The 144,179-nt window shown below is 38.9% G+C and overlaps 1 protein-coding gene across 6 annotated transcripts; it reads right to left on the bottom strand.

The window, feature by feature from the left end:
* Nucleotides 1-93,601: 93,601 nt before the first annotated feature.
* Nucleotides 93,602-143,474, bottom strand: Akap11 (A-kinase anchoring protein 11). Of its 6 annotated transcripts, XM_042685721.1 has the most exons (12): nucleotides 142,983-143,062; nucleotides 127,557-127,665; nucleotides 124,489-124,605; nucleotides 120,081-120,128; nucleotides 118,569-118,703; nucleotides 116,474-116,741; nucleotides 111,112-115,573; nucleotides 107,879-108,034; nucleotides 105,878-105,964; nucleotides 105,060-105,106; nucleotides 102,414-102,574; nucleotides 93,602-97,462 (listed from the first exon to the last, which is right to left on the bottom strand). In XM_042685721.1, exons 2-12 carry the CDS (start codon nucleotides 127,614-127,616, stop codon nucleotides 97,322-97,324), a joined length of 5,682 nt encoding a protein of 1,893 aa, XP_042541655.1. In that variant the 5' UTR covers nucleotides 127,617-127,665; nucleotides 142,983-143,062; the 3' UTR covers nucleotides 93,602-97,321. The 6 variants fall into 6 exon arrangements, with proteins under 6 accessions (XP_042541655.1, XP_042541656.1, XP_042541657.1 ...); XM_042685722.1 differs by lacking the exon at nucleotides 142,983-143,062 and having other exon boundaries at nucleotides 105,878-105,961; XM_042685723.1 differs by lacking the exons at nucleotides 105,878-105,964; nucleotides 142,983-143,062.
* Nucleotides 143,475-144,179: the final 705 nt, after the last annotated feature.

The following is a 144,179-nucleotide window of genomic DNA, read 5'->3' as shown; positions in this document are numbered from 1 at the left end:
CCCAGCTCATCTTCCTGGACTCAGAATATCACTTCTGGCTTCATGGCCCAGCCAAGTCAGTTTCTTTGATCTCCATGTTCTTGGGGCTCTATATCCTTATCTCTGCAACAGAGATATTCCTGTGCTTTCCAGATGGAGCTGTCCAATAAGAAGGATACAATATCCAGGTATATGCCCAGGAGAGGGGAAATACTTAGCTGATGTTTGTTGAATGGACAAAGGAATAGGTGAGGGAAATCAAGACCTAGAGTGATCACCTAATTTGATAAAGTTGCTACACATTCACTAATATTTTCTTCATAAGATGAGAAACACTTCCATAGAAAATAAAGCTATTAAGCTAGGAATAGGAAAGAGTTGAACTGTTTTAAGAAGTGAAAGAGAAGAAATAAAGGACAGTGACAGAATAAATTCAATCATGGGACATTAAATGTATAGATGGAAATGTCATCATAAAATTCCCTTATACAACCAATATGTCCTAATAAAAATAATTTAAGAAAGACTAAATTGAAAACGTGTGAAGAGCCCTGATCGCAAATGGAGATCTGCAGCCAGCCTTTCTGAATCAGTCACTGTTACTAACAGTGGGTCTACACACATCTGTGTTGACTGGCAGAGGTCTATTTCTTCTCTATTCCATAGGTGACTTCAGGCTTTAGGCTTCGACCAGAATACACTTGGGGCGGCATGTTTTCCCACTAATATTTTGCTACAGACAGGACCATGAAACCGACGGCTTGTATCCAAGGAACCCCCTCAGACACCACAATTGCACAGTGAGCCAGCGGCAACGGGTAAACAAAATGGCTTACAACACAGAACAGAGATTTCAAACTTACATCCACATAAAGCAGCAAGATCCTCAAGCCAGTGTGTCCCTCTCACAGTGTTCTGAGCACTCAGAACAATGTGTTTATCCAGTGGCCACACGATCTGGCAGTACTCCATGGGGCCAAGCTTGTTCCTGATGGCACTGGGCAGAGCGCCAGAGGCATCACCCTCTATGTGTGAGACAGCAGGGCAAGGTGCCCGAGGCTAAGAAAAACATTTGCCAAAGTCACCGAGTTGCTGGTTGCCTGAGTTCACCCACAGAGAATTCAGGGACAGTGAATTGCCAGGCCATTTCCAGGATGTGTCCCCATGGGGGAGAGGGGGTGCACTTTAGGATCCAGAAATCAAGCCAAGGAGTCAGCCAACATGCAAACAAATGTAAATGCCTCTCACTATCATGGCAAGTGGACAAGGGCTGGGGGCAGAAGTCAGGACCTCTGAGTGAGGCTAAGATACCAGACACCAGGCTTGGGCTGTTTCTCTAGATGACAACTAAGACAACTGGTAGACACATGAAGAAAACATCTATTGAAACATTTGCTTGAATCTTGCTTTTTGATAAGATTCAAGACAGCTTCATACATTTTTTTCACAGAGAGTGCTGGTTGTGGGGTGTGGGTTTTCCTATTTTGCTTGCTTGTTGGTTGGTTGGTTGGTTGGTTGGAGCATCAAATAATCCAGGGACATGAGAGCCCTGGAGGAGATCCTTGCTGGTCCCCTGGCCCACCAAGTGGCTGAGGGCTTTCTCCAAATGTAATTACTCTTCCTTTTGTGTCGGATATGCAGGAAGCACCAGACAGAACAAGTTGACCTAAACAAATAGTTCACCTTACTAAAAGAAATTCAAAGGCCAGACAAATTCCTCCTGATGAACTTTTTCTAAGCACTTCGCCATTCAGTGAACTGGTTTGTTTTACTTAAAACCATGAATAACATGCCTATTTCACATGATAACCATGACTACCTTATGACTCGTGGAAAGAAAGGGAGGTTAAAAGCAATAGCCAGTTTATTTCCACAACACCCTATTGCCTGACTACCCAGTGAATAAATATGTTCTCACTTGGCCTGAATGGTTCACTTTACATAGGCAGATGTGGAGGGCTTTTTTTGTTTTTTAATGAATTAATGGGATAATAAATATTGAATATATTTATTTATGATTTTTTTGAGACACAATCAATCTCACTATATAACCCAAGCTAACTTTGAATTTGCAATCCTCCTACTTTAGTTTCCCAAGTGGTAGGATTACAGGTGACATGTATTATCATTCCCAGTTCACACCAGCAGATCTACATTCATTCATTTATTGTTACAAATTTAAATAAAGTTAGGGGGTGTGACGTAATAAAAGAACACTTGTCTAGCATAGGTAGGACCTTGGTTTGACTATTAGCATTGAAAAAAATCTTAATTTATTGAACATGGTACCAGCTTCTAGAAATGTATGACACTGAATATGAATTGGGAAGACCAAGGCCCTCAGAAAACTTAAGAGTTTGAGGAAAGATTCTTTACTCCCAGAATCTGACTTCTCAACAGGGAATGGATACAAAACTTTCATTTGATGAGAACTAGAGCAGCAACCCAGGCTTTCAAGGAAGCCCAGCAACTGTGTCTGAGAACACAATGATGGCATGCTCCTAATTAACATGTCTGTTATAAGTGAAGTAATGTAAGTTATTGAAGCTTCAAATGCACACAATGCAATAACATCTTTTCCTTATTAGGTAATTAAATGCTAAAAGATGCCCTCCAATGGAAGAGTATTAAATGCAAATGTTAGCTCTGAAATAAACCAAATGTAGATCTAATTATAAGCCTAAAGTTTGCTTCTACAACTATATAAGAGCTAGACTATATAAGACTTATATAACTATATAAGAGCTATACAAGAGCTAGACTGAGTAACTGACCTAGCAACCAAATATGGGATTGAATTTTTGTCAATGTAATATGCTTGACCAGTTCCCTGCTCAGGATCTTCTGTGTGTGTGAGCTCTATATTTTGTCCCTTACCAAACTTTTGCTCTTGTTCATTCATCTCTACAATTCAAGCCTTATGTTCTAAATGGGCATTTGGCTGAATGGTGTGTGTCATTAACATAACAAGATGGTAGAAGTATCCTCATAGTGTCCACATAGACTATGGAGACCTTCCCCCCAAGCTGTACTGAGTTGCACAGGAAGCTTGCTGTTGGGTTAAGAAAACATATAGCCAAACATACAGTGACATCAAGCTTCCTTCTCTGACGCTAACTGGTGGTTTGATGTGGTGACATTCTGGAGCCCTATGATGCCAGTTGCAGTTGCATGATTCACGTGGTTACTCTTTGGAAATGATGAACAGAAATGAATGACTCAAAATTCTGCCCAGCTGTGCAAGAAACACGACCTATAAACAGTCCCTTCCCTGCCCTAATCTTCTGACTTCAAGAAATCCTGCAGTTACTCAGCAATTTAGACAGTTAGTTCAATAGTTCATTAAGCAACCCTGTCACAATTCTAAATGCTCTCTTTTGCTACTAATGAACTTTATTCACATTTGTCCTAAAGTATCATTATCCACAAATATCTGCTTGACAGAAGTGAATCAGAAGAACTAGCCTCAATGTTTGGAGAGCAACCAAGTTCCCTTTGTGTTAGCACCTCATTACCAAGAATGAAGAAGTCTTTTGAGTCTGCCATCAATTTTTCAACAGTCTTTAGTCATGAAACTATAAAACATCTGAAAAGATGAACCAGCACTGCCTTGAAATCACTGGCCAGCCTACCAAGATATGGAAATGCTACAGTAGTTCCCATGCAAGGTGAATTTCCAATGTCCTGTTCAGAAAAGTGATATGTTTTAGAATTTTGCTTGTCTGATAGATATGTGAAGTATAAGTAGTTTAAATGGTATTGTAAATTCCAATTTTTAATTTCAGTACAATGGAAAAAGTATGTGCTGTGCAGCAAATAGAAATATTCAGTAGCTTCTTATGATTGGAGATACTAGCAGAAGTCAAAGTCTGTAGCAATACTTCTTTTATTAGCACTTCTAGTCACAATTACAGAGCAAGCCATGTTTTGTCTGGCAAAAAATTGCCATTATTACATTTGTTATTACATTTTCCCATATATCTATCATTTTGAAAAGATCAGTCAGCTTCACTTTTCCTAATTGCCTCCCCTATGAAAGCTTTACACAAGAGATCCACTTTAAGAATCCAGTGAATTCTAGATGTGACCACAGCTGCATCTTTAGACAACCACCTAACACTGACTAGGTACTGCATCCGTGGAACCATGGAAGAGCCAAATTAGCCAGATCACTGGATCTCCCAACAACCCTATTATGGTATGCAAGATTACTAGTATAGATTATATTTGATCATTAATCTATTATTCTCCTTTCTCAGGTGGTTCAGCTAGGTCATGAAAATTCAATAAGCTCTCCACAGCTCTGACAACAAGTAAATAGCAATGTCAGGATTGAGATCCCATTTTAAGTGGCTGTGGGATGTCCAGTCGATCTCTACCCCCATACAAACTACCCTCACATTTCTTCCAATGCAAATAATAGCACAGTGCTCTCTCAAATTTATTACACCCTGGCCCAGTGACTAGAATATGATAGAAAGGAAGCTGATTGCTCATTTGACAAATGACGCGTTTAAATCAGGAAAAGTTGCATTGGTGCTGTTGCTATGGTAACTAACTAGTTTCCTTATAGTTAAGAACCTGCTGGGATGTAAGAAAGGTCCCCCAGGGCTAGCAGGTAAAATGGAGTAAGAAGCTTTAGTCACAAATTTGTAGCTATATCCAAATCAGAGACTATTTTCAGTATGTTTGATGTTCTAAGTTTTTTCACTTGATCACTGATGTTAAGCACATTCACTTGATTATTGGGCACAGAATGCTTTAGGGGAGGCAGATTTGCATAAAATCCAGGATAAAGAAAGACTCAACAGGTAGAGAACAATGATGTGCAGGACTGACTGAGAGCTTCTCCACACCTACCACACTGCTAGTCACGTGAAGGAATTCTTGCAAATTCTTTCTTTGATTTCTTTCCATTTATTTAACTACACTTGATGAATGCTATTTGTTATAAGTCTATGAATGAGGTGTCTTCCTTTATATACAAATTACAGAGAATCTCAGACCTGTCCACAATTACTTGAACATTACATTTTTGTTAAGTACAGACTTTTGATTTCCTTCATTCTAACCATGGTATTTCCTTCATTCTAACCACATATGCTATTGGCCACAAAAGATTCTGGAGATATAATGAAATAACTGTGTACAGTACTCAGCATGGAAGCATAGCAATTATGCAATAAATGTAGTTACTACAATTTCTACAAATGCTGGGAACATTTGTTTACATGTGTCAACATGATAGCTACTGTAGAATATTTCATGGTGACAGAATTTTAAGATCTCCCTTAGCTTTTGTCAAGGACAGATGAATTTCTGTTCTGTATTATTTCTGAAAGACCTTTTGTCGAGCTACTCTCTTCATATTACCATTTTTACTTTTTGGAAGTTAGAAGCCCCGTAGTACTCAGAGATTCTCACCTGGTAGGCAAGTGCTGCATCATCTAAGCCATACCTCCAGCCCATTTTGCTGTTTGCTGTTGTTACAGAGATAGTGTCACGTTTGTTGCCCAGGCCAGTCAAGAACACAGTCCTCCTAATTTCACTTTCCATCTTAGCTGGGAGGACAGTTATGTACTACCACATCACATTGAGAGGAAGTCTTGCACACATTTTGTCTTCGCTGGTCTGGAACCATAATCCTTCCAATCCCCACTTCCTACATATGTAGGTTGACAGACATAAGCGACAATGTCCCACTCATTCTATACATATCTCTCCTTCTCATGATACACCTCCCAAGTAGCCATAATTATAGCTAAGAAATAAACATTTCCTGCATCACCAGGCCATTCCTATGAAAAGTTAGTGACACATACGTGTATATTTCCACATCTAAACAGTAAACTGGGTTTCAAGCAGGCAGAAGCACTAGGTACCTCAATTGCACAAACCCTAATCCAGCTGGGCTTTCATTATCCCATTGGTCAAAGAATGACAAAGTATTTTCAAAATACATGTTTGCACAATAATTTGGGGGGGGGGGAATGAAAAACACAGTAATTATGCTCTGGTAAATAAAAAACCTTCTAAAAGAAGTGCTAAAATACGTGACCCTCGCAAACACAGTGCGATTTTGCTACTGTATTTAAATATCAAAGTTTAACATAGAAACAGGGTTAGTCTACAGAGATCACTATTGGTCAGGCCTGAACAAAGCTTAAAAAACATAAAAAGTTTGTATTTCCATATCTTATTTGTGATCAGCCTATCCTCCCTCGGTCCACCCACTCCTAAATTTCCATTGTAGTTGCATTGCCCTGCTCCTTTTTGAATCATCACCTGGTGAACTTCAGTCTCTGTGGGTTAGTTATTAGGTTTGGTATAGTATTGGGGCCTGAACTCAGGGTCTTGCGCTGGTCAAGCAGATTCACTACCCCTGGAGCAACATGTCTAGCCCATTTTTCCTAAGTTATTTTTCAGATAGCGTTTTGTGTTTATTCCGGGGTGGGCCTCAGACCTTTTGATCCTCCTGTGTATGCCTCTGTAGATCTGGGATCACATGTATTCACCAACAAATCTGGTTTATTTGTCGAGATGTGGGTCTCACCACCCTTTTGCCCAAACTAACTTCAAATCATGATCCTCCCCATCTCCACATCCTGAGAAGGTGAAATGACATGCATGAGCCACTGGGCCCCACTCAAGACACAAAGGCTTTACTCGTGGGCTTTGAGAAACATCCCCAAATCATTCAACCTCAAACCTAATGAGAAAACTTGATAGATAGATAGATAGATACACACATTTATATGCATATATATGTAATGTGTGTGTGTGTTTGTATTACATACATATGGAAGGGAAAGAAAATGGAAGATAGAAACATACCCTGAAGTGCTCTTTTTCTCAGGTAATTTAAACTGGGAAAACATTAATTAAATTTTCTTTTAAAAGAACTTCAGCAGTGGCAGTAATCTGGAGTAAAATGCTACCTTGAAGGGAACAAGAAGCCAACATGGATTTGGGAATGAATGTCCATTCATACTCAACTGCAAAAAAAAACATTCATTCTTTAGGCTCTAGGATAGATGGAATGGGAAGAGGTGGTGGTCAAAGGATATAAAGTTTCCCCCTCTCCTTCTTGTCAGAAATGCTGGAAGTTGTGGAGTCACCTGGCAACATCCTTCTTGCTGGCTTTCTACACCTCTGTAAGGGAAAAGAAAACAACATGCTTATATCTTTTGGTTGTCCCTGGTATCCAAGGGCCATATATACATACATATATATATATATATATATATATATACATACATACATAGATATACATAAACAAATTGACATAGAGGGGGATTCTAATGGTGTAAGTCCTTGTACAATTAATTGACAGTTTAACAAAATGAGTATCAGGAAACTGGAACATGTGCTGTTGGGGAGAGGGGTGAAGTTAAGGAAAGGGTGAAGTGCCAAGCCCTGTGGTCAATCTCCAAAACACACGTAACTGGAATCATAGGTATCCATCAATACACCTGGATTGTTTATTGAGATGGGGTCTCATTTAACCTTTTGCCAGCGTGCGCGCGCACACACACACACACACACACACAGATTCTACATGTGACTGGTTTATACATGACATCATCTTTTCTGAAGGATGTAACTTGTCTTCTCTGACCCCCAGTTTCTTCCTTGGTTCATCTGTAAAATACCAGTCTACATTTTTAGGTCTCCTTTTTTCTTCTTAGGAAAATAGCTTAAATTATTTCTACCATAATATTCTTTTTCTTAAAGAGGGGTACTGACATTGCTTAAGACACTACTATTCCAAACCCCTAGCATAGCCCTTGCAGATGTACAACAAATTTCTTGCTAAGCCTATCAATAAAACTTAAGAGTTATGGAATGTAGACAAATCACCCAGTGATCAATAAGAAACGTCCCAGTGCTGATTTTAAAAGTAGCTCCTTTCCAGTGGTTCTACTTCTCATTCTCCCTTCAGGTTATTCTGGGTTTTTTTAAGAGCAAGGCGTGGGAGATCCTAAATAGCAAAATGGATGACCCCAATTCTCAATCCAGACATGCTCTGGGTTATAGGGTGCTGCTGGTCTCTGCCCCAGGGCTCAGGGGAACCAAAATCCCTGGTGCTTGCTTGAGTAACAAGAAGACGTGGTAGTGTAGATGACCTAGAAAAAGGATTCGGTGGCTGCTGTTCCTAGAAGGTGAGTTTTCAGTCACCTGTTTTTCTCTGTTGTTTAAAATAGAGGATGATGGTTGTTTTTCAGGCACAGCAGAGATTATTTTTACTCCCAATTACAGTGACCAAAATAGCAAGAACTGCTCTGGAATAGAGAATGGGCTGGCATTTGTTTAATTCATTTTCAACACAGAATGTCTTCGTAAATTAATGTTTTCTGTGTGCTGGGGTGTGTATGTGTGGGGGGGTGTCTTTTCTCCAGGTGCCTTATGTTCCCTGGGGCTTGCCCATCCTAAAGGCACCCTCACACTCCTGAGTCTAGCTTAAGCTAGACTCCAAGGATCTCCCAGAATCTCCAAGGTCACCCTAGTCTCTCAGACCATACACAGAGGGCCCAACCCATCAGAAATGAACTTACTCTATCTGGCTTACCCACTCTATCTGGCTGCTTCCCTGCTCCCCACGTCCTGAGCAACACCAGTCATGGTCAATTGGTCCCAGAAGGACAACTCTGCCTGTTGCCACAAGATTACTAAACACAATTTTGCTTCCAGCTTCACAAAGCCATAAGTAGCCTCCCTGGGGGGCAAACTACACACACACACACACACACACACACACACACACACACACACACACATTTACTCAACTTGTTGGGAATATGAGCGGCAATGAATATTTCACAAGCAGTTTATGCAATGATCAGTCTGCTTCCCAAAATTGATCCTCGTTGGTTGGTTAGAGTAGGGAATATTCGTGAAGCAATTTTTCCTAAAGCAAACAGAAATGCACAGCAATTAAACTCTGTACTTCTTTGTTGTTACAAATTGTTTCCTTCCCCTGTCTTCTCCCTCTATCAATGCCTCTGGCCGCTTGTTTTGTCTCTATTGATGTTTAAATAAATAGTAGTTGGTGTGTGGGTTTTTCTGTTTCTGGCTTATAAAAATTACCTCAAACCTAGCAACTTGAAAGAATACTCAGTTATTATCTTGTAGTTTTATGGATCAGGTATCCAGTGAACTTGGTTGGGATCTCACACAGCTCAAATCAGAGTATCGGTGTCCTAGGCTTTTACTTGGATGTTGTAAAGGGGAATCAAGTCTCTGGCTCATTCATGTTGGGACAGAGTTTAGTTCCTTCTCATAGTTTCCATGTTCTTACTACCTTCAAGCAAGCCATGAGTTGACTGAGACTTTACCATCTGTGAAATCCCTCTGACTGTCCTCTGTCATTCTCTTACAATATCAAGGGCTCATGTGATTACCTCTGGCTCACCAGGTAATTGCCTACCTTTGGAGTCAACGGATTAGCAACCCTAACTACATAAGTTACCTTCAGACCAATACCAAGAGTACAGATCAGGAGAAGCCAAAGTTCTGTCCACAAATGATTCACATCCAACGCCCTCTTCCCCCGCTACACACAAAATCTATATACCTCACTGCAGAGTTTCCAGTGGTTTTATCTCATTATGACTTCAAAACCACATCTAAGTCTCATCAGTCCAAAATTCCAACTCCCCTCATCTAAGTCATGCACAGATGAAGTTCTGGTGCATGACACTGAGTCCAGCTGTGTGCATGCAGGAGACAAAAGAAACAAGTTTTGCCAACTCCCCTCCCCTCCCCTCTGCAACATACCGTGGAGGGACTGGTGTCAAAATGGAAGACATTTTGAAAAGGAGACAGGAGAAAAGTACTCAAAGGGATCACAAGTCAGAAGAGGTGTGAAATCCAGCCAGGCAGATCTCATTAGTTTCAAAGACTGGAGCTGAGTCTCCACAGGATCTCCTTTCTGCTCTCTGATCATCAAGTATCAAACAGCAATGGTAGCCCAGGAGTTAGAAAGGTACCCCATTCCCCATGGGTACCGAAAGCAACAGAAGAGCAATATAAAATGCCATCATATATTTGCATAGAATCTCTATATATTTTCCCATATACTTTAAATCATTTCTAGGTGACCCATGATACTGAACACAATGTAAATCATTATTATAGTGTTTAGAGAACAATGGCAAGAAAAATAGCCCATATTTTTAGGACAGTTTGTTTTTCTGATATGTTTGATCTGTAATGGCTGAATCCACATATACAGAACCGATGAATAAAAAGGGTCAACTATCTATTGCTAATATCTATCTCTGTGTTGCCGGTGAGAAAGATGAAATCCATGGGGCTTGAGTCCCTTTTCCGTAGTCAACCATGCAGTCAGGCAGAGGAAGATCTAGATGGAATCAAACCGGAGCAATGTGGCTTCAGAGCCACAATATTTCACTCAGTAGCTTTGCAAAATCAGCAATGGGGTTAAAGCACTGAAGGAAGTAGAGTGGGATTGACCATGGGCCCTACATTACCCACACTGTCCTCTATGGTATGTATTGTATATTTCCACATCAATGTATAATGCCCAAACACCAATTGGGTGAGAAAAAGAGTACCAGACCTCTCTATGGTGAGACACAGAGAAAGAACAATAAGGAAACCTCACGGTTTGTTTTGTTTTGTTTTTAGAAATTGAACTCAAGAGCCTCTCACTCACTCAGCTTCCTTGGTCATGGCTCTCAACCACCTACACCACACCTCCTACTTTGCTTTTTACTGTTGTTTTTTTAAGTTATATTCTAGCAAACTTTTCTTCTTAGACTATTCTCAAACCATAATCCTCTAGATCTCAGCCTTTTAAATAACTAGGGTTACAAGCATGAGCTACTGATGCCCATGGTATCCCAAGGCTTGAACTGCTCACCTGAAGAACTTGTCTCTACAACCATTATGGAACAAGTATTTGCATCTGGCCCTCCATTTCCAAATAATTTCTCTATCCTTTAAGGAAAAAGAATCATCTTTATCTACATGAAGACAATTCTTTTCCACCTATCCCCTTACTTTGTCCTTCACCAAGGAACACATTCTTTTTTTAATTTTGCTTTATTGTAAAATGATATACAGACGTGCTACAGTTACATGAGTAAGGTAATGAGTACATTTCTTGTTGAATATTGTTACCCCTCCTTTATTTTTTTCTACTATCCTTTGTCTCCTCCACCTCCCCTACTCCTCCCTCCCCACCCCACCTCCACCAAAGTGGTAAAGATCATTTCCAACTTAATGTTTTATGAGTCTCATTGTTGCAATGGGTCATCTTGTGTCCTTGTTTCGGCATTTTGTTATTCCCCTACCCCTTGCCAAGTTGGGTAAATGTATACACAAGATGCAGGGTACCAAAATCAAATACAGTGACAACAGTGGGTATACCATAGGGGGAAGAACATTCAAAAGAAACCAAAAAATTCACATAGTACATTAAAAATAACAACAACAAAGAAAAGCCTCGTGTCTAAATCTTGGGGTTCATTTTGCTTAGCATCATCTTATATGGTCATATGTATGTAGCTTTCGACCTTTTCTGTTCATCTGATAAGATTATCCTAGATGTATACTAGTTATTGCAAGTAAGGGAAACCATGGGACCTATGTTTCTTTGGGCTTGGCTTACTTCACTTAATATGATTTTTCCAAGTCTTTCCATTTCTTAACAAATGGGGCAGTATCATTCTTTTTTATTTTTTATTGTAAAGATGCTGTACAGAGGGGCTACAGTTACATGAGAAGGTAATGAGTACATTCCCTGTCCAGCATTGGTATCCCATCCTTTGTTTTTTTCCCTACTATCCCTTCCCTCTCCACCTCCCCAACTCCTGCCCCCAGCTCAAGTTGTAAAGTTCATTTTCAACATAATGTCTTGTATATCTCATTGCTACAATGGGTCAACCTGGATCCTTGTTTCAGCATTTTGTTATTTCCCTTCCCCTCCCCAAATTAGAAAAATGTATATACAAGATGCAGGGCACCAGAATCAAATACAGAGACAATAGGGGTTATACCATGGGACAAGAACATACAAAAGAAACAAAAAAATCACATAGTACATTAAAAACAATGTTGGTGTCATTATATATATATATATATATATATATATATATACATATATATATATGCATTATATATATATATCGCAATTTCTTGATCCATTCATCTACTGAATGGATGGTTAGTTCCATATCTTAGCTATAGTGAATAATATTTCCTCATGGTGATACAGAATCACACCAGACCTAGGAGTGGTCACTTGAGTATTGAATTATCTGGATCTGAGTCCACACCTTACATTTCCATAGCTGTTTGATCCTGAGTTACTCAACATCTGAGACTCTCCTACAAAACAGAGCATAGAGATTTTTGTGCATAAAAACTCCAGATACATGGGATCCAGTATGCCCTCAAAAATTTTGTTTTTCTATTGAAAATAATTTCCTTGTTTTGACAGCCTCTTCAGTAAATGGTGCTGGCAAAATTGGTTAACTACTTGTAGAAAACTAAAGCTAGATCCTTATTTATCACCCTGGACCAGAATCAGCTCCAAATGGATCAAAGACCTTGGAGTCAAAGCAGACACTCTGCAAACATTACAGGATGGAATAGGAGAAACCTATGGCGTAGAGCAAAATTTTCTTAATAGAGACCCGGAAACACAACAAATCAAAGAAAGGTTGGACAAATGGGATTGCATGAAGTTGCAGAGCTTCTGTATGGCAAAGGACATAGCTATCAAGATCAATAGAAAGCCCATGGATTGGGAGAAGATCTTCACTAGCCATACAACGGAAAAGGGCCTCATATCTAAAATATACTTGGAACTCAAAATTTAAATCCCCCAACAACAAATCCTCAAAGAAACAACTGCCCAATAAATAAGTGGGCTAAAGACTTGAAGAGAAACTTCTCTGAAGAAGAAAGAAGGATGGCCAATAGACACATGAAGAAATGCTCAACCTCCCTAGCCATAAAAGAAATGCAAATCAAAACAACATTGAGATACCACCTCACCCCAGTTAGAATGGCAAAAATCAAGAACTCTCATAACAACAGATGCTGGAGGGGATGTGGAGAGAAGGGAACCTTACTTCATTGTTGGTGGGAGTGTAAACTTGTTCAACCACTTTGGAAAGTAGTATGGAGGTTCCTGAAAAGACTTCACATAGAGCTCCCCTATAACCCAGCAATCCCACTTTTGGGCATTTACCCAAATGTTTACAAACAAGACCACACTAAAGCTACCAGCACAACTATGTTTGCAGCATTATTTACTATAGCTAAGATATGGAACCAACCCAGATGCCCCTCAGTAGATGAATGGATCAAAAAAATGTGGTATATATACACAATGGAATTCTATGCCTCCATCAGGAAGAATGACATTGCCCCATTTGTTAGGAAATGGAAAGACTTGGAAAAAATTATATTAAGTGAAGTAAGCCAAGCCCAAAGAAACATAGATCCCATGGTTTCCCTTATTTGTAATATCTAGTATATGTCTGAGTCAAGCAGAAAAGGTCAGATAAGGTGATGTTAGGAAAATGAACCCTAAGATATGTATTTAAATGTTTTTTTCTTTCATGCATTTGTTTCTAATGGATTTATAAGATTATTTCTTAGTTGCTTTGTATGTCCCTCCCCCATAGTATAACCCCTGCTTTCACTGTATTTGATGTCAGTATAATTTGTGGAGAGGAAGGGGAAAAACAAGTCGTTTAAATAAGGATACAGGTGGACCCATTGCAACAATGAGAAGTACACGTTGTCATGTCGAAAACAAACTTTACAACTTTGGTGGGGGGCGAGGATTGGGGGGAGCAGGGGGGAGGCTGGGAAGGGATGGGAAGGGTAAACAAAGGAGGAGGCTACAATGCTTGATAAGAAATGTACTCATTATCTTGCCCATGTAATGTAACCCCTCTGTACAGTATTTTCACAATAAAAAATTAAAAAATAATTTCCTTGTTTTTATTTTTCACCTTTTGTAATTCTTTTCAGATGAATTATGTATGGTACCCATACAAATATATGGATCGAAGAAACTACTGTATTGTTTGAAATAAGGATGAAACTTCCCTCATGAAAATATGTTCTACAAAATAAGTCATCACCTATTCCAGTAATAATCTGAATCAAAACATGAAATCTCAAATTTACATTAGAGATTTATTTTCACACAATCCTAGTTTTATTTTAGCTTTGTAGAGAATAATTCATTGATATAAAGTATCTTAAACATCTCCTTTCTTTTGCTTAGATACCACATCAACTTTTCTCAATTGTTTGTAGAGTTCTGTGCAAACTCTCATTAGAATATGGCAGTTGATTCTAACATATTAAGCAACCAAAATTTTGCAGACATTTAATCATGACAGGAAGTCAGGAACAGGAAGATTTGAAATTCTTCATTGTACAGTTCACACCCACTTGATGACAGTACGCCCCTCCCCACTTCCAATTTTGTAAACTGAGAGTGACTCCAGACATTGCCACATGTTCCAGAGCAGGCAAAGCCCCCTTGGATTGACAACCAGGAATAGAGAGCAATGGAAGAGACAGAAGCCTCCTAGAGGTATGTCCAGGAAGTGTAGGCATGAAATAAAAGCACCTCCATCCTACTTAGAACAAGGTGCACATGTGGTTGCCATTAGCATCATCTCAGTAGCAGTGACAGGGGCTCCTTTTCTGTGTCTGTCTGGCTTTCCTCTGGCAGATGTATGGAACCTACATTTCCCAAGGAACAGCCTCATTCATATAAATAGATCAGAGAGGGTGATAGCAACTGCCTTACCCAATTAACTAAAATAGTACTGTAAATCAGGGGTTGATTCTATTCTTGGTTCTCTCTTGATTTCTGGCAATGTTAGTTTAACGTAATTAGAATCGCATGCCCTCCTTAGGATTCGAAAGCGGTTTATTTGAGCCTGAAACACTGTAAGAAGTTTATGAAGCTTTGCTTTGAAACTGAACTTTTCCTACACTAAACTTCCATATTGTTTTTTAAAACTCAGTTGCAAAATCCAAATGATGAAATTCTGCTGGGACAATATAAAGGTGATAAATGTGTAGAAAGAGGATTAGCATTTCCACATGTGGAAACCACACCAGGATTTTTACATCAGCGGCCTAGTGCCATGTTAGGCTTAGACAAAGACAGCCTTGTCTGGATTGTTCTAGGACCTTGGTTCCCCTGCTGGAGTGAAGCATCCATTCCATCTCCCCTCCCAGCTCTTCTACCTTCAGACCACTCCAAATGCCTGTGCCATTGCTTTAGGATACTCCTACATAGTGGCTCAAAGATGACAGAGATTATCAATACACTTTCAGCTCCACTTTCATTGCAGACATAGAAGGGATTTGAATTCTAGACAACTCAAGCTCTTCCCAATGTCCCAGTCAAGATGGCAGCTGGACAGTGGCCCATTAGTAGGTGACTACACAGAAGTCGTGGGAGTAGTGTATTCTGTACATACACAGGATGAGTTGGCTTTGTTCCAATGCATTATCACATTTCATCTTCACAGTAGTAGAAGGCACAATCACTATCACAATTCTGCACATGAGACAAAGAGGATCAAAAAGGTAGAACAATTTATTCCAGGTCACAGAGCTAGTTGGTGAGGGAGCCATTTTGTGAAGCTCCAAACCTAATAGTCTGTCTGTTACCTACTGTGCTGCAATGCACACTAACATAAGTCCCCTGTAGAGCATGGTGCTTACCTAGAAGGCGCTGATGACCCAATATATGCTTCAGATAGACAGCTCTGTCTGTAATGGATGGGAAATGAAACAGAGAGGACAGTTTAGAAGCGTTTCAGTGTCACAGGAGTGAGGGACTGTACCAGGATGGAGCAGTGAAGACAAAAAGGTAAGTACAAGGAGGAGTATGGAGGAGAATGCAGTGGAGTAAGGGTGAAGGTAATCAAGGACAGTGGCCAGGTAGAAATTTCTTGGTGCAGGGAACACAAACATGCAGGTGACATGATTAATGAATTCAGTGTGAGCCATGCTGGACCTCAAATGCTTTCCAGGACAGGTACCTGCTACAAATGTTATTTCCTGTTATTCCCCCCCAGTGGTGTAATGATAATATAAGGGAGGTCTAATACAGTTTGTGCAATTGTTTATTTATTTTGGACTTTACTGTTCATTCATTTGCTTTTTGTTTTTGATTTGTTTTTATTGTATATAGAGGGGTTACAGTTACATAAGTCAGGTAATGGGTACATTTCTTTTTAGGTGTTACCATTTCTCTCATTTTCTACCAATTTTTCCTTCCTGAACCCCCTCCCCTCCAACGTACATAGTTCATTTCCAATATACTGTCTAGTGAATATCACTGCTGAATTAGTTCATCCTGTGTCCCACTATTTTTGTCCTTCCCCTTACCCCCCCAAAAAAACAGATAAACTTACATATGAGACAAGAAGAACAGAAAGCAAAAACAGTGACAAAAGCTGGAAAACAAAAAACAAAACAAAATATAACATAACAAAAAGTAAAATAAAAAACTTCTTGGAGTTCATTTTAATAAACATCATTTTATATAATCATATATAAATAGCAATTGAGCTTTTCTGATCCTCTCCTAAGACTCTCTCACTGTGTGAATGTTTAGAGTCTTGTTTAATTCATTGTGTCCAGTTTTTGTCTTTTACCATCCATTGTGTTTACCTGATTTATAGGTACATTACTATAAATGAAGGGACGTACCCACCCTATGTTTCTTTGGGTCTGGCTTACTTCAGTTAATAAATTTTTTTCTAAGTCTTTCCATTTCCTTATGAGCAATATCATTCTTTCTAATGGAAGGAAATAATTCCATTGTGTATATATATTTTCTTGATCCATTTGTCCACTGAAGGACATCTGGGTTGATTGCATATCTTGGCTATGGTAAACAATGTTGAAATGAACATGGTTGTGCTGGTAGCTTTAGTGTGGCCTGATGCCTAGGAGTGGGATTGCTGGGTCATAGGGAAGCTCTCTATGTTTAGTCTTTTGAGGACCCTCCACACTGCTTTCCAGAGTGATTGAACAGCTCCACCATTATCTGTTGTTGTTAGTTTTCTTGATAATGGCTATTCTAACTGGGGTGAGTTGGAATCTTAATGTTGTTTTGATTTGGATTTCTTTCATGGCCAAAGATGTTGAACATCTCTTCATGTGTCCATTGGGCATTCTTAGTTCTTCTTCAGAGAAGTCGCTCTTTAAGTCTTGAGCTCACTTATTAATTTGGTTGTTGTTTCTTTGAGGATTTGTTTTAGGGGGTTTAATTTTTTTAAGCTTTCAGTATATCTTAGATATGAGGCTCTTGTCTGATACATAGCTAATAAAGGTCTTCTCCCATTCTATGGGCTTTCTATTTATCTTGCTAGCTATGTCCTTTGCCATGCAGAAACTTCAGTTTGATGCAATCCCATTTATCCAGCCTTTCTTTGTTTTGTTGCACTTCTAGATCTTTTCTTAGGAATTTTATACCTATGTCAAAATGCCTCAGTGTTTCTTTTCTCCCTTCCTGTAATATTTTCATGGTATCTGGCCTTACATTGAGGTCTTTGATCTATTTGGCAATGATTCTGGTGCAGAGTGATATATATGGATCTAGCTTCAGTTTTCAGCACACGTATAGCCAATTCTGCCATCACCATTTGCTGAAGAGTCAGTCCTCCATCCTGTGTTTTTGTCTCCCTTTTCAAATATTAGGTGGCTATGGGTCTGTGGGTTCATTTATTTGTTTTGGACTTTATTATTCATGCATTTGTTTTGTTTTTATTGGGATTTTTCGTTTGAGGTATTTGTTTGTTGAGATAGTCTGGCTATGTGGCCCTAAACTGGCCTGGAACTCATTATATAGACTGAACTACTCCCAAAGCTATGACTACCCTACCTCCACCACTTGCATGCTAGAATTATAGGCATGTGCCACCACACCTGGAAGCATGCAGCATTTGTTGGCAGATAATGGTCAAGGAATGTGAGGCTTATTGACAGCAAACTGCCTGTTTGGGGAAAAAAAAGAAAAACAGAAAATTATGGGCCTAGTGGAGGCCTCCTGGCCACATCTCAGATAGGCATGAGGTGGGAGGACAGTGAGGAGGGAGCAAAATCTAATGATTCTACTTTAGATAAACCCTTCTCCCTCTGGAGTTCCAGATGGTCTGAGGCACCAATCTTGGTGAAGACAACAGTATTTTTAGTGAACGTGAGAAAGAGAGATAAGGAGATCTTGTCCCATAAAGGGGTCAGAAGGACAGGAGGAGAAGTGGGAAAGAATGAAGATGGAAAATACTTTTGAAATATGGAGGTTAAAAAGGCATAAAGGGGATTTCCACAGAAATATCCCATGGATGCTAAGAGTGAATGCTCCTGTTACTCTATGGAGCTATCCAATGTCCAGAGAGACTCCCGTGGCCAGGAGACATTCACTAGATGGGAACTCATTGCTTTAACAGCTGCCTCCTGTTGGATGAAATTTCAGATATTAAAGAAAGATGGAAGAAGGGGAGGGCAAATTTTGTAGTTGCTTTGGCTTTAGTTATCTTTGTTTGTTGTGCTGGCATGGAGGTTTGAACTCAGTCTCACAGTCTCGCTTGGCTTTTTTTTGTTCTTGGTTACTACTCTACCACTTGAGCCATGCCTCTATTCCACCATGTTCTGCTGGTTATTTGAACTTAAGAGTCTCAAATTTGTCTGGTGGACTGGCTCTGAACCTAGATTCTCAGTTCTCAGACTCCTGACTAGACAGGATTATAGACATGAGCCACCTGCTCATGTTAGTTTTGAAGTTGTAGCATACCAAGAGTATTGGCTATCCAATACATCTAAAGTTTATGATAATGATAACAAAGCATATTATAAAGCTTATTAAAATAATTCTTATGGAATTATTAAATGCTATGTAAAACTTTATGCTAGCTGCTCCTCATTCATTAATCCATTTCATTTTCAGGAAGAGGTAAATAGTGCTAATTTCATCATGACTGAGGAAACTAAAGCTGAGACAGGTGAGACCACTTATCCATTAACATACAGCTAATCTTGACACCATCAGGATTTGAATTTGGGCCTGTCTGATTCCAGAGCTCCAGATCCTCAGCACAGTATACCACTCTGCTTTTATGGCCTATGAGAAGGATGACAGGATGGAGTGCCACTGATACCAGCCCAAGGAAACAGACATAGAACTGATTTATACCGTGTAGGTGCATGGGGTGGATTTTTCTGCCAGCACGAAGAGCCTCCTCTCGCCTGCTAGTAGTTCAAGGAGCTTTCAGAGAAAATTCGGCTTTTGAAGCTGATCATACCCCTAACTGCCTAATGATTTGAGAATACACTTAGAAATGGAGAAATTTCACAATGACTATAGCAAACCAGTCAGAGCCTGTCACTAAACTCTTTTTTAAAAAAGATTTATGCAAAGGAGAAATGTAAATTATTAAGAAAGAATTTGAAAAGACCGGGAAAGTAGCAGGCTCCTAGTCTAGACATTTATTTCTTATTTTTGCATTCCAAAAGGCACTGGGACAAAATCTGAATAGACTCAATAGATTGTCATTTAGCCTTAAATGAAACTTAATGATCATCCTAGTTCAATTCTACTTGGACAAAAGTAAGTCAGATCCTCCCATTGATGGCTTGAGTCGGTTTCTGGAAGCCAGTGAAAAATACCCAGAAGAAGATCCCTGAACGCTCATGCTGAGGAGCTACATCAGCATGGCCCTTGTGATTCTTCCTATGCAGAGGCAGGTAGGCTCCTCACTTCCCTTGACCTTCACTTGGTAGCATCAGGGTAAGAGCTCCAAATTTCTCTCATAAAACCATACTGGAATTTTCCTCTTTGTTCCAAACAAGAACAAAGGAACAAGCTCTTGTATGTTACCCTTCTATCATGGCAATAAAATACCTGCGATAAAATCAACTTATAAAGTAAGAAAAGGTTTGTGTTTGCTTTTTCTGTTTTAACCCATGGCCCGTTGGACCTGTTGTCTTTGAGACTGTGAAGAGGCAGCACATCATGGGAAGAAACATGTGGTGGAATAGGACTGCCACTTCACAAACAGAAGATGAGAAAAAGAAAAATGAGAAGGGGCAAGAGTCCTACAATCTCCTTCAAGGACATGCTCCCACAGTAAACACAGGACCTCCCACCACCACACACCTGTAAATGTTTCTGTCACCTCAAAATCATGGCAACTGGGGACTAAATCTTTTAACAAATGAACCTGTGTGGGCTATTTATGATCCATACTTCAGCACCTTATAAACTACAAATGTATACACTCACCTGAATATCTGGGTATCGTGCAACATTACCAATAGACTCCTAAACAATCCAATCATCTCTACATTATCAGTGTTAAAAATGTCTTGTTTTTAAGCTGTACACCTGTGGCTCATGCTTGTAATCCTAGCTACTTGGGAGACTGAGATTTGAGGATCATGGTTTGAAACCAGACCAAGCAAGAAAGTCTGTGAGACTTTATGTCCAAAAACCCAGAAGTGGAGATATGGCTCAAATGATAGAGTGCCAACTTAGAGAAAAAAATAACTCAGGGACAGTACACAGAACCTGAGCCTGGCATAAAATATCTTGCTAATATAGATGGCTAATTAGATAATATAAATATATTAGATTTCTAATGCTTCTGTACAAATTACCACAGCTTTGATGGCTTAAAAAAACATACATTTAGCAGGGCACCAGTGGTTCATACCTGTAATCCTAGCTACTGAAGGGGCTGAGATCTGAGGATCATGGTTCAAAGCCAACCTGAGCAAGAAAGTCCATGAGAGTCTTATCTCTAATAAACTACCCAAAAAAGTCAGAAGTGGAGTTGTGGCTTAGTGGTACAGTACTAGCCTTAAGCAAAACAAGCTCAAAAACAATGCCAAGGCCTGAGTTCAAGCCCCAGAGTCACACCAACAACTCCCCAAAAAATCCACCGCATATATTTATTATTTCTCATTTCTGGGATGCAGCTCAGCATGTACAAGGTCCAAGGTTTAACCCCTAGCATGGCAAGAACAACAAAACAAACTAAAATCAAATCAAATAACCTGTTGGATGCTGGTGGCTCATGCCTATAATCCTAGCTACTCAGGAGGCTGAGATCTGAGGATCGCAGTTCAAAGCCAGCCTGGGCAGGAAACTCTGTGAGACTCTTATCTCCAATAAACCACTAGAAAACCAAAAGTGGCGCTAGAGTGCTTGTCTTGAGCTGAAGAGCACAGGGACAGCACCCAAGCCCAGAGTCCAAACCCCACGATTGACAAAAAAAAAAAAAAATCAAATAGCCTCCTTTTGTTTCCATTATGTATATATTTTACTTCTGACAGTTTTCTTCTTGTTATACTTTGTGAGCCTGAACTATAAATTCATTGAAATTATGTGTTTTGTTGGTTTGGTAAAATTTAAATTGGTTTCCAGCACCCTATATATCCACAGCATCCTATAAATATTTAAAATTATCATCATAAATGGTTCCATTGCCTCATAGATTCTGTGCTTCCAGTAGGGATGACTGCCAAACTGATAATCCAGAGGAGTGGAAAATCCCATCAAACCTCGTGACCACTTGGTCCCCAAAGAATATTTTCCTAATTACTGGAAATGCTTGTACATTTAAGTGTGGCTGTCTTAGAAGTTGATCTTCAGAGATAAACATCCTGAAATGTACCTCTTTGCAAAGATAAGAGAAATATTTTCTGCTAAAGAGTTTGTTCGTTGGACTGTATCTTAGAAGCCAAATCACTCTAGGGAGTTCTCAGTCAGTATAGAAATAAAACTCAGAATCACAAAGAGCCTGTACACGCTGAGTGGAGAATTCCAGGCAGCAGTGGGCCCTTGAGAAGGAGCTTACATACCAACAGGAGTTTAGACCTGAGCCCAAAGGGCAATGGGTCTCTAAGGAATCCTTCTGGGCCAGCAGCATCCCAGATACTCAGGACTTCATTAAATACAGAATCTTTAGCCCCAGCTGAGGACAATAGAATCAGCAGCCCAGGAGCCTAGATAAAGTGATCTGTGGTTTAATGAGTTTGAGAACTTCTGCCATGGGAGGGATTTCTTTTTTTTCAATTTTTTTGTTTTTTTATTGTAAAAATAGTGTACAGAGGGTTTACAGTTACATGAGTAAGGTAATGAGTACATTTCCTATCAAGCATTGTTACTTCCTCCTTTGTTTTTCCCCTACCATCCCTTCCCTCCCCACCTCCCCAACTCCCTCCCATCTCCAAGTTTTTTTTTCAATTTTTATTAGCATATATAAATTGTACAAAATAATCAATGTCATCATGACATTTTCATACATGGACAAAATGCACTTTGATCATATTCACCCTCTCACTATCCTCTCTTTTCCTCTGTCCCTCCCACTGGTCTTCTTTCGTGTCCCAAATAGTCTCTTTTAGCTTCTATGTGGAATCTAGACTCTTCATATGAAAGAAATATTGTCATATTTGGTTTTCTGAGTCTGGCTTGCTGCACTTAACATTGTTTCTCAGTTTCATCCATTTCCCTGAAAATGACACAGCTTCATTTTCTTTATAGTAAATAAAAATTGTGTGCTAGACACCATGTTAAAAACAAGCTATACAGAGCTGGGAAGATGGCTCACTGGTAGAGCGCTTGCCTTGCATGCATGAGGCCCTAGGTTCGATTCCTCAGCACCACATAAGCAGAAAAAGCCAGAAGTGGTGCTGTGACTCGAGTGGTAGAGCGCTAGCCTTGAGCTGAAGAACTGAGGGACAGTGGCCAGGCCCAGAGATCAGGCCCCACAACCAACAAAACAAACAAACAAAATGAGCTACACAACTTCTAAGTGGGGATGGGAGGGAAAAACTGGGCAAAAGAAAGGGATGACATCATTGAAAACGATACTGACTCTTTACCTGACATATGTAATTGTAACATCTCTGTACATCACCTTTATAATAATAATAAAAAATTCAGGGGCTGGGAAGGTGGCTCCGTGGTAGAGTGCTTGCCTTGCATGCATGAGGTCCTGGGTTCCATTCCTCAGCATCACATAAGCAGAAAAAGCCAGAAGTGGTGCTGTGGCGCAAGTGGTAGAGTGCTAGCCTTGAGCTGAAGAGCTGAGGGACAGCACCCAGGCCCAGAGTTCAGCCCCATGACTGGACCCCAAAAAATTTTTTTTTCAAAAACTTCATTGTGTCCATATGTCCATTTGTCTGTTGATGGGCATCACAGCTGATCCCATGCCTTGGCTACAGTGAAGAATGCTGTTATAAATCTGGCTGTACATGTGTCACTAGTGTATACTGACTTGGATTTCCTTGGGTATATAATCAGGATTCAAATAGTAGGATCATATGGTAGTTCTATTTTCAGCTTTTTGAGGAACCTTTTTTTTGTGTGTGTCAGTCATGAGGCTTGATCTCTGGGACTTTATACTGTCCCTCAGCTCTTCAGCTTAAGGCTAGCGCTCTACCACTTGAGCCACAGCTGCACTTCTGGTTTTCTGGTTGTTAATTAGAGATAAGAGTCTCACAGACTTTCTTGCCTGGGCTGGCTTTGAACTGTGATCCTCAGATCTCAGCCTCTTGAGTAGCTAGGATTACAGGCATGAGCCACCTGTGCCCAGCAGACCCTTATATTTTTTTCCATAGTGATTGCACTAATTTACATTCCCACCAACGTGTATTTGTTGATAGTTTTTTGTTGTTGTTGTAGTTGTTGTTATTTGTTGCTTGTTTTCTCAATGATAGCCAACTGGGGTAGAGAATCTCCACGTAATTTTGAATTGCAGTTTCCTGATGGCTAAAGATGTGGAATCTTTCTTCATGCACTTATTAGCCATTTATAGTTTTTCTTTTGAGAACTGTCATATCAATTATTTTCCCAGATACTGATGGCATTATTTGGTCTTTTTGGTGTTTAATTATCTTGAGTTTTTTTCCAATTACACTGATGTCATTACTTTTATTATAGTATATATAATATTCACAATTGTTAGATAAATAAGTAAAGCAAATAAGTAGTCTCAGACTTTGTGTGAGCCTAAGAATAACTACTGGAGGTGACAAAGGTAAAAATATTCAGTATAAATGCAGGTCGTTTTACTCAAGCATGTTTTTCCAGATACGTTGTCACAGTTCCCCCAAATAGCGACCCTTAGGGGTCTTCCTGGAGAAAGTCAATGTGGTGGTTCCTGGTAAAAACAAAAAAAAATGTCCTTAGAAATAAGTTTTCAGGATAATGATATCCTTTGAAGAGATATCATTATTGAGTAAGTTGTTACTATTATGAGAAATAGAAAGCAGGACCCAAAAGGGAAGAAAGAACATCAGGCAAAGGCATCTTTAGGTAGTTAGGAGATGGAAGTGGGCCTCAGGATTCTAGTGGCAAACACAATTGGTGGAGCCAACCTGTGTTTGTGTGAAAGGAACTGAAAACTAGGATTGTGCGTTGGAAAAAGATTGGTTGTCTGAGTCAATTTAGCCTACCACACCAAAATACCATAAGCCAGGTGGCAGAAACTTACTTCTTCATAGTTCAGAAAGTCCAATTGGGGTGCCAGCAGATTTAGATTCTGATGAGGGTCCTTTTATGTCATGTATAGAGTTTTATGTAATGAGATGAGAAGCTGGCAAAGACTTTCTCCCATTCTCTTCACTTTGGTTATTGTTTCATAGAAGATATGAAACTGCGTGTGTGCTGTGACAATGAAAAAATGATTCAAAAACGAAGACAATGAAGGGTTGGAGGTCTGAGAAACACAGAGAAAGTATAGACTGATTACAGAGTTTCGTATTATATCATCTAAGATTATATCATTTTTATTCATACTATTATCCATCTCTAAACAAAAATAATTATGTCAGAGCTGGGAGCCAGGAGTTCAGTCCTGTAATCTTAGCTACTCAGAAGAGTAAGGAAATCACAGTTTAAAACCAGCCCAGACAGAAAAATCTGTGAAACCCCATCTAGAATTAACCAACAAAATTTCAGAATGGCAGTGAGGGTCATGTGTCAGAGTTGTAGCCCTCAGCAAGGAGAGAATAGAAGGTTCTGAGTTCAAGACCTGGAACTGGAAACGGAAAAATAATATAAAATTCTGCCAACTAAATTGTGATATAATGATGCTTGCCACTTGGGGATTTTCACCTGACACAGTTACAGTTTAGACTTATACTTGCAGAATTTTGTCATGTATAACTCTTCTAAATAGGAGAGTACATAGGCAAAATAATTTGCTTAGTTGATTAAGGTATTCCTAACACTTTCCCATTCACCGTCTTACCTTCATGAAGCTATTTTTGCTCAATTGTCATCCAGAAAGTGAATAGTGCCTCCTTTCATTTTCTTTCTGGGATTTTTCTCCCAAGAGATTGAAGCCTTATCTGCAAGCTTTATACATATGCAGACTCTGCCTGTCTCCTGAGTGTTGCTGGTCAATTGATTTTTTTTTTTCTGATTCTGGAGCATCTCAATGGGAGCGGAGCAGGACCAGGAGTGAGATGAAGATTGAGACAAAGGCCACTAACATTTCAGAGATGGATTTTAAGGTTGCATGACAAGTGAGATGTTCTAAAAGAGCAGAAGCAGATGACTCTGAAATTTCCAGTTAAAGTAGGTAGCAATGACTTTAACCAGGTCAGAGATGCAGAAGCAGAGGTAGACTGTGTAAGCACTTGGGAGAGTGGAGAGAGTAAAAAACATGTTTAGTTTTTGACTTTTTGAATTGGACATCTTAGAGTGATATCCAGGAAAGACAACCTAATGGATATAAATCTGCCACTCTAAGTGGGTAAGGGAACCATGGTTAAAGAGGAACAGCTCCTTTTAATCAACAGCATTTAAGTGGTAGTTGAAACTATGGAGGTATCCATTTTCAAGGAGAATCTGCAGAAAAGTTTGAGAGATAATATAACCAAAACTAAATAAATACATAAATAGAGATATGAAGGAAGAGAAGCTAGACACTCAGGAGGCCAAGATCTGAGGATTGTGGTTCAAAGCCAGCCAAGGTAGAAAAGTCCCCATGAGACTCTTATCTCCTATTAACCACTCAAAACCAAAAGTGGAGCTGTGGCTGAAAGTGGTAGAGCACTAGCCTTGAGCAAAAGAGCTCAGGAACAGTGTCCAGACCCTGAGCTCAAGCCCCACAATTGAAAAAAGGAACAGTCAAAGAAAAAGAGTTGTTCATTTGTATTTCCATAAGAGTATGTCAATAACATTATTCTGAATCCCCAATAATGCTTGTTGACTCAGCATGGAAACAGTGGCCCAAAAGTGAGAAGGAGTGAACATTTTAAGTAAGAAGAGGTAATGAACAATTATAAAAAGCTTTGGTTGACAAACAGAATAATTGAGTGGGCCACCGAATGTAGTAAGCTTGGTTTAACCTGTACTGCTACCAGCAACCTCATTTCACAGATACATTCAGGGAGAACCTGGGACATAAATGAGCATGTCAAAATCCAGAGGATAACTGATGGGTGAGCCAAAGACAGAAATATGGTCTCCTGACTGTTGTCCTGGGACTGTTTCTTCTGCTTACCTTCTCCTGACCGAAAAGTCTACACTCACTGATGCTAAATCTCTGGATTCAGGAAACCTCAGGCAGACTCCTAATGCACAGGCTCACCTATACAATGAACTCCAATGACAACCACATCACCTCTACAGGGCAAGAGAGCAATGGAGACAGCAATGCGTGTGAAGGTCATGTGGTAAACTCAGGTCATGCTGTAACACCTGGGCATTGTCTTCCAAGACAGAATTCAGGGGCCTTGAATCTCTAGAGCATACCCTGAGGCATGATTTTCTCCACCTTCCAAGCAATAAGACAGGAAGAGACAATAGAGCAGGTAGAAGAAAAGCAGAGCAAGCTTCTCTCTATGGTTGTTAACCAGAAAGTTCAATTCTAGATTCTATCTGCAGATGGGCAAAATCTGAACCCAGTGAGCTCAAAACAAAGATATTAATACCATACTCTGCTCAAGAGCAGTGATTCTCAAATATCAGAGCTTATCAGAACCACCTGCAAGGATCTCTGCTCCAGAGATCCTGGGTAGTCCTAAGTGGGCTCTGCTTTATAGTTCAAAATTGTTTCAAGAGAAATGAGACACATGACATTTCCCACATTTCAAAATTCAAAGAGCTAGCTTCACAACTCATGCCCTTCTTCTTCGTGATTCTCGAAGGTCCAGAGGGCCAGCAGGATGAGGCATATGTGGTCACATTCTCTGAGGATTCGGTGTTTTCATTAACAGAAACATAGGCAGCTGTGCAGAAGTTTCCAGAAGTGCTCCCCCACATACACACACACTGTAGCAAAGATGAGTAATGGGGTTTTCCCACAGACATCCTAGCAAAGGTGCCAGAAGTGTATTTATGTATTCCTTTCAGATCCAAGTCCTCACAGGGAAGTTCCTCCTGGGATATTACCTTAAAGGATGACTCATCTTTTTCCTAGCCTGCATTCCACCACCTATGGCACCTTCCTCTCTGCAGTGGTGAGCAAAGAAATGCATATCTAACCTGGGCCTCTGAACTGAATCCTTCACAGCAAACAGTAAGCTTCTATGAACTGGAATGAGTACAATTATCCTTCCATGAAGCAGGCTACAATGTTCAGCTCCTTTTCTATTCAATGGCTAAAAATACAGAAAGCAGATAGAGTCTGGCTGGTATTTGTAATGCAAGAAGCTCCCAGGACTATGGACATAGCTCAAGTGGTAAAGTGTATGACTATCAAGTATAGGACCCCAAGTTCAAGTCACAATGCTTAAAAAATACATTCCAAGTGGATCCAAAAGCATATGCAAACTCATTCATATATTGCAGGCTGATTTCTGAAAATCACCACAGGCTTTTCTATAAAGCAGCAGGAAGGAGTTGAATGATGGATGGATCAAGGGCTTTATCTAGTCAGAACCTGCAAAACCATATTGGGCTGAGGAACACAGAATACATTTATTCTGTGCCCACTCTCACAAAGATGGGCAAGATTTCAAACTAGAGATAAAACCTGCATCAACACAATCACAGCCTATTAATAAATGCTACCTTCCCATCTTGTAAAGAGAAGATGAACTAACAGCTTTAGTAAGAAAGAGATAGCCGGAACATGTACTGTCTGTTGTCTTCACTAAGTCACTTCAGGAAAGTCACATAACCTTTCTGGAACTTGGTGCCTTCAAAAATAAAAATAATATTGAGCTACTTGTTCTCTAAGGTCTCTTCTGTCTCTAAAGTTCTGTGTCTATAACACAGAGATCATTGACTGTTGACAAGTTGAACAGAGATATGAAGTGTGGTAAGGTATGTCTGATAATATCAGAGTAACTAATCTTTCAACAGGAACAGGTACTGAGATAAATATGACATCAGACATAGCAGGAACATATGTAATTTGAAGAGTTGTAAACAAAACGCAGGAGCTGCTGAGCAATCCAGGTCCCTGGAACACTAGCTAGATGGCTTCTTTCATCTCTCCCATGATGCCATGCTACAAATTCTAAACAGTGTGTTACAGAATAGTAATTCTGTTGTATATCAAAAAGCTTAAGATGTGAACAAAGTTAAATAAATTCTTTTAGTGAAGGATGTCTCAGAGCCTTTTCCTCACTTTCCAATGAAACTTTCTGCAATGCTAGAAATGTCCACTTTCCAATATGGCAGCATAATCCACCTGTGGCTATGAAGCACTTGAAATGTGCTATGACCACTGAGAAAGTAGATCTCATTTTTTGTTATTGTTGGGGTTTTTGTCATTGTTTTTTGTGCCCAGTCATGGGGCTTGAACTCAAGTCCTAAGTGCTGTCCCCAAGTTTTTGTGCTCAAGGGTAGTGCTCTACTACTTGAGCACTTTGTCTTGTCTTTGTTTAATTGAAGATAAGAGTCTCATGGACTTTCCTGCCCAGCCTAGCTGTCAGCCTTGATCCTCAGATCTCCGTCTCCTGAGTACCTAGTGGCATGAGCCACTGGTGCCCAGCTAAGAACATAGGTTTATTTTTCTTTCTATTTGTGGGAGAGGGGAGCAAAAGTAGAGTTTATTTGCAAGTGAAAGAAAGGCACCAGGGAAACTGAAGAAAGATTTAACTACTGGTGGGTTGATTCAAATCTCCAACAAGAATCCCAATTGAGAGAGCTGCCTTCTGTCATGAGGCCTTGTCTACCTGCTTCTTAGGAGGAAGAAAGAGAAGGAGGAGAGATACAGTACAGACTTCTTGGTCCATGAGAATGAGAAGAAGGCTCAAAAATCAGTAGCCCACTGTAGGCTTTTGAGGTCTCTCTTTGGTAACCCTTCCCATTCCATCTGGAAGGTGAGAAGCAGAGGCTAGAAAACCCACGTGCTTCTGCAGTTCAAGGTCATACATGGAGTTAATGGGACTCAACCTCAATCTTTAAATTATGTCTCATCAATCATTCTAACAGAACCATTATAAACTGAATATTCTCTTAAAACAGCTTGGGCTTATAAAAATGTTAAATACATACAGTCTCAAGAAAAAGAAGAACAGTTTGTTTTATGAGGTTTGCTCACACATACCTTGAGTAATATTATAAATGCTCAAGAAATGTTTAATGATAACAGAAGAAGAGACTAAGATGATTATTCAGGAACATGCACAATTCCTATTATCCAGGGAAACCTCCTCCGAACCTGGAATAATTATTTGTCTCTCAAGTGAAAACTCCACATTGGTGTGGAAATAACCAGCTACAAATTTCATTCGCCCAATTATTTTTTCCTCTCCTGGGTATGCAATCAATTTGGTGCTTCTCAGAGTCATTTAGTGTGACCACAGCAGCTCACACAACTGTTCATTTTTGCATCTAATTTAGGCTTGGCTCCTCCAGTGGCCACTTGCAGGCCAAAGTCCTTGAATCAATTTGTCATCACATCAGAGATGAGTACATTTGACATTGACCTACACAACTGCAGAAATTGGGTTTTTATTCCCCCTCCAGTGGAATATTGTTTCTTGAAATATCATTTGGCCTTGTAGGAAACTGACTGGGACCTGAAGCTATGTCCCAGAGTTCCAAGTCCTGGCATTGCCAAAAGAAGACAATGTCTAGCCTGCAACAATGTGTCAATAAGGTGAACCTCTATAATTACATGGGCACAGGCAACTATTAGCAAGGTTTATGACACTCAAGTGCTTTATATGAAAATGTAACCTCTTTCAACTAAATATACAGCTGTCATTATTTTATATGTAATATATTTGTGCATGTTTTGTTGTGCCTTTTTTGCAATACTCTTAAAAGAATGATAATGTAGTAGTCATTGTAATGTTGCATATACCATCTATGGTTATCTCTGCAAAACAATGGAAAACAAAAATGGGCTGAGTGTGGTAACATACACATGTAACTTGAGCACCCAGGAAACTTAGGAGGTAGAGACAGGAAGAACAAGAGTTCAAAACCACCCCAAGCTACATATTAGGGCCTTGCCTCAATAAAGAAAAGAATGGGAGATTCAAAAAAGCAATGATAGCTGTGCTCCGGTGGCTCATGCATGTAATCCTGTCTACTCAGGAGGCTGAAATCTGAGGATCATGGTTCAAAGCCAGCCTGGGCAGAAAGTCTGTGAGACTCCACCAGAAAACCAGAAGTGGCACTGTGGCTCAAATATCACTCTGAGCCCAGGCCCAGAGTTAAAGCCCTCTGACTGACAACCAAAAATAACCAATTGTAGGGACTGGAGGCCTGGTTCAAGTTATCGTGGACTGGTCTAGCAAATTCTAGTATTGAAAATTAAATTCTAGCCAAAAAAAAAAAATAGAAGAAGAAGAATGAAGAACATGGGGTTGGGTGGAAGAAGATAAAATGGGTTCAAAGTCAAAGCTAGACCATTAGAAAGAAACCATGATCAAGTGTTCAGGCTCACAGAAGACCTGGGAAATACCAGGGAGGAGATGGTTTGGTAAATGGCACAGTCACAGGCCCAGTGGAACACTGAGGGGCAGGGCAGGGGTTGGGGGAGGCTGCCTAGGGGAAAGTTGGAAGTATGACTGGGAACAGAGAACCCAAACAGCTCTGCACCAGCTTAAGTACCAGAAAAAACATGGAGATGAAAGCATGGTAGAGCATCACTGCTGCACCTTGCCAATATCACGGATTCCTGTTCCCCATGTCAAGGGTCTGGGAATCTGCCTTTTAGTTGTGCCACCAGGTAATTCTCATGACAAACAATTTGGGAAGAAGTCCCAGTGGAGAACAGGAGGGACTGGAAGGCAGACACTCTGAAGTCTTAACCCAGACCCACCCACTCATCAAAACTTGTAAACTTAAAGAAGAGATACTAAGCTTCTTGTACCTTGGTTTATTTTTCATCTATAAATGCACCAAGTTTCCTCCCTTTAACAATCCTCCACCTTAGGTATTATTGTCATTATCATCTCCATTTTGCAGTTTAGGAAACCCAGGCACAAAGGGATTGAATGATAATTCTCCCAAAGTAATGTTGCCAGTAAATGTATCAAAGTCAAATACCTGGGTTCTGGGTGCCACGTTCTTAGCCCTATGCTATGCAAAGCAGGGAGAGATTTTTCGCTAACAAAGCATTTTGTGTTCATTCTTATTCACATCAGATGATAGCCAATGCTCCACTTCCATAAGTTACTCTGTAAACTGGTATAAGTTTACTCAAATTAATTTTTGAATCAAGCTTTTCTTTCCTAAGATGAATAATTTATGGGATTCAAGCTATGACTCCACCTAGAAGGCAGCTCAGGCATATTAATGCTCCAGCAGACTTCCTGGCTACTAACAATCCCAAAAAGGGTAGAAGTAAATATTAGATCAGGCTCCGTTAGTCTTCACATGTGTCCAGACTCAATATGAATGTAAATTAGGCACCCAGAATCTATAACCCAGGTCCAGACTCAGGTTCAGGCTAATGGAATTCATTGATTCATGACCCACTGCCCAAGAGGGTTCACTTCTGCACCGCCTAACACAGCCTGTGGTCTCTTTGACATAATCCTACCTGGGCTGGAAATTTCCATTCTCTTTGAAATCAGAGCATTTCTAAAGACACTGCAGCATATATCAAAAATAAGATCTAATCTCCCACTGTTTCAGTGGTGAATATTTATTTTATCAGGATGTAGAAAGTGATCATTTCTCATTTGTCATCATGCTTGTACTCCAGGCTGAGAGGATGCTGCATTCTAAAAGACAGGACAGACACCAGAAACTAATTCTGAATTTTCTTTTTAAAAAGTACATATGCACATATTGCAGAAGACAGGATCTATTGGGAGCAGTTTTTTTTAAGTGCTTCCCAAAGTCCTAAGAATAAAGTGAGAAGAAAAACAAGAGCTAAACCTGTGCACAAAAGCAGCACAAGTTTACTTAAGCAAAGTGGAGATAGGAAAAATGAGATCCAAAAAGGGTTGAAGACTGGGAACCAGTGACTTACACCTGTAATCCTACTCAGGAGGATGAGATCTAAGGATCTTAGTTCAAAGCTCACCTGGGAATAAAGGTCCATGAAATTTTCTTCCAATTAGCCAGCAAAAAGCTAGATGTAGAGGTATGGCTCAAGTGGTAGAGCACCAGCCTTGAGAGAAAAAGACAAATGAGAGTGCAACACCTTGAGTTCAAGCTCCACTACAAGAAAAGGGAGAGGAGAAAGTATGTGTGTGTAAGAGAGAGAGAGAGAGAGAGGGCTGGGAAGGTGGCTCAGTGGTAGAGTGCTTGCCTTGCATGCCTGAGGCCCTGGGTTCGATTCCACAGCACCACGTAAGCAAAAAAAAAGCCGGAAGTGGCGCTGTGGCTCAAGTGGTAGAGCGCTAGCTTTGAGCTGAAGAGCTGAGGGACAGCACCCAGGCCCAGAGTTCAGGCCCAAAAAAAAAAAAGAGAGAGAGAGAGACAGAGACAGACAGAGAGAGAGAGAGAAAGAAAGAAATGAAGAAAGAAAGAAATGAAGAAAGAAAGAAATGAAGAAAGAAATGAAGAAAGAAATGAAGAAAGAAAGAAAGAAAGAAAGAAAGAAAGAAAGAAAGAAAGAAAGAAAGAAAGAAAGAAAGAAAGAAAGAAAGAAAGAAAGAAAGGAAGGAAGAGAGGGAGGAAGGAAGGAAGAGAGGGAGGGAGAGGGAGGGGGAAGGAAGGGGGAAGAAGGAATTGAGGGAGGGGAGGGAGGAAGGAAAGAAAGAAGGAAGGAAGGAGTGAAAGAAGGAAGGAAGGAAAGGAGAGAGGGAGGGGAGAGAAAGAGGGAGGGAGGGAGGAAGAGAGAAAGAAAAGATGGAGTCTCTGGTGTTACCAAATAGAAAAGAATGGTTGCTGGGTGAAAGGCCCTTGCTGAAGATCTCCCTCCTTTATGAAGGGCTACAATGCTGTAACTTGATTTTATTCCTTTTTTGTTGTTGTTGTTCAAGGCACTCTAGTTTTCATCTCCCCTTAGACAGTTCTGAGAGAGACTGTCTCCACATCCTCATGTGACTTGTGCCCCCTGAGCTATGGCTGACTGAAGGCCAGGTCCACACTGGTGAGTCAAGGAGAGCCGGTCTAAAGGAGAGGAGCCACACTCATTCTCTTTCTTCTGACTTAGAATTTCAGAGACATGGAGAAGACAGTTTTTCAGGGAGTTGAAAGCAAGGTCAGGTGGAGCCCAGGGTTAGAGGTAGTAACATGCGTGATAAAAACTATGAAACAAGTTGTGGAGGTGGGAGGGAAGGGATGGAAGGGAAAAACAAAGGAGGAGACAACAATGCTTGATAAGAAATGTACTCATTACCTTGCTCATGTAACTGTAACTCTTCTGTACAATATTTTCACAATAAAAAACTTATTAAAAAAACCTATGGAATGGCACTTAGGAATGGGATTGGAAGAGAGGCAGGTTGAATAAAGACTAGCACAATAGAGATAAACAGAGGAAAGCATCATGTGCTCTATAATCCCAGTTCTAGAATTTCCTGAGTCAGCCTACATCATCTGCCTATCAGAAACTTTCCTAAAGACCAATAAACCATGACACTCTTATCTAAAATCTTATTTTTGCTTGAGTTTGCCTCCTTGAGTTTTAATTTGTGGTAACTGAAGATCTTAATTAAGTGTAAATAAATACATCAAATCTTAACATGGGTGAAGAACTTAGACCTGATGTCAAAGGCAACTTCCACCATCCACACATTTCTCTCAAGGATTTTCTGGCCAGATTGAATCAAAAGAATCTCTTCCTCTGATTTTTCCCCACTGACAGATGCTCTGTCTCCCAGGGTTTTTTTTTAATATATTTTTATTGTAAAGATACTGTTAGAGGTGTTACAGTTACATGAGTAAGGTAATGAGTACTGAGCTTTGTTACCCTTCCTTTGTTTTTCCCCTACCATCCCTTCCCTCCCCACCTTCCCCCCCCCCCCCCCCCCCCGCACCAAGTTATAAAGTTCGTTTTCAACATAGTGTCTTGTATATCTCATTGTTACAATGGGTCAACCTGTATCCTTATTTCAGCGTTTTGTTATTTCCCTTCCCCTCCCCAAATTAGAAAAATGGATATACGAGATGCAGGGCACCAAAATCAAATACACTGAAAATAGGGGTTATCCCATGGGAGGAGAACATATAAAAGAAACAAAAAAAAATCACATATATAAGTACATTAAAAACAACAGTAACAAAGATAACAGTTCTTGTGTCCCTATCTTGGGGTTCATTTCGCTTAACGTCATCGTCTTATATGGTCATATGTACATAGCTTTTGAGCTTTTCCGCTTATCCTAGAAACCATGGGACCTATGTTTCTTTGGGCCTTCTAAGAGTTTGTATGACATTCTATTTGAATTTATTTTTGGTGATGCTAGGGCTCAAACCCGTAGAATCATTCAAACTAGGTGAACAGTTTACCCCGGAGTTGTATCCATAACCCACCATTTGAAATATTTAAAAATGGACTCCCCTCTCAAGAGTAGTGAGTAGTGGGTTTTCTGCCATGTGATGCATTTGAAACAATTGGGTGATTATGCAAGTGTGAAAGTGCAGGAGATAAAATCAAATACTGGGGCTGGGGAGGTGGCTCAGTGGTAGAGTGCTTGCCTGGCATGCATGAGGCCCTGGGTTCTATTCCTCAGCACCACATAAGCAAAAAGAAAAAAGCTGAACTGGCGCTGTGGCTCAAGCAGTAGAGTGCTAGCCTTAAGCTGAAGAGCTGAGGGACAGCGCTCAGGCCCAGAGTTCAGGCCCCACAACTGGACCCAAAATAAATAAATAAATAACTGGAGAAATGGTTACATGAGATTACCCTTTTACTTTCCAGCTTCTACCTTCTAGGATCATGCTGGGCTGTTATGCTTCATTGCAAAGACCCAACTCTTTTATCATTCCTACTGTGACCCTCATATTCTAACAGCCCAGTCATCTCACCTCATCTGGATGAACCCCACTTGGTTCCTCTTAAAAGTTAACTCTCAGAGTTGAATTAATGTGATCTGCTCATAGCAGAATTCCCTAGCCCCACCATCTCTTAAATCTATTTCCAATTCACAAATACTACCCAAAAGAGATCTTCCAGTCATGGCAACCTGCTCACCTCACCTGTGGCATTAGATAAGCTCAGGTTATCTCAACCATCTAAAGTAGCAGCATTTTGAACACAGATTTTAATGGAAGTTAGGAAAGCCCATCTATGCAATAGTTTACCTGTCGGGAGAAATTCTGTTACCTCAAGAAGAGTAAATTGTAGATGCGAAAGCAAGATGAAGCAGTTACTGAGAAAAAATACATATTATTTCAGTTTTGCTTCTGGTTGGCTGGAGGAATTCTGGTTGTGCCATGGAGAGAACCAATTTTAAAAATGCTCTAGAATGAAGTTTTATCTGCCATTAGCTTAAATCATACCAAGAAACCTCCCCCTAACCATTCCACATCTCCACCTCTCAAAGTTTACTGTCTTAGCATACTTTCCATGCCTAAATGTTCAACTGTAGGAAGCACTATATGACTTAAAAGAAGAATCTGAAAATAATGTACCCTAGTAGACAAGAGACTATCCTGGGTTATAGCTTGATGAATTAGGATGTAATGGAAGCCCCATTTAAGTTAGAGTCAGCATAATGACAAGATCCAACACAGCCCCTACTGTTGTAGGGTGAGAAAACAGAGAAGCCACATTTTGAGAGGTTGAATCCAGAGTCTTCATTAGAGCACCAGTGGTCTGCAGATGAACTCCTGTCTCAAAGATCTATAGCCTGGAAGAAAGCCAGCACCAAGCTTTTAAAGACAACAACCGCATACTTGGGGTGCAGACAACCCTTAACAAAAGCAGACCTTATATGGACATACGCAGGTGTAAGTTCAGGTACCAGCAGAACTTTTCCATCTAGGGAAGATAACTCCTCAACCTTCCACATAGGGATATACTTAGAGGCTACTCAGAGGCAGGTGAATCAAGTCATTTAGGGAGGTAATCAAGGCAGAATCAGAGCATTATCTATGCAAAGCTTTCCTAAGGTTATGACATGGCATTTCTCTGAAGCAGAGCCCTCCTAGCTCACCTTGAGTAGGCTTTGCATTCAATGAATGGCCTCTCTCACCTTTAGGCTTTTCAGCACTGGATGGAGAACTCCCTCCACCTAGCAAGAGGCACAGGATAGCTGTAAGAAGATACTTAGATTCAGCCTCCTCACTTCACAACTTACACACACACACACACACACACACACACACACACACACACACACACACACACACTTAATGTATACTTGTATTCTTTGGCTTTTTTTGACTATTAGGGAAATCAAGGAAACTCTGCAGATTCATGATACACTCGATTCAACCTAACCATGAATGATTAGCCAACTAATTTTTTTGAAATTTTTCTATAAGAATTACAAAAGGGTTCCCTCCTCAAATTCACATTAATCCTGTTTCTATGTCATGCGGGTACAGAGGGCTAAAGTCACAGGCATGCACTCCAGTCACTCCACAGCCATCCTTTGGTGGGGACATCTACTGCCTTTCTTATTTAAATAAATAAGAAAGTCATATCCCTTCAAGAATTTACCTAGGGCCAGGGACCCAAGAGAGTTCCATACTAAACAAACAATTCAAAAGAGCAAAATGCAATACTCCAAATGAGTAGAGAGAGCATAGGCTACTGAAGGAGCATCAGCCAGCTAAGCTACAGCTTCCAGAAGACCAGGTGATCCGAGCTGGAGTCCAGAGGTTCAATATTGTTTTTTAATTTAATTTAATTTTTTTGTGAACATACTGTACAGAGGGGTTACAATTACATGGGCAGGATAATGCGAACATTTCTTACCAAGCATTGCAGCCTCCTCCTGTGTTTACCCTTCACATCCCTTCCCTACCTCCCCCCTACCTCCCCACCACCCAATCCTCTCCCCTTCCCTCTCACCTCCCCCCTCCCACCCCCCCACCCCCCCCCACCCCCCACACCAACGTTGTAAAGCTCCTTTTTGACATGACCTTGTACTTCTCATTGTTGCAACAGGTCCTTAAACGACTTGTTTTTCCCCATCTCCTCCACAAGTTATACTAACATCAAATATAGTGAAAGCAGGGGTTATACTGTGGGGGAGGGACATACAAAGCAACAAAGAGATAATCTTATAAATGTGTTAGAAACAAATGCATGAAATAAAAAAGCATTAAAATGCTAGCCTTGAGCTGAAGAGCTGAGGGACAGCGTCCAGGCCCAGAGTTCAGGCCCCACGACCGGACACAAAAAAAAGAAAAAAAAGAAAAAAAAGAAAAGGGAAATAGAAATAGCAATAAAAAGAAAAACTAAAAAAAAAAATAAAAAAGCATTAAAATACATATCTAAGGGTTCATTTTCCTAACATCACATTATCTGACCTTTTCTGCTTGACTCATACATATACTAGATATTGCAAATAAGGGAAACCATGGGACCTATGTTTCTTTGGGCCTGGCTTACTTCACTTAATATAATTTTTTCCAAGTCTTTCCATTTCCTAACAAATGGGGCAGTATCATTCTTTCTGATGGAGGCATAGAATTCCATTGTGTATATATACCACATTTTCTTGATCCATTCATCTACTGAGGGGCATCTGGGTTGGTTCCATATCTTAGCTATGGTAAATAATGCTGCAATAAACGTAGTTGTGCTGGTAGCTTTAGTGTAGTCTTGTTTGTGAACATTTGGGTAAATGCCCAAAAGTGGGATTGCTGGGTCATAGGGGAGCTCTATGTGAAGTCTTTTCAGGAACCTCCAGACTGCTTTCCAAAGTGGTTGAACAAGTTTACATTCCCACCAACAATGAAGTAAGGTTCTCTTCTGTCCACATCCCCTCCAGCATCTGTTGTTGTTAGAATTCTTGATTATAGCCATTCTAACTGGAGTGACGTGGTATCTCAATGTTGTTTTGATTTGCATTTCTTTTATGGCTAGGGAGGTTGAGCATTTCTTCATGTGTCTATTGGACATCCTTCTTTCTTCTTCAGAGAAGTTTCTCTTGAAGTCTTTAGCCCACTTATTTATTGGGCAGTTGTTTCTTTGAGGATTTGTTGTTGGGGGATTTAATTTTTTGAGTTCCAAGTATATTTTAGATATGAGACCCTTTTCCGTTGTATGGCTAGTGAAGATCTTCTCCCAATCTGTGGGCTTTCTATTGATCTTGCTAGCTATGTCCTTTGCCATGCAGAAGCTCTGCAATTTCATGCAATCCCATTTGTCCAACCTTTCTTTGATTTGTTGTGTTTCTGGGTCTCTATTCAGAAAATTTCAGCCGGAGCCAAGGAGACCTAGGGTTTCTCCTATTCAGAGGTTCAATCTTAAAACCAGGTTACAGTATAATGGAGGAGTTGAATTCTACTGTCAGCCTAAAATTTGTAGGAAATCAAGATCACTGCAAGCCTGAAGAAATATGTGACTATTCCCAGCAACTCAGTTACAGCATGCAAATTTTCCATGGAGCCAACTTCTCGGCTTCAGAGCCACGCACACACTCCTTTGGGCTTTCTTGCATGAGGAAAATATTGTTGGGAAAGGAGGCTGAGGACCAACCACTGGAAAGTGCACTCAATAGCACTTTGGTTTAGATAATTGCAGCATTTAAAAAAAAAATTGTAGGCTTTGGGGGTGACCACAAGCAGAATTTGTGACAGACATTTGACACTGAGAAACTTTGCCATGCATGGGTGAAATTTTTCACATCCCCCCCACTCCTGAAGACTGGTTTATTGACTAACAAAGGAAAATTACGTAAAACCACAAAAGTACCTTAGCCAAGTCTCTCCTTGTGTCATAATGGTCTTCTACTAGGCACCATGATTTCTCATTGTGTATAGTCACACAGATTCCCATCCAGCAAGCCAGTTCAACTTCCATGCATGCAAACAGCACATGGTGTCAGTGCTGCTCGGGAACACCTGTGTGCAGAGTTGCAGCACAACCCCTTATTCACAGTGGACACAGAGGATTCCACGGCCTTACTGTGCTGCTGTAAGAGCTGCTTTCTTCTCCTCAGAGCTGGCTATTTGCCTTAGCCTTCTGGCCTACTGTAAGCTCTGGAGAAGAAAAGCTTGTGGTATGAAAGTGCAAAGGAAAGAACTGAAGTGGAAAGAATGGAAAGCCACAGAAAATAAAAAGCAGAGCTGTCCAAGGGCACTCTGCTTGGCCATGGTCATCAGCAGAGAGCTTTGTAAACCTCTTGGTGAGATGTCTCCAGCACTGAGACTCCAGGTCCAGACAGACAGCTGGTCAGAGTTCACAAGCAGCTTATAGAATTATCCCCTGTGGCTGGAAAGGTGGCTCAGTGGCAGAGTGCTTGCCTTGCATGCATGAGGCCCTGGGTTCAATTCCTCAGCACCACATAAGTAGAAAAAGCCGAAAGTGGCGCTGTGTCTCAAGTGGTAGACCGCTAACCCTGAGCTGAAGAGCTGAGGGACAGTGCCCAGGGCCAGAATTCAGGCCCCATGACTGATATCAAAAAAAAAAAAAAAAAAAGAATTATCCCCTGTGGGGATAGCTGCCTCTTGACCTTCTCAATCATTCCACAACTTATTGTAAATATGGCATTTCAGAAGTCCTAAGTTGTGAGTAAAAATTAATTTGATCCTGTCCTTTCCTGCTTGGGAACTCCAGGGGTACAATGGAGATGAAGTAAAAGTGCCAAATTTAGAAATCTTCCACGTGGTTTGTATGAGAATTAATAAATATATGCTACCATAACAAATCAATCAGAAAGCATTTTGAGAGTGTCTACTATGTGTTAGACATTTAGACTATATGTTAATCAACTTTTCCATTACTGTAATAAATACCTGAGATAATTACCTTATTAGAAGAAATGTTGATTTTGCTCATGGCTTTGGAGAGTCTAGCCCATGATTAATTTTCCCCATTGCTTCTGGGCCTGTGGTGAGACAGCACATTGTAGCTGGAGTACATAACAGTCAAACCACTCACATCATGTTCAAGGATCAAAAGACAGAGAAAAGAAGAGGTCAGAGCACACAATTCCTTTTAAGGACATACACTCCAATGATTTAAAGACTTCCCACTAGACCCCACCAAGGAGCTGCTCAAGGACCAAGGCTTCAACCCATGGGCTTTGGTGAGACATTTAAAACGCAAACTATAGCAGATTACAAAAATTAATCAAGCCATTTTACCCTTCAATGAACCTTCAGTGCTGGTTGAGGAGATAATATTAGCCTGTAAAAAAAAAAAAAGACAAATTAAAAAGCAGTGCATAACAATCCTCAACGGACATAGGCAACAAACATAAAGTAAGCACAAGGAAGCAAGCATGAGGCAAACATTGGAGTCAAGAAGGAGGCAAGCTAACAGAAGTACCAAGTCCATGGAGGATTCTTTAAATTGTATTTTTGTTATCTTTAAGTAGTTCATAAGTACAATGCATCGTATCCAATGTCACTCTTTTCATCATTCAAAGGATTTTAATGAGACAGAATATAACCCAAAGAGAGAAAGGCTTTCAAAATAGAGAAGATATCCAGATGAAATAAGGCCTTCATGAATATGCAAATCCCCCTACCATGCATTCATACAAGTTGGCTTTCCTTAAGCTCATCCCAATTTCACTTGAATAATCATTAAAACTTAAGACCAACACTGATGTACAGGAAGAAGGAAGACCTTGTGCTTACTACATTCTTCCCTGATGTTACCTATGATTCAGTACACAAAACAATAAACCTAAAGTTTTCTAGGGCTTGGAGGTGTGGCTCAGGTGGTTGAGCACCAGCTAGTGAGTGATTCATCATATACTGAGTTAGAGTCCTTGCGTCAGACAAAAAAGAAAGAAAGAAAGGAAGAAAGAAAGAAAGAAAGGAAAGGAAGGAAGGAAGGAAGAAAGAAAGAAAGAAAGAAAAAGGAAGGAAGGAAGAAAAACTTTCTAGCTCCACAAAGCAAAAGAGAGGCAAAAAGAAAGGAAAAAAGAAAATATGCAGAGAGATACCCATCTGTGTTTTCTGGTTTAGTCTTCCTTCCCATGTGTAATTATAATTCCAAGAGCTGAGTTGGCCATTTGGAGATGATGGTCCAGGTCAAGCAAATAACCCACAAAGGAGGAAATCAGTCTCTAGACCATAGACTATATTTGCATAGTTTCTTTTTCTCTTAAAAGAGCTTTGTGTTTGCCAACTGAAAACTAGATACTTCCTCAATACATCTTAATTTAGTAGGAAACATCAAATTCACAAGTCTCCAGCAAAGTCTAAGCTGAGGCCAACCACTTCATGCCTAGAATAAAACCTAGGACTGCATTATTTTCATTTTGTACAAAACTTTCAAAGTTCAGGGCTGGAAAATTGTGTGTGGGCTGATGCCTGATGGTGTAGCTGGTTATTATGTAGTGACTCATAATAAATTTCCAGAGCCACCACACCTTAAAGTTAAACTCACTCAAGCCAGACAGTAAACTATTAAGAAGGATATTTTTGTCACCATAATTTCTAACCTTTTAGCTAATTTAAACAAAAAAAAATGCAGTGTTCCCAGTTTTATTTAAAAAATCATAAAGCTCTCTTTTCTGGCAACAACGTTTCAGAATATTTTTTTCAAAAGCAATACAAAATAAAACCCATTTTAAGGAATTTTTCAGCTGGCCAACTTGGTCAACCAGCATAATCCTGGAATAAGTGGTTCAAGCATATCAGCCAACCTCCACTCCTCACCACAGGCAAGATCAGAAGAGAACTCCTGCGGTTCAGGCAGTGTCTGCCCAGGTACCCAAAGGAAGTCTATTCATAGCAACACCAATCAGAGAATGGCACCATGCAGGAAGGGCTGCTGCTAGGGAGACACAAGAGCTCTAAGAAAGGCTGTGGTGAAGGATGGGAGCTGCCAAGCTCTCCCCTGACCCAAAACAAAGCTGGTGGCTTAACTATTCCCTCAGACCTCAACCTAACTCCAGGTTTGGTCACCTGCAATAACATGCTTCATAAACCCACCAGGAGATTACGATGAAGGATCATCTGTCCGTGCCCAAAAATGCAGAGCTAGAAGCCTCTGCTTAACATAAACACTCATTATTCAAGATCTTCTGAATAACTTCATGAGACACACTCAAACCGGAGGTCTCATGAAGGCCTTTCAAGTGCTTTCCTTCATTTATATTTAACTCTGTTAATGACATTGTCTTGTGTCAGCGATATGGACAGCTCATAGGAGCCACTTATCTCAGTCCTTTGTCTACATTTCTGAGTGTGGGTTTTCCCATAGACATATCATTATTCAAATGGAATGGATGAAATAAACACTTTTCTAATGTATGTTTTGCTGTTCTTTATTCCCATCCCTGACACCACAAGGGTCTCAACTGTGTCACAAAACAAATTCCTAAAATAAAATCACCCCCATCACTCTCACACATAAAATTAATGGAGCGAGTGATTGTTTCTGAAGCCTTCTAGAATGCTCTTATAGACACAGGGCAGGGGGTAGAGAAAAGACCTTGATCTTATGGAAGTGAGTCAAGGAGCTTCTTATCTATCAGGGCCAGACAAACAAGCCACTCAAGGCATGGCAGAGGCCGGTAACAGCAAACAGGGGAAGAATGTCAACACACCACAGGCAGAGTGTGCAGTTTTTCTTGGTTAGGAACTGTGTCCATCCCTCATCACTGAATCTGAGCAAGAAATTGAAGGGCCATCATTGTCCTTTGCTCAGCTTTGCCCTGGCCTGGAGCAAACACATAGCACATAGACAGTGAATGTGTCTTCTGACACATAGATAGTGAATGTGTCTTCCAGATGAGTTTGGAGATGAAAAGCCAGAGATGACTGAAGGAGGGAACTGAACATGACAGAAAGACAAAGTGTGACCTCCTAGAAAAGGGTGTCTGTCTCCAGCACACAGGAGGTAGGCTGTGTTCTGAAGTGTTTTGTATGGGTTTTCCAATTCAAATAGCTATCAGGGTATGGCTGTATCAGCACATTGGGACCTCCTCGTGGTAGGAAATTCCGTAATTCCTCTGTAGCTGTACTCTGATGACAGCCTACTGTCCTCCACCTAAATGAACCAGATATTCCATGCTTTGTTGGCCTCCTGTGACAGCAATTTCTGTCTAAGAAAAATCTTTCACTTGCTTCTCTTCCATTTCCCTACAAGCCACCCCCTACTTACGTGCTTTGCCTTCCAATGAGGATTTCAGTGTTGCTGTCCAATTCATATCAAGACTTCAGGGTCTCTTTGAATCATGTCACATAGAAGGGAAGAACGAGGCTTTCATCATCCATTTATCCATCCTCTTCCTCGTTCTATTTTGCCTTGTACAGTTTTTTCTTGGCCTTTTTCCTTGCTATTTCTCCTACTCTACCCAACCTTACCATCAGTGGGTCCTGAGTCAGAATTTCTACAATGCTGGGTGGGAAGAGGTAAGCTTAGCAGTTCCCTGGCCTGGCATTATCCTGAGCTTCTAGATAACCCTCCTTTTCCTCAGTCTCCCTGCTAGATAGGCCACAATCCCTCCATCATTTACTTGCAGACATGTCCTCTATGGCTTATAGAGGCTTGTGTTTGCTTGCACTTTGCTTGTTTATATTTCCCCAAGGCATGAAAGGAGTGTGTTCCAGAGTGAATGGAGATATAGTCTGGGTGATTTGTGTTTATACCTGGTCTCACTGAGGAAGAAGCACTTTCTTATAAGTTTTTTATTTTGAACATACTGTACAGAGGGATTACACACATAAGCAAGGTAATAAGTACATTTCTTATCAAGCATTGTTGCCTCCTCCTTTATTTTTCCCCCTACCATCCCTTCCTTCCCATCTCCACAACTACATTTCCCCCCACCCCTGGCCTAAATTGTAAAGTTTGTTTTTCGACATAGCGTCTTGTACATCTCATTGTTGCAATGGGTTAACCTGTATCTCTATTTAAACAATTTATTTTTTCCCTTCTACTCTGGATCAGCTGACATTTCATCAGTTCCAGATGAGTGAGAAGACACATATCAGGCACTAGAGGGAGAGTCCTCAGCAGCTGGCCCTTCCTGAAATAGGCCCACAATAACTCTGCTTCCTGCATGCATCAACAGAAGCCCTATTCCATCATCTTCTCCTTCCTCTCTTTCTTCAATCTTGACTCTTTGTATTCTCCAGCATTCATTGATCAAATATTCTCATGCTTTAGATATTTTAAAAAGTAAATGCTTGTCCCATGAACTTCAAGAACAGCTACCCTGAACATGTCTAAAGGTAATGCATTCATCTAAAAGGATATAAATAACCTGGAATGGATGAATATGAACAGGGAGTTGTTCTGAAAATTCTGAAAAATGACTTCACTGTCAAGTCTTGCACATACAGATCAAGACACATTCCATTTCAAGTAACAGAAATTCAGCTCAGGAGAAATAAAAGTAAGAAAAAAGTCATGGGTTTGCATACCTACATGCTTTTGACCTCCGCTTAGATATAATATCTCAAAAAGCCAGATGCCAGTGGCTCACACCTATAATCCTAGTTACTCAGGAGCCCAGATATAAGGATTGTGGTTGAAGCCAGCCTGGGCAGGAAACTTGTGAGACTCTTATCTTCAAATAACCACCAAAAAGCCAGATATGGAATTGGGCCTTAAGTGGTAGAGTACTAGTCTTAAGCTAAAAAACCTCAGGGGAAGTGCCCAGATCTTGAGTTCCAGCCCCAGGACTGATGTGTGTGCACGTGTTCTCCAAGTGTAGGAAGACTGCTGTCAGCACTCATTCCACACCGATAAAAGACTCTACTTAGATAATGTAACCATTCCTGAACAACTCCTGGGTCATACAGTGTCCAATATGGCAGAATATGTCTGGCTCACATAATGGAATCTGTTCTTTACTAGCAAGAAGCAGCATCTTGCTCCTAGAAGGCTGGAACTGGATGCTCATCAGATACAAAGAGCAATGTCTTTTACCCACCAGGTCTGTAGAGATACACAGCAAACTGGGTTTCCCTATTCAACCAGGGCTCAGCCTTCGAAACCTCACACATTTTGAACAACAATAAAGACAGAGCAGTGTCCTGTGCTGGACAAATGGAGCATGATGATGTGGCATTCTGTTTCTTTGCACAGCTGGACAAAGCTCTTCAGCTTGAAGGAGTTAAATTCAGATAGCCATAGACTTTGCTGTGATTAAAAAAACCAAAAAACATTTGTATGACTCATGAGAGAAATAAGGAAAACACACAGAAGAGTCAAAGTTACACTGAAGTTAGATTGTAATCACACCCTTTACTTCCAACAACCCACTGACAAAGTTTCCAGCTGAGAGCACATGACTAACTTATTTTTCTCCAGAGAAGGTGCCTGTGGAGCTTGACATAGCCCACCAGCTCTATGGATTATGTCAAGTTCCATTTTGTGCATAGTTGGGGTCCCATCAACAATCAGCCCTGATCCTGTCTTTACCACTAAACCAGATTGCTCAAGAGAAACACTGAGCCACTGGTCAGGAACCCAGATTCAGGTATTCCCAAATCATCTGATGAGCCACAGAGCAACTTTAAGAAGGCAATGCTCTCTCTTCAGCCAACACTTGCAAAGTAGAGGAAGACTTCTCTCCACTGCTGTCAGTCCTTTCTCTGCTAGCAAGGATAACTTAACACTGGTGTTCTGCCAGGAAGTTACACTTTCTGAGATAGGCCTCAGTCCAGGAACAGATGTAGAGTTTTGTCATTTTATGGTAACTCGATTTTTCTCACCGTCCAGCTTCTCTGAGGCCCATGTCTCAGTTAACAACAAACCACTAAAATTCTCCAAGCATCTATGTATGACAACACAAAGATTCTTTTGAAAGAGATGTTCCAAGGTTCAACGACACTGTGAGCTCAAGTGCTAAGCTCCCTAACTCTACTCCAAGCAGTGTTACTATAAAACACTTTTGTATGTATTTAAAATAAAATCACACTAGCTAGGTGCTAGTGGCTCATACTTGTAATCCTAGCTATTGCAGGGTGGGGGCGGGGAGGCGCAAAGATCTGAGAATCACAGTTCAAAGCTAATCTGGGAAGGTAAGTACATGGGACTCTTATCTCCAGTTAACCTCCAAAAAGCCAGAAGTAGAACTGTGGCTCTAATGGGAGAATACTAGCCTTCAGGAAAAAAAAAACTTGGGGATAGCATGCAGGCCCTGAGTTCAAGCCCCAGGACTGGCTCAAAAAAAAAATAAATAAAAAGAAAAGAAAATGCTTATGTCCATGGGAGAGAAACACGATAGAAAACAGAATTTCCTGGTCAAGAAGGCTAGGCTAGTCTAGGCTAGGCTAGTCTGATACCTTTATAGTAACAGAGAGCAAACTCTTCCAGGAATGGCAACCTGAGTCAGGACCTCCACCTGTAGCCAAAGTGAAACTGAAACCCTTCATTTGTAAAAGTCACATCCCTCAGCCTAGACTGCTGCTCTTTCAAAAAAACAAACAAACAAACAAACAAACCTCAGGTATCTGCAGTGCTGAAAGGAAGAAAGTATAGGCCCAGAGTTCCATCCTGGATGAGACTCTCACCATTTCAGCAAGTTTACATCCCAGGATGGGGAGGAGTCAGTCACCAACATTTCCCCAGATCTAGAACTGATATCTTGGGAGCCAGATGGAAGCAGTGTCAAAACCACTACTGAGAAGAAAAGGGAAAAAGGATGGAAGGACAAAAGTAGATGTCAGGGGAACTGGTACTGAGCTATGGCTTTTCTATGTAAGAGATGCTGGAGGCCTCAACTAAGATAATTCTGAGAAGGGGCTAGAAAGAGAAGTGGGGTTAATGGAATTGACACTGTGGCTCAAGTGGTAGTCTTGAGCACAAGGAGGCTTAGAGGCAGCGCCCAGGCCCTGAGTTCAAGCCCCAGGACTGGCAAAAAAAGGATTACTTGTCCATTCAGTACTTATGAGATAACAAAATCCAACATTTTAGGGCTGGGATGTAGCTCAGTGGCAAAGCACTTGCCTAGCAAGTGCAACCCCCTAGGTTCGATCCCCAGTACCAAAAAAGAAAAGACAAAAAAAAGAGAGAGAGAAGATGAGGTTGAAAGAACAGACAAAAAAAGGACTATTGCACATACCAACAAAGAAGTTCAAAGGGTGTACCTTAGGAATATCAGCATTTCTATACTAATTGTCACCTACAGATAGGTGGTGCTTAAAAGTAAAGCTACTTATTTTCAATGAGTTTTTATTGTAAAAATACTGTACAGAGGGGTTACAGTTACATGAGCAAGATAATGAGTACATTTCCTATCAAGCATTGTTGCCTCCTCCTTTGTTTTTCCCCTATCATTCCTTTCCTCCCACCTCCACAACTACATTCCCCCCACCTAAATTGTAAAGTTCATTTTTCAACATAGTGTCTTGTATATCTCATTGTTACAATGGGTTAACCAGGCCCAGAGAAACATAGGTCCAATGGTTTCCCTTATTTGCAATAACTAGTATATGTCTAGGACAAGCAGAAAAGGTCAGAAGTTATGTACATATGACCAGATAAGATGACGTTAAGCAAAATCAGCCCCAAGATAGGGACACGAGTGGTTTTTTTTCTTGCTTGCCATTGTTTCCAATGTATTTATAATGTACCATGTGATTTTTTTTGTAGCTTTGTATGTTCCTCCCCCACAGTATAACCCTGTCTTCACTGAATTTGATGTCAGTGCCCTGCATCTTGTATATACACTTGTCTAATTTGGGGCCGGTAAGGGATAAACAAAATGTTTAAATATGGATACAGCTTGAGCCACTGTAACAATGAAATGTACAAAGCTACTTATCTAATTGCCTAAAAAGATGGGAGAATGCTAAGGTCCATATCTTAGGCAATACCAACTCTGAAAGATCACACAAAGAAGGAGGATCTACCTAAGACCTCCCACACCAAGACAGATAACTCAGTGTTTTGAACAAAGGAAATCCTGTCATTGATAACAACATAGGTGGAACTAAAGGATCTGTTCATTGAAACAGGCATACAAAGAGAAATGCTGATATCTTGCATGTAGAACTCATAAAAAGAAAGATGGTGAATCCCAGGAGCTGGAAGATGGGGTAATGGTAGTCAAAGATTGAAAAATGGCAACTGTGAGCTGGATGCAATAGCTCATGCCTGTAATCCTAGCTACTCAGGAGATTGACATCTAAGGATAGCAGTTCAAAGCCAGCTTGGGCAGAAAAGTCCCTGTGAGACTCATATCTCCAATTAGCTATCAGAAAATTGGAAGTGGCACTGCAGCTCAAAGTGATAGAGTGCTGGGCTGGGAAGTTGGCTCAGTGGTAGAGTGCTTGCCTTGCATGCCTGAGGCCCTGGGTTTGATTCCTCAACACCACATAAGCAAAAAAAAAAAACAGAAGTGGCGCTACGACTCAAGTGGTAGAGCGCTAGCCTTGAGCTGAAGAGCTGAAGGACAGTGCCCAGACCCAGAGTTCAAGCCCCACGACCAGACCCCCCAAAAAAGTGATAGAGTGCTAGCCTTAAGCAAAAAATGCTCAGGGACAGCCTCCAGACCCTGAGTTCAAGTCCCACAACCAACAAAAAAAAAGGCAACAATGGAGAGATGACTGATACGTTGATTAACTAGAATTTAGTCATCTTTGTGCAATATTCTGTATCACATAGCAAAACACCAAGTTTTGTGTTCTAAATATTTCCCAATTTATATGTCCATAGTATCTATTTTTTATCATAACTTTCATCAGTCTCAAGTCCCTGGCTTAGGAGACAGATTTCTAGGCTCCACTCTCAGACTTCTCTGCTCCATTTTCAGATTTTCTCACTACTTCATTTGCAAGGAAGAGGCAAGCCCTCCTTTGCTTTGGAGGAGTGCAGGGAGTAGGTCTGCTCTCATGGTCAGAGGAAACTTATTTACCAAGTTTCTGTGCACCAGGCACTGAACAAGGAATTGTCACATACTTCATTTTTCTCCTTACAAGATTGCTTGACAGAAACAGAAATTGCCAAGCAAAAGTTTGCCCATGTGGCTTCTTTGCAGCTAAAAGCAAACAGGGACATAGCAGAGGACACAATTCCTGAACAACGTAAGTCCCAGGCCACAAGCCAAATTAGAGAATTTTGAATACTTTTTTTAAGTCTATGGAATACAGTGTGTGAGTAGAACTGATCTAGAAAGGAGACTTGGGAGGGGAGGTGGGGAAAGCAAGAAGGAAGGGAGGGGGAGGAGGAGGAGGAGGAGAAACAAGAAGAGATGGTGAGAGTCACTGGAAAGACTGCTGGCTCCTGGCACTTGGGTCTGAACGGCATAGCCACCACAGGAAATACTCCTTAGGACCCAAACAGCCTCCCTGCCAGAAAGAGGAGACAGCTCGCACCTGGCTTCAATAAAGAGCCGTCCTGTAAACCTGGCCTTGGTCTTGCAATGGTCATGAAATACTAGGTTTTTTTAAAACCCAAAAGGCGACTTGCCTGGAACTCTGCCACTTCAACTAGAGTCTCTGTATTTTTTGGAAGCAATGGATTTATTTATGCTCTGCTAATTAGCATGCTGTTTGGAAAAAAAAGAAAGAAGAAAAGAAAACTCTGCTATTTCAGATTGCCCAAAAGGAAATATTCTGTTCCAAAGAGTAGAAGGCAGGTAGAAAGCTCATTGGTTCTTCTTTGCTCCTTGCTACACAACACATTATTTTTTCAGTTGACTTTCAAATTAGACAACTAAAAATGCCCTTCCTTGCCCCCTTTACCTTCTGCTGACACAGACACTTGGACTTAGCAGTTTTCCACTCTCTTTCTAATGCCCTTAGCATCAGTACCATTTGAATAGTCTCCAATTTGGACTTGGGCAAAAGCCATTGTTGGTCTGGTTATTTAAGAGTTTCCTTCACTTCATGATTAAGCCAGCAAAATTCTATATTGAAACCATCTAATTGATGGCTTCAGGATCCAACCATGTACTTCCCCTTGCCTTAGGCCTCCACTTCAGTGTTTCTAACTTGTCTTAGAGGCTCCCCATATAAGCAGACCTGACCTCCAAGCCACCCTACTCAAGAACCTAAAGGAACTGGTGAAGGACATTTTCTACCTATGATCACACTTTCTAAAACCACTTCCTCTCCTTCCTCCCCTGACCTCTCTTCTGCAGTTGAAGTACTCACCACAGCACCCTTGAAGCCTTTGGTGGAATGTGCATGTGTGCATGAGCACAGCAAAGATTCTGACACTGACAAAAATGGATATGAATCACGGCTCCACACTTGCTTACTGCAAGAGAAGAAGGAAATTGTTTGTCTCTGAGTGTCTCTGTCCCTGCGTCTGTAAGGGCTAAATGATAACCTCTACTTCATAAGAACTCTTTGAAGACTAAGTTAGTGGCTCACAAAGTATTAAAATGCTGCACGATCACCAGGAGATGATGACAGATCCTTCCTGCATCACATTGTCTTCTCTTTTGCTGCCCCTAAATGTTGAAATTGTCCACAAGTCAGTCTTTTAACTGACTCAGTTTTCAGCCCCCCGTTCATATTCATCTCTCTGCCCTTTTGACATCACACCCCACCCTCTGTCCACTCTCATTACTCATAACCCTAGGCGGGCCAGTTTCCATGGCTGCTAGAGAAAATGTTGGGTAGGTGATTTCAATGACGTTTCCTCAATGACTTCTTCTTAAATAAATGGAATCATTTTCCTGCCTCTTTCCCAAGCCTTCCTTCCCTTTCCCCTCCTTCTTCCTCTCTTCTCCCTTTCCCTCATTTCTGAATTCTGATAAGAGAATCTAGACTTGTGAGCAGATTGCCATGGTCTAAATTGGGAAACACTAATATAAGATTCTCTTTTTTTTTTTTCATTGTAAAGGTGATGTACAGAGAGGTTACAGTTACATAAGTCAGGTAATGAGTACATTTCTTTTTGAATAGGGTCACGCCCTCCCTTATTTTCTCCCAGATTTCCCCCCCCCCCCAGCCCCCATACTGCCCAAGTTGTACAATTCTTTTTCTTAGACATCCCCTCCCCCCCCTCCACCCTTCCACCCCCGTTCTGCCCACTGACTTGGCTGTAGCTTTGAAAATGTGGGAAAACTTGGATTCTTCTAATAAGGATGGTTTTGAAGCTTCTAAGAAATATAGGTCAGCTTAATGAAAGGCATAAAATCCATGAGGATACTGAGGTGTTTCTTCCCTCATTAAAATGAGCTACATGTCAATCGTTTTCCTGAGAGACAAGCTTTGTGCGACCATTCTAGAAAAGCCATCTGACACTGTTTAAGTTGACTACATATATTCTGCACTGTAGAGCCAAGCAATTCCCCTGATGACATGAGGGTCCCTAAGAGGTGCTACATGAGAATGGTCACCATAGCAGAGACTAGGAAATGTGAGCTCATAGGTACAAGAGGTGATGCAAACCATGGAACCCTATTAACACATAGAAGCTAAGAGTGATAAACACACACCATGAAATGGATACATAAAACATAATACTGAACTTCTGAGGAGACTGAATGCAATATTCAACACAAGAACATTTCTCTAATTAACAATCCGTGCCCACATAATTGGCTGCCATTGGCGAATGCCAATAGAACCAACTCAGTTTTTAAAAATGGGTAACTAAAAGGGAAGAATGACAGCATTTGTCCTCTCTTTCCTTTCTGGATTACACCATGAGTAAGCAAATAATACAAGGAGACACTTCTTATTATATAAATTAAGGATGGTGAGATTAAAATAGCACCATTTTACAAACCCAGATGTGACAGGTAGACTCTAAGCCCTCAATTATCCCTGATATTTACACTCTTTTCCAATCCCCTCATCTTGAGTATGGGTAAAACCTGTGACTTAATTGCCAATTAACAGAATAGGTTACTTATCTAACTCACTTTCTATATAGATTGCTTCTTTTGCTGAATTTGATGAAGTTACCTCCTATATTCCTTCAGAGCCCTCCTAATCTCTCATCCCTGAAGCAGAAAGGATAAACTGAGATAAGGGTGTCTGGACTCCATTTTTGTGTTCTCTCAGGAGCAGCTGATGCTCAGAGACAGGTTGGGGGTGGGGAAAAGGATGAGATTAGCTTCACTAAGGCTGTGAGTCCATGAGGCTCACTGCTACTACACCCCACCACCACCACCAGAAAACTCCAGCAGCAGCCAAGACAGAGAAGCTAAAATGCAAATAAACATGAAAGCAATACTAAAATGTGTAGAAATCACCCTTCATTCCTTAGGCTGACCCTAGAATACTGCAAGGAAAGCCTATGAGTATTCAACCTGATGTCTCTTCCCCCAATTCCTTATTGGCCTGTGTCTCCCGAGGACCTTTAATTCATCCACTTCTTCCTCCTGGGTGCCCAGGAGCCTCCTGAGCAAAGACCTTACCTTCTCGGTTAGTGGCTAGAAAAATAAAGTGGCTCACAGAGCAAGAAAGGGAGTCCAGCAGGCCTTTGATCATGCTGTTTTCTTGTACCACAGGTGTGTCACTCTATCGTTCAAGCAAAGCACTTGTGACTGGTGGAGTTTTCTATATGCAAATTGCACGTGGGTTTTTTCCCAAGTTTATTTCAAAAATAAAGAAAGTTCTTTCCTGGGTTTTCCCATGAGCCTTAACTGTTTCAGGCTTGATTTCTCATCGTGTTCAGCAAAAGAGATCCCATACTACTTCCACTCTGTGATTTTGTTCCCTCTCTTTTCCCATTCTTGCTCTTCTTTTTTACTCTTTCCCTCTCCCATTCTCCCTCACCATGTATATGTGTCTATGTCTCCTTTCACTCGGTAAATACCAATAAAATAATTAAGAATAGGAAGAAAGTAAGTTACAAAGTAGCTTCACTACTGACTCCTCCATACTCCAGATGAAAATGTATTCTTCCTATACGCCAGTTTGCTATTTATAAAGTAAAGGATATTTATGGTCCCTCCATCTCTACCTCCTCAAGTCATTAAAGAGAACTAAATGCCAACTACCGAGGAGACGCTGACACATAAACATTTAATGCACCTTGTGTTTTGTTATTTTTCATTTCTTATTTGATATTTTTTCCTGAGTATATATTCTCATCAGGGGTCTCCTCAGGAGAAGTAACACTGTATTCAAAAAATGTTCATGAAGACAGAACCCATGATTCAAACTTCATCAATTCATCTAACACCTTTTTGCCATCCCAACTGGTCTCCTGGCCTTGCTCCCATCCAACCCCTTGAACAAGCTTTCCCTGACCATTCCAGCCCTGGGTTTTTTTTCTTTCCTTTGAACTGTCCATGCTAATGAATCACTAGCACCCAACCTCTAGGGTTCACACCAGCTTTGAATCTCTCAAGCAAGTGTCACTACCTACAGCTGTGTCAGCCACAGACCTGTGTCCTTGAGGGCTCAACAACTAAGTGAAAGATCTGAAACCAGAATTTTGCCTCTGTCTCTTGGTTTCTTTCATAAATCCTTTCTACTTTCCCCTTCTGGGGAACATAAAATAACAGATAAGCACCACCGAGCATAGCTATTAGCTGAAAAATGGTCTTTTGAGTCTTTTCTTCCCAGGCTAAACTCAAACCAGAATCCTGATTTCAAGTAGCCATTGGTACCTAGCTGCTCTGGTTATTTTTGAGATATAGCCTTGATTTTGCCTGCCCCCACCTAGACCACAGTCTCTATTTATACTTTCCTTATAGGTGGGATGACAGGTATGTAACATTGCACCCTGCATTTTCCTATTGTCCAGAGTAGCCAGGATTACAGGCATGAGGCACTAACGCTGAGCTTTAAAGTTTATATTTAATCAATAAATTTATATTGATGGGTATAATGTGATGTTTTGACATATGTTTACATTACAAGATGATTTAACATACCATCACCTCACGTACTTACCATTTTTTGTAGCGAGAACATTTAAATCTTATACTTTTAGCACACTTTGAAATATACAATCTACTATTATTAACTATGGCCACTATACTGCATGGTAGAACTCTTGAATACATTCCTTCCTTTTAACTATGATAATTTTTCTGATTGGTGTAGCAGCCCTAAAATGAATTTCTATGTGGCTTCTAATTTATCTCTACATACCCAAGTATAGCACAGGAGTACTGTTATTAGCAGAATTATGTTCCTCTCAAATTCATGATTGAAGTTCCAACCCCCAATACCTCTGAATGTGATTGCATTTGGAGACAGAGTGTTTGAAGAAGTCATTATGTTGAAGTGAGGTCATTAGGGTGGCCCCCCTCCATCCAGTATGGCTCGTGTCTTTATAAGAAGAGGAGATTGGGACACAGACATAGATAGAGGGAAGATGGAGGATTTTTAAGAAAATTATTTCTACCAGGCAACTTGACGGGATGTATGGGCTTGAGACAGATTAGTAAGGGAGAAAGAGGGGGGAGGTGCCATTGATCAAGTTGCATTGTACTCATCAATTGATATGTGCAATTGAAACCCCTTTGTACAACTTCTTAAGGATAATAAAAAAATTATTTCTGAATCTAAAAGAAGGAAAGATTCTTGACCTGCATGACTCAGGGAGAAGATAGCTATCTGCAAGCCAAGGAGAGAGGCCTCAGAAGAAACCCATCTTTTGACATCTTGACCTTGGACTTCCAGGCTCCAGAATTGAAAGAACATAAATTTTCATTGCTCCAGCCAACCAGTCTGTGGTACTTTATTACAGACTCCTGAGAAAACTAATATAAGTATCAATCTTCCTTGCAAAGGAACAATTGCTATAATAACTAACACAAATTTTCATTGTATACATGCTATCTTTAAGTATATTGGAAGCTTTTCAATGTTAGTATCACTTCTATTAGACTCTTATAAAGCATAGCACCATTTAAAAACATAATAAATGCTTACAAATCTCTTAAAGCATAGAAGACTTCTTGATCTTCATATGTGTCAAGGTTTTTCAGTCTCAGCATTATTGTCCTTCTAGGCTGGGAAATTCTTTGTGTTAGAGAGAAGTCCTGAGCGTGGCAGAATGTTCAGCCACTTGCTGGACTCTACCCAGTCGATGCCAATAATGTGTATACACACACACACACACACACACACAAAACTCCCCTTTTTGTGAACTAACAGTGTCTCCATTGTCAAACATACCCTAGGGGTTAAACCACTCCTGGATGAGAATGATTGGTTCATAAGGATTTTCCATTCTTCTTCTTAGGTATTTGGTTTACCTATTGCTTTAAGTATTAGACAACTCAGAGGATTCCTTAGAGAAATGTGTTTTGAATCATGAGAAATAAGGCCAAATTGATAGCGAAGGGGGATAGCTGGTGCAGATCTGGTGGGACTGTTTTGTCAAATTTAGCCTGTGGGAAGAATAAGCTCTATAGTAGACAAGACCAAAAATGATGCTAAAAATGTCAAGATGTGGTGTCTGCTGAGTCAAAACACCAGACCTCTATTCTGAAGATTTTACCTCCTGCTCACTGGTCACTAGCTAGGATCAACACAGACAAGAGGTTATTTCTATCTCTAGTAGGATTGACTATTTTAAATGAATTTGCGGTTTGGGGTCATCTCTTAGTGGGCAAATCACCACATCACAAAAACCAACAGAGAAATTGCCACTAATTAGCATGCTTGTTAACAACGTAGAAAAGAAAGCAGTGGCTGAAAGGGCTGAGACCCCAGACCTGTGGTCTCCCCTCTGAAGCTGGCCTGGCACCCCTGGGCTTGAGGCTAGGAAAGGCTTCAGACTCTCTAGCCATCTCCTTCTTGAGAACCACCTCAGGATTTTAGGATTGTCCTCCAGATTCTATCGACTCATATCAAATCAGAAGATAAAAACAGTCATGGTTGAGGGTAAGTCATGCGTTGTTGACATACCTAGCTTAATGAGATCTAGTCTGACAGTTCCCAAGTCACTATCTACCTTTATGTCATGGAGGCAAAAGTGGGAAGAGCTGGATCTATGTCATCCTCAAGATCCAGATTCTGAAGGTCTTTCATGCCAAAAAAAAAATAAGGAAGTTGGGTTCTTATTGGGCTCATCAACATCTTATGTTAACAAATAATGTTCTTTGATATTTCTGGGGGAAATGATGGATAGTGAAAACCCCATAACTTAGTTAGATCCCAGAATATCCTTGAAATCCTGTAGTACTAGAATTCACAGCAATAAATGAATATAAATAATTAAGATAGAATGGCCAGATGCTGGTGGCTTGTACCAATAACCTTAGCTACTCAGGAGGCTGAGATCTGGAGGATTATGGTTCAAAACCAACCCTGGAAATTTATAAGACTTTTATATTTAATAAACATCCAAAAGCCAGAAGTGGAGATGTGGCCCAAGTAGGAGAGGACCTGCCTTGAGCAATTGTGAGACCTTGAGTTTAAGCCCCAGTATTGGAACACACACACACATATACACTCATGCACACACAGGCGCGCGCGCACACACACACACACACACACACACACATACACTATAGTTTAAAACAATAAAAAAACTACCAGAATGAAAAGAAGAAAGCACAGAATACTCCTCCCACCTCTCTAGAAGCAAAAGTACTTGATGCAAATCTCAGTCTCAGACATACTAACACTTTCCACTCCCGGTTTCTGAGTTAGTCACTGTGCTATTTACTATCTCAGACGTACCAATGGTAGCAACCAGACAAAATCTTGCTCAGATGTGAGCTTAAAAGGAAGTTTGGGTTGTGTTTCACACCTGCTCCCTGTCTCTCAGCTCCTTCTGTTATGACTAAAGGTAACCCACACTTGTGGAGTCCAATGAATACCCACAGGCCACAGACTAAATACGTGAGAGGGAGTTTTCTATTGGCCCCTGCAGCTTCCCCATTTCCTTCCCACTAAACTGCATGATGTGTATAATGTTTTCTGCTTATTTAGTGCAGCTGGAGGATTTGACAAATGCAAAAGGCACGTCTTTGTCAAGAAGGGCTGGTGTGCAGCCACCAGCCATCAAGTCCGACACAAATGACCCCTTACTTGCACCAGCGCTGTTTCCATTGTCCCCATCCCATTTCTTGTGACACATTAAATTTCCCATGCTAAAGTCATTTTCCATAGCATTTTCTTCCTGATCCTTATTTAGCTAGGAAATGAAGTCAATAAGGACCACTTAATAGTTAATAACAACTTCACTGCTTTTGTCCTACGTTCTAATTGCTGCATGTCAAGACTGTTAATTCCATTTAACAACAACAAAAAAAACCAGACAGAAATATATTTTTTAAAAAGAAATTAAATGGGGGGGCTGGGAAGGTGGCTCAGTGGTAGAGCGCTTGCCTTGCTTGCATGAGGTCCTGGGTTCGATTCCTCAGCACCACATAAGCAAAAAGAAAAAAGCCAGAAGTGGTGCTGTGGCTCAAGTGGTAGAGCGCTAGCCTTGAGCTGAAGAGCTGAGGTACAGCGCCCAGGCCCAGAGTTCAGGCCCCACGACCGGACCCAAAAAAAAAAATTAAATTGGAAGAGAAAACAAGGGAAGAGGAGACTCCATTCCAAAAGAAAGGGTCTCATCACCTGACTTATATAACTAACTCCTCTGTACATCACCTTTACAGTCACAATTTTTTAAAAAGAAATGAAATTGGGTGTTCATGCTGGGAATATGAAATGTACTAAAAGTGTCTGTGATAGAAAGTTGAATTTGGCTCACTGTCTTAGAAAAGACCATTAAAAAAAGTCATGTTGCAGCTGAGAGGCCTGTAATTCTAGCTACTCAGGAGGCTGAGATCTGAGTATCATAGTTCACAACCACCCAGGCAAGAAAGTCCATGATACTCTTATCTCCAATTAACCAACACCACCACAAAAAAGTAAAGCTGTAGTTCAAGTGGTAGTGCACCAATCTTGAATAAAATAGCTAAGAAACAGTGCTCATGCCATGAGTTCAATCCCTAGAACTGACTGGCATACATCATATATACACAAAATTTTAAAAGAAATAGAGAGAGAAAGAAAGAAAGAAAGAAAAAAAGAAAGAAAGAAAGGAAGGAAGGAAGGAAGAAAGAAAGGTGGAGAGAGAGGGAGGGAGGAAGGGAGAAATGGAGTGAGGAAGGCAAAGAAAGGAGGAGGAGGAAAGGAGAGAAAGAGGAAGGAAGAAGGGAGGAAGGGAGGGAAAGGAGGAGGAGGAGGAGGAGGAGGAGGAGGAGGAGGAGGAGGAGGAGGAGGAGGAGGAGGAGGAGGAGGAGGAAGAGGAAGAGGAAGAGGAAGAGGAAGAAGAAGAAGAAGAAGAAGAAGAAGAAGAAGAAGAAGAAGAAGAAGAAGAAGAAGAAGAAGAAGAAGAAGAAGAAGAAGAAGAAAGAGAAGGAAGGAAGGAAGGAAGGAAGGAAGGAAGGAAGGAAGGAAGGAAGGAAGGAAGGAAGGAAGGAAGGAAGGAAGGAAGGAAGGAAGACAGACTGTATTTCTTTGCTATTTTCACATATTATGTCATACAAGTTCTTTACCCAAGATGAAAAATGTAAGTGTGGAAATTTTAGAACAATACTAGTAACTAGGGTACAGGCAAATTTGCTATAATGTAGCTATTTCCCGCCCCTCCCCCCCAAAAAAACCCAGCACCTTAATGAAGCCTAACTCCAGCGTATTCCCCTTTAACAGAGAAGTGTAGAGGTTGTGGGCAAAGCAACTGCCTGACTCTGCTCCATGGGGCCCAGGATGCTGACGGAGATGATATTTTTCTTCTTTCCTCTTTATTTCTTTCCTCTTTCTCTTTTTGGATAAGACCTAATTTACATAAAACCAAATTCACTTTTTCAAGTGTATCCTTCAATCTGTGCCCCTCCCCATATCAATGCTCTCATCCATGGTACCTCTTCTTCATCAGATATAGAGTTGCAAGCTTCTTTTTAAAGGGTGTAGCAAGAAGTTACAGCCCATACACCACTGGAAAGAATTGAACACCTTCTTAATTTGAGGGACTTAGGAAATGGGGTTTGTGTGCCATCCCCGAACTGGAGTAATTCTATTATTTAAAGACTGAAGATGAAAACAATGAGGATTTTACGCCACATCAAACTCCTCACACAACATTGAGATGGGATTCTTTTAACAAATGAAAATAAGAGTTATCAAACACAATTTGCAAATAGCCAATGAAGCAAATGTTTCATGGGCCAACAACAACTTACTTTCACTTTTTTCCAAAGATATGAATCAATTAAAAGCGTAACATTTTCTGTCAAACACAAGAGACAGTTGCCAGATCATGTCTTTGTGATTTCCTTTGCACACAATTCAAAATTTATTCTCGATTACTCTGGCAATCATAAAAAGAGAAAAAAAATCTATGGAGCAAGACCCCTTCAGCCCAAAGCACTTCTGCAATGTGTGGCAAGTATCTTCAGTTCAGAATCATCTAGCAACAACATCAAATATCCTGTGCTGATTGAATCATATATTTTTCATGCTATAGGCTACAAACTGATCTGATCTGAATTTCCCATGATAATTAGGAAAATGTAAGGAGGACAACATTCTGTTGAATGTCAATACTATTTAGGAGTTGCTGCATTTGGGGAAAGCATGACTAATTGTTGGCAGTGAAAATTCTAAATGAATGAAGGAAAATAAAGATGCTATCAGCATATAAATTAAGAGATTTCTATGGAGTGTCTACAAAACAAATATATGATGATGTCAATTTCAATTACCAGAACAGCAGTTGATAGAATGTTTTTATCTGTTTAGATAATGTCGATCCCTAAGAGCAGTGACTGTAGAAATCCATTGTCATGATGTGTTGTATTGATAGCTTAGCAGAAATAGGTATCTTGCCAGCCCTAATAGCAATTATCACAGTGATATCAATATTAGTAGCTTGCTAGGGGCCAGTGGTTCATGCCTACAATCCTGCTGCTCAGGAGGTTGAGATCTGAAGATCAAGTTTCAGAGTCAGACTGGGCTGATCTAGGACTTCCCAGACTCCACAATTGTGAGAAATAAATTCTGATCTTTATAAATTTACCAGTAACAGGTGTTTTGTATAGCACTAAGGCACTCATATCACCAAATACCTAATAATTAAATAGGAACCAAATTCCATACAAAGATCCTACACGTCACAATGCATTCTAGTAGTTAGCACAGCAACTTTCTTATTATCAGGATCAATAATATTCAATAAATACCTGTGATTAGTTTTTTAAAGAGAAAAACTGAATTATCTAAGCAGCTCATTTTATCTGCTTCCTTTATTTTATTTACATTTTTTATTTTATTTTTTTTATTTTTGCAAGTCCTGGGGCTTGAACTCAGGGCCTGGGCACTGTCCCTGAGCTTCTTTTGCTCAAGGCTTGCACTCCACCACTTGAACCACTGTGACTCTTCCAGCTTTCTCTCTTTATGTGGTACTGAGGAATCAAACCCAGGGTTTCATGCATGCAAGGCAAGCACTGTACTAAGCCATATTCCCAGCCCCTGCTTCCTGAATTTTAAACAATTGGGCTTAAGACTAATAAATTGAATGAAAAGCTTTAGTTGATTAAACAACTGCAATATTACCTAAAAAGGTTAAGCAGCAAATTTTTCTGTTGTTATTTTCTTCCATTAAATATACAAATAAGGACTCTCTTATTGACAAAGTTTTTATGCAAATGTAATGTAATGAGATATAAAATTCTGTTTATAAGACATGTTAGTTGTTAGAATGTTATGACATTTATCTAGTCCTGTCAAAGCCTAGTATTTACTCTATTCCTTCCTTACCATGGCCCAAATAAGTTCCTACAAGACTTTATTGTTTTAAAAAAAAATCATCAATGGCCAAACATGACTAAAGCCTGTAATCCCTGGTATTCAGAAAGCAGAGATAAGAATAATCATGGTTCAAGACCAGCCTCCCAAAAAACTTAGCAAGATCACATTTTTGTTTGTGGTTGTTGTTTTGTTTTGTTTTTTGTCAGTCATGGGGCCTGAACTCTGGGCCTGGGCACTGTCCCTCAGCTCTTCAGCAAAAGGCTAGTACTCTACCACTTGAGCAGCAAGGCCACTTCCTGCTTTTTCTGCTTATGTGATGCTGAGGAATCCAACCCAGGGCCTCATGTATGCCAGGCAAGCACTCTACCACTGAGCCACCTTCCCAGCCCCCATTGTTGTTATTTTTTAAATTTTATTTTATTGTAAAGATACTGTGGAGAGGGGTTAGTTACATGAGTAAGGCAATGAGCACATTTCTTGTCAAGCATTGTTACTCCCTCCTTTGTTGTTCTCCCACTATCCCTTCCCTCCCCTAGCCCCTTCTCTCCTCCCCCCACCCCGAAGTTGGATAGTTCATTTCCAACATAGTGTCTTGAATCACTGTTGCAATGGGTCATCCTGTGTCCTTGTTTCAGCATTTTGTTATTCCCCTTCCCCTCTCCAAATTAGATAAACTTATATACAAGATACAGGGTACCAAAATCAAGTATAGTGACAACAGAGGATATACCATAGGGGGAAGAACATACAAAGGAAACAAAAAAATCCCATAGTACATTAAAAACAACAACAACAAAGAAAAACCTCTTGTGTCCATATCTTGGAGTTCATTTCACTTAGCATCATCTTATATGGTCATATGTACATAGCTTTTGAGCTTTTCTGCTCATCTGATAAAATTATCCTAGATGTATACTAATTATTGCATTATAAGGAAAACCATGGGGCCTATACTTCTTTGGGTCTGGCTTACTTCACTTAATATGATTTTTCCAAGTCTTTCCATTTCCTAAGAAATGAATACCCCTATCTTAATTTTAAAAAAAAACAACTAAGAGTAGTAGCATATGCCTATCATTCCAACCACATGATAGGTATAAATAGGAGGATTACAGTCCTGATAAACCTATACCCCATTACAAAAAAATAATAAAATAAGAAAACCCTATCTGAAAAGTAAAATAAAAAGAACTGAGGTGTGGCTCAAGTGGTAGAACAACCCAGAAGCCCTCAGTTCAAACCCCAGTACCAACAAAAGAAAAATAGGAAAATCACCATAATTTTTTAATTACTTAAGAGAAAGGGTCTTGTATCTTATTTTATCAAGTAGGGTGTTGGGTCACTGAGTGTGAAGAAAAGAAACAGAAGCCACAGAAAACACATCAGTCAACACTGATGTTGATTTAAACTGATAGACACCCACAAGGCAGATGGATATATGTGTTATACTTTCCATCTCACACGGGTGTTTAAGAACACATCTACTGACAAAAAAAGAACACATCTACTGTATTGGTGAGCCACACCTGTACACAAAATCATAGCAGTGTAGCTTATGCAGTTGATGAAAAAGTCCCTTCATGTTAATTGAGCACATTCCAAGCACAGTGTTAGCCAGAGCATATATTTCACTCATATTCCTCATTCAGAAAGTCCTGAGACTCCATAAAGAAGTGATTACTAATAATACAGGCCTTATTCCTTATGGTTTCTCAGATCATTAGTCTTAGAACACTGCCACATTCTTAAAAAATATTATAGAGGATCCCCGTGTAAACTTGTTCAACCACTCTGGAAAGAAGTATGGAGGTTCCTCAAAAGACAACACATAGATCTCCCCTACAACCCAGCAATCACACTTCTGGGCATTTACCCAAATGATCACAAACAAGACCATACTAAAGCTACCAGCACAACTATGTTTATCGCAGCATTATTCACCATAGCTAAGATATGGAACCAACCCAGATGCCCCTCAGTAGATGAATGGATCAAGAAATGGTGATATAGATAGATAGATAGATAGATATCGATATATATATATATATATATATATATATATATATATATATATATATATATATTCCTCTATCAGAAAGAATGACACTGCCCCATTAGTTAGGAAATGAAAGGCTTGGAAAAAAGAAATATAGGTCCCATGGTTTCCTTTACAATGCAATAATTAGTATACATCTAGGATAATTTTATCAGATGAGCAGAAAAGCTCAAAAGCTATGTATATGACCATATAAGATGACACTAAGTGAAATGAACCCCAAGATATGGACACAAAAGGTCTTTCTTTGTTGTTGTTTTTAATGTACTATGTGATTTTTTGTTTCCTTTGTATGTTCTTCCCTCTATGGTATATCCTTTGTTGTCACTATACTTGATTTTGGTACCCTGCATCTCGCATATACATTTATCTAATTTGGGATGGGGAAAGAGAATAACAAAATGCTAAAATGAGGACACAGGATGACCCATTACAACAATGAGACTCATAAGATACTATGTTGGAAATTAACTTTACAACTTGGATGGGAGGAGGAGGGAAGGAGGTAGGGGAGGGAAGGGATAGTAGGAGAAAAACAAAGGAGGGGGTAACAATGCTCGACAAGAAATGTACTCATTACCTTACTCATGTAACTATAGCCCCTCTATACAGCAACTCTATAGTAAAATAAAATTTAAAAATATTATAGAGGGGGCCTGGGAAGGTGCCTTAGTGGTAGAGTACTTGCCTTGCATGCATGAGGCCCTGGGTTCGATTCCTTAGCACCACATAAGCGGAAAAGGCCAGAGGTGGTGCTGTGGCTCAAGTGGTAGAGTGCTAGCCTTGAGCTGAAGAGCTGAGGGACAGTGCCCAGGCCCAGAGTTCAGGCCTCACGACTGGCAAATATATATATATATAATAGAGGGTCTCTAAGAATCTTATTGATGTGGGCTATATCAATAGCTAGCATATGATAAACTAAAGCCAATAATGTTTTAATATGTACTTTTTAAAGATAACAAAAATAATCTCATTGCATGTAAACATACATAACATGCTCTTATGAAAATTAACTATAGTTTTCAAAACAATAAATTAATGAAGAGTGGCACTGTTGCTGGGCACCTATAATCCTAGCTACTCAGGAGACTGGGATCTCAGGATTCTTTTTGAAGCCAGCCCAGGCAGGAAAAAGTCCATAAGACTTTGATCTGTAACTAACCATCGAAAACCAGAAAGTGGAGGAGTGGATCAAGTGGTAGAGCACCAATCTTAAACAAAAAGCTCAGCCAAGTCTTTGAGTTCAAGTTTCAGTACTGATACACACAGTAAGTGTCATCATTTTGCATTTTATAAATCTTCGCAATGTCTGGCCTAATAGAAAAAGTTAGGTTCTCACATCTACTGTGCATCCAATTCGTTGTAAAATATCCTTTGTTAAATCATATGAAGTCAATTTAGTCTCACAAAGCTATATAACTGGAACAGTTGCAAAAATGTAATAGGCATTTCTCAACAGAACATATGACTTAAAGATTAGTTGCCATGTGCAAGGTAAAACCCTGGCCCTAAAACCCATTAGTCTCTCCTGTAATTTGGATGTTGTAACATCACGTGTTTTACCTTTTGGAAAACGCTAGCAGATCTTTGAAATGTTGACACTTCTATTACACAATATCAAAACCTCACACTTATTACATCACCACTGCTCTCATCAGAAGATTCTCGAAGCATTGCAAAGCTGCCAAGCTCATGGTGGCAGATGCAAGTTTTTCAATATTCTAACTTTCACTTGAAGGCTCACATTTTATCACTGGCCATAAATACTGTCATTTGTTTCCCTTGAAATGTCAGACTTGAGAGGAGTTTTTTGGGGGAGAAAATTCTGGAAAATATACAAATCTGAAGAGCCATCATGTGCTGTGTCATCCATAAAGATAAATATGACATTCTATCTAGAGTACATCCAGTTTGCTCACAGGCCAAATAATTGTGACGGTGCTTATTCTCAAGAGCCTGCATTGATGCCTCCAAATTATACATTTTTGCTTGGAAAATAGGTTTTAACAGTTGGAAGAAAGACATGATGGCTTAGGGCAAGACAGAGTCACAAATTACATTTGCCAGAGCCTGACAGGGAAGAATGTGGGGACAATTAGGTAAGTTGGAGGCCACCACCCTAAGTGCACTATTACCCACTGTCAGTGCCAATGTTCACTAATGAAATGGACTCTGTATTTAAATAAATGTTTTTTCTTTCATGCAATTGTTTCTAACATATTTATAAGATGTATGTCCCTTCCCCACAGTATAACCCCTGTTTTCACTGTATTAGATTATTATTAGATTATTATTATTAGATTATAATTTGTGGAGGGGAAGGGAAAAAACAAATTGTTTAAATAGGGATACAGGTGGACCCATTGCAACAACAAGATGTACAAGATGTTATATCAAAAAAACAAACTTGGGGCTGGGAGTTTAACCCAGCAGAAGAGCGCCTGCCCAGCATGCACAAGGCCCTGGGTTCGGTCCTCAACCCTGGAAAAACAAAAAACAAAAAAACAAAAAAATGAACTTTACAACTTTGGCCAGGGGTGTTGGGGAGGGAGATGGGAAGGGATGGGAAGGGGAAACAAAGGAGGAGGCAACAATGCTTGATAAGAAATGTACTCATTACCTTGCCCATGTAATTGTAACACTCTGTACGGTATTTTCACAATTAAAATAAAATAAAATAAAATTTAAAAAAATAGTTATGATAACAGATTTTACCTCAAGTTGCATTATCAGGATCCTGCCTTGGAAATTTCCAAGACCAAAGAAGCCATCACACTCAATCTAATTTAAGCCTTGGAGTTCTTGGTGTCTCTTGACTTCATTAGCTGCACCAGTGATCATTAGCTCAAGTGTAAAGTCTTGTATTTAATACCACTTGACTATAGATCAGTGCTTCTGCCATTAACATCAGTGGTTAGCAACTGGCCACAGCAGCCATTTTTAGTCACCAGAATGAAAATAACCACCCCATATCCAATTCTCCTTCATCCTTAAAGGCAAGAGCATTTAGTGACCTTCTGTCTCTAAATTACCCTGATGAGTGGCTGGAAAGATGGAAGGGCTTTTCTTCTCAGCAAGGTCTATGTAGGTAATCAAACAGAGAGGCAAAGACTCTTCATCACCATCTCACTTACTAAGATCACTAAATCCGGAGCTTGAGCATCAGACTTGATAGAAGCCTTCTATCAAGTGCTCTGTGCACTTAGCACAGATTAATTGATAAGCAAGAAGGTTAGAAGGTACAGCAGAGATTTCCAGCAAAGTAGCCAGAGCAGGATTCTATGTTGATTTTCAACCCTGTAAACTCCTCCCTTGCATTGCAAAAATATATGCAGTGCAATTTATATGAAAAATAATGTGTATTCTTTAAGCATCATACTGCATAGGGAAAAAAGTTTCAACATTCTGATGGAAAAAATATAAGCTAAGTTTCTCTAAGAGTTTGTCTGCCTGTACTCATTCAGTTTGGTCTGAGGCTTCCTACAGCGTCTTACAGCTGAAGAACAGCAGTACATTGTATTAACAGTTTTAGATCTATGAAAAAATCAAGCAGATAAGACAGAATTCCCACATACCACCACCCCAACACACAGATTCTCCTATTACCAATTTCTTGTATTAATACAATGTACTTATTGAAATTTAGAAACCAATCTGGATTATGTGATAATCATTTGTGCTTGGATTAAGATTCAGTTTTGTGTTATAGTTTTATGGGTTCAGATAACTGCAGGATATAGAACAATTTTGCCACTCTAGAGATCCCTTAGGCCTTACCTACTATTCTTCACCTCTCCTCCCCTCTGTCTCTAGAGTTTGGACGTGTCCATCATAGTGTTTGGAGTCAAACTGTGCAGTCTTTTTAGATTAGAGACTGGTTCGTTTGCTGAGCAAGGAGCATTTAGCATTTCAGCATTTTCTGTGGGACATCAGGTTTGCATAGCTTGATACTTTCCATCAAATAATAATTATAGTATACTTCTCTCTTTTTGGCAATGGTGAGGCTTGAGCTCAGGGCCTGGGCACTGTCCTTGAGCTATTTTTTTCAGGGCTAGCACTCTACCACTTTGAGCCACAGCTCCACTTCCAATTTTTGAGCCGTTAATTAGAGATGAGTCTCACGGGGACTATTCTGTGAGAGCTGGCTTTGAACCACAATCCTCAGATATCTGCCTCCTAAGTAGCTAAGATTACAGGTATGAGCTACCAGCACCCAGCTTATATAATTCTTACATAGTTATTATTATACAGTATAGTACACATTATATAATGTATAAGGATTATATGATTATTAATCATTATTAAGCAATAATAATTCTCTTGTATAATTATACCAGTTTGTTTAACCACTCACTCATTTAAGGACCTCTTGTGCTCTTCCAGTTGGGGATAACAATGAATAAAGTTACTATGAATGTTTTGATGGAGGTTTGCATGTGATCATGAGTTTTTGACTCATTTGTAAATAGTCAGGAACATCATGATTAGATTCCTTGGCAAGACTGTGTTTATCCAGATGTATAAGTCAGGATCACAGAAAAGTAAACACATCTGTGACAAGTGTTCAGTGCACATCTAGCATCATGATATGTTCATGGTCTCCCAAGTAGGCACAGAGATACCTGAGGGACTGAGCTTCCTTCAATGCCAGCAAGTCTGCTTTTGCAGCCTCCTTAGGAAGGTTCTGGACTTGCCACTTCTGCAATGGCAGAACCAATGGTTACTAACAATTCATAGTTTTCAACACTTCATCTTCAATGATTCCCCATTGCTTATGGAATAAAACTCATCCTCATTTCGGTGACCAATCAAACCTCATTTCCCAGTAACCCTCTCCTCCTGCTTAAAGACATTCTGCCCTCCAAACCAAATGTGTTCTTTCATACTTTTCTCTCTGTGTCCTTATGGCTCCTCTGTGTAAAATGCTCCCTCTTCTCTGAAGGCTCAGTCAATGCCTAGGTCAAAGACTGGTCCTTCCTGAAGTCCTCCCTACTGGATAAGGTCCAGCTCCCTCCTGTCCTTAAAGAATTCTGCCTGATGGGAGAGACTGACACAGGACAAATGGTGAAGTGCTGGAGCAAGATACTCCTCACCTTCCTGGACACTAGAGAATTTCTCCAACCCCAGGTGAAGGAGGAGTTAGGACAGTCCAGGTTGAGAGAAGCACGTAGCGGAAAAGCTCAAGGATGGCTGACATATGAACACAGAACATCCTAGTGCAGAGAGATTTAGCTCTCTCTTCTTGGGAACCAGATCATCAGCAAATCCTCCACTTCCTCCCTCTCCCACCTCCCTTCTTTCTCTCCCATCTCTTTCCCATTTCTCCAGTGGAAGCACAGGAGGAGACATCACAGGCCATTTCAGCACCTCTCCTCTTCAATTGAGTTCTTACACAACATTGCCAAGGGCAATGCAAGAAAAAGAAAATGAATCAGTTATGTTGGTGTGAGCCTGCCAAAGGCTTCTGCTCACTGTTTCATCTCCAGGCGCTTTTATCTCATATTAGTACTTCACCTGCCTACAAAGCCTTAAAAATTCACAGGTTCCCTAGGCAGGACTCCACCCTCAGATCTCTGCTTCACAGAGGGAAAATCAAAGCCAACACGGCCTCAGCACTCCTACACAGGGGTCTTGGGAGCAGTAGAGAGCTCAGAGTCAGGTCCCAACAGATGTCAAAACACACCTAAGGTAACAATGTCGTTGTTCTAAAACAGACTGGGAAAACAATAAGGATTCTCCAAGTTGACTTGGCCACGACCTTTCTCGCATCTCTATTACTAGAAGAAGAAAAATGAATCGACAAGGCCCCTTTCAGTTTTCTCCATCACATTAACATCTCACAGAGGAGAATATATCAGCAATGCAAAATTAAAAAATGACTATGGTATGATACAAATTGGACCACATATCTTAAGACCATTAATTACGTGTCTCTTGTGTAAACTCCCACTCAGGAAATCCACAAAGACAGAGCTGACATCAGAGTTCCTTTCTGGCTAATAATGACGCCTTATGTACATGGAAGCAAACAGCACCCGACTGTAGTGCTAAGCCTGGGTGCACACCTCCCCGAGAGGAATCTGGGAGACTGCAGAATTTGTGAATGGACAGTGCCTCATGGGTGTACTTCAGCCAGGCTGAACCTAGCTGTTGGTGCCTGCTCTGCTGATCTTGCAGGCAGTATTCACTGCCAAGGGAGGGCTGTTGCTGGGAGGTACATGCACACACACACACACACACACACACATCAGATTCTCAGATTCTGGGGTCTGACAGGATTTACCACAAACAATATGAGGAGGTCAGGGAAACACCCAGATTTGCCGTGATTCAAGCCTAGCGCCAACGACGCTGAGTTACCACTGGCATATCTCCCATTGTGGACTGATTAGTGACATTCAGAAAACCACCATCACAAGGCTGTTATGGTAATTTGATTCACAATTTCCATGGCTTCCTTGAATGGGTTATATTTGTTCCATGAATAACACAGAATGAGTCTACTGCCATGTTTTCACCCTAGATGTGTAATGAAATCATTTTTTTTCAATTATGTATTTCCCATGCTTCAAAACAAAATGTTGGTTGTGTCATATCAGATCAGCCTAGGATAACACAAGAAGGCTGTCATTCTTAAGCACTTGATACTTATGCATTTATAATATCCAAGGAAATACCTGAAACAGATAACCTAAGGGTCTTTAAGAACATTGATGTTCTTGGAAGCATATTTTTCCAAAAGATGAACTCAGTGTTTTTCCAGTCACGGAGCTTGTATTAAATTTAAAAGAAAGGATTCACCAAGCACCAGAAGCCTTGCTTCTCAGGGGGGCTGAGTTCTGAGGATCAAAGTTTGAAACTAGCCTATGCAGGGAAGTCCATGAGTCTCTTATCTCCAAATAACCACCAAAAGGCCAGAAGGGAAACTGAGGCTCAAGTGGTAGATTGACAGCCTTGAGCAAAAAAGCTTGGGGATAGTGCCCAGGCCCTGAGTTCAAGCCTCAATACTGGCAATACATACATACATACGTACATACATACATGCATGCATATATACATGTATGCATGCATACATAAATACATACATATGTACGTAAGTACGTATATGCATAAATGGAAAGGATTCGAATACATACTAGGCCATGCGGGCAGCCTCTCAGTGCCCCTTAGGGAAACTTAGCACCAGAGTTAAATGCTATTCACTTCTAATTAGTTAAGGAAATGCTATGAATCAGCAAAGGAATCTAACCTCTGTGATTACAGGAAATGATCCCTAATATCTTCAAGGCTCATTTATCTCTCTTTTTTTTTTGTCAGTTGTGGGGCCCAAACTGTAGGCCTGGGCACTGTCCCTCAGCTCTCCAGCTCAAGGCAAACACCCTACCACTTGAGCCACAGTGCCACTTCTGGCTTTTTCTGCTTATGTGGTGCTGAGGAATCAAACCCAGGGCCTCATGCATGCAATGCAAGCACTCTACCACTCTACCTTCCCACCCCACCCTCCCATTTATATCTTAATGTCCTTAACACTACAGGTACAAGGTAAATGTTGCTAACATTCACATATCAAAAAGAAATATAAGTACTCATTGAAAACCCAGCTATGTCTAGGATCTACAGACAGATACAACACATGAAACAGATAGAAAACTCCCTGCCCTGTAGGTCTTATATTTTTACTCCTTTTAAATAGCCACCAACAAGACACAGACAGAATTGTGGAGAAGAAATCACTGAGATCAGGACCCATGGTCCCTGAAGAGCAGCAAGGACGGTGGAGGGCAGAGGGGGAAGGGGTAGAGAGCGGATGAATGGAATGGGACTTACCACAGAGACAATTGCTTTGCCTGGATTAATTGAAGTCATTTACAAGGTTATTGTAAAAATAAAAAAAATAGGTTATTTCTTCTGTTGCTTAATAAGCTTTCAAGAATCCCTGAATAATTTCTTTTTCTCCTCAGAGCAGAAGTAAATTTTTTAAATCTTATTTCAAATAAGCTCAGTAAGTTTGCTAGTTGTACCAATAAAATCCATGAGTCCAATGAAAGCAATCTAACTCAAAGTACTGAGGAGAACATATTGGCTCATATAATTGGGACATCTCAGGGGTCACCTTGGCTCCTAGAGTTTTGAGAGCTGTCTGAAAGATGCTAGCTTTTTCCCCCAACAATCCTCTCTCTCTTTCTCTCCTCCCTGCCCCATGTCTCAGCTCCGCTTCTCTCTGAGTAACAGCCTAAAGGTCCCGCTATCATGCATTCACCCAGGTGGAGGGAGGAGGATATAAGATCACAATGAGTTCCAGTTAACAAAATCCCAGCTCAGTAATGCTGAGAGAAAAAGAACTAGATCCTCCATACCAAATCCCTTAAGGGGACCCCTCCATCTTCAAAGCTAGCACCACAGCATCTGCAAACCTTCCTTGGCTTTCATGATCAAGTGCCTTCTGCCTTCTGCATCAAGGAACTTCCCCTAAGTAGCCCTGTAATTGCCTAGAGTGCTTATCCCTATGCAGATAATCCAGGATAATCTCCTCCTGCTGGGAAACTCTCCATAGCTGTAAAATCTCTGATATCATTTAAGGTAGCTTTCACAAGACCAAGGATTAGTCCTCTAGGGCATGATGTTCCCACACAGGAGACAGATAATATGACCAAATAATTCGAAAAACATAAGATAAACTCTCTCTCTTAAAGGCTAATCACTGTGGTAAACCCTGGAACATGGAGGTGGGAAGAGAGTTGATAAGGAAAGGGAAAAAAGTAATTTTGCATCTGTACTGAGACTTGAACTCATGCTCTTTCTCATTTGGAGTTTTTCTCAAGGCTACCATTTTACCACTTGAGCCACACTTCCACTGCCAGCAGTTTTTTTTTTTCTGGTTAATTGAAAATACGAGTCTCTCATACTTTTCTATCCTAGCTGGCTTCAAACTTCGATTCTCAGATCCATCTCCTAAGTAGCAAGGATTGTAAGTGTGACATATGAACACCCAGCTAAGGAAAACCTTGGAAAGGGAGGCTTGATGTAAGCCATAGATGGAACATTCTCTTCTTTTCTTTTCATCAAAATCACAGAATCTCAGAGCCAGAAAAGATCTTTAAAATTACCACTTTCACAAATGCAGCAATAATACTCACTGGACACTATGTTGAACATGAACTATACAACTTGTGGGTGGGGATGGGAGGGAAAAACTGGGAAAGAATAAGGGGTGACACTGTCCAAAAAGGAATTTATTCTTTACCTGGTTTATGTAACTGTACAGCACCTCTATAATAACAATAGTTTTTAACAGCAAAAATTCATCTTATCAATTTCTCATTTTATCATTTCCAATTGAAGACAATTCAGAACGGAGTAATATAATCCTATAGCATGTTCCAAATCAGTGAACTTTTCTTCATCATCTGATGTAAGATCATAAACTTATAAAAAACAATAATACTGCCTTCTACCTGCATATATTTACTTGTTAATACAACCACACCCAAACCCAGCATCTATTTTGCAAGCATCCAAAGAGGAGGTGGATGAGCTGCATCCTAACCATCTGTATTTTTCAGCCTTGGCTATGGTATGCCATGGTGAAATCTCTTACCACATGCTAGTTCAGAATCAACTCGTGAGTAACTGCATTTTTATAGTATCTTCTTAATGGTTACTTCAAAAAAAAAATTACTATCATTGAAAAAATTATCACTCTTATGATATGTATGATGTATAAAACTATCACAATGAAATGCTTTGTACAATTGATATATGTTAATAAAAGAGAAAAAATTTAAAAACGAAGACAAGCTCTTCTAGATTCAATAAACTAATTATTATCATCTTCTCAGGTGTATACCTGTAGTCCCAGTTGCTCTGGAGGCTGAAGTAGGCGAATCACTTAAGCAAGGGGCAACATAGTTAGGCCATCCCCTCCAAACAAAAAGGGGACAAAATATAGCTTCTTATGCTAAAGACAGTGAAACTGTAAGCCAGAAATGTGAGGCAATTTCTAAGGTCCAGAATTGGAAGGGAATAGGGGAACCTGTAAGTCATTTTCCTAATCTTTGCAAGCTCCTCAAGTTCTACTTCATGGAAGTCAGGAACACAGAGGTCCTAGCGCAGAAGGTTCTGGTCATCTGGCCCTTTTATTTAGGCAAGAATCTATTGCTCTAATGTGAAGAATTTCCACACCTACAGAAGTCACTTGAGTCACAAGGATCGGAGCTATTGAAGGCATTAGTGGAGAGCCACTGGAAGATCATTAGAAATATGTCATCACGTCTCCATGGAAGGCAATAGCAATTTCTTTTTTATCTAGTCTTACAGAAATGAAAGAAAATGGTCAGGCTGGAGTAGGCTAGCAGAGCCATCATTAACTTTGGGGACAAGGATAAATTAGGAATAAGGAGAAAATAGCTGGATGACACTGATCAAGATGCAGTGTAAACATAAATGGACATGTTGAATTAAAACCCCTTTGTACTTCTTAAAGATAATTTTTAAAGGAGAAAATAGCTACTCTTTCTACATAGATCAGAGTAGAAATCACTGTGATAAAATCTCCACATTAAACAAAAAAAGGATTAAAGTGAAGGAAGGGGTGACATTGTCCAAAAAGAAATGTATTCATTACCTGACTTATGAAATAGTAACCCCTCTATACAACACCTTCATAATGACAATAAAATTACATTTTTAAAAAGATTGAAGCTCTAAGGCCGATGATTTCCAGACTATTCAATATAATAAAATCACCAAATGAGCTATGAAAATGAGATATTAACTTCAATAATTTAGACCCCATTTCAAGCAAACTAATGAATTGTTATAAAGTTCTAGGGAGTTCATTTTAAAAATTAGATACTACACTAATGTCACATACTACCCACAAATTGTCTGGAAGTAGATACCTATACTAAAACCTGACTATACTTGAGAAATCTCTTCCCTGAAACATAAATTATTTGTTTGGTAAACTCTGTTTTTATAGATGGCAAAAAAACAAAGAAAAAGTATAAGTGACTGTCAACCCCCTCTTTAACTACAAATTCCAAGTGGAATCCAAATGAATTAATTTGGAAAGTCCCTTGAATTCTCAGGGATGCAATCAGACCTGTAGGTCATTTTTCCATGTCTTGCATGGTCCTCTCAGTATTTATAAACAATTTGAACAAGAAAATAACAGTATAATCAAAGACAGTTAACCAAGTAATAAGCAAACAGATTTGTTTGAAGATAGCCTTTTTAGCAGTAACAGTACACTTTGAAGAAAACCAAATGTAGCAGAGGACCTGGTTTATCCAGTGTCAAGTTATAAAGCTGTCTATACCAGCACATTTCTGTTAGCAACTGATTCCTCTTTAAATAACAACATTTCAAAATGACATTGATGGAGATGATTTGTAAGATATAACACATACTTCCTTTCTGGTGTACTTGAGGTAATCTATAGTACCTTTGCTGTTTCAGTGAATGGAGACCCCAAATATTCATATCTATTATGGTCATAGTACCCTGAGGTTGACCACAGTACCTTGGGCTTCAGCTATCAACTAACTGCAATGCTTTCTTAGGTATTCATTTCAAGATACACCTCTTGTTCTTAAAACTGACCATGTGTCTTCTCCCAACAAACTTTTAATTTGGTGCTTTTAAAAGTGTCCTCTTTTCTATTCTCGGTTATGAACACAGCACACTCATTTCATAAAACTTGGAAAAATATGGGTGTTTTTAAGATATTCACCTACTTACGCATTATGTTCCTTCCTTTTTTAACTCACAGATTTACTTTTAAGTCTATTGAGAAAATAATAACTCTGTGGGTTTTTTGATGGAGGTAGTGGTCTGGTTTTTTGTTTTTGTTTTTTTTTAAGATGAGTGTCTCATTAAGCTTCCCAGGCTAGTCTTCAACTTATAAGGTTAAATGATCCTCTACCACAGCTTCCCAAATAGCCAGGGGCACAGGCACATACCACTAGGTGTGGATGTATTCTACATTCTATATTTAATGCCACAAATATAGTTTTTCTTCACAAGAAACATTTTAGATGTAATATTAATAACCCATCCATTAGTGACTAATACCTGCAATCTTAGCTACTTAGAAGGCTGAGTTCTGAGGATAGTGGTTCATAGCCAGCCAGGAAAGAAAAATCTCCAGGACTCCTTCTTTAATTAACCAGTAAGATGCTGCACTAGAGGAATGGCTCAAATAGTAAAGCCTAGCCTCGAGTGGTTAAAGCTCCATAAGAATCCAAAGCCTTGAGTTCAAATACTACTACGGGCATAAAAAAAAAGTTCTTGTAAATCTAATATAGGTATCTATAGTTTTTCAATATCATCTTAAAGTTGAATACCCTTCACATCATCCCGCAAACAAATCTACCTCTCAAAGCCTGACTAAAAAAGTGAAGACTGTACTGAAAATATTATGGAAAAACAGATATTTTACTTTATAACTTAATAATGTTTATTATAATATATTAAAATGATCATTTAATATTGTCATATAACACAGAGACTGGGAGAAATCTTAACAGTCCATTTGTAAGGAGCTGTTTTGTCTACCTATGCAGTGAAATACTGTTACTAGTACCAAAGTACTAGTGGATCATTCTATAATCTTAGTTTGAGATTACAATGATTACTATTTGAGGCCAGCCCTTGCATACCCATGAGACCTCTTTCTCAACAAATACCTGGGCATGATGTTGTTTCCCTATTATCACTGCTATGTGGGAAGTGTAGATAGGCAAGTTCAGGCAGAAAAGTCTACAAGACACCATTCTCAATGGAAGAAACTAAGCATGGGGGACATTTACCTCCCATTCCAGCAAGGGTGGGAAGAGAGAAATAGGTGGATTGTGGTCTGGGCAAGTGCCTTAAGCAGGGCAAGGCCCTAACTCAAAATTAACTAGCTCTAAAAATGCCTGGCAATGTGACTCAGTGATATAACACCTGCCTTGCAAGTGTGAGCAAAGCCCTAAATTGAAACTGATACTACCCACCATGTCTACATATCGTAGACATGGAATGATAACAAAAATATACTGTTATATGAGAATATGAGTTGCAAATTTGTCCAAAAACATATACTTGGAAGCAAAAGAGCTGAGATTTATACCTGGGCAGATTGGCCTGAGTCTACAATTCTTAAGTACTAAAGCGTAGAAGCCTAAAAACAAAACTAATGGCATAAAGCCCTTTATAAACTCAATGCCAGTCCCATGTTCTTTCCTGTCCCCCTTTCCCACATCTTCCCACAACTGCCACAGCAGTCACTCGAGATCTCTAAGCACAAACCCTCACATGTACTTTTCATGAACTCTGTTAGCCTGAATTGCACTTTTAGCTATGTATTCCTGCCAGGCACAATCCTAGACTTCCTTCACGGCCACTGCCAAATTTCAACTCCTAGGAGAACGTTCTCTTGATCACCTACACCAAAGCTTATCTCTCCTCCGCCAGAGCTTTCTAAACACACTATTTCCTGGAAACACGAGAATAAAGAATACAAGTGATTTCACGTGCATATAGTTTATGGAAATTGCTCTCTACCTCTGCTTTGCAATGTAAGCTTCAGCAGACCACAAACAGTGTCTTATTATTATTTACATCCTCACAGTATCTGGCACAATATTTCCATCACTGCCCAATAAGTGACATAAAAAATGGAATACTCTACTAGGGATGGCATGAGTTATGACGGCAACTGGCACAGATGGAACACGGCAGGAGAGGCCACAGCTGCTAAGCATGGGGGCTTAGACACTGTCCTTCACGCAGGGGGGAGATGGAAGCACAACTCACAAGAACCAGGGGCTTGATGCTGAAGTGTGTATTTTGAAATTTAAGTACAAAAGGTTATTGATTGAGGCCCATGTTTGTGGCTGTGGTAGGATCTGAACAATGCAGCAAACTTTAAAAAGCTAGATGTACCTGGGAATTCTTGATGCCTCTGGAGATGTGGTAATGATGTAAGGTAAGCTTGGCTTCACTCTACCTCTTGGTCTTCCCAGGTCTGTGTGCTGTGTCTGTTTAGAGTATGAAGGTCTTGCTATAGAGTATGAAAGTCTGCATCCAAGAAGGAGATATATATATATATATGTATATTATTATATACATGTATTATATTATCATATACATGTATTATATATTTTATGCTGTACATTATATATTAAATAAAATTGTACAAAGGGGTTGCTGTTCCAGAAGTTAGGTTGTTAAGAACAATGTACCTTGATCAGTGTAACCCTTCTCATCATTCTTCCTGCTCTTTCCCAACCCTATCCCTACATACAAGAGGGATTTGCTGGGGGGTTGTTATGTTGTTATATGTTTTTTGGCAAGAGGGTGGGATTGATCTTTCAGGTCAGGGCTTTGCAAGATTCCAGTTACCAGAGCTTCTCTTGTCCTCATCTAAACAAGTAGAGTTGTCTTGCTGGATGGAGGACAATCTGCAGGACTTGGTGAAAGAATAAGAGGAAAGTGGGAGACAGGCCACAGGAAAGGGGACCGTGGGAGGCAGGCAAGGTAGGATTTCCTATCCAAAGAACATCCTAAAGAAGCCCCAGAATTGGCCTCTGGGTGTGTTCCTTATGGCCTTCATGGAGAAAGGGGCCTTGAATAATGAGCTAAGCTACCACATGTTACTCTGTACCCATTACAGGATAGGACGCAACATGTTAATGGTTACACTGAAGTCTAGAACCCACTGTCAGGTTTCATAGCAGGCCATGCTTTGTGACAGTCAGGGAAGAAGAAATAGGTGAGGGGTGAGCGCGGAATCTCATTGAGATCTCTAGAAGAAGGTGACTGCTAGGTCAGAGCAAGTGGCTGGAAGCCCAGAGCAGCCTCCTTGGGGAGAGGACAGGAAAGTACCTCCTCAGTTGAAGGCTGGCCTGGAGAGCAACTGGCAGGGTAAAAGAAGTGGGGAGGCAGATTCTGGGTACCATTCTCAAGGCAAGGACCACTAGCTCCGCCTAGCGCTTCATTAAAAACTACAGACACTTGAAGATTTGTCTTCTTTGTAGGTTTCCTAGCTCCCTTATAACTTGTGTGTGTGTGGGGGGGGGGGGGTAATATTCTTTAGTATAAAAAATGCTGCTTTATAACTTGTTTTACTTACCTAGATTTTCCCATCCAATTACGAGCTTTAGGAATATGAAGGAGAGAAAAAAAAAACATAATTTGAGTGGAAACCCCAAAATCTTCTCACCAAGAGATAAGCACACAGATAATCACACAAATTGCTGGGGTGGCTACACAGAGTTATGGGAGTTGTTTAGCACAGACTTGCAGTAGATATGTCAGATGTGGTTCTTTCTCTTTTTCCTTTAGGACTGAAATGATGAATTCTTCCCAGGTGGCAGCAAGGAAATTAGAAGTACAGGCCATCTGCATTCTTGCCTCAAATAAAAACAAAGAAAAAAGACAGAAATTCCATTTCAAATAAATCTCTGCTATAAACTCCAGAACAGTAACAGATGTAAGACAACACAACTCCCACCCTCACCCCATTCTTCAATGGACCTGATTAATACTGGCTGCCCTGCTAAGCATGGGCTTTTAGACTGCCACAGGGTGTGCCAGGAGTCTTACCTGGAGGACAGTTGCTATTGACAATGTAGATTGCCAAAGGCAAATTACTTGGAAAGACATCTTTTATGTTTTCTGCAGAAGCAAGGGAGAATCTGTGAGGATGGAGGCAGGAAGAGTGTCACAGTATAGAAAGGATGAAAAATAATCAAAATGGAGAACATGGGAATCTATTCACTAGGAACAACAAATAACTCCTGGCAACAAAAGCATTCAGCCTCCTAAGACCAAAGAGTGTGCGTAAGTTGTTGTTCTTGCTAAAATAGAAACACTGTCAGATGCATTCTGGAAGGTAAACAGATGTCCGGCTAGGTCAGAGGAGCCAAGGCAAATATGGAAACCAAGGAAGAGCCAAGATAAGCAAGAGCCAATTACCTTCCTGCTGGGTGGTTTTGTGTGGAGAGGTTGCGTCTTCATCTCTGTAACTGATCAGTAGGAATGGATTCATGGTGTACCCCTATGCTTTGCTGTGCTGACACAGCATGCACATTCTCCTGTGATCAGCCATCAAGCTAGCCCACTTATAAAGGGTATGAGGCAATTTCCATGGTAGATGGAAAAATGTTTAACCTATGTGCAAGTCTCCATGGGCAGACATAGACTTAATACTCCAGGCAACAGCCCTTCCCTACAGCCTAGGCTCATTCACACTCTGGCCCTCCCCCTTGCCCATCCAGGACTGAATGACACCTCAGCTCCACTCATAGTTAACCCATCTTTTCTTTTTCTTTTCTTTTTTAAACTTTGATTGTAAAGATGATGAACAGAAGTGTTGCAATTACATAAGTAAAGTAACGAATATATTTCTTTTTTGAACAATATCACCTCTTCCCTCATTTTCTCCCAGCTTTTTCCCTCCAAGCCCCTTTCACCCACAGGCTGTATAGTTCAACAAGGTGTCTAGTGAATATCACTGCTGAGTTGGTTCACCCTTTGTCCCACATTTCTGTGCTTCCCCTTCCATTCCACAAATCAGATAAACTTACATACAAGACAAAAGGTACAGAAATCAAAAACGGTGACAAAAAGGGAACTAAAAAACCTTTTGTTTCCATTTCTTTGAGTTCATTTTGATAATTTTATATGATCATATGCACATAGCTATTGAGCCTTTGTGATCCGCTCCTAAGGAATTCTATACTTCCATCAGAAAGAATGATATTGCCCCATTCATAAGGAAATAGATCTGTAAAATTTTATATTAAGCAAAATAAGCCAGAAACATAGGTTGCATAGTTTCCCTCATTTGTGCTAATTAGAATGTGCCTATAAATAAACACAATGGATAGTAAAAGACAAAAAATTACACTTGAACGTAAGTTCAACCAGACTCTAAACATCCACACAGTGAGACCAAGTCTTTTCTTCGCAGCACTGAGAAAGAAGTCATTAGAAAGCTCTAAGGGAAACAGCTGCTAGGGCTCAAGATCCTCCTTGAAAGGGGCTGGTTAACTCAGAGCTGCTGTGCCCCTTAGTGCAGCAAGGCCCAAAATCGGTGGAACAACTGGAGAAACCATTTGTTCATGAGGTTTCTCTGTTCTTTATCACTTCTTTAACATAATTTTTAGTTGATAAAACTGTATATATACATGTATACATGTAATATATATAAATGCCATGCAAAGTACTGTTTTGAAACATGCATACATTGTGGAATGGCTAATTCAACTAATTAACATCCGCTGCCCCTCCCCACTTACCTTTCTGCAATGAGAACACTTAAAATTGACTCTCTTAGTAATTTTAATGTCTGTTATATATTGTTGAGTACTCAACAAGCTGTAAAACAAGTATGGTGAAACTTCAGTCTCTTAACTGGATTTGATGATAGCTGCTTCTCTGTTTATGCCTACGTTATAAATGTCCAAATAAAAAGGATTTCAAAGACACATACAAACTCTATAAGGTTTTGTTGTTGTTTTGTTTTGTTGATTGGTTTGGTGTTACTACTCTAAACCACATCCACCGATAATTAGGACATTTGCACATTTGGAGCTATAGTGGTAGGAAGTTATGAATCTTCACTTTTAGAATACGATAGTACTTGCTAAAATGTAAAATTCTGGAGCATCTCATACTGACAGAATGTTCCAGAAGGGTTCCTCAAAAGTTTTAAGAATGAGGTTTTATGAACGATACATGAGAACAACAGAATAATAAGCTTACAAATAGCACTACATGTCTATAACCAACTGATTCACAACAAAGGTGCTGAGAAAACCCAGTGAAGGAGGGACAGACTTTTCAATAAACGGTGCTGTCTAAATGAGGCATTCTCATGCTGAACAACTCTAGACCCCTATCTTCTAAACCAACTCAAAACCCATTCATATCTTAAATGCAAGGCCTGAAGTTGCCACTAGCTAGCAGGTCCTTTGTCCTTGTAGAAGATAAAAATGCCATACAGACTCACTCTGAAGAGAAGGATCAGTAGTTATCCCTTAAGTATTGTAGCAGTGAATACTGATACACACATTTAATGGAAGAGGGTAGGAACTTCTGTGATTTTTCCAAGAAAGAGAAAGACTTTTAGTTCATCAGCACCTCATTGCACAGGGCTACATTTTATGTTCTAGCTCTCCTGGTGGGGTAGGGGTCTTATTATGCTCATGTATTGTAATGAAGGTATAATGAGTTTCAAGAGGGTCTTAGGTCATCCACCAGTTCTCCCAGTTTCCTGTTTTATTTGTTCGTTTTAATGTCACTACTTCAACTAACCTGCCCATTCCTGTCTCAAAATTATGAGACTACTGGAAGAAAATAAGAAAATGCTTCAAAATATTAGAATAGGTAAGAATTTTTGGACAAGGAACACTCCCCCCCGCCCCGGAAAAAAATATGGGAAACAAACACAAATGGGGTTAACATCAACCCAAAAAAGTTTCCACAGGAAAAAGGGAACAATCCTCAGAGTAAAGAGACAATCTATAGAATCTGACCTGAGGTCAATATCCAGAACATAAAAGAAACTCCAAAAAATCCAGAGCTAAAGCACAAATAATTCTATTTTAAAAATAGACAATAGACTTAAACAGTTATTCCTCAAAGAAGAAATCCAAAAGAGTCCAAAGGCTACATTACTAATCATCAAGGAAATGCAAATCAAAACCACAATAAGCAATCGCCTCTCTCAAGGAAGAAGGGCTAGTTATCAAACAAAGAAAACTAGTGCTGGAAAGAGTGGGGAGAAAAGGGAACTCAAGCACTCCTCCAGCATTTCCAGTGCTGTAATACTCTAAAAATGTTGTCATATTATTCCATGTCCAGTCACTAAAAGCCACATTTCCTCATTTCAAGTAGAATCATAACCAGAAAGATGAGCTCTGAACAGCTCACAGAGATAAAGCTTTGAGCCCTGGTGATTACATACTGCCCTATGGCCTCCATCCCTTCCAGCTTGTAAAGTAGAGAAAATAAAAGAGAAATAAATGGCATTGCTGCCAACAGCCCTCAAACTGAGCATCACATTACATGGAGAAAAACTACCCATGCATCAGAAAGGAAACAGGGGAGGGGAAGAAACTAGTACATCTTCAAAGCTACATCCAACTGTTTAGTTGTACATAGTCTAATGAGAATCTCCCAAACCTTAAGGTATTTACTTTGTCTCTGGTAAATGAAAATATAATTTAAGCTAATGAGATAGTCTTTGATATTAAATAGGAGTCTTGTGGGACTATTTAAAAAGTTTAGTTTGAGAAGATCAACATATATGGCTATTAGTTAAATCTTACAAATATCATTAGAATAGATTGTTATAGAGTCCAACTTCTGGACTGCATCTCTATTATTTTCTCCATGGGTATTTACTGCCTTGACCTCTTCATTTATAGCTCATTTTTGGCAGGCAGGATATTCATTTATTTTCATCATAAGAGATCATTTGTCTTAACTTGTGGACTTTATAGAAGTATCCAGAAGACATAACTGGTAGAGTCTTGTCGTACACATGCACATGTATTTAACCAAATCAGCCACTCCAATCTGAAGGCAGCACTTAGTACAGGGGCTATGAGAACAAATACATTCTGTCTTCAATAACAAGATCATCAGCATTTTCTCCTGGTCACCCATAGCATGGTCCAGCATAGAAACCAAACTAGTGAGCTCAGCCTATGTGTATACCAGACAACCATGTTCATTGACAGTGTTTTCTTTTCTAATTACCTCCCTTGATCTTGGGATTAAATTGTAACACTCTGTTTTGACCAATATACAATGGGTTGTCAACCTAACCAGCCTCAAGGAAGACTTACTGTAATTTCTCACAGTCATCTTGGGCTCCTTGGGAACAGGTTTGCTCTTGGAAAACAGCCTAAATTCAGATAAATATAAATATATACATATTTTTTGGTCTGAGGGTAAAGAAATGTGGAAAAAAATTATTGAAGAAATTTAGCCCAAATCCATGTTGCTAACCTCAAATGATTAGTTTCTGTATAGAAAACAAAAATAAAGATGAGGACAAGATAAAGTTTATGCCCCAGACTTTCTACTACATGAATCATCCCAACCAAGTAACCAGGATACTTCCGTCCACAATACCTCAAAACAGACTCAAATGGCATTGAAATAAATTGTATTTACCCAGTTTTAATGGCACAAAGTTCATTTGAGTTAAGCAATGATCTCATACATACAGAATAAAAACCAGCAACATTTAGTTGTGTTTTATGATAGACACTTTCCAAATATGATATTTTGGACCTATCATAACTGTTGAACAATAAAGTCCACAAATACCAGTGTTAGGACTGTAGTGAAGCAACTGATAAGATTCTCAAATTCTGCTCCAGTATCATTTGTTTACCAAGGCAAATTATATTTGATATTTAAAAGTCACTAATCTTCACAATTCTATTATGGATAAACATAAACATTAGGGAATTTAAGGTACGCTAAATTGATCATGGAGTAAATCAGAGAAGAACCAACATTTCTAAAGGATAGTTGGCCTCCTACTTCTGAGTTCAAACAATTTTTCCCTGCACTGCTGAGAACCTAATACAGAGACACACAATAGGCCAAAGAGGAATCACTACATGATGTGTCTTGCTATTTGGATTCAATCATCTGAGGCTGCCTTTTAGAACTCTTCTTTACATTTTTCTTTCCTGGAAATACTAAATGACCCTTTCTAGGAGGTGTAAGGTAGGGCAACAAATATTGGTCACAAGGAAAAGGATCTACTTCTTGTTTCCTGTTCTGTTAGACCAGAGTTGCTAATTCCTTCAGGGTAATTATTTTCAAGTTGTACTTACCATCTTGCTATGACTTGTCCAAGCACTATCTAGAGTCAGCGATACTAAATGCATAATCACTGAGCATGCACCAGTCATCCTACTAGGTGCTGAGGACATAAAAAATACATCTCCTCCAATGGTCCAGCACAGGAGGACACAAAGAGCTTGACTTACCAGCCTGTGTCTGACATTGTCACCACTTAAAACCTAGAAGGACAACAGACTCTTGACATCAAACTCCTAAGACATTCCTTTTTCCAATAACTTGTTGAGGTTAAGTAACTCTCTCCTACTTCCTACATCTATCCATCCATCCATCAATTCAATTATCCAACAGACACTTAGCTGAGGGCTCACTGTACTCCCCATACTATTCCAGGGTTAGGGACATATCAGAGAATGAAATTGGCCAAGTCCCAGTTCTCAAAGGTAAAAGATGGCTAAGGTGTAATTATGTCAGGATGCATAAAGGCTAACATGGGAAATAAAGCAATGTAAAAGGACAAGAGAGATGGAAGTTTGTTGCTATTCATGGGGTAGTTAGGGAAGGCAATATAGATAAAGTGACAATTGGTTGGGTGCCAGTGGTTCACACCTGTAATCCCAGCTACTGATGTGGCTGAGATCCACAGGATCTCAGATTGAGGCTAGCCCAGGAAACAAGAAGTCTACTAGGTTCCATCTCCAAAAATAACCAGTAAAAAGCAGGACTGAAGGTATGGCTCAAATGGCAGAGTGCCTACTAAGCAATCAAGCTGAGTGACAGTTAAGACCCTGAGACCAAACCCCAGGACTGAGGGGGGAGGAAGGGAGAGTGAAAGTAAACATGGAATACAACTTAGACTAAAAGCTAGTTTAAAATGACATACACACAATGGAGGATGTATGTATGAGGAGGTGAAGAAAGGAAGGAGCCAGGAAGGATGTTGGTATCCATGTCCAGTGGGCTTCCTGAGACAGAGCTCACCAGGGCATGACTGCAATTGTCCACAGAACAGATTTCCCTGATACCCTATGCCCAGTGTGGCTCCAAGTGGTACCTGTTAGAATAGACTGTATGCTCAGCAGAAAGGCCATTCTCCAGGTGACCCTGGGCAGAAAGGAATTTTCAGTGGCCAAAAACTTGAGGACATCACCCTGATTCTGACAGGGGATGGAAGAGGTCAGCGTGCACGAACCTCAGTTATCAGACTAGCCTAAGAGCCAACCTGTTTGAAGCAAGCAATCCGTGAGCCTGAGAAATGGCTCTGGAGGTTTGCTGTTTCCAGGGAAGCTTTTCCTGAGGCTTTGTTGTAAGCCATAGACTGTGCTGCTGTACCACCTTGAGGCTCAGTGAGACACTGCAGCTTTGGGATGACAGTTTTCGTGGATGCTCTTGGAAAAGGGAGTCTGGCCTTACTAGCCAGTTCCTAAGAATGCCCTTACTGCAGCAAAGCGGTATGTGCCCCAGGCTTGCTCACAAGTACTAAGTGCTTCCTTGCAGTGAGCTGTGGAGAACAACCTGCAAGGAACTTGGGGAGTCTTCAAAGTAGCTACTTGGTTCCTGAATCTCAACCACCAACCTCCATGCTTCCAGCATGGCTTATTCATAACCGAAGGACCACACTGACCAGGGTACAACTCAGCCCTTCTACCTACTGGCTAAAGGCATCCTTCCTTTCCTCTTCTGGGGTTTAATCCATCCGGTCTCTTTGCAGGACTGAAGCCTGGGGCTGAAACCGTACATGGGGAGATGACTAGGAGTCTGGAATAAGAACAGGGATGGATAAGATTCCAGAATAGAAATAGGGACTAGGTGTAGAGACAGATGAATGGCCGACAGCTCAGTCCTCCTCTGCTGCCTTAGGGTCACCGAGATCCTCACCCCATCCTTCCCAATTTTAAGGATTGAATAGAAGCCCTGGAATGCATACTTTTCCCAGGAGGAAATTCAGAAAGTATAGAAGTGCTTTCTGGCTGGCTTTTTTTTTTTTTTTTTGAGCTATCTTCTGTTTGCTTAAAAAATATTTCTCTTCAAGTATTTTTGCAAAAATTTCAGAAATCACTTAATGAACTCTCATGACTTTAGACAAATCTTTTATCATGCTTTAAATGAATGTTCCACTTTGAAATATGACACACATTTAAAATATATGTAAAGGCTGTATATACTTGGAAGAAAAAATGCACACTTTTTGTTTTGTTTTACATGCATCTTTCACCCACTTTGTCAACTCTGGTAATTGATTTTCTTAGACTTTGTACTGAGCAAATATAATTTCAAGTAACACATTTTGGTGCATAAGTGTATATGTAAACACATATATGACTATAACCACATGATGGTGGATCACTTCTTTAAACATAGATAATCAGGAGACTGAGAACTGAGGACTGATGTTCCAAGCCAGCCCAGGGAAGACAAATCTCCAAGACCTTTATCTCCAGCTAAACTACCAAAAAGCTGGAAATAGAGGTATGCCTGAATTGGTGGAGTGCCAATCTTGAGCAAAAAAGCTAAGGAACAATGAACAGGATCTTGAGTTCAACCCTCAATAATGGCCCAAAACATACACACACACACACACACACACACACACACACATACACACTATAGTACTGTGCATTTATATGTATTCCCCCTTACAATAAATGTAGTTCTGTCTTTTAGCCTTATTTAAATAAACACACTAATGTTTTTTGTTTCTACACTGCAATCATGTTTATGTATGTCAATGTAGTTTTTGTTATGCTATATAGAAGGAACACAGATATAATTTTTCCTCAGTATCCATTGATATCAGGGAGTGAGTGGTTCTAGGATACCCAGTAGACCAGGCTCATATGAGAATTAGCTTATGAATTCTCAGGAGAGATATTTTTCCCCTTGATTTACTACTAGAGTTTTGACAGAAAACTTGTATTCTCCAGGCTGAAGGAGTTTTTTTCTTTCATTCTTCCTTCCAACTTGACCATTCTAATATGAAAGTAGTCTTTTTGTAATTTAATTTTGAACTCGTAAATAAAAACAGAAACATATGTATTTATGAGGCATCATATAATGTTTCGATACATGTACATATTGAATAATAGTTAAGTCAGGTTACAAGTATCTATCTCCTTTAATATCATTTCTTTATGGTAAAAAAAACTACTCAAAGTGCTTTTACATAAACAAGTGTATACTTTCTTGTGCAAATACTTTTCATAAAGTGTATAATGGCTGCCTATCATCACGCTGCTGTGCAACAACTGTGCACAGTTGACTCCTATCTAACTTTAATTTTGTCCTCATTGATCTACCTGTGTGTACACTCTTTTGAGATACACACTTCAGCCAGGCCCATCGACTTGGTTAGGCCATAATATCAGATATTTGATCTGGATGCTGCTGTGAAAGTCGATTTTAGATGAGATGAACATTTAACTCGGTAGGCTTAGAGTAAAGTGGATGATGCTCCATGAGATGCATGGGCCTCATCATCCAGTCAGTTGAAGGCCTCAAGAAAAACAAACTTAAAGTTCTGCAAGGAAGTGGCGTGTGTACTTGGATATGCCAGTCTTTCCAATGGCATGAGCCCATTCATTGAAATAAATCAATCTTTCAGAAAGACAAAATGAAGAGGCAGAAAGGCAAACTGATGGAAAACAGATTCCCACACACCTACACAACTTACTGGTTCTGCTTTTTTAGGAACCCTGACCATGACCATGCTCCTTCAGCCAATTAAACCCAAAAGTTCAAGTAAGAGCTCCACAAATGCCTCCATAGCTGAAGCCAGCTTCTGTACCTGCTTGACCTTGGTACCTACCTTTATTAGATTTCTGGTGTCTCTGTTCCATGTTCTCATGTTAGTTCATCAATATACACTTAGAATGATTTTTAATGTTTGACCCAGAATATTCAATTATTTCCAGTAGGGAGGGTACGTTTTGACCCGTCCTACAAATAAAAACATAAGTCAGTAATCAAACTGATGGACAGCACCATTCCTCAGCTGACCTCACCTCATAAGACAATTCAGTCATGGAAGGGCTCAGCGCTTTGGTAACAGTTATCATCTGGGTATTTCTCAGCCACCTTCCTTCTGCCAGAGTCAGAATGCTACGTAAGCAAGATGATAATAATTATAATTATATACATCAGATCCAAAATCATTGAGAGGCAAGTTAAATCTTTGCTGACTCATTATGGAGAGTGGGGTTACATCACATGTAACAAGCTATCCTTCACATGTTTTAACTCTTCACGTGCTCTTGGGTTCCTAACACCTGACATCTCTCCCATCTCTCCACGTGGCTCTTTCTCTGTCTCCACTGCTCCTAGAGAGGGGAGTCAGGATGAGAGGAAGTGATCAAAAAGAATTAAAATGAGTTAAACATGAATGGCTGAATAATGTACAATAGGAAAGAGGAGATGTGTGTTTGCTCAGTTCTAGACAGACTGGGTGAGAAACATAAGACTGCAACAAGAAAGATGCTGGGAAAGTGCAGAAAGGACTGAGAGCTTGGAAAACACGTCTGTCTTTGTTACTTTTTAGGTCTGAGGAGCATGGAGACCATGACTGAAACAGCTCTGCTGTCAGCAGGATTGTGCGGAAAGTCTTCTGCCCTGGCCTACTTTGTCTCTGAAGTCTCTCCCCGGTATGTCCTGCTGTCAGATGAGGGCTTCTCATCTGCCGCCACTCCACCCTTGAGGAAGAACTTGTTTGCAGCCTCACATTTGAATATTTAGTCACTTGGCTCTACTGAGGCCTTATTGTACCCAATTGTCAATTTAACAAACTGGCTACAGTTCTGAATCAACTGTAGACCAACCTATGTCCCTCACTCAACCAAATCTCTCTCCTTCTGGAAGCCGGGCTTTTTTGGGGCTCAAGATTAGTGAACAGGGTGGGGGGAGGAACTCAGTGATAGAGTGGCTGCTAGGTACCTAGCCTAGTTTTAGCCAGCACCCCCCTCCCCCGCCAAAAAAAATCAACCATATGCGAGTGTTCCAGTTCAAAGCCAGCCCAGGCAGAAAAGTTCACAAGACCACTTCTCAACCCATACACTGCAGTGGCATGGACCTGTCACCCCAAGCTGCTGGGGGGAGGGGGCAGGGATGATAAACATTGCAAAGTCAGACCGCCATAGACAAAAGTCTGTGAGACTTCTATCTCAATGGAGAGAAGCTATCTCAATGTTGTGTACACATGATTCCAGCTACAAAGAAAAGGCTAAAGTAAGTGGATCATGGCTCAGGCACATGCCCAGGCAGGAAAATCAAAACTTGAAATAATTAGGGAAAAAAAGAGCTGGAGGTGTATATCAAGTAATAAAGCACCCGTCTAGCAAGATGAGGCCCTGAGTGCAAACCCTAATACCAATAAAAAGTAAACAAAACCTCAAAGCACACTGGACACAGCTTAGGTTGCTTAACCTTTTTCTCAGCCTTTGCCCACAAACAACTAAGGCTGGCTTCAAAACAGCAGCTTGTAGACTGTAAATGCTATTGTAATGTTCCAGTCTCCTCCAAGTGCTCATCATCACAAGCCATTTGCAAGCAGAAAAAAAGGTAAGAGACAGACAAAGGGATTCAAAGGACAAAGGGAGAGACTGGACTCAAGTCTCTCATCAGCTCCTCTCCTTTCTTTCTAGTAGATTGAATATTGTCCTTCAGTATGATTTCTGACAATGCTCAGTGATGCTTTTTGGCACTGCGGATTAGCGCAAACACAATGGCTGTATGTAAAGACAACACATGAAATGGCTTTTGACATACCATGATGCTGAATCCAGGTTGACTGTGAACTATTAACCACATTCTCAGATATAGGGACACATTCTTGAAACATTAGGCAGCTGTCATTATTCATTTCTTCCTTCCATGTAAAAGATGTCATTAAAATCTAGATGGCATCTGGTATTTTAATATGCTAGGAGAGCAGGAAATAGAAATGATAGAATCTGTTCTTGTTAAACCTATACTTGCTCTCCCTTCTCCATAGATTCAAAACCTATACATTTGACAATTACTATTACTTTCTGTCCAGGAGCAATAAATTCACCAGGTCCATAAATTATAGAATGTTCTTTGAGCAATGCTAGAAAATGAAATGATTACTAGAATACCAGATTCTCTGCTCAAATTAACAATCACATCTGCTTTAACACAGAGGCTGCATGTTAAATGACTACCAGAAAGCCCAGAGTGGTGGTACACACCTGGGAGGCTGAGGTAGGAGAATTCTAACATTTGGGAGACTAAGGTAGGAGAACCACCAATTTACAGCCTCATAGGGGGCTACATAGTGGGAGATTCTGTCCTGTTCCATACACTACCACCCTCCAAAACAAGTCTACAGGTCCCAGCAAGCAACAGAAATGAAGGGTTCTAACATATCATGCCAGAAGCAAAAAAAAAAAACAAAACAAAAATAAAAACAGAACTTATTCTGGAACTAAAGAGACAATAATTTATTTCTACCAAATTAGCTAAGAATCCAATGCCCCTGAGCTTTCTACTTTCAACTGGAAATGTAAAACAAACTTATAAGAAAAAATTTCCTTAAGTGTACTTAATTTTAAAAGAGCTCCTATCAGGCCAAAGCATATCAGTGGGCAGAACATTGTACACAAGCCCAATTTCAATCTCTTACTGTAAATCAAGATCTATCTTAATCCACTGAGGTATGTTTCAATTTTATTTTATTGTAAAGATGCTGTACAGAGGTAAGGTAATGAGTACATTTCTTGTCCAGCATTGTTACCCTCTCCTTTTTCTCCTACTATAGCTTCCCTCCCCATCTCCTCCACTCCTCCTGCCCCCAACCTGTAAAGTTCATTTCCAATATAGTGTCTTGTATCAGAAGCGGTAATACAGAAGGAAGTACTAAAGTCAAAATCTAAGGTCAATTAAATCATAAAAATGTTTTTCATTTTCACTGACCCTGGCCCACAGGAAGTAAAATCAGTGATTTCAAAATTACAAAGAACAGGAGAAAAAGGTAACATATACTCTTCCTTTTTCCTGTGGCCAACATTATGCCACAAAACACTTCATTTTCTTTTGGCCCTTTCTGTTAACAATGTTGTCACGCAACAGCACTCTGCCTTCCTCCTAGAGGCCATGATGTCTCCATCCTCCATGACACTCTCTCTCTGCACTAGCCAAGCAAAACCCACAAACGATTCTGATGTATTAAACTTCTATTCTTTTGAGCCAGTTTTCCTTTATGGAATTATAATCTATGGAATCTGGCTTACTTTCTGCATTTCTTATTTCTGTGCACCTGAAGGAAAGCCTTCTCGTTGTTTGCCACTATCTCCTAACATTCTGAAACACTGAGAAACTTTAAAAAAGCTATCCACTAAAAATTATATTAAGTGAAGTAAGCCAAGCCCAAAGAAACATAGGTCCCATGGTTTCCCTTATTTGAAATATCTAGTATAAGTCAAGCAGAAAAGGTCAGATAATGTGATGTTAGGAAAATGAACCCTTAGATATGTATTTAAATGTTTTTTTTCTTTCATGCATTTGTTTCTAACGCAATTATAACATTATTTCTTTGTTGCTTTGTATGTCCCTCCCCCACAGTATAACCCCTGCTTTCACTATATTTGATGTCGGTATAATTTGTGGAGGAGAAGGGAAAAAACAAGGCATTTAAGGATAACTTTGGACCCGTTACAACAATGAGAAGTACAAGTTGTCATGTCGAAAACGAGCTTTACAACTTTGGTGGGGGGGAGAGGATGGGGGGGGGGAGCTGGGGAAGGATGGAAAGGGTAAACAAAGGAGGAGGCTGCAATGCTTGATAAGAAATGTACTCATTGTCTTGCCCATGTAATTGTAACCCCTCTGTACAGTATGTTCACAATAAAAAATAAAAATTAAAAAAAATTTTAAAGAAAAGCTATCCACTAATTCCTGGATTTATAATACTTGTAGTAGAACTACTTACATAAACATTCAGTGGTGAACACATCATCATTCACTTGCCAAAACTTGTAACACTGAACCTTAGTATGCACCACAAGCCTTGGGTAATAATGGCTTGTCAATGCAGGTTCCCAGGCTGTAATAATCATTCCCCTCTCAAAGAGTTGACACTGAAGGAGGGTATGAGGGTGGGCTAAGAGATAAGGGTAAATGATACTGTTGTAAAAGCTAAAGTCTTACTTGACAGGAAAAAGAAGAAAAAGTGCATAAGCCAAAGTTCAAATTCCATTAGCAATAAAAACCCTAAGCTGATGTCTCTTTTCTCACAGACCTTGGGTGAGAGGAGTACAACCTCTATGGACTACCAAAGAAAGCACAACCAGACCAGCATAAATTTCCTGATCATGTTCATGTTTCAAAAAGCAAAATGCATTAAATCCAAAACAAGACTGGGTAGCCAAGCTTCTAAGTCCCTTCCATTAGCACTCAGAGGCACTTGTATGCAGAATTCAGTGTCCAATTTAGAAACATTCCTACCTTGCACCCAAAAACATGATGGAGGGCTGGGAAGGTGGCTCAGTGGTAGAGTGCTTGCCTTGCATGCATGAGGCCCTGGGTTTTTTGTTTGTTTGTTTTTTTGGGTCCAGTCGTGGGGCCTGAACTCTGGGCCTGGGTGCTGTCCCTCAGCTCTTCAGCTCAAGGCTAGAGCTCTACCACTGGAGCCACAGCGCCACTTCTGGCTTTTTTTCTTTTTGCTTATGTGGTGCTGAGGAATCGAACCCAGGGCCTCATGCATGCAAGGCAAGCGTTCCACCACTGAGCCACCTTCCCAGCCCCTGAGGCCCTGGGTTTGATCCCTCAGCACCACATAAGCAGAAAAGCCAGAAGTGGCCTTGTGGCTCAAGTGGTAGAGCACTAGCCTCGAGCTGAAGATCTGAGAGATAGTGTCCAGGCCCAGAGTTCAGGCCCCATGACCAAACAAGCAAAAATCATGATAGAGAAAAACAAAAAACAAAAAGCAAAATAGCAAACAACCTTGTTTCCATTTCTTGGGAGTTCATTTCAATAAACTTTTTTCTTTTTGTTTTGCCAGTCCTCAGGCTTAAATTCAGGGCCTGGGCCAGCCATGAGCCTCTCTGTGCTCAAGACCAGTGCAAAGTAGTTTATTGAACAAGAGTCTCACAGACTTTCATGACTGGGCTTGGCTTCAAACCACAATTCTCAGATCTCAGTCTCCTGAGTAGCTAGGATTACAGGCATGAGCCACCAGTGTCCAGCTAAATAACATTTTATATGATCATATGCACATAGCTATTGAGCATTTGTGGTCCTCCCCGAGACTATCCTCCTTTAGTCTCACTATGTGAATGTTTACAGTCCTGTATAATTTAATATGTATAATGTTTTAAAAAACAAGTATAATGTTTTCTGTACCTTCTGTCTTGTATAAAGTTTATCAGTTTGGGTGTGGGTAAGAGGGAACACAGAAATAGAGGGACAAATAAATACAGCAGTGGTACTCATCTGACACTATGTGAAGGGGAAGAGAGGGAAGTCAAGAGGGAAAAACTAGGAGAAAATGAGGGAAGAGGTGACACTGTCCCAAAAGAAACATACTTATTATCTGTAACCCCTCTATACAATATCTTTACAATAAAATTTTTTTTAATGTAAAACATCATGATGAGAATAGATCCCTTTATGGCCTCTCCCAAGCAGTCCCGCATGCCTTGGTTTCAGTTCAACACAGAGCTGCTGACAAGATGTGGCAAAATGAAAACCAACACTAAGCATTTCTTAAATTTATTGAAGAATTCTTAGTTGGGAGAAGAAAGACCACAGGCTTAAACAATTGAAAGAGAAAAGAACAATTAATTGCAAATTATTACAAAGGTTATTTCTGAAACTTTTTTTTGAGCCATTGCTAAAAGAAAATTTTCAGCGCATCCTGAAGTTCATAGTTTGGTAAGTGAACATTTACTAAGGAACAAAGAAAATTTACTGTTACACAGTACAAGACTGGTGTACTAACTGAGCACAGCCAAATAAACAGCTATAATTATTCAAAACTGCTTTAGCTTATATCTGGTAAACAAGAATGTGGATTACTTCCAACACTGCACAAGTAACCAAACATTGCAAATCCAGCAATATTAAAACCTGATATTAAATAGTATCCAAACTTTACCACAAAAACAAAATGAGAACTTCTAGACCTACAATTCTAACTATATGAAAGGAATGTACATGGATGGTAAAAAAAAATAATAATAAATAAATAAAGTGGCCGGAGTGACTAAGACTGCACCTGTGACTTCAAAGCAGAAGTAAACAAGTGAATGCTTGTAGGGCTGCTGCTGAAAACAGACAAGATGCACTTCACTTCATAGCCCACTCTTCCTCCTTCCCACTGAGGCTCTAATTCTTTTGGGCAGGACTTGAAAGAGAAAGCATTTTCCCTACTCCACGTATAGGTGCATCAACTTCTTAATTCCGTATAGTTTTCTTCAAAAGACATGAAATGTAAAATGATATACCAATGGGAAATTAATGGTATTTAACTGTGGAATAATAATCTAACTAAATAACTAAGTAGACATTTCACTCTGGACTCTGATAATGAATGAAGATTAAACCATGTGTGTGTTGGGAGAAGGTACTAATGCCAAAAGATACCAAAAGTCTAATGGATTATAACTCCTTCACTTTATATGCAGTGCACTTAATATATATTAACTGTAATATAAAACTCTATTTAAGCAGAATTAAGGTATTAATTTACTATAAGCAATATAAAATCCTTATTTAGGCAGAATTAAAGTATTATGAACTGAGATAATTCCCATCAAATATTTGAAAGTTTAAGTGGAACATTTTTCAAAGCATAAAGGTATCACATTAAATGAGAGAATGAATACTCTTAAATGCTTTCATAATATCATTAAATCATATCAAACCATCCAATAGATATTGCCATTTTCTTCTGTGATTTTAAGTCATTCTTTCAAATAAATCAGGAAATATTTTCAAAATCAACATTAATAATAGCAAAAATATAAATGTAATTTAAACTTGGCTTTGGAAATGCAGAACAAGAAAGGGCCACCATATTTTGGTCAGAAGTGATGTTCTAATCCAGCAGGCCTCTTTCTTTCCACAGATCCTATAGTGGGTTAGAAATTAGAAAAAAAGACATTTCAGCTCACTGCACATCACAATTGAACAATTCTGAGTAAGACATAGTTTATGAGGACCAAAATGTGCAAAATGGCAATATTACAATGTTACAATATAAATATATCAAGCAGATCTGTAGTAAAATATGACAGAGCTGACCTCAACACAGTTGTTCTAAGAACAAGCAACCAAACATCTAGGAAGTCTTTGGATAAATCAAAGTGCCTTTAAAGAAAGTTAAAGTTTACAATGTACTTGATTAAAAGATACTGATCTAGACACACATTTTCTCTCTATGTAAGGGAACTTAACTCAGAGCTTTTTCCATGTTTGCCAATACTTAAGTGTTTTTCTCTCTATGCCCCTGGCATTGAACTGATACAGGTGTGGAGTTCCAGTGGTTAAGTGAGAGACCTCTAAGCAGCACAATGCCAGCAAAATGCAAAGGATTTAGGAGGAGGAGGGAAACTTACCTCAAAATGATTACACTACTAACAAACATTTTTAAACAGAAGAATTTTCACATATCTAATATATTGTCATGTTTGGGTAAAAGAAAACTCAGTTGTGCTGTCAATCTAACCTAAATATATACACCCAAAGTGCAAAATACAATTTGACAGCTAAATTGTAATTATACTTGGTGACCAATCATATTCCTAGTCCTAGTATTTAAAACCCAGTTTCATAATGCTGCATCTCAAGCTCTGAAAAGTTAAAGACAGAAATCATTTACACATTTCCTGCATTTCTCTACCTAAAAAAAATACTCAAAACTTTAGGAAATTTTATGTCTTAATGGTTTGCCCCATGTTGCTACCTTAAGTTGAGAAAAAATAAAAACATACACTGTAACCTCATATTTCAGTAGCTTTGGAGAGCATTTTTATAAAGAAAATTTGAATCTTTCACAATAAAACACATTTCTTCAACAAGATTAAAGTTTTGGATTAATGGAAGTGCCCTGTCTCTCGGCTTCCTGGCAGGTGCTATGTCTTCTACATTATGTGTGGTTTCTAGAAAATAGTGAGTGTTTGGGGGGGAAAAGGAAAGGTAATGGAGCAAACCCCCACAAAAAATGATTTACCTGGGATTACAAAACCTACTAGAGGAAGAATGGAAACCATTCGCATACCCCACACTTCTCTATACACAAAAACAAGACACAGTCTTGGTCCTCAAACTCAAGTTTCTACAGACAAAGGGGCAGGACATGAAGAGAGGCCAGAAAGGCCATGTCAGAGAACTTTACAAAATAGTGAGGATACATTTTATTGGAAGAGAAAAACCACCCTTTTTTTTTTTTAGAGAAAAAAATTCTTGGTAAAATGGGGAGTTTTTTTTTCCCCAAAAATCCACAATGAAAACCATTATAGGCTCCACTGAATATTTCTATTTTAATACTAATTAAAAAATTTCAGTATTTTGTAAGCTGAACTTTTATTTATAGGATGTCAAAAGACAAAAATTCTTACTGCACAATCTTTAAAGACATTTTATTTTAAGCACCTTTTTAATGTATCCAGAGGGTTTCTAACTAAGAAAACATTAAAATAAGAAGGTTAGAACAAAGCAGTGGCAAAGTTAAAGTTCTCCTTTACTCATTCACTCACTCACTCACTCACTCTCTCTCACACACACTCATACATGTATACTCAAATACTTATTTCATTTCTAGAAAGTGGTTACCTGCCAAAACAACTGGCGGCATTAGCAAAAAATGTCATTTGATGGCAAGCTGGGGAAAGTTAACACTCACAGTGTTCAGAGAAACCTAAAACATTACTTTAGGGAATCAAAAAGCTACCAGTAGCTGAACTATGAAAATAAAGCCAATTTTTAAAACAGGACAAAAAGAATAAACATCTACCAGAAACAAAAAAATACTCAGTTTTATTTTTTTGATGCTAGATATTAGTCAGCGGCATTTGTTTGCAAAGGAGCAAAATTATAATTCTCATTTACTGGATCCTCTCCTCAGCAGCTCAGTGCAGTTTCAAGCAGCACTATTTGGATCCAAAAAGAGTGCTGTTGGATGTCCCAGAAAACCTCATGGTTAAGACTTTCTTTCACATCCATGTTCTTAGGAAATCAACACACCACACATGTATGTATAGAAGAATTAAATGAGGATAATATTTTAACAGAGATTTTATAAAAGTATGAATTATATACATTGTGATGACAGAAAGCACTTAAAAAGCTGTATTTACTTTCCTCCCAACTCATTTAAGATGTTAATATTCACTATTTCAAATTTATCATAAACATATTAATCTGTTTTTTCCTTTCCCAAACAAATAATAAAATATAATGGCTCGGGGTTTGTTCTATGCATTTTCCAGGAGCCAATCAAACAGCGACTTGCGCCTCTCTTCACCGGAGGGCTTTTCCACTGCTTCATAGTATTTAAGTACAGCCTGCAGGAGGTCTCCTACTTTCCATCCTTTTTCTTGTAACTGTTTTGAAAGCTAAAAAAAAAGTTAAAAAGATGTATCAAACAGCAGAAATCAATTTTATACCACTGAAGTTTTTGTTTTTAGGATAAGAACTGAAAATCATACAGTTTACAACCAAATACTGTTTCCCAATTTTTCAAGAGCTTCTCTCCTAAACCACCACCTCTTTTCCCAAATTGAATATTTTCAGTTCCTGCCCTTTATAAACATACCTCCTCAACAGAACGACACTTTGGGATTGCTGGAGACCGAGCTCTACAAACCTCAACCAGCAGATAAGTCTGTGTAGGAGGGAACAGGCTAAATTTCTACAGGAAATTCTTCACCTAACTAAATACATCTGCCATACCCTCAATTAGGAACACAAAATAATAATAAAAAAGAAACAAGCTTAATAAAAGGATGTGGCTTTTCCTTCCATAACATACAGTGTGGGTTTTTTCTTGAATACACATTCTCCCTCATTGGAAACAGGGCTTTCCAAGTTAAGAAATGTTAATGTTTCAAATTTTAAAAAAAATATAGGTTTACATAAACTCCACAATGACTGATCAAAACACAACTTCACATTTTTATTTAGTTCTGTAAAAGTTCTTAATTTCTGAAAGCTTTGTAAGTTAAATTCTGAAAACTACATTACAGTTTTTTATTGAAGATAAGCTTAATCTTTTCAGAGCAGACTGACTGAGATAATTTATATGCAATGGCTCTTAGTTATCACCACAATTTTAGAATACTTTAGAACACTTTTTCATATCACACCAAAAGAAGGCCTACCTGTCAACCTACTCTCCACTATCCTCAGCTCCCTTCAGCCCTAACTTTGGTCTCCACAGACTTGCCTATGTGGACACTTCATGTAAATGCAATGATAAATTCTGTGTGTAAGTCTTTTGGAACCACCTTCTTTTGCTTAGCATAATGACTTCAATGTTCTGCTACCATCTAGCATATTTCCTTCCTTCCTTTCTCCATTTCACACATATGCCATGCTTTCACTTGTCTACTCCACTGGTAGACAGCTGTAGCATTCCCATTTTTTTTAGATAAGTTTTTTAATGTGAAAATACTGCACAGAGAGGTTACAGTTACATGGGCAAGGTAATGAATGCATTTCTTATCCAGCACTGTTGCCTCCTCCTTTGTTTCTCCCCTACCATCCCTTCCCTCCCACTTCCACAACTACACTCCCCTCTCCCCCCCCCCCCTCCCCGGCTAAATTGTAAAGTTTGTTTTAGTGTCCTTATACATCTCATCGTTACAATGGGTCAACCCGTATCTCTATTTAAACATTTTGTTTTTTCCCTTCCCCTCCCCAAATTATACCGACATAAAATACAGTGAAAACAGGTTATTCCGTGAGGGAGGAATATACAAAGCAACAAAAAAAAAATCACATAGGGGGCTGGGAAGGTGGCTCAGTGGTACAGCGCTTGCCTTGCATGCCTGAGGCCCTGGGTTCAATTCCTCAGCACTACATAAGCAAAAAGAAAAAAGCCGGAAGTGGTGTTGTGGCTCAAGTGGTAGAGTGCTAGCCTTGAGCTGAAGAGCTGAGGGACAGCACCCAGGCCCAGAGTTCAGGCCCAACAACCGGACCCTCCCCCCCCCCCAAAAAAAAAAATCACATGGTATCTTATAAATATGTTAGAAACAATAGCAAGAAAGAAAAGACCACTTGTGGCCCTATCTTGGGGTTCATTTCACTTAACATCATCTTATCTGGTCATATCTACATAGCTTTTGACCTTTTCTACTTGTCCCTGACATATGCTAGTTATTGCAAATAAGGGAAACCATGGGATCTGTGTTTCTTTGGGCCTGGCTTACTTCACTTAATATAATTTTTTCCAAGTCTTTCCATTTCCTAACAAATGGGGCAATGTCATTCTTTCTGATGGAGGCATAGAATTCCATTGTGTGTATATATATATATGCCACATTTTCTTGATCCATTCCTCTATTGAGGGGCATCTAGGGTTGGTTCCATATCCTAGCTATGGTGAATAAAGCTGCAGTAAACACAGTCGTGCTGGTAGCTTTAGTATGGTCTTGTTTATGATCATTTGGGTAAATGCCCAAAAGTGGGATTGATTGGTCATAGGGGAGGCTAGATCTATGTGGAGTCTTTTGAGGAACCTCCATACTACTTTCCAAAGTGGTTGAACAAGTTCATTCCCATTTTTTATCTGTTATGAATAATGTTACCATGGATAAGTTTTTTGGGGGATATATATTTTCATTTCTCTTGGGTATACACATACAAGTGAAAATATGGGGTTATATGATAATACTATAATTAGCCTTTTGAGGAACCTAGAGAAAATTTTCCAAAGCAGCAGAACCACTTAAGATTTTTACCAGCCACTTATTTCTCCACATTCTTGCTAACAGTTGTTACATACTTTTCTGATTATAGTCATCCTGGTGGGTGTGAGACAGTGGTTTTGATTTACATTACTTAGTAGATGAAGCTGAATGTTCTTTCATGTACTTAGTGAAGATTCTTAATGACTTTTCTGCCCAGTGTGGCTTTGAACTACAATCCTCAGATCTCAGCTTCCGAGGTAGCTAGATTACAGGCGTGAACCACAGGCCCCTGGTCTTAGCACCATTTTTAACTATTTATGCTAGGTATAAGGCCTTTATCAGACAGACAATTTGCAAACATACATTTTCACCTATTCTGTGGGTTATCTTTTCCCATTGTTGATGGCATCCTTTGAGATACTGAAGATTTTATGTTTGTTTCTTTTTTCCTTTTTTTTTTAAGACAGAGCTTCACTATGTAGGTCAGGCTGGCTTGTCTTACTATGTACTCTAGACTGGCCTCAAACTCACAATCTTCCTACCTCCCAACTTGCTCGGATTACATGTATATGTGCAACTAAGTATGGGACTTCGGTTGGGAGGTTGTTCTGTAGTACTTGGGTTTGAACTCAGGGCTGCATAGTTACAAGGCAGCCTACTCTACCATGTAAGCCTTGTTCCCAGCTCTTTTTTGTTTTAGTTATTTTTCAGATGGGGTTTAATGCTTTTGCACAAAGGCTTGTCTTGGATTGCTCTTTCTCTACCTACAGCTTCTCTCCTCATGGATCACAAGTATGTACCACTACCACTATGCTTGACTTATTGGATGGTATGAATTTCACTAACTTTTTTCCCAGATTGACCTTGAACCCTGATCCTACCAATTTCTGCCTCCTAATTAGCTGAGACTGCAAACATGCACAACCTAGCCCTAGCCAAAGTTTTAAATTTTGAACTACTTAGTCTTTTTTCAATTATGTAAATATACTTTTGTTTTTTTCTATACAATTAGAGCTCCCATGTTCTAGTTATGCTTGTCTTAATACTTATTTGCTCAATTTAAGACAAAAATATCAGAATTAATAACATATTGCCTAGAAAGACACAAAAGTTGCTATTTCTATTCTAATTATCACCAAAAATAATCTGTACTTACCTTAACAGCTTCATAACTATCCAGCAGCCCTGTGGAGTTCTAGCCAGACATGATCAATGAGGGACATTATTTAAAACCAACCATGCAGTTAAAATGAGCCACAAAAGACATTTCCACCCATCCACCTACAATTAAGCATCATCCTACTCAATCACTAGGCAAAGGTCCCTGGGGCCAAGTCACCTGGTGACAAAGTCCCCTTACCCAATCTCATCACTGTCAGTTCTATCTAAAGCTTTCCTTAAAGTCTCAATTTACTAAGACTACTTAATTCCCACAGGTGCTACTCTCACTAAGATCAGTTCTAACAACTCCCCTACTTATTCTTTCCCCTTGGCAATTCATTTCTTTTTTTTTTTTTTTTTTTTGTCAGTCGTGGGGCTTGAACTCTGGGCCTGAGTGCTGTTCCTCAGCTCTTCAGCTCAAGGTGAGCGCTGTACTGTTTGAGACACAGCACCACTTCCGGTTTTCTAGTGGTTTATTGGAGATAAGAGTCTCATGGACTTTTCCTACTCAGGCTGGCTCTGAACCGTTATCCTCAGATCTCAGCCTCCTGAGTAGCTAGGATTACAGGTGTGAGCCACCAGCGGCAATTCATTTCTTAAGCACCCCTTTCTGAACTATTTTCACTTTCTGCTCCAAACAGAAACCTAACTACAAAAAGCTCAGTCTAGGCAAAAAAAACAAACAAAAATTATGTTACATATATTTTATATATATATATGTGTGTGTGTGTGTATGTGTACTATATAGATATGTGTGTAAAATAATTATGTTCACTATTATTTCAACAATAGTGTCATAAATTTTGAATTAGAATATATGAGTGTCCCTTTTTGTTATTAATGAAAAATCTATACTAGTTATTTACCAGACTATTTAATGCCTTATAATAAGATTAAATTAAAATTTTCCTAAGGACCATTATGAGAGAAAAAGCCCACAAAACCATAAATCTGTAAATTGAAATATACTGACTAACAAGATGCATGGCACATATGAAGTACTTCATGAAAGTTATCTTGTTTAAACATTCACTGATGTTTGATTACACCAACTTCTCATGTATATAAAACTGGATATCATTAAAATGCCCTTACTAATTATTCAGTACAATTATGACTCAATTAAACAGAATAAACTCATCTTTCATAAGAACATATAAAGTGCCTATAAACTGTATCTAACTTTAAGGACTGAGTGTATACCAAGAATTCGACTAATAAGCATTTGGTTCCTGATAGTATTATACTTAAACCTCACATACTTTGTAACACAGTTTCTATACTCCCATTTCTGAACTGCAACTAAGAAAGTTGGTACTTGGTCTGGTTCAACTGTCCTAGGTTACCTGCTGCAAAATGACATACGTGAAACTATTTCATGGCCTACATAAACCACCCTGCCATCAACAGACATCTCAAGATAACCATCAACATGACAAGAACACTGTATACTCCTAAATGTGCCCTCACAACCACTCTAGAAGGTGGTACTTACTAGTATAAATTCCTTCTTTGCAGAGTCATGAACACACAGTTCTGCAACTTCAGCCTCAGAGGCAACAAGCCACTGAAGAATAATCCTTAGCTGCGGGTCTACTGTGCACGGCTCCATATCAATATTCGTAATCAGTAGAGTCTTTCCATTTTGCTCCAAACCTAATAAATTTAAGTAATACCATATCAGTGTGAAGTGACTCAATTCAGCTCATTTCCAATACTCTGGGTTCCAAATATACACGAATATTTTCCATTTCTTTTCTTTTTTTATTGCTCTATTGGGGTTTGAACTCAGGACCTTGTGCTTGCTTGGCAGGCATTCTACCACTTAAGCCATATCTCCAGTCCAGAGAAGTTTCACTTTTGGACTAGACCAGCCATAGCAGGGATGCTTTATGTATACAACCATACCCAGCTTTTCCGGTTGAGATTTGGTCTCATGAACCTTTTCCCCAGGCTAGCCATTATCTTTGATCCTTTTAATCTCAGCATCCCAAGTAGCTAGAATTGTAAGACTGATCCACCACATCCAGCTTCCATTTCTTAAAATCTCAAAATGAATACTTTTCTTAACTATATCATACTATGACCAAAATACTTCTTTGGAAGGAAAAAGTAATGCTAAAAGAAATAACTTGGATCACTTATTGATAGCACAATGTTAAATAGTGTTTTAAAGTATTCAAGTACTACAAATGTCATAATCAGTGTCAAATTAAAATTCTCAGATAAAAGGAGAAACAATAAAACTATAAAGCTATTACTGTAATTAAAATTAAAATGAAATATACAAATATAAACTTCAAATGAGTAGAAAGCTGGGTGCCAGTGGCTCACATCTGTATTCATAGCTACTCAGTCAGAAGAATGAGATCCAGACAATCAAAGTCTGGTCAGAAAAGTATGTCAGACTCAATCTCCAAACTATCCACCAAAAAGACATGGTATGGTTTAAGCAGTAAAGTTCCAACTGAACTTTAAGGGTGAGGACCTGATTTCAAATCTCAGTACCAGTACAAACACACACAGACAAAATAGCAGCAAATGCTTATATAGTTCATATTATATCTTAAGTCCTGTTCGATACTTTTTAAAAAAAATTTTTATTATGAAAATACCATACAGAGGAATTACAATTACACGGGCAAGATAATGAGTACATTTCTTATCAAGCATTGTTGCTTCCTCCTTTGTTTCCCCTTCCTATCCCTTCGCATATCCCATCCCCCCCACCCTCCACCCCAAGTTGTAAAGTTCGTTTTTCGACATAACGACTTGTTCATCTCATTGTTACAATAGATCTACCTGTACCCTATTTAAACAATTTGTCTGTTCGATATTCTTTATGCATACAAATTCCTTTAATCCTCACAATCACCCTATGAGGTAGGAAGTATTATCTTTATTTTGTAGGTAAGAGTTGAACCACAGTCCGTTGTGGCTAAGTGGTAGAGTGCTAGCCTTGAGCTGAAGAGCTGAGGGACAGCACTCAGGCCCAGAGTTCAGGCCCCACGACCGGATCTCCCCCCCCTCCAAAAAAATAAAGAGTTGAGCAGAGTCTGTGGCAGGAATTGATTAAGCCAGATTATGAATAACAGTCTAGCTCCATGCTCTGAATTACTTCACTCTTTAGTTTGAAGACTGGCAAACGACTTCCCTAAAAGAAGTATAACTGATGAAAAAATTATTATAAACTCAGAGGGAATAATGTATATTTCAAGAATTCTGGAGGTGTTTTTTCTTTTGAAACAGGATCTTATTTTGTAGTCTGAGGTGGCTTTGGACTTGTTATGTAGGCTGGTCTCAAACTCATGATTCTCCTCTCTTAGCCCCCAAGTACTGGAATTAAAATGTGTCAACATGCAAGCTTGGCAGATTTCAAGTAATTCTTTTCAGCCTACCTCTTCTCCCCCTTACCTAACTCTCAGTGCTGGGAACTGAACACATAGTCTCCATTGGTAGGGCATACACAGCCCTCAGTTTGCCTAGTTCTAAAAAAATAACAAAAAATTCGCTGGTTCAAAAACAAATATTTGTATATGTAGTTGTCATATATGTAATCTATTATTATAGATTATATATAGATGTTATTTGCATTTCGTTAAGAGAAAACATGGAGAAAAATTCAACAATTATCTGAATATAATGAAAGCTCAGCCTCTATGGGAGGAGTCTTAGTTATATATCTTATATATCTTATAGAACTATGATCACTAAAGGAAGCAAGGCTTGATTATTCTCTTCAAATATGTGTATATATGAATACAGAGCTGGAATTCTAAGAGAACAGAATTGCAGGGAGACTTAGAAATATCTTTTTGGTTTTATTTACTGATTTATATAAGTCTGACATGAATCATGAATTCTAGAAGTTAACAGTTTGGAAGGAAAATATTAAAAGAGTAGCATGCTATAAATTGTTTCAAAGTTCAAGAATATACTGACTTCAAGGACTGTGGGAATAGCACAGTGGTAGAGCCTAGTGTGTACAAAGCCATGGGCTCCATCCCTAGTACCACAACAACAACAAAAAGAAACTATGATTGTTTTAATACATAAAATCCATGGCCTATCTGATGAAGATGCATAAAAATAAATCATAAAGACTTCTCTAGGAAACTATACAAAAATAACTGTTACTTACACTCTACATTGTCCTCATGCTCTTTATCTTCATCTTCTGGCTCATCACTTTTTGAAGAAACAACCAACAGCAGAAGCAGTTAAAAAAAAAAAAGGAGCTTAGTTAGTAATGTATTAAAACCTCTTCTTAGAAATGCAGTAAGCAATGGATGTTACATTATGACATTTTGAAGGAGGGAAATGATAATAAAAAGGAAGCTTTGCTTCTCACATCATTTCATGTTAAAAAATGAAAATTGTAAATGATGCCAAAAGTTACAAAAAAAAAAACCAAGAAGTCCTACCTGATCATATTTAGAGCCAAGTAATTGCTTAGTAAATTGAATATAAAATGTAAAGCTGAGATATTCCAATCTGATTTTAATTCCACATCATAGAATGTCATAAACAATGGAATATTAATGCTCCTAACTGATGTCATTTAATACTTTCTAGCTTTAGTAAAAACGTTTTCCTACACTTTTATTATATAGGAAGTCAACATACAAAACCAAAATGAAACAAAACAAAAACAACAACAGAAATCCTGTAGGAAGCAAGCTCTTTTTTTTAAATGAAATAATTGGCAGAATGAAAAAAAAAAAGCAAGCAGAATAACCCATGCATAACAGTCACTCATTTGCAATTAGAGGTCAGTCAGATTTTAGATAGTTGAATATTTTCATTAGATGTAAATGTATCAAGCAGAATAATATCAAAATATAGGAGAAAAGCAAGTGGATACATATTGACACTGTGGCCCACATTCTCTTAAGAATATAACATCATGCATTAGAGGTGAGAGACTCATCAGTTTTTAAGTTCCCAGACTGGACCAACCTGTCTGATGTTGGAAAGGATAAATTGTCCTCACACAAATCTCCTTCTAAACCAAGACTGCTCCAGCTACTGCTGTTACCATTACTGCTAGAGGAAGAAAACAACAGAGCTGAACTAGAAAATGAATAGTAAAGACCACCTTCGTTTTCCTTGGAACAGCTGTCCTTGGTAACTGTGCATGTCTTCAAGATGCCACAATGGATTAGAGCCTCCACAGAAGGGAAGAAAGACCATCACTGCTATTCTAGGGTACTATCAGGGTTGGAGACTCAGAAGTCTTTTTCTTTATCCTCAATATATCTTGGAAATTATTCTGAACTTACATCATTTTTGTAAACTAAGTCAACAAAATAGCTTTTAGGACAGCAAATGAATGCATGATAAAATTAAGGTCATGTAGTAAATATTAGGATATCCTTTCTTCAAAAGCAATTCCCTTTGGTTTAGATAAAGTCTTCAAAGAAAAAAAAAGTTAAATTTCTCTCAGGTTTTTAAATATGCAAAACAGTGATGGGCTTTGGTGGAGTGTGGGGAAAAAGGGACAGGTGCATCTAAACAGTCTCAAACAGGTGGATTTTTAAAACAGTTAGATTAATAAGTCAGTTACTTCACATATTATGTATAATTCAATAGGTGGCAAGTAACATTTATTTTCTTCAGAGTAAAGGTGGAATAACAAAAGTTTAATTAAGTACCACACTTGTCTGGTCAGCCAGTCACTAACACTATACACAGAAAACTTCTTATACTACTGAACCAAAAGAAACGCAATTATATTCTGCAACTGCAGCAAAGCAACTGTTTAAAAATACAAAGCAACTATGTTCAGAAACAAAATTAAATTCAATTCTTCAGACTAAAGCCGTCAACATGCAATTAAAAAATCCTAATCATCCCTAAGAAGTAAAAGAATTAGTAAGCACATTAGTCTGCAGTGACAAGCAGCTATTAGTCCCTATATTAGCCTTATCAATTATAAAAATTAATATTTTACACACAAAACTTTGGTTCTCAAGAATCAGTAAATATTGACAAGGTTATTCAAAAAAGGCCGATTACTTAATACCAATAATTTATATACCTTTTTGTTTTCTCCTCTTGCCCCCATAGAACATACCATTTTATCTATCAAAAAATACTTATATATAGGGAGAATGATAAAAGGGTGACACTGATCAAGATATTTTGTGGTTATAAACTGACATACTAAATTGAAGCTCCTTTGTACATCTAAAGATAATACAAAAATAAAGATTAAGTGGGGAAAAAAAAACTATTTTGATGCCTTTTACAGGTAACTGTCCCATTTCCTATCCTCTAATGAAAAAACTAAAAAACACAGTACTCTCCTAAAGTAAAAAAGAAATTGTTTCTAGAAGTTTAGAAGAAGCTTAAAAGCTTAAAAAATGCAAACATCCACTATATTTTTTCAAGTTAACTATAAATACACCCAAAGAGTATTAATCCTGCTAACTACTGTATTTGTTCTGTGTCAAAAAGAATTAGAAACTAGGGATGGTAGTATATCTCTGTAATCCTAGCACTTGGAAACTGACACAGGAGAATCAGGTGTGCTGGGCTATATAGAAGGACTCTGTCTCAAAGAAACAAAACACTGGAAACATGATGTGAATAATAAAATGTGTTTTTACAGTAACAGATTTGCAAATTTAGAATTCTAAAATAATATTCAAGGTAAATTTATAACTTATTCTAATGTCTGAAATTCTAAACTACATCATTCTCTCTCTATATATATACATATATATGTATATATGTGTGTGTGTATATATATATAAATATATATATAACTATATATAATTGTAGTTATATATATAACTATATGTATATAGTTATATAACTATATATATAACTATATATATATAACTATATATATATAACTATATATATATAACTATATATATATAACTATATATATATAACTATATATATATATAACTATATATATATAGTTTTATATATATATATAGTTGTAGTTACCTTTCACTGAGATGATGAAAACTGCTGCTGTCATCTTGGTGATCATCCTCAAAACTTAAATTGGACCAGCTACCCGTGCTGTCCTCACCAACACTGAGATTCATCTGCTGGCTACTAAATGACTCATTGGATGGAAAGTCTTCTATTTCTTTTGGACTAAGAAAAGAAAACATAATCATAACAGCACTGAAAGAATCACAGATTGTAAGTTATTGGACACTGAGTTGATGATAAAGATAACAATAATAAGAAATGATATACAGAGTCGCACCTGTGTCCCTGGAATGATTTGCTGTGTCTACTGATAATAAAACTTTGCATGACAGTGCAATGACTGAAAAGTTAGTTAAAGCCCGGCAACAGTGACTCATCCTGTAATCCTAGCTACTTAAGGAGGCTGAGATCTGAGGATGGCAGTTCAAAGCCAGCCCAGGCAAAAACATCCATGAGACTCTTATCTCCAATTAACCACCTGAAAACCAGAAGTGGCACTGTGGTTCAAGTGGTAGAATGCTAGTCTTGAGCTGAAGAGCTCAGGGACAGTGCCCAGGCCCAGAGTTCAATTACCACAACTGACAAGAAAGAAGGAAAGAAGGAAAGAAAGGAAGGAAGGAAAGAAAGGAAGGAAGGAAGGAAGGAAGGAAGGAAGGAAGGAAGGAAGGAAAGAAAGAAAGAAAGAAAGAAAGAAAGAAAGAAAGAAAGAAAGAAAGAAAGAAAGAAAGAGAAAGAAAGAAAGAGAGGGAGGGAGGGAAGGAGGGAAGGAGGGAGGGAGGGAAGGAGGGAAGGAGGAAGGTTGGTTAAGGAAAAGAAAAGACAAAGTTAACTGAGGTACCAATCTATTATGGATTCATCATGCATATTATGGATGCATCATTTACCTAAGGTCTGTTTAAAACAGCTCAGTTTTAACTGAGACATTATAGAGGAGTATAATAAGCTTTAAGTGTTTTGTAAAACAGTACTTTTATTGGCACTAACAGAACCTCCTTTTGGCTTTAAGAATAACTTTTTAAAAATTACTGAAAGGAATTATAGTAGTTTCAGTCAAACATAAAATCAAACTAACCAAATTTATTCAAGGTAAGAGCATGGACCAAAGCTCTTTTCATTGTTTTCACTTAAGAAGCATTTATATTTCTACCACATTGTTACAAAGTCCATTCATTGTTCAACTATCTTAATTGTCCCTTTTCTGTACTATTCTCAGAAAGTGTTGAGAAAGTAATGTTTATCAACAAGAAGAAAAATATCAGACTTCTTAGGGAAACCTGCCATTGGCTTCTCACCAATCAGAATAAGAATGTAAGTCATTAAAAAAACTAGTTGTTCCATCTTACAATATTCTCCTTATCACTTGCCATCTTTTGCCAATAGTAGCCTCTTTCCAAACATGAACACGCCTAGGTCTTTGCTTGGAACCATTTCTCTCTGATTTCCAATGATCTTTTCTCTCTTCATCTTCATGGCGCAAACATTATTTTACCAATATTGCTTCCCCTGTAACCCACTTAAAACTGCAAACCATTATTAAGTACTGTCGCCATAACTGTACCAGTACTCCCTGACTCACTTTCTTGCTTGCTTCTCCCTCTGAAGCACTTTTCAGTATGGAATACACAATATAGTTTATTTAGCTAGTGTCTGTCTTATTCTATCATAAGCTCTGGGAAAACAGATTTTGGTCTGTTTCACTTTATATCCCAGTGAGCAGAATAGTTCTTGAACTACCATCTTTCTATCTAGGCAATGTTTGTTTTGTATTTCATTTGTATTTAATTTGATACATAGTGAGGCAGGCTCACTATAATTCTGAATAATAGTAGCAAAACTTTGTTCTTTTGGAAAACTCCTCATATATGCTACATTTTTGGGGAAACAAAAGTTTTATGACTGCTAGTCATTTAATGACCAAGTTATTTAATGATGATTTGGGTTGAGAGTTTAGATGTTCTGTTCTTCTATCACATGACAGTATATTCCACTTGATAGCCATATGCCATTACTGTGAACATAACAGCTGTGTGACATACTAAGCATTACTTCCTTGAATCATAAAAACCAAATAATGTCTTAAGAGGATAATTCATTTGAATGAATTTTCCTTCCAGCTTGAGAGATATTAATGTTTGAAACAAAATGTACACATCAGTGTCAAACTTTTTTTTTTGCCAATCCTGGGGCTTGAACTCAAGGCTGGACACTGTTCCTGAGCTTCTTTGTGCTTGCACTCTACCACTTAAGCACAGCACCACTTCTGGCTTTTTCTGTTTATGTGGTACTAAGGATTCGAACCCAGGGCTTCATGCATGCTAGGCAAGCATTCTACCACTAAGCCACATTCAAACTTTTAACAGCATGTACAGGATCCTAGTACAATTAAGGGAAACAGGCAAAGAATTAATTTTCTTTGTAAACATCGCCTAGATAAAAAGTTGGGTTACCAGAAGAACTCCAGGGACTATCTATTCCCCAGGTCTAAGAAGAAAAGTGATCAAAGAATGAATGAATAGCAATGGTAGTTGCCAGGCCCTGGAAAGATATTTTAGAACCTTCAGGCTATACAATTTTCTCCCCATAAGGCTAGGATAAAAACAACCTGAGGCTACTTATATGAGGAAAGTTCTATCAAATATATTTTTTATCACTTAGTCATTTTTTGTAACAATGTATTACGCTCATCATCATAATGTAGGAACAAAGAAAATGTAAGTCTATGATAGGGCTCATGAACTTTTTCAGATAGTTGTTGCCAGCTACTGGGTTTCTGTTTCAATTACTCAGAAAAGCCAGACTGTGGGCATGGCTCAAGCAGTAAAAGAGTCATCTAATCAAGCCCAAAGTTTTAACTCAAGTACTACCCCCACCAGAAAAGAAAATTTTACCTCAGAATAGCTAACTAATATATGCTAGTGAGCTACATTTGCTGCATAAAATTCTCTAGCTGTGCTTTGATTCAACTTTACCTGCTTCATAGCTCCATGAACTTGACAAGGTGATTATGTTCTCTAACCTTCATCTTCCAGCCCTGTAAATGGACAATCCTTCCCTCAAAAGGGATCAGGAGACAAAAATGTATGAAAGCTATGGGTAGAATATGAAGCCATACACAAATGAAACAGAAAATTTTTGTAACATTAAGATGAAAATAATCATAATTTTATGAAGTCCCTACGACATGCTCAAAATTAGCTTTTCATCCTATTATCATGACCCAAAAGAAATATCAAACTTACCTGCTGAAATCATGCCCAACATTCATCATGGCGGAGGTCATTATTTCTGTGGTAAGGCTTTCAGCAAAGCTAACGCCATCTTGTCCAATTCCACTATCAGCTGCCAAACTGGTGTTGCTCAGCTCTCTCTCTGCTTTCTCAATGGCTTCAGCAACTATTTTCTCTGCAAGCACTGTCTTTTTATCAAGATTAACATGAATTTGAGGGACATCAAGATGAAAAATTCTAGATTTCTGATAGATGTTGCTAAGGTTTGGATTTGAAGCTGGCTTCCTACTAGCACATGACCCCTGTCTGGAAAACTGCTGGGATGAGTTTCCAGTACAATCATGGAATTCTTTAAGGTCACAATATCTGCAAGCTTGATTTATAAGAGGTGACAATTTTTCAGCATAAGTGATCCTATCCACCAATTTCGTGGCCTCAGTAACTTGGAAAACTGTGGATCCTAAGCCTAGTTCTAAAGTATCATCTGCTACTTTTTTAGCATACTGTTCTATGGTTTGGATAACATTATCCCCTGAACCATATTCACCAAAGCTGCCAGCATGATGGTAAAAGCCACAGTTTTGTAAGGAACGCTGAAGAGATTTAGGAAATTCTGGTTTAGTGACACATTCAGTATCTTCAACACATCCAGTTTTTTCAAAAAGGCAAGTATCTGTTAGGGATTTTGTTGAGTCAATGGCAGGTGCTGTTAACTCTTTTTTAACATCTCTTGTTATACTGTGAGCAAGAGAGGCCGAGAAACTATACAGTTCAGAGCAATCATTTCTACATGAATCCTGTGTCTTTTCACAAGTTTGGTTTTTGCAAATGTGACCTCCATTTCTTTTCCTTTGTCTTGTTTTCTCTACTTCAAGGTGGTGCTCCTTCTTTGAGAATATCAACAGTTCATTGCTGCTTTTCACTTGTGAACTTTGCTCAGGGAACATTTTTGAGTTATACTTCATCTTGGCTATCTTAGCTGCTGCTTGTAATCCCGACTTAATGGATCGATAAGCAAGTCTATTGGCATACTGATCCATTATTAACTCACCATTACCACCTTCCTGTTTTAATATTTGGATAATATGACCTGCATATTCATCTGTCACACTTTCACAGCTAGGATACTTGTATGTCAGACCCGACATCCCAGAACTTGATGGTAAGGACAGAATAAATGGATCCACTTCTCTGGGGTGTGCTACAACCTCTGTATCCAACTTCTCTTCTGACCTGTCTTGGTCATCATCATGATAACAACTGTTCTTCTTCTGCCTGAAAAGTGCACAACTCTGAACTTTTGCTGTTTTCTCGGTTTCTGCAATAACTTCTGCGGCCATATTACCTGCAAAATTGCAAGTTTGTAAATTTTCATCTGAATGACTGACAAAAGTAGGCAATGTACTTCTTGGACTCTGAACACTTAAGCAAGGGTTTTGAACCTTGGGTTCTTCAGTTATTTCATGATCTATATGGGAGGCTACCATCTCAGTTGCAAGAGAGATGATGTGTGTAGCCAGGGCTTCTGCAAACTGAACTTTCTTCCCTGAGTTCTCGGACTTGACATCCACTTCTGGATGCTCTTCACCTTCACCACTTTCAACTTCTTCAGAAAGAGATCGCATGAGTTTCAGCATGAATTCTTCTTTTTCTATAGTATTTTGTTCATTTTCAGTCAAACTACCAACAGAGGAGTTATGAGGTGTAGAAGGTGGTGTAGCAGGTGCAAATTCTTTGGCTAATTCTCCCTTGAGCTTTTTGGTTAATTTCTTGATGTCCCATTCAGAACCAGCCTGGGAGGGTACTAGAGGAGTTGATGGAGGAGTATTGGGTATTACATTTCTCTCTTTGATTTTCTGTTTATCTTCCATGTGTAGGCCATCTACACAGGTAAGTACTGGAGATGACAAAGTATGTGAGTGATGAAAAGAACTATCATGTCCAAAAGACAAGGGCTCAATTGCTGTGTTATTCGGATGTTTTTTCACCAGTTTATCTTTAGGAAGTTCCTTCAAATCAGGACTCGCACCAGGTGGCACCATCTCTACAGGAAGTCCATAAGCATCAATAGTCTCTTTACATTCTGGAACACTATCTTTTCCAAATGAAAATGAACAGTGAGGTAAGTGATAGTGAGCCTCAAGAAATTTAGGGAACTTTTCCAAGGTCAGCTGTGCTCCTTCTTCAAGAATAGGCAAGCCTCTTTTACATACTGCAGTTTTATCTAAATTTGGGGTCACTGTTTTGCTTTTATCTATGGAATGTTTAATAATAGATTTAGATAACTGTTCAGCAAACTCATCCTTATTGCAAGCTTCACTCTGTTGTGATGCTGCTTGATCACACTGAGGAAAAGAAGTTTTCCCTTTTATTGTTTTAGTTAAATAGTCTGTCTTTTCATCAACTGTTTTTGTAACTTTGAATGATGTCATTGATTCTAAAGTTTCATTTACTATTGTATGCACCATTGCAGCAGAAAAGTTGCTAATAATCCCTGGACCATTTGTTGGTTTTGAAGAATTCTGCATTTCAGTAACATTAGTTGGTTTTAAATCATTCTGAGTATCTGGACTGGGTTCTGAAGGTAACCCAGTATTTCTCATACAAGCTACTTCCTCTTTGTTTTTCGCAGTAACATCTATTTGGGTGGAATCACCATTTGTATTACTATCAATAGATGACCCATGAGACTTAGCCTGAAACAAAGTAGATGAAATATGATATGGGAGAAGGGCACTTCCTGCCAAAGGTACTGGTATGGAAGTGACAACTCCTGAAGTACAAATCAAGGCCTGCTGCACTGTGTATTCCTTTTTGTAGTCCAGTATTGGTTTTGTTGCCACACTTGATGGACTGTTGAAAGATGGAGAAAATGGAAAGGTCTGTGTGGATGGCATGCTTTCTGCACTCACATACTTGTTGTTATCCATAGAAACACTAACTGCTGCCTTTGTCGTGAAGGTCACATCAACTTGTGATAGCTCAATGAATGCTTCCTGTATAACAGATTCAGACAAATCCTTTGCATATGATTTCACTACTTTGTCTTCAAAGTCAAATGAATGGCCCTGTGGAGATGCAGGTGTTGGAGGATATGAAAACTGACACACCTCCATGATACCTTCAAAAACAAGTTCTTCTGCAAGATCTGTAGCAAACCTAGCAACTGTGTTTGTAAATATCTGCCTCTTCACATACTGTAAATCTTTCAAGGCATTTGATAAGGCTTCACTCACCAAAAAATTAGCCAGACTACCAATGGCACGTTCTTTCAGGTAAAATGCACGCTGTCGTCTTAGTTCATTAAATGCCATCTGAAAAACAGATGATGTCAATTTGATAGCTAAGTGGCACAGTGCATTGGTACATGAAGAAACTCCTTTCTGTAAGTCTTTAAATGCACTGCCAAAACTTTTCTCCACAAGATCTGCTGCAAATTTCTGAATGCTATCTTTAATCATTAAAGATTTACTTTTAGATTTATTTTTTTGATCAAGGTTTCCATGCTTAAAAGCTACAATTTTATCTCTCCTTTTAATGCTATTAATGTTTGACATTGCATTATCATTTTGAGGATGAAGAATTGAGCCTAGAACTTCACATGAAAAACTATTTGCATAATCTTCGTAAGTGTGATAAGTAGAACTGTGATTTTCAAGACTCTTATCTCCACCAATATCTGTCTGGCAAAAACATTCAGCAGGAGTATAGTTTCCAAGAGGACTAAAAGCAGAGGATCGAACAGGGCTAAACAAACCACTATCATCTCCCGATGCCTTTGCTGGGCGGGGAGAATCTGGAGTATCACCCAGGTTGCTGTATGGCGATTCTGGTTTACGAGGAGTTGGCTTTCTAACGTTAGCTGGAAGAGCTGGACAATCAAACTTGAATTTTTGAGGATTCATACAAGATTTTTCATGTTTGTGCTCTTTCTTCTGCAATGACTTCCCTACAGCAGGCTCCTTTATAAGGAGACAGGAAGTTTCTAAGGATTGTTCTAATTCATCAAACTGATCAAAACTGTCAAAAAATTCACTGACTTCTGAGTCTGAATCCTCTATATCATCTTTCATCACAGGAATTTTAGGCAGTTCAAGTTTAGCTTTTAAACTTTTTTGATATCCCTCTTCATCCAAGAAAATAACAGGACTTGGACTAGAACATTCAGATTCAGATGAGTAGGCAGGAGACGAAGAAAAAAGTGTTTTCTGTATATCACTACCTTTATCTGAAGCGTTAGATGACTTATAGAAACTTCTTTGGATCCAAGGCTCTGAAACAGATGTTGTAACTGAAGTTTTCACAGAAGGTGGTTCTTTGTGTCCCAGAATATTTACAAAAGATGGAGGTTTATCCAATGACTTTGGCTGTCCAGAGCTAACCAGTGTCTTTAAATCATGGGTTTCTAAGAGATGACCAGAAGTAGTCTGAGAGGCAGCATCACATTGGCTCTTTAGTGTGGAAATATTTATTCCTATAAGAAAAGAATAAAGTGGTTGCATTATGCTAGAACAGAATTTTTACAAACTTAAAGTCATTTGTAGGAAAGTGAATGGAGCTGGAGATTATCATGCTAAACAAGAAAAACTAAGATTTTTAAAAAGCCAAATATCATGTTTTCACCTCATTTGCAGAATCTAGACTTAAAAGATATTATATTGTCCCTGGTTAAAGTACAACATAGGACAATGTGTTGCTCTATATGGCGTTTCAAAAATAAAGCTTGCTAAAATTGTTTTAAGAAGAGGGAAAATATGGGAAAGAGAAAGATGTGTTTGATCATGTTATACTCTATGTGTGTGTGTGTGTGTGTGTATGTGTATACCTATATTATAAAATATATGGAAATGTTACAGTGAAACCCCCCTTGTATGACCAATATGCACTAATAATATTATTATACAAATGTTAATTCAATGGAATAAATTGATATTAAAGCACAAAAATGTTTATTTTAACATCCTTTCTATACTTTGTGATTTAAAAGAAAAATTCATCACAAGTAACATTTGGATGAAAATATGTCTTTTACTATTATAATTTGTAGATATCTATGGAATGCTTATAGCATGCTATCATGCAAATGAGAAACCCTACTATGGTGACTCCACTGATACTTCTTCTGATATCTGAACCTAGAAAGGTTGGCATTTGATAATGGCATTACTTAAATACAAATAGAAAGAGCAAAACTAGAAGCCAGGTGAATAATAAAGGTAAAAACCAGATAAATTAATTCCTCAGATAAAAGGTTAAAATGTTTAAATCAGACCAAATTTTAACATAAATTTCAAATGAACAAATCTTCCTTTGAACCTTAAACTTTCAACTTCAATCTATAATTTCTAAAAAATACCTAGCAAGAAAAACAAACCATCATCATGTGGCTTTGAAGTTTCTTCTTCTAATTGCTCAAAAGCTGTGACAAAATCATCCTCTATGGAAGACACAGACTGGTTGGTATCATCATCATCATCATCTTCATCAGTGATCTCAAGCTGACGCCTCTGATGCAAGAATGTGTCCAGGGTGTATCTTATACCAGTGGCATATTTACTTAGAAGACTAAAGATAAAATCAATTCTGAGTCTTGGTAATGTAGGTGACACTCTCATAACACAAAGCATTCCAGAATGATGATTCTAGGAAAAGAAAAAAAGACCATAGAGACAATATTAATTTTAAATACAAAATATATTATCTGGTAGTGCAGCTCAGAAATACAGACTCAGAGCAAAAACAAAAGTGAAAATAATAATAATAACAAAAAAGCATGAAGTGCCTGTATCCTGAAAGGCTCCCTTATTTTATTTTCATATATTTACATATTTATAATAATTTTATTCTTTTCTCCCTCCTTTAATGTCCCACGTTCTAGTCTCTCCAAGTTTTCTCTTATCCATGTATTCAAATTCTATCTAATCTATTTAAAATGCTATAGAACCTACTATGCATTCCCTTGGTCAATTACGTTTCCTATTTACTATGAAGCCTTGTCATGTGTCTAATCATTCCCTTGTGTTATCAACTACTATGTAAACTGTCTGAGAACAGAAGCCAAGTTGTATTTCATTTTTTTGTCCCATTTTCCTGTAACTTTCAGTATGATGTCACTTTTTCTGTCAATTTTTTTAAAGAAGTTCCCTTTTATTTAAATTTCTCTAGCATTAAAGCTAATAATGTTTACTGTTGATTAAAAATACCAAGTTGCTAGATTTTCTCTTACATATTATCAATGTGATAAATATAAATATTGACAAATTATTTATTTGAAAAAGTAGAAATTAAAGGCAATAACCACCCCTTAGATCACAATGAATAAATATGAATAAAGCATATAATTATGGAACCGAGGTAAGCAGTTCCATTTTTATCAGTAGACCTCACAAAGAACAAAGCAGTATCTTATAATGGAATAAAAACAAATCCAAATTTTCAATCAATTGGTTCAGTTATAATGTTATGTCTCTTATGACGTAAAGCATTTTTCTTTTTTTTACATTATCAATTAGTAATGAACTAAGGTTGATTATAAAAATAACTACTTGTATGAAATGTTTCATTTTCTATTTTTTAATAAACATTTATCTTTTTAAAAATAATACATATATCTTTGGGTGATGATTTCACATGGAAAGTTCCTAACCAGAAAATGAATAAAGGACAGTCTCTAAAACATATCATTGTTTATATAAATCTGGAAGTGGCTATAAAGAAGAAAAGTCCCTATGCCTTGTACAAAGTTGGAATGAAAGACATTAAAGAAGAATCAATTTACATTAAAAATTAATATGAGTCTGGCACTTGTGGCTCATATGTATAATTCTTTTTACTCAGGAGGCTGAGATCTTAGGATTGAGGTTTGAAGTCAGCCTGGGCAGACAAATAAATCCTGCAGACTATTATCTTTAAAACTCGAAATTACGGGCATAGTTCAAGTGATGGAGTACTAAGACATGAGCAAAAAAGCTGAGCAAGAGTATGGATCTCCAAGTTCAAGCCCTTATATTGTTACAACTAAATAAATAAAATGCACTTGCACATCACTTATAGAACCTCACAGATGGAAATCAAATTTATGAACTATGACCAAAATTATACTACATTTCAAGGATATCAACATTTCTGGAGTTAGATTTGGGGGTTTTTTTGTTGTCTTTGGGGTTTTTTTGGCCAGTCTAGGGGCTTGAACTCAGGGCCTGGGCAGTGTCTCTAAGCTTCTTTTGCTCAATATTAGCACTCTACCACTTGAACCACAGTGCCACTTCCAGCTTTTTCTGTTTATGTGGTGCTGAGGAATCAAACCCAGGGCTTCATGCATGCTATGCAAGCACTCTACCACTGAGCCACATTCCCAGCCGAATACTATTACCTTGAGAAGGCATTAAAACAAAAACCTTCATCCAAGAAGTTTAATATTCCTGACCAAATATACTAAAACTTGCTCTGAAATACTCATTATAAATTACCTGATTTAGAGGACGGCTGTTTATATCTGATGTTTTACTTATATCCTTCATACAAATAATTTCATTTTCATTTAGACTACAGAAGTGAAGTGAATTCAGAAGATCTGGAAGTTCCAAAGAAACTGCAGCTAAATCCTAATTTAAAATAAGAACAATAAGTAATACAATAGAAGAATACTGTTAAAGTTACAATATTATATCCAAAAATCCTAAGTAGTACTAATAGTTTTATAATAATTCACATCTGCAGTTTATTATCCACAGAAACCCCATTTTTAGTTTAAAAATGCATACTAAAATTATTGAATATTACTATTACCATACCCTGTGAAACATATTTTAGTAAGCTATAGTGAATTTTAATATGACACCTCATATACCCAGAAAAATTGGGAATTTAATATTTTTAGTCAATGTTAACCTATGAGTCTTAGGTTTAACTCTAGAATTCTCTCACAAGATTCTTGCCTACTGGAAGTATTTCCTCAGAATTTAAATTTTTGCTTTGTAAAGTGTAAGTCCATTTTTCTACTCCTCTTAAAGTTACTATATCAGACTCTAACTCAAAGTTTTATGAAGGTTAAAGAAAAAGAAAGCAGTTCTTTATCATTTTGTTTGCCTTTTCATGTAAATATTTTATCCAGCTGAAGAAATTTTCAAGTCTTTGACCCTTAAAGAGTACTTTCCTTTGTAAACAAGGTTTTATCACTAACTGAAAGAAAAAGTAACAGAGAAACACTTTGGACTATTTCTCTTTCTAGCTAATATTCCCAATAATATATTCTCTGTTCCTTCTGACCACGTGATTTTCTCCCAGCTAAGGTAACAAGACATACAACAGAGTTTTCATCCATAATCACTTTTTGGGGAGTTTTCAGAAAGCTGTAAAGTTCCTCTGAATAATATTCCTAATGCTCTTCCTAATAGGAGACACTAATCTGAACAGGAAACTTGTAGCAATCAAATTCAAGCTGCAGCATGAAAAGGAGCTTCAACCACACTTTCAATTGCTGTTTCAATTTGTTGATATTAAATCTCAAGTATCAAACCCTCTATGCCTAAATAAAACACACTAATAAAATTTTTTTAATATTTTTATTGTAAAGATACTGCAAAGAGGGGCTATAGGCACATGAGTGAGGTAATGAGTACATTTCCTATCAAGTACTGTTACCCCCCTCCTACTAATAAATTTTTTGCATTGGCTAATACTGACAGTTTATAAATTTACTTTTAGAGTTAACTTTCTCAGCTGAAATATATACGAATTTATATTGTTGAGGTTAAATTATAAAAGCCATCAAAATGAGGGAAAATGTCACATACTACATACCACATGAAAGGAAGAAAAGGTCCAAAGAATACTCCAAAGTTACCATATATTTTCACTTAATATTAAGAAGATACCAATAATTTAATGTAAATTTAAGGTATCAAGGTATACTGTTCAGTTCCTAAATCTGTTCCAAATAATCTCCTGCTGTCGCTTCCAGTTCAATAAATTGACCATACCTGTATATGAGCAGCATCTGTTTCTTCATTAAAGCCTAGAAATGTCACCTGAATAAAAAATAAATAAAGCTTTTAGTTGTTGCAGACTGCTGATAGACCTGAGCACAGTAAAATGTAAAAATGCTGATTGCCTCAAACAAGGTAATTTTTTCAAAGATTTCTGCAGTCTTTGAAATTCATCTATACCTCATCCACAGCTTACTCACTAGCAGGTTTAATCTGTTTTATGCCTAAACATATTATACCTATACCTACTTTCCTCTACTCATCCCTCCTAGTCCCCTTTTTTCACCTGCACTACTATCATCCTCTCTAACTTAGCCCTCTTGTCAAACCACCGCTCCAAAGAAATATTCATGCTTCATAGAGGAAAATCCTAATTGGGGTTAGAAGGCTTTCTGCCTTCACATAAATTCAAACCTATAGGTCACCTTCCTGGGTTTCAAATATCCCTACATATCCTGCATAGTTGTTTTTGTTTGGGGAAGTTAGTACTGGGGTTCGAACTCAGGTCCTCACATTTGCTAGGCAGACTATTACCCAGGAAGTATACCACTTCAGCTAGGCCCCTTTTGCTTTATTTATTTATTTTTTGCCATGGGCAGCCTATATCAACATCTTCCTGTTTATACCTCTCACACACACACATCTGAAACGACAAGCACATGGGCTGGTTTCATTGAGGTCTCACTAAAGTGTTTTAAGGGCTAGACCAGAATGCAATCTCAATAAATGAGATCACAGGCATGAGCTATTGCACCCAAGCCCCAAACTGTGTACATTCTTGCTGAAGGCTCTCAAAGCTGTGCCACTTTAAATCTGTTTCCCTTAAATGTTGATATGCCTGAGTCCTCCTCATTCTTCAAGTTCCAACTCCAATATCACCTTTTTATAAAGGTCTTCTCTGAGTAGACTCCCAAGGCTACTTTCTCATTGGCTATATATGTCACTATCGTTTATTTCATTTAACACCATTCCACAGAGTTTAGAAATACCTGATAGCATGGGGAAATGACACACTAAGTAAAAAGAAAATTACAGAAAAAAATGATATACATTATGCGCACAATTTCACCTTATTTTTAAAAACATATGTATGAAAGCAAGGCACTTTCACTTCTAGTATTATTTTTCATTCATATATATGTATATATGCATGTTTTCATTCATTATTATTTTCATATATATATACATAAACAAAACAGATTTGGGTTTGAACTCAAGGCCTCATGCTTACTAGGCTGGCATATATGCCTGAGTGTCTGAGCTCTATCTCCAGCTCTGCTTTTTGCAGATTCATTCCTATAATCCTGACGACTTGAAAGGCTAAGAACAGGGCAATTCCAACTCAAAGCCAACCTGAACTGGAAAATTTTGAGAACCTTCTCATTCCAAAGCTGAGCACAGTGCCATTTATCTGTCATCTGAAGTTATGTGGGAGTGTTAAGATTGGGAGGATCACAGCTCCAGAACAGCCCAGGCCAAAAAAGTCTGCAAGACTCCCTCTCATCAAAAGAATGTAGATATGGTAGTTTGCATCTGTGATCCTAGCAAAAAGAAGCCTAAAGTAGGTGGATGATGAGGCTCAGGTATGGGCTGGAGTTTGAAATGAGATCCTCTTCTAAAAACAACTAGCAAAAAGCAGAGCTGGAAATACAACTCAGAGGTTCAATCATATACTGCTAGCCTGGTAAGCATAAGGGCTTGAGTTCAAATGCAAATCTGTTTTGTTTATGTATATAAAAATAACGAAATAATAATGAAGAATAATGAAGGAAAATATATGCATACATACATATATATGAATGAAAATAATACTGGAAGGTAATGTAGAAAACTGTTGGCAGTGATTAGTAATGGAATTATAGATGATCTTACTCTTCCTTTTTTCTAATTCATAGAATCAGTGACAGTCATTTTTTTGTTTTCAGTATTTCTCATTTTTCCATTAAAAATATGCACTACCTTATTAACCTGAAAAAAGGTTATTTTTAGATTTTATATTCTGTATCTACCACTATAATAAGAATTTATATCATTTTCAGGGAAATTAATGGACCGGGAAAAATTACCTTGAGTGAGGTAAGTCGGGCTCAGAGAGACAAAGAGAACATGTTTTCATGCATTGAAGTTAGAACTAAAATATAAGGGCTATATACATTTATCCACTATCAAACTGATTAAAACATTGTACATGCAGGAGTAGGTTTCCATGATGTAGCACTTTTGCATAATTAACAGATAAACAAAATGAATGTTAGGTAGTTCAAACATAACTGAGAAGGTGGGGATTGAGGGAAGTGGAAAACCTATGGAAAGAGAGACACATAGTAGGCATATACAGTCAGAATATTTATGTACCCATGTGAAAATGGAACTAAAAAATGATAGGATAAGTGGGATAATGAAAAGAGGTGAAGAATGATGAAAAGGGTGATACTGATCAAGGTGCACTATACACATAAATTGACACGTTGAACTGAAACCCCCTTGTAGCACTATTTGAAGACAAAAGATAAATAAAAAGAAAATTTTGTTTCCTATATGATAAAATGACAAATTGTTTACTAAGCAATACCATGGCTAGATTGATACAATACTGAGTGACAGGAATGTAGATGCTAAATTATCAAGAATTAGGGAGAAACAGCACAATTAGCACATAAATCAATACCAAGTACACTCTGATCTTTCTGATTATTTCAGAAACAATTCAAAATGTTAGAATTACCTTGGAAACTTTATTCTGATTAATTATGGTTATTATTTCAAAGAACTGTTATTCTCTAGATATCCATGGAAAATACTGACCTCTAGAACCCTAATTCTCACCTATGAAATTTCATGCAATTTAAGTTCCCTCCTTTATTTATTTATTTTTTATTTTTTGGGGGCCAATCCTGGGGTTTGAACCTGAGTGCTGTTTCTGAGCTTCTGTGTTCAAGGTTAGTGCTCAACCACTTAAGCCACAACTCCACTTCTAACATTTTGGTGCTTAATTGAAAGTCTTTCCTACTGGCTTCAATCCAGAAGCCTCAGATCTCAGCCTCCTGCATAGCTAGGATTACAGGTGTGAGCTACCAGCACCTTGCCACATAATATACTTTTAGTAAGAAATAAATACTCAATAACAAATTTCTTTCTTCTTTGAGAGATAAGCATGTCCTAAAGTAGGACAGAAATTCTTTCTAATCTTTCAAGTTTCCTTTACTGACAACAAAACACAAAACAAATTGAAATGAGATTTGAAGTTGTCGATTTCCCATGATCAGGGGAGATCTCATCCAGGAATGTGGGCATAGAAAGGCATGTAGACAGCTAAGAGACAAGAGCTATAAAACTGATAATGGCAAGACATAGGAGATTTGTCACACTTGGCAACAGCTGATTATATTAAGAATTGCTCAACTTTACTAAAATATAGTACAAAGGGATAGCAAAGAAGATGAATCAAGAGCAACAGAAATGGAACTGATGACAAAATATAATAAATATTTTTTATTATAAAGGTGATAGAGGGGCTACAGTTATATAAGTCAGGTAATAAGTATATTTCATTTTTTAACAGTGTCACTTCTTCCCTTGTTTTCTCCCAATTTTTTCTTTCCTGATCCCTCTCCCCCACAAGTTGTATAGTTCACTTTCAACAGAGTGTCTAGTAAGTATCACTGATGCATTCTAAATTATGGTCACCTTCTTATAAAAAGACATGTAGTGGAAATCTTCTCAAGGAATATAAAAGAAAAATATTCCCTAGAATAATAATAATCAAGGCTCTTATTAAGTTTCATTTTGAACTTTCATTTCAAAACAAATGTTTTAATTAACATATGCATCAGTTTTAGTCTGCAAAGACCCAATACCACACTTTTTAAAACTGTACTACTAGGGACAGAGTCTAGAAACTATGCTAGGCAAGCTTTACTACTAAACTATACTACTCCTAGCCCCCCCAAACCATATCTCTTATCATTGCTAATATGATTATAATGGAAAATAGCCATTTTTTTCAAATTCTTACTCCTTTCAGAGATTATTTATCACTACCTTTAGCTTTAAAATAAAAGCATTGATACAGACAAGAAAATTAGTAATTCAAAAACTAAATATATTAAATAAGCACTTTTATGTTTCAGAACAGAAAACCTCAGGACTGAAGTACAAAATTATAGAATTCAGAAGGAATCATTGAATACAGTGCTATCTACAAGTTCAATGAGTGGTTAATAACATCTATACACTGAATTAGATATGATTATAGTACATTAAGACAATTATGTGAATGTTCTAAATAGATACTTCTAACACATATAATAAAGAGATTTTAAAAATAGGTCAAACAGTCCTAAAAATGCATGAAAATACACTGTGTTTTATTAAGAAAGGTTTAAAAAGGAATGTGTCAAACCTCTGTTAAATTGGCATGTTCATCCTGCCTCACACAGTCCTCTATTGATATACTGCACAGTTCCTTCTCACTTTCTAATAAAGACTTCACAGATTGGAACACATCTTCACTGAAGCTCTGAAAAAAATTCAAAAAAGACATGCTTATTTTTTTTTTAATTCTAAGGCAAGGAAGAGATCCTGAAGATGCTAAGTTGTAGTAGTCACTCATTCTTCAATTCATTCATTTGGAACCTTGTGAACTCCATTCAGCTAAGAAAAAAGATATGTTCAGGTGAAAAAGCTTAAGTTGAGTTTTATGTGCCCAGACAACACAAATAAATCAGAGCCAAAAAGTTCTGGAAGACTACCCCAATCCATCAGGCTCCCTGTTTACTTACTCTTATCCAACGGTAAAAGGAAAAGAATACATAGGGATTTTCAAGTTACATGCAGAAAAGAAGCAACTATTTATATAATGATGAAATTTTAGAGCTGCAGGAGGGCACACTGGCGAGCAACAATGATTACTCTTAACAAGTCAGAGATGGAAAAGCAGTGGTAACTGAAAATAAGGTCTTAAGTAGCTGTATGATGAAAATGAGGTGGGAGAGTCTACATTTGGGGGACAGCGATGCCACAATTGCAAAGGACTAAAGGACAGGAAAATTTATATAAAGAAAATGAGTATTGTAAGTCAGACATAAAGAGACCCCATTAACTTCCTTCCAACCTCATTTATCATACTTTCATACCCCATTCCCCTTCTGATTTGTTGATCCGCTCTCTTCCTTTTGTCCCTGCTCCTCAGTATCTTACATTCAACCCATCTCAAACTTGTAAAGATTTTTCCTATCCTTTAGTCATAATAAAACCCTTTCAAACTTCCTATTGTAAAGAGATCTTTTCATCTATACCATATACATATCACAATTACTATTCTCATAACTATTTCTTTTCTACCTATTATACCAAATTATTGACACTAGACATTGTATTTCACTTAATTTGATTCCTCAGATTTCAGAACCTCACATCTATATGAACTCAATAAACAGCTGCTAACTTTTAATACGTTAATTAATGCTATGTTTTTTTATGTTTTTTATTGTAAAGATACTGTACAAAGGGGTAAGGTAATGAGTACATTTCCTATCAAGCATTGTTACCCCTTCCTTTGTTTATCCCCTACCATCCCTTCTTTCCCCACCTCCCTAACTCCTCCCTCATCCCAAGTTGTGAAGTTTGTTTTCAACATAGTGTCTTATACATCTCATTGTTACAATGGGTCAACCTGTATCTTTGTTTCAGCAATTAATGCTATGTTCTACGAAAGAAATACAAATATGAAAGCACAGAATTTTTAAAAAATCAAGATGTAATGTTAAATTTCAATGTGACCTTTCAATATGAACCAGGAAGTCTTTAAATACATGTATTATATTTTTTCATTTGAAAGTTCTTAGGAGCTATGACCCTCAGAAGCAATAAGCATACCAAGTACCCAGATTTATTTCCAAATGCTAATCACCAATTAAGTAAATGAAAGCTCCTCAGGAAACAAAGGAAAAAAATGGCTGGTTTTACATTCGAGAAAGAGAAAACCAGGTGAGCCTGTAACATCTAACTGTGGTAGAACACAAGGAAGGGCTCAAAGTCTAAATTCCTCATTTCAAAAAACATAGAGGCCCAATTATTCTGGCTGACCAAATTGGGGATAATTAAGACATTAAAAAAATGGTAATGGATTGCAACTCCTGAATTTAATCTTCGGAGTACTCTTTATTTACCTATAAATGCAAGCTAACAAATATGAATAGATTAGAAAATTCTCTCTGTAACTCTGTGGAACAGAACATCTTCAATATTTAAGCAATTCAATTTTCATTTATGAACTAAATTTTTCATACTAAAGAACATAAAGTCTAAACAGTAATAAAATTATATATAAAATCTGAACTTGAACTTGAAACTATCTATGTAAGTTCATGATACTGTAGAACCAAATAGCATTTCCAATAACCAGATCTTGATTTCTAAATCCTTTTCAGGGTTCTTTGAAAAATAGCCAATTTCAAGTGTGATAAAATGAGTGAAATCATGTCACCCTATACACCAATAGGATGCAGCCAAAAAGCAAGGAAGCAAAGAGTTGTAAGGTGAAGACTAAAGGAGACAGCCACTTGCTAACAGGAGTTCCTACATACTCATTTGGGGACAATTTGGGTAATGATACACAGATAGATGGATAGATGACTATATACAAATAAAATATTGTAAAGCATAGAATTATAAATCCATATATCCTGAGAAATACTAATAAACAAATGAGAGATTGTAAATTTACTTATTACCAGTAGAGGTGACTAAACCATATCGTTAATTTGAAATTTGGTAATTAGATGACATTTACCCTTTCGTCATCCACTTACCTGAATTACTTTTCCTCTGGGTATCATAAGGGAAGACAGTTATCAAAAGGGAGAAGAAAAGAGAAACACTGAGAAGAAAAACACTGTGTTGAAACTCAAGGGTCATCCTAACAGGTAAGTGCCACACAGTGCAGAAGATAAAAGTCCAGGAAAAGGGCCAACAAAGACTACTAAACATCCCCCAGTCTGCATCTTCTCTCCTGCCTTTTAGTGGTATCCTCAGACTAGAAGAAAAAATGCTACTTTATTTGTTCAATACTGGTTTCCCAACATGCATCATAGGGCCTGACTTAAACACTCAACACTCAAATTCCTATTTATTAAATGAAAGAATGGTCATATTTTACATACATTTGGGGTAAAGCCAAACTATATAGGTAAGCTTGCTCTTGATGGTCTATATTTCTAATAAAGCAGAAAACAATTTACTGAAAAGAAATGGAAAGGAGGTAGTGCAATTTAGGAAATAAAGGTTTTGGGAAAAAAATCATTGTGGATATGATGTCATATTGCTATTTTTATACATGCCTATCTGTTGCATGTTAATGTTTCCAACTTAAACAATGTGGTCATTTAAAAATTAAATAGGTATGGAAATTTTTTAATTCAACCTTTTTATTAAAACTTTCACTGAAAGAAACTAATAGAAGGAACTTACTTTTCTGACAGGTGCTCTAGTCTTCATATGACTCTTCCTGAAAGGCTGGAAAGTCGCCATAATTATATTACTATGTATGTAATCACTGAAGAGTAAATTCACAAAACACCTAAAGAAAATATATTAAAAAAAACAACTTAATATCTTAGAAACTGAAGCAAGCATTTTGTGCTAAATTAATTACTTTAAACTCAAGCATTAAAAAAATAAAAATTCAGCCCTTTTACTGATTATATATATATATGTGTGTGTGTATGCAGAGAGATACATACATGTACATATGTATATATGAGAAAAACAGGTGAGCATATATTAGCCATTTAGAAGAATATAAAATTATTACTACAAATATCTTATTTGGGGTTTAAAAATTATAAACTACTATGCATATCCTTTTTCTGTTCAATACCATTGCCTCTTTTCACTGCAAAACTTCTGTAACCATTATTTTTGAAAACCTTTTTAAATCTTAGATGCCACACTCACACACACACACAAACACACACACAATTCCAGCTTTCCTTACTCCAAAAGTCACTCGACTCTATTACAACAGTGAATGATGCAGTTTCATCTGAGTAAGCATACAGAAGTATTACAATTACACAATGAGAATATGTATAGATACAAAATTACACAGATGAACTAAAAAAAATCCTTCACAGAGAAGTTTAATAGCATACCAATGCGAGAATTCAGAAATCCTCAAGTTCAATTATTAACGATATCTTAGCAAGCACGAGAACATCAGATAAACTCTAAAACTGGTAACTTTTCAATGATACTTTACTAATGGCTTTTAAGAACTTAAATCAACTCAGGACCTTATTCAATCAATATCTGTATTTGACGATAGGTCCTAGTCCATTCATTTAGCATCTATACCTAAGGATTCAGGAGAGACAGCACAGATAAGGTACTCCTGGACTTTGCAGGTGGGGGAACATTTCATTATAGTACAGAGTAAGTAGGAGTAAGTTCTAAATAATCAAAATATTTATGCCAAATATTTAAGAACTGCTTAAGTAGTTTCAAATATCTTTGGTAAATCAAACTATTCTTATCAATGATTGCCTATTTGAGGTTTCTAAGACACTTTAGTTACTATAAATTTATAGTATGAAGAGATTTATATGCGAAAACAAATTCAAAGCTCAACGCTTATAATCCTAGCTACTCAGGAGGCTGAGATCTGATGATCAAGGTTCAAAGCCAGCCCAGGCAGGAAAGTTTATGAGACTCTCATCTCCAATTAACCAGCAATAAGCTAGAAGTAGAGCTGTGCCTTGAGTAAAGTAAGCATCAAAGGTCATATATAGCACCCAAGTCCTGGGTTCAGCCACAAGACCAGAAAGACAAAAAAAAAAAAAAAAAAAAAATCAATCAAAGCCCCCTTTAGAACTTAAAAAAAAAAAAAAAGTTCTAATTTTCTATGATTTTCACAATAAACATTATTATTGTGAAAATCAAATGGAACTACTTCAAAGAGAGAACTTTGAGAAGTACAAAATGTAAGCAAAAGAAAAACTAAAGTACCTATGGAACAAAATGATCAAGAGAACCAAAACTATCAAACAAGCTTTAAGTATAAAGGTTTATGTGGACAAAGCAATAAAAGTATCCTTTTATTTGTATTGTACTAACTTAACTCTTCTTCCTTCCCACAGTACTCTTTTCCACTGCCTCATACTCAGAGGGCAAAGCAACCTATCCTAAACTTCACATAAAACACAAAATACAAAAGCCCTCTAAAGAGTTCCAGAAAGGCAAAATCTCTCAAGATCAGCTCCTAAGTAAAACGGCACCACCTTTCAGGAAAGCAATTTTGTAATGCCTGTCAAAATTAGGAAAATATTCCTACCCTCTGACCTAGCAATTGTACTTTTGGGAATTAGTCAAAACAAATAGTGATCCTGGAGCAGCATCTAAGGTTCTAAATTAGAACTCATGATTAAGTGCTGGCTAAGAGGTTTACATTGACATCTCACTGTAACCACCCAGAATCCTGAGACAAGGGGAAAAAGTTAAGTAATTTTCCCAGGCCCAAACAAATCCAAATTTTCTAACTCCAGCACCAGAGACAATTAACCAGTCTTCCACTGTACTTAAAGGTTTAAGAAACTGTTATCTCACTTCATAATAGAAATAAGAAACAGGAGAGTAAATGGCTTTCAGTTTACTTCATCATGAAGCAATAGTAGTCATTAAAAACAACACAGACATTAGGCCAAGCACAGTAGCTCAAACCTATAATTCTAGCTACTTGGAAGGTAGAGATCATGATGATAATAGTTCTAGGCCAGCCTGGGCAAAACTAGAGCTCATTAAAATCAATAAACCAGACCTGATGGTACATGTCTGTAATCCCAGGGGCATAAATAAGAGGCCCATGATCTGACACTACTCCAGGGAACACAATACCCTACCTGAAATAACTAACATTAAAAAAGGGAGCCAGGTGCTGGTGGCTCTTGCCTGTAATCCTAGTTATGCAGGAAGCTGAGATATGAGGATCTCAGTTCAAAGCCAGCCTGAGCAAAAAAGTCTGTGAGACTCTTTATCTCCAATTATCTACCAAAAAAATGGAAGTAGCACCGAGGTTCAAAGTGGTAGAGTGAAAAAGCTCAGAGACAGTGCCCAGGCCCTGAATTCAAGCCCAAGACTGACAGGGCTGTGAGCATGGCTCAAGTGGTATACAGTGCCCTAGAAGGTGGCAGGAAGCCCTGAATCTAAACCCCAGTACAAAAAACAAAAAACAAAGGTCAGAGAGATGCCACATAACATCTTTGTTTTCTGAGTAGTTTCGAAGTCTTGACTGAAAAAGGAGTCAGGAAACGAAACAGGACAAGAACTGCTTTGAGTAAAGTCAACTGCAGTAACTCACTATAGGTTTTCCCTAAAATTCACTGGCTCTCAAGCTTAACTGCCTACCCTATGGTATGATGTGCTCTCAGGCATAAAACATAGTTTCAAAGCAATGTTGAGGGAGGCCTAGGTGACAAGTCAATCAGGGTCTCTAGTTCCCCTTGAGTGGCAGGCCCAACATCCTATTCAGTCAAGAAGTAAATTCAATATAGGACGTATGAAAGAACACAGCGAACATTTAAAAAGAAAAAACACATGCAAAAAGAAAACAAAAGCAGGAGTTGGAGGTATGACTAGGTAGAGTGCCAGCCAATTAGCAAAGCATCAGATACCAAGTTTGACTCCTGGTCTCACAACAACAAACATATATATATATAACACATATATATGTGTGTGTGTGTGTGTGTATATATATATATATATATATATGTTCCTCATCAAATTCTCATAATCTAATAATATTTCAATGGTTTTATCACTGCCTTTAATATGAAACTAAGTATAATTTCCTATTTATACCATACTTAGCTCATGGAAGAAAAATAGGAAAAACAAGTCTATTAAACCTACATTGCCACTTTTGAGTTCAACTTTAAAATGTTCACAAAGAACAATCCACCAGAAAGTATCTGTACAACCTACAAGCAAATACCATGAGATGTCATGACATACTTACAGTAAACTATGGTAAAAAAAAAAAAAAAAAATTGGGAAATGATGCAGACAGATGGGGAGCAGCAGGTAGGGTAAAGTTTCCTTATTTATAGAAAGGTAAGAGTTCTAGGTAAATTGCACAAGAAGAGCAAAAATACAGGCTTTTCCTATTATTACAAACTTCACTTCATGCTATACTGGGCCCTCTTCTGGGTAAGTAAACAAGAATTCTGAGCAGGAGGTAACTGTGTTAGTTAGTATGGTTATAGTTAAGAATTAAAAGTGAACCAGATTTGAAGAAAGCATTTAGGAGACAAAGTTCAGATAGAGTCAACAACTGAGTAGTGAGGAGCCAGAGCTCAGGAAAGACCCCCAAACTATAACCACCATCATTAACAAGGGCAACTGCTTAAAAGGAGCAATAGGAAAGCACTTAAAAACAACTTTAAGTGCATTTAGTATGGAAAATGTTAAATAGATTTAATAGAAAATAAGAGGATGCAAAAGAATGAACACAATTCACAGAAACTATATAGAAATTATATATGGCACTTTGAATATACACATACCCTTTGATTTCAAGATTTTACTTCTTAAAACTTATTCTACCCATTTGCACAAAATTCACAAAGATATGTAAAATAATCTTTATTGAGACAAAAAACTGAAAAACTAAAAATAATGTATGAGTTCATCAATTCAAATTATATTTTCTTGACTCAGTTGGAAAAAGTGAGTTTGAGTTACACATACAAACTGCAAATGGTATGAACTGTGTTCTCTCATTTGTGACTAGAAACAGACTTGTACATACCTTCAAGGAGGTACGTAAACTGATGTCAGAGTCATCTAAGACAAGGATTTTAAATGTTATCTGTATTATGGGTGATTATAAAATATTAATAAGGTTGGTTCCAACACAAATGTATATATAAAACACAAGTATGTAGATGTATATATTATGCAATATTAAAGAGAAATGGGTACTGTGATTTTATCTAGGCTGATACAATCATAGTTGTTTTGTTTTTCTGTTTTTGGTCTGTGTACATACCTTCTTTTCCTAATGCAAATACTCTTACAATAAAATAATATTCTCAGCCAAGTACAGGGGTGCACATCTGTCACCCTAGTACTAGAAAGAGGCTAAGGCAGGAAGACCATGAATTTGAGGCCAGGCTGGGGTTCCCAGAAAGACCCTGTTTCAAATTTTTAAAGCAATCAAATAATAATGATATGTGTGTATATATGTGTGTATATATATGTATATGCATAAATAAATGTGTACATGTATTCCTCAGATCTTTCTGCCTCTCCTGGCATAAAAAAAAAGTTCAAATCAACATCATCTACTTGATTATTAAGTCATCAGTAACTGGAATTAACCATGCTAAGGAGTATGAAACACTTTTCCAGTGTTCTAGCAACAATTCTGTTCCATTTTGTCTTCCCTCCTACTGCCCTAATATGCAAATTTACAGACAGACAGACAGACAAACAGACAGTTTTCTGGTTTAGGTTTGTTTGTGCCAATACTCAGGGTTGAACTCAAGTCCTCAAGCTGTTACTCAGCTTGCTTGCTTATGGCTGACACTCAACTACTAGACCCATGCTTGCAGTCTAACAGTTTTGCTTGAGTCCCACAGACTTCTCTGCCAAAGCTGACTCTGAAACCACAATCCTCCTTCCAGATCTCAGCCTCTTGAGGAGCTAGGATTACAAGCATGACCTACCGACACCAGACTGTTTTTGTTTTATTTAAGTGAGACAGGGTCCCATTAGGTAGTCAACATAGCTTCAAACAAATCAAACAAATACTCCTGCTTCCGACTCCTAAGTGGTAGGATTACAGACACGTGCCACCATGCCCCACTAAATTAGTTTACTTCTACAGCACACACACTGAAGGCCACATCTACATGAAAGTCATTGTAGAAATCTGTAAACAAGTATAATTTCTGACTGAAAAAACATGGTGATTCTAATTATATTGGTTTACTTCCCTAAATTCTTAACTTCATTCTCAAATACTAGTATTTCCTTACCTTCATCATCCTCTTTAGTTTTTGCTCAATTTGTTTTATCCCTGGTTTGAACTACAGAAAGAATTCCCTGTATCTCCAATTCAGTTCTGTGCTTCCATTTCAGTTCCTTATATCTAGTTTTCTACTGGCTAAATCCAATTGAATATTCCTGTGAGAGTTTGGATATGGCTTCCCCTGAGAGGTTCATGAGCTGGATGGTGGTGAAACCTACCAGGAGTTATTTAGACACGAGGGGCACCTCCCTCATGAATGATTTAATACTATCTTTTGGAGTTCAGCTCTCATGAAACTGGATTAGTGACCCAAGCTGGAGTTGATATAAAAGGGAGCTCGGCTTCTCCCCACTCTCTGGCTGTCCTACCATGTAATCTCTTACTATCACACACAATGGCACTATCATGTTATCTGTCATCTTGCGATGTATCCAGAAGGACCTCACCAGAGGTTGAACAAATGAAGCTGCCTAGTCTAGGACTTTCAACCTCTAATACTGTGAGGTAAATAGGTTTTTTCTGCATAAGGTATTAGCCTCAAGTATTTTGCTAAAGCAACACACAGAGCAGACTAAAATAATCCCAGTTACTCTTAAATTAGTATGTTTAAAATCTTAATAAAACTTCTCGCTAAACGCTCTCCTCCTGTATTCTCTAACTTTAAAGAGCCAATAAACTGTACACAGTATCAAGTTATGACCTGCCATGCTCCTTAACTTCCTGCTTACTTCTCAATTTCACTTCTATTAGCTGAACTTAACTCTGTGAGCAAAGTTCAATGACCTCTCTGTTTCTTGGCTCCTTTTTCCCTCATTGACCAAATAGTAGCTACCTCCTGTATTATCACAAGTAGTTTGTCTTTAACCCTTTTATGCCATTATTTGTATTCCTCCCTCTTGTGAGTTCCTTGGAGACACAAATATTTTATGTACTTGTACTTTAACATAGTAGACATTCAAGCACTTGCTGAATAAAGAGGAATCTTATGCCAGGAGTGGTAGCACATGCCTACAATCCGAACACTCACCAGTCTGTGGCAAGAGAATTGTGAGTTTAAGGCCAGTCTATCTACATGGCAAGTCTCTGCTCAAAGTAATTTTTAAGGGCTGGGAGGTTGGCTCAGTGGTAGAGCACTTGCCTTGCATGCATGAGGCTCTGGATTTGATTCCTCAACACCACATAAGCAGAAAAAAACGGAAGTGGCCCTGTAGCTCAAGTGGTAGAACGCTAGCCTTGAGCTGAAGAGCTGAGGGACAGAGCCCAGGCCCAGAGTTCAGGCCCCATGACCGACTAAAAAAAAAAAAAAACTTAAAGAGCAAGTATGCCTTTAAATGTTTAAATGGATGTTATCTATACTTAATGAGTTGTTTGTAAGAATATATTTAAGTTTGCAACACCATGAGATCATATTTGCAATAAATGCTCCAAATACACATTTTGATCAAATGCCATTACTATTCTGTTCAACATTATTACAACAAAATATATATGAAGCACTGGTGTTCAAATTAAACAATAGGCAATGCAGGACTGTCAGCCCTTAGAAGGGAAACACAGTCTGCCAGGTGTTTCCAGGTCACAAAACAAGGACAGGAAAGCCAAGCAGCTTGGTAGTCTCAGTGAGTTTTGGACGCAGAGCTCAGTTTAGGGAAAAGGAGGTGGCTAGAATTTTCAGGACACAGTGCCAGCTGGATGCACTGAGAACAAGAGTCCCAGTGACTTGGAGAGTGGTTCCCCAAGAATTTTGGACTCAATACTACCTGTGCTGAATACCTGAGGTTGAAGAAGTAACAACCAGAGCCCAGTAACTAAAGTTTACAACTTACTAACTGGAGTGGAGAAAACCTTGTAGTCTATCAGGAAAAGAATAGACTCTTGAGAAAGAAGTGGCCTTCATAGGGAAAATAAGGCACCAGTACACAAGCCAGATTTTGCCTTGCTGAGACAAAATGCCTAACAGAACAAGTTAAAAGGAAGAAAGCACTATTTTAGCTCATGATTTCATAGATTGGGGTCCATGATGACTGAAGCCTGGGCTCTTGGGCTTCCCTGTCTTCCCCTTATTATTCTGCCTAGACCTCCTGCATATTAGATGACACCTCCCACCAGGGTTTCCTCCCTTAATCTTCTGCAGAAACACCTTCACAGACAAAGGTGTGTCAATCCAATAAGCTAACAATTATAATTAACCATCACCTTAGCAAGGCTTAAAATAAGCAAGCTACAAATAACAGATTACAAGTAATCTAACTGGGTACCCCAACAAATCCAACACTAAAGTCAAACAGATAGCAGCTGACATATAATAAAAAAAAAAAAATCACAGGGTGCACAAAGCAGAAGAAAAATGAGCCATAACTAAAGAGAAAAAATTAGTAAATACAGACCTAGAAATGACAGAGATAAGGACATGAACAGGAAAAGGTTGTAAAACTGCAGTATAAATATGTTCCATACACGGAAGGGAAAGAAAAACACACTCATGGCATGGAGAGAAACAAGGAATAAAATAAATCAAACTGAATTTTTAGAGCTGAATGTAAAATATTTTTAAAATGAAATATTGGGGCACAGTCAATAGAAGGTTAAACACTGAAGAAAAATTAAGCAAATGTCTACACAGCTTAATAGAAACTATCCAAAACAGGGCTGGGAAGGTGGCTCAGTGGTAGAGCGCTTGCCTTGCATGCCTGAGGCCCTGGGTTCGATTCCTCAGCACCACATAAGCAAAAACAAAAAAGCTGGAAGTAGCACTGTGGCTCAAGTGGTAGAGCGCTAACCTTGAGCTGAAGAGCTGAGGGTCAGGGCCCAGGCCCAGTGTTCAGGCCCCACGACTGGACCCCCCAAAAAAAAAAACAAAAGAAACTATCCAAAACAAACCAACATCAGAAGTAACCTGCTCAGCACTATTTTGAAAAAAAAGGATATATGAAAGCAAAAAATGGGGAAAAGGAAGATGATAGAAAAATAATTTAAGGCTCCATGGTGTAATGCTCAACACTACACTACACTACACTGAACAGATGGTCCAGAATTCACTAAATTTGATGAAAACCATAAAGTGACAGTCCAAGAAAGCCCAACAAACACCAAGAAGAATAAAATGAAGAAAATCATAGGACATCACAACCAAATTTGTAGAAACCAGTGCTAAAAAGAAAATGATAAAAAAAAATTATGATAAAAGGACAAACCACATATAGAGAAAAAAGGACAACATGTTAAAGCACTAGAAAGGAAAAAACAGCATTAATTAAAATACCCATACATAATGAAAGCACCTTTCAAATTTTACGGAAAAGTAAGTTTATTTAGACTAATAAGAGCTCTGAGAGTAATATAGAAAAGAAATCCTCTGAGCAAAAACACATCAATTAGAAATTTGGGCTACCAAAGGAATGATGAAAGAGCACCTGAAATGGTAAATGCCACAATAATATTAAAATTATTTTCTATTTCTATTCTTTTGAAAAAAAAATAAACTGCTCAAACTAAAAATAGCCACAATGTATTACAAATAAAAGTGAAATACAAAATAAAAGATGTAGTGGATGGAAGGTGAATAATACTGCCAAAAGATTTTATACTGTATATGAAATGATAATTTGAAGAGACTGTAAGTAAAAATAGTCCTACAATCTAAGCAAATACCAGGAAAGTAAAACAGAATACCAACCTATTGAGCAGTAGAATACAGATATTACCCAGCCTTCCTGCAAAGAAGAGATAAGGCTCACCTGCACAGGAAGGCAATGCAATAAGGCTTGTGAACAGCACCTGATAAGGCATGTAGGCACTCTAAAGTTGGCTCTACCCTTGAGTGGAAGCCACCCTCCCTCCTTTCTCTGTGAATACTGTTTATTGGATTTTCAAAGGTTGCAAGAAGCTGGGTGTGTAGGTGTATGCCTGTAATCCAAACATACACTATGGTGGAGGTAGGAGAATAGCAAGTTTGAGGTCAGCTGGGGCAAAGTTAGTGAGATCCTATGTTAAAAACAAAAAGTACAAAACAAAAAACAAAAAACCAGAAGGGCCAGAGGTGAAGTAGCAGATCACCTGCTTTAAAGCCCTGGGTTCAATCCCCACCATCAAGTTAAAATGTAGTTTTAACCTAATTTCATGAGCTCTGAAGTTTCATAAACCAAAGCTTGAATTTTAATCTTGTCTTCAGTTGCTGTACACCTAAAAATTAGAAAAGTAACATCTAGAAAGATTAAGATAAACCAGGCGCCAGTGGCTCACACCTGTAATCCTAGCTACTCAGGAGACTGAGATCTGAGGATCGTGATTCAAAGCCAGCCTAGAAAGGAAAAGCTGTGAAACTCTTATCTCCAATAAACCACCAGAAAACTGGATGTGGTGCTGTAGCTCAAGTGGCAGAGAACTCACCTCGAGCTGATGAGCTGAGGACAGCTCCCAGGCCCAGAGTTCAAGCCCCGTGACTGACCCCCCCCCCAAAAAAAAAAAGATTAAGATAATCTATACGAAGTGCCTAGTATTAAGCCTGTCATATATGCCAAGTGTGTGTTTTTGTGTAGAGACCTGTTGTCTGACTTATGAAATTTAGTTACCATATTTAAAGTATCAAGACACTCACTTGCTTCTTTGTATTTTCTACCCTTTTTATTGTAACTCTACCTCATTTCTGCACATATAATAACTATTTTCTTCTTCCACTACAGTGTCTCTACTGCAGCATCATGGACATTTTGGTAAGTCTGGGCATTGTAACCAGGACATTCCAAAGTCCTCCCAAGGACTCTACCCACTAGTTTCCAGCAATACCCACTTAGCTGTGAAAAATCAGATTCTACAAAAACTGCCAGATATCTTGAGAGGCAAAACTGTCATTGCCTTATTTTAGCACTTTTGACTACACTGGCTGGTTTAACAAGTCTATGCCCTGCACTAACTTGTAAATACTAATAACATTGAGCACTGATAATGTAGCAAAAGTGTAAGTTGCAGTGATTAGGACACAATAGTATAAAGCCCTTGCTCTCAGTCTACAGTCTAATGCCTGCCATGCTCACTCATCTCTGCACTCCTCCAACTGTATCTACAATAAACAACCATACTACTGTGAGAGACATTTCATCACAAACAAGAAACTCTGAGATGCATTTGATGGTAAAAGTGTTATCACAAATAGAAAATATGGTTTTCATTTTAAGGACTTTCTGAAAAATTAACCCAGGATAAAATATTTGTTCTGCCACATTTTTCAAAATTAAAAAAAAAAAAATCATTGATCTTTGAACTGCTTCCTAACCTGATTAGGACCCACTTCTAAATCATGTCACAGACATTTTTTTTCTCTGTATTAACTTGGTTTATTGTTTAGTTCTTTTCTTTTTTTTTTTTTTTATTGTGTCACAGACATTTAAAGTACCTACATGAGCCTACTTGACAAATACGGAATGTGGACTGCTATTGATTTCAAACCTCTCTGTTCAGCAACAGTAAACACACCTTAAAAACACACATAACAAACTAAAAGTCTTACATTGTACTTTCAATGTGAATATGGTATCTACAAGCTGAAGTAATGTTCTTACACTCTGACAATAACCCATCTATGAGATTATTTGACAAAAAAAAAAATTGTTCCAAATTTTAATCTAGGTTTGAACATGAGTCTCTTCCTCAGTGGCACATGCAACTCTAAAACCTGTAAAAGTATTATTACTGAAAAAAAACTCTTGCAAACAAGACCCTACCCACAAGCAGTCAGGAGCTGAAATATGTGAAGGTATCTGTTTTGCAGATGGTCAGCATCTAGAACATACAGGGTACCTATAATGCCATACTGATAATCCCACTGATAGGATATTTAGGACATAAAAAAGGAAGGGTATAAAAGATAACCTTAAGATTTCAAGCCTGAGGAATTTAGAAGGTAGAGCTATCGTCAACTGTACAATAACTGTTAAGACAGTATTTTGTATCAATGAAAATCCAAAAGACAACTAAGAAAACAGATGTAGTTGAGAATCAGATCTGGAAATGTTGTTATACAACATTTTGTTGTTACACAAATCATCCACACATTCAGAATTTAAAACTGATCCCAGAGATTATGAAAGAAGATTAACAGAGCATCTAAAGGGACATGACCAAGGTGATCAGAGTATCACACATATAAGTGTCAGTCTGAAAGGTGATAGAAATTCACAAGGATTTAGTGTTCTCAAGTCAAGAAATAGTTTTAATTATGTGTGGTCATCCCTACAATTCTATCCTCTTTGAGAGCAGAAATGATCCTCCATCTCTATGCACTCCAGGAAGCTGGCCACAGTTCTTGACACAGTACTCAGGGACTCTTCTATTGTATCTGTTATTACATATTCCATCAACTGCTAAACACACATCAATTCAGAATTTTCACAGCAGAAGCTGCTGCAGGAAAATGCACAATGCATTTAAGTAATTATTAGTAACTCACACACTCAAAAGAATTTATCCTGAAGACCGGTGAATGTGGTCTCATTACCAAGCTGAGAACAAATTCAATGTAAGGGCAAGTAAGTCAAACTGCAGGTTCTTTAAGTACCCCAAAGGTAGCCATCACTCCTTCCTGTTCACACTCCTTATAGAACATGCTGCAATAGTGTTAAAACAGTCTTACAGTGAGATAAGCTAACGTCTCCTCCCAGCCATTTCCCATTCCCATTTTCCCAACTCCCAACCAACTCAGCTAGAAGTAGAAACTAACCAATCAAATTCTCTCTTCATGAATTTAGAATTGAGAGTCAGATACACTTGCTAGGAACCATGCTGCAAAGTAAAGTGAATCTTATATTGGCACTCTGACAAACCAAAGTGACAGGAAAGCAGAAACCAAGAGCTTTCAAGAGAAGGCCAGTATCTGTATGTAAGGAACTGGAACAGACCTACAGTGAGGACAGAGATAGAGGACTATGTGTTTCCAGGAAAAAAAAAAAATCAAAAGTCAGACTGAAGCCTTCCTGGTTCCTAAGATGCTTAACTGGAATCAGAAGCAATGCTCCAAGTATATAACAAATTTTTTTTTTTTAAGGTAAGCTCATTCAAATGACTTTTTCTTACAGCCAAATAATCTTGAAGCCATTAAGAAAGGTCAAATAAAGTCATTATTAGTGACTAACATAAAAATGGAATTTTGCCAGGTGCTGGTGGCAACTCAGAAGGCCGAGATCTAAAGATCACAGCTAAAAGCCAGCCCAGGCAAGAAAGTAAATGAGGGTTTTATCTTCCATAAACTACTCAAAAAAAGGTGGAAGTGATGCTGTGGCGCAAGTGGTAGAGCACTAGCCTTGAACACAAGGGGCAGGGACAGTACCCAGGCCCAGAGTTCAAGCTCCAGGACCAGCCAAAAAATACAAAAATATAATTTTATAGTTGTAAGTTTTCTTTTTTATCATGTTCAGTTCCTGTACATCTCAAATCTGTACTCTGTATTTTAAAGACCTTTACTCCAGAATATGTATGTATGTATGCATATATATACATGTGTGTATGTGTGTGTATATATATACTTTTGGAAGGGGGAGGGAAAGAGAAAGGAGAGGGAGGGAAGAAGGGGAGGAAGGAGGGAGGGAAAGAGGCACCAGTACTAAAGTTTGACTTCAGAACCTGGGCACTGTCTCAGCTTTTTCACTCAAGGCTGATGCTCTACCACTTAAGCCACACCTCTTACTTCAGCTTTTTGGTTATTAATTGCAAATGAGAATCTCATTTTCTTTCCTGCCCAGGATGGCTTCCACCAGCACCCAGTTGGGAGTATATTTAATACATTTATATACAGAAATGAAGAGGAAAAATGAATATTTAGAAATGTGTAATCTGTTTTGAAACTAATAAAGCATCTTCACCACACTAGTTTACATATCCCCTTAACTCATACAGAGGTTAGACCTTTTCCTGACCAGTCTCCACTTCTCATTCCACCCAGTTATTTTTATTACTAATTACCAGGCCCCTTCATAAAAGAAAAATCAATTTGCCTAAGTAATTAGTAATTACCCTATCCAAGGTTACTTCAATTACTTTTTAAAGCAACAAATAACCTAAAACTTGAAATCCTTGCAAAATCACTGTAAAAAACAGCAAGAAGTTCTGGTTTCCTACCTCTTTGCCAAGATGGCACGGGAGGGAGCATTCAAATGTAGACTAGCCTCCTTTGCCCCTTGACTAAAGGACATTCTCTAAGTTTTTCACTTTTTTTTTTCATGCATGGATAGAACTCCTATACCTATTTATAACTAGAAAGTTCCTTTAAATGAAGAAGTATTACATATTGTTTGGTCCAAGTTCCTTTTCCAGATAGTAAGTTCCTAGAATTAATACACTAAAGTTAAAAGTACCATTCTTTTTTTTTTTCTTCCAGAACCTAACTAAATAAAAAGAGGGACTTCTTCAGCTTCTAGAGTTACCCTTGGACTTAGAGAGGTTAGAGAAGACTACAGAATTTCTCACTGTTGATGGGGGTCTTAGGCAACTCCACATCTTCAAAAACAGAAATAGCACTGGCCTGGGAGTATAGTCACATAGCCTAGGAATACAGTCAAAAAGTCTTTACAGTCTTTTCAATAGTGAAACTGTGTGGATTCATACACCAGTCATGAGCTCGGCTTGAGCTCAATTTTTCCCTGATTCCCTCAGATTCTTTAATCTTTCATAAATCGTCCTTACAGCCACAGTAAACGTGGAATTCTCTATCAACCTTTGGGTCAATTTTGTCTGAAGGGACATAAAACAGTATGACTAACCAGGGTATTACTTGAAAAATGTGTATTTAAAAGCTTCATGAAATGGCAGTACTGGAACAGGTGACACGAATGCCAAGGCACTGGGCTACCATATATTCTAAAATCATCAAGACATTAAAAAAATCATCTTTGCATATTATTATTCACCTTTTCTGAACATTATTTTCTGTTTTCATATATAACGTAATTACCATCACTCGACATAACATCCCTAACAAGGGACAAGGAAGCTAAGGAAAGCTAAGCGTTTTGGAAGAGACTGGACAATTACAAAGCTAAAATGCTAACCGGATTATCAACTCCAGTAAGGCCATAAGCTCCTGCCAGCATTTCTCACCATTTAGTGACTTAATACCTAAACCCAAAACATCTCCAATTAGTAAGATTTTAAAGAGGATTCGCTGGGGGGTGGGGGGTGGTGACGGTTAATAAACCATACCACTGTAGTGTTACAGATTTTAGTCACTGTCGTTTTGCCAAAGGATCGTGTTTTAGGTTTTAGTGCTTTAGCTACAGCTACACTTTCCTTTTTTCTTTTTTTTTGGAATCATACTATTATCAATCCGTTCGAAATTCTGAACGATCAACACATGAAGCCATGAAGGGCCGGGAGAGAATCTCACAGCAAACGCAACCATCGATTCTCAGAAGAGCCACTGGACGCCTTGGGTTTCCATCCCCGGGTTTGGTTCCAGGGCTCAGGGCTGCTGACAGCCAGAGATACCGTGTGGGGACAAAGTGCAAGGTCCTCCTCTTCCTGTATGTGCTCCCACGCACGCCCCCCGCCACGCGCCCGCGACCCCCGCGGGGTGGGAACGGAGCCTGTCACCCCGAGGGGCCGCGGCGCCGGCGCCACCCCGGCGACCCCCGGACCCCCGCTTCCCTCACAGCCGGGGCCTCGGCTTCCCTCCCAAGCCCAGCGCCTCCCACCGCCGAGCCCAGGCGCAGCGCTGCTTCCCCCGCAGCCAAAGCGGGGACTGCCGGCAGGCAGAGAGGCCCGAACCAGCGAGCCTCCCTCTTTCCTTCCTTCCATCCATCCATCCATCCCGGCCCCACCCGCCGCCATCCTCGTCGGCGCGCAGCTCGCAGCGCGGGCGGGCGAGGCCGCGTCCGGCTCACCTGGCGGCCGCAGCTCTGGGGCAAGTCACCGGCCCGTCATCACCGGCCCACAACGACCGGCGGCGCGAGCCGGGCGAGCAGCGAACGCCCCCTCCGGCAGCGGCCCCCCAGCCCTCCCCCCTCCCAGCCCCGCGGCCCGCCCCCGCCCTCGCCCTGCCCGCCCCCTCGGCTTCCGCCGCCGCCGCCGCCGCCGCCGCTCCAGCTCGCGACCCAGCCTACTCCCCACGCCTCCCACTCACTCTCGCGAGAGGAGGAAGCTCCCTTCTCGCGAGAACAACGCCACGGTCCAGCCCGCGCAAAAGAAGGTGGGATTTTAAAAGGAGAAAGAAAATAAATAAATAATAAATACATAACGCCTTCCCACGTGCTCCGGGCGCGAACGCGCAGCCAGGCCGCCGGTCACGTGACGCCGGGGCGGCCTCTCCATTCGTCCAGATCCCGCTCACGCCGTGGGAGTTTCAAACCCCGGGCTGACCTTCGAACCTGCGGCGGGCGCCGCTTCCCCGTCCGTTGCCTTGGAAACGGCTTAACCCTTTCCCTCCGCCGACGGAGCCCAGCCTCGGCTGGTTCAGCAGGTGTGTCTGGTTGCCGGGTCCTGCCTTCTGTCCTGCGACCCCATTAGGCCGCGGTCTGAGCGATGCCTTCTTCTCCCGACGGCCGGCTTGGCTGTGGTCGCCAGCCCCGGGCCCTTCCCGGAGCGGCCGTCAGCCCCGCTGGGCCCCGCGGCCTCGGCTCGGCCCGTCCTTCCCGACGGCCTGGCCCCGCCTCCCTAGCATCTCCCTCCGGGAGGCCCACTCCCGGCGGGCGCGTCCCCGCCTGAACCCCGGGAGCCAGCGCGCGGGGCACCCCGACGTCCCCACCGTGTCACGGCAGAAGCCGGGCACCGCTTACCCTGCCGCCGCCAGGCCCAGTGGACAGGCCAAGAGGTTGACTATGGCCAGTCAAAATCGGTAGCTAGTTCCGTCACATTGACTGTCCAAGGACCACCCCGCCCAATCTGGGTACTTGGGTAGATGAAAACGACATCTTTTTTTTCAGTCTTTTCATGATGGGTTGACTTTTGCGCGATTTGAAGAAGGACTTGAAATACGTATATATATATACACATATGTATTTATGTATGGGTATTCATATAATAAAGGGTATTCACGTCACCCAATAAATTGTGGTTGAGTCCTTAGGAATCTTCGGCACTAC

Source organism: Dipodomys spectabilis, unplaced genomic scaffold (genome assembly GCF_019054845.1).
Source record: "Dipodomys spectabilis isolate Male_0828 unplaced genomic scaffold, ASM1905484v1 ptg000095l, whole genome shotgun sequence".
NCBI lineage: Eukaryota > Metazoa > Chordata > Mammalia > Rodentia > Heteromyidae > Dipodomys > Dipodomys spectabilis.
Note: the sequence above shows the minus strand (reverse complement) of the source record. Positions and strands in the feature narration are given on the sequence as shown.

Excerpts from the sequence above, each read along its gene's own strand:
- Akap11 (XM_042685721.1), bottom strand. The coding sequence starts at position 127,616 with ATGGCGACTTTCCAGCCTTTCAGGAAGAGTCATATGAAGACTAGAGCA. Across the intron at positions 102,575-105,059 it reads GCATGAGGACAATGTAGAGT|GTTTGGAGCAAAATGGAAAG; the intron begins GTAAGTAACAGT and ends TAAATTTATTAG. Across the intron at positions 97,463-102,413 it reads CAAAGAAGGAATTTATACTA|CTTTCAAAACAGTTACAAGA; the intron begins GTAAGTACCACC and ends CTTTTTTTTTAG.